Source organism: Puma concolor, chromosome A1, assembly GCF_028749965.1.
Source record: "Puma concolor isolate L17-30 chromosome A1, mPumCon1.1.hap2, whole genome shotgun sequence".
Lineage (NCBI taxonomy): Eukaryota > Metazoa > Chordata > Mammalia > Carnivora > Felidae > Puma > Puma concolor.
In genome coordinates, this window is record NC_141667.1 from 151,335,955 (window position 1) to 151,480,133 (window position 144,179).

Here is a 144,179-nt window from a genome sequence, read left to right on the forward strand (position 1 = left end):
TGCCCTAATCCTATAAACCCCAAGAGTGACTCTGAGGCCCTTGTCCATGGTGGAGATGAACTGCAACCTACCTCCTCATTATTAAAGAGTACAGGAAATTTTTTTGCTTAATAACATCGTTGAATGTGATCTTTACTTAGTGATTATTTCCTCAGAATAGATACCCAGGAATGAGATTATGGTGTCTAAGGGTAGATATATTCTAATGCTATGGAACATTGCCAAATTGTTTTCCAAAACTGACTGAAAGATGTTTCCTTTTGTGATGTGTGAGAGGACCTGTATCACCAACCAGATATAGGATTTATCACCTCCATCTTTTCTCCATTTGAAGTAGCCATTGACCAGAAGTGGGTGGGAGAACAGGTCGCCGCCCCTTCATTCCTAAACCTAAAAAGGTTTAGGGGCGCCGAGGAACTCCTCCTGAGGTCCCTATCAGCAAAGGAGACTCCAACCCATGCTAAAGTTCTCAGATGATCCCTGTGTGCCGTCCCCTGGAAATGAATGAGGCCCTAGAAGAGCGTCAGACAAGGAGAGGCTGTAGGTTCATCACAGAGTAAGGGAGAGGGATGGTCTCCTGGTGCCACTCAGGCCAGGGCGCCCATTCCCAGCGCTCACGGACATATACCCTATTATCTTCGCGGTCAGACCTCTGGAGTCCCTAAATGAGCCGGACCTGATCAGGCCAGGTGGCGCTGCGGATAGCGGCCGTTTCTCTGAGTGAGCTTCCGTGCACCTTAAAACAGTGGGGGCATATCTGTTTCATTATGGGTAGAAAACCCAACACGGAAGAATCTGGCAATTAAGAACCGGGGCCAGAACCCGCAGGGGCAAAGGAAGCAAGGAAGGGGACTCAGAGAAGGCGAAAGAGGGATACAGGAAAGAGGAATCGGAGAGAGGCAGAAGGAAGCAAGGGAGCTGGCAGGGCGCCCCTCTCCGGGGTCTGGAAGGACTCGGAAGGTTGGGAGTCGGGGGTTGGGGTCAAGTACTGTTGCATCCCCAGCCTCAGCCGGGAGCAAGCTGGCTGCCGGGCAGAATGCGTCTCTGGGCAGGACGCAGAGAAGGACCAATCAGGAGAGCGGGTTCCGAGATCATTTGCATATGCACCGCCCCCTGGGGCACTCCCTCAGGGCGCCACCTCTGTGCTAACCGAACCGACCCAACTGTAGTGGGGGACTTTCTGTGCTTGGGCAAAAGCTGAGTTCCCAACCCGGGGGAGAGCTCCCAGAAGGACCCTAAGAGGGGTCGTCTGCGGACAGCAATTCTCCTTCCATTAAGGCACAGAGCAGACTCATTTATTTTATCTTACTTTTTTTCTTTCTTTTTTTTTTTTTTGAGAGAATTACAGAGTTCCAGCAGGGGAGGGGCAGAAAGAGAGGGAGACAACAGAATCCAAAGCAGGCTCCAGGCTCTGAGCTGACAGTACAGAGCCCAGAGGTGGGGGCTCGAACTCACAAACCGTGAGATCATGACCTGAGATCACAAACCTGAGATCATGAGTGGAAGTCAAGACACTTAACTGATTGAGACACCCACACACCACAGAGCAGACTCATTTAAAAAGCATAGTGAAAACGGAGAAAAGTGGAGAAATTCTAGGGAAGAAAATGGGGAGAAGAGGCTAAAAGGAGGATGGCAGCATGAAGAGGGCAGGAGAAAAAATAAAGGCGGGGCCACCTGTCTCTACACAAGGGCTCGGGTGACAGGTGCCTCTTTGCGGTAACGGTGGGTCGGTAACGGTGGGTCGGTGGGTGAGTCGGTGGGTGAGGGCTTGGCGGTCTCAGTGACCAGCCTCTTCCGGTTGGAATCCTACTCTCTGGGGAGAAGGGAAGTCAAGGACAGGAAGGAGTTGGGGTTTGGGGGAACGGTGGCCATTTAGTGCCCACTGGGGGTTCTAGGAGGTTTGGCTTAGCTCTAAGGGCAGAAGAGAGTGAGAAGCAGAGCAGTGGAAACTCCAGTGGACCTGAGGGAGACTCTTATCCAGCTCTGCTTGTCCAGCATGAAAACATTCAACCCTGGAGGGGGATCCTGGAGAGGATGGCTCAGATCCCTGGGAACACTCCCCCACTCTGTCCATGGTCTTCCATTTCAGTCTTACTTTCCTATGGAAGGCCAAATCTTCTAATGTATTGATCTGTCCTGTGCTGTGGGACAGATGTTCCCTCCTGCTGTCTAGGGGGAAATTCCAAGGTGTTTCTAAGGTTTTGAAGCTGAACACTGTCTTACTCATCTTTAAACAGAGACGTTAATCAGGGAATCCTGGTTTCAGGGCAGCTTGAATTCATCTCTGGTCCCCTTCACCATTTCGAGTTCAGCAGGGGTCCCACTGGCAAGGCAGCCGCAGACCAGCAGGCAGGGCCTGGCTAACTTGCCAAGGTCTGGGGCTCTGCTGGGTATGGGTGTAGAGAAGAGAGCTCCCCAGGGCAAATGAGAGCCTGGCTGACAGCAACAAGGAGGTTTAGGGCAGATCAGAGGCCGCTGCCTCCAGGCACCTTGAGAGCAGCCTGCCTACTATCCCCTGGGGTTGGGGGCTGAATGTGTGAGTTTCCTGTTGCCACTGGAACAAAGTGCCACAAGCTTAGTGGCTTAAAACAACACACATCATTCTCTCACAGTTTTAACTGGAGGTTAGGAGTTTTACTGTGTTAAAGTCAATGCGCTGCAGGGCTGCTTCCTTCTGGAAGGTCTGAGGTGAAAATCCATTTACTTGCCCTTTCCAGCCTCTAGCAGCTGTCTGTATTCTATTCTTTGCCTTGTGGCCCTTTTCTCCATCTCCAAATCACACCTCTTCAGTCTCTGCTTCCACCATCACACTGTCTTAGTTCTGATGGATTCCTCCTCCCTCCCTCTTACTAGGGCATGCAGCCTGCCCCGATAATCCAAAACAATCTCCCCATCTCCAAAATCTTTAACTTGGTCACTTCTTCAAAGCCCTTTTGCCATTTAAGGTAATATATCCCCAGGTTCTGGGATTCAGGATGTGGACATATTCGCAGGCCCATCATTTAGCCTACCACAGAAGGCTTGATGGGCTTTCCCATCCCAGGAAACTGAAGATCCAGAACTGCTGCTAGCTCACAGAGGACCGGTTCTCTGTAACCCAAGGCCTGTGGGAGGCAGCCTTTGTAAGCAGAGACTTGGGGGCCGAGGGTGCTAGGCAGAGATGTCTCACAGAGGCACACATGCTGTTGACAGTCTCCTAGCCAGAACTGGACTCATGACTTTTTTTTTTTTCCTGGATGGAGGAGGGTATTTAGCTGGGGCTCCCATATCCAACCCTACCCACAGGCTGCTTGCTCCTACCTCCAGCTTGAGTGAGGGCAGGAACACAGCTCCCACCCCTCCCCTTACTCCCTCCTTTCACCTCTTCTATTTACTCTTCCTCTTACACTTCCCTTCCTAGACTTTCTCACGTGGATCATCTGGTCTCCTCCCTCCCCTGAGACCCTGATCCTACTCTTGGTCCTGCCTCTCCCTAAGGCCCCTACCTGGTTACCCTACCAGGAGAGGAAACCAGGGACACACAAGCCTTAGGGGGCAGACTGATGACTCTGAGGCTCAAGGTCTCCAGGACTTCAGGAGGAGCTATCACTGCCCTCTCCCCAAGCCTGACACCCTGCTTTGCTTCCATGGATGCTCCTCTCCAAGCCCCGCACAGCTGCACTTGGGCTTTGGGGCCCCAAACCTCAATCTGGGATCTGCTGTGGGGCCTAGTCAATAGACCCCACTCAACTTACCAGCTGAAACTGCCATGTCCCCTCCTATACCTTTATCCTTACCATTGCACTTGAATTCTAGTCATTCTCCCACTGCCTTGAGGACACGGGCTCTGTCTCATTCACTTTTACACCCAAAGTACATTGAGGACCCCATTATGTGAATAGGGAAACTGAGGCAGCAGGAGGAGGGCTCATGGCTATTGGTAGTATTCTGTAGGGGCTTGAATGCCAGCTCATTGAACAGCCTTTCCTGAGATGTCTGTGGATCCCTTTATCCTGGGAAGTCAAGAGACCTTCTGCTTGGGGTGGGGGAAGGAGGGAGCAAAGGCCTTGTCCAGAGATAGGGTCCTCCTGAAGATGAGCATTCTACCCCGGGGCAGGGATTCAGGATCCACACTGGTGGGATGGTACTCAAGGTTACAGATACCAGGGACTGCCTGGGAGACAAGGAATGCCTCTCTTGAGTCTTGCTGGAGCTGTATTCAGTGGGACAGACCGGCCTGTAACGGGAGATTCAGTTCCAGGACTCCGACTGGGATTTGAGCCTTATCCTGGTCCCTGAAGGCTCACATATCTGAGGACCCTGCTCCCCCCAGGGCTCCTCCCATCCTCCACCTTCTCAGTGGATTTAACCTCCTGGAACAAAATACTGATGCCGGCAGATACCTTACAGGTGCCTCACTAAAGGGTGAGTAATAATTTTTGCTCTATGGATTCCTGCCTAACTGATGACTCATGCATTGCCAGGATGAGGGGAGCCCCAAGGGGAAGAGGAAGGCTCAGGCTTCTGCCACTGCCTATTCCTCCTTACCTGGAAATGACTGCATGGAGCTAGAGCACCATTGTCTCATGCATGCCCCCAGTTTCTGCTGGTGGCCAACTTATATATCTGGGGGGAGGGGAGACCAAAGTCTCAGAGTTCCTAGAGGGACACCCATGTCAGGTAGCTTTTGCACAGGGACCAGGCACCTTGGGAGGCTGGATCATAGCAGCAGCCTCATCATTGCCAACCTCACCCCTCCAGGGACTGGCTCCCTTAGGGAAGCCATCTTTAGATGTGGCTGACTGCAGAAGCTGGGTCAGACTGAGGTTTGATTGCAGACAATTTTGTTTTTTGAGTTGTGGCTTCCATCTGGTTGTCTTTCTCTTTATGGTGTTGGTGATCATTGGTGATTATTGCTTACATCTCAGTTTTCATGTGTAAATGCAAAGTAGTGATAGTCTATCATTCTTTCTCCAATTATTGGCTGAGATACTGCTATAAATCCAACCATCCCCTCATCAGGTACCTGGCTGCTTTTCTCTTTGTTTCATTCAACTTCACCCTATCTAGGAGTCCTCTTGACTCTCATTTTCTTCACCTTGAACATATAATCTAATGATTTATGATTCTAATAATCTTATGAATCTATGATTTATGTCAAAATCATAAATTTTGACATTTATGTCTCCTAAATATTCCTAAATTGCCTCAGGTATATCCAGATCTTACACTGCTATGGATATGAATATGGATATGGATATGATTTTTAGATAAATTCCCCTCTGATAAATTTCCCCACTAAAATAATAAATGCATGTCTTAAGGTAACCTTGCATATCCCAGTTGTACCTGTATGGCAGAGTGGGAAATCCAGACTATATGACGAGTACATGACTTGTCCAAGACACAGCTTTGGAACATACAGTTGATCTCATTTTGACTTCCTATTCCTTCCAGCATGTCCCTGGAGCCAAGGGTCAGTAATGGTTTTCTGTGCTGTGCCTCAAAGAGGGAGATCGCGTTGTGAGCTTACTTGGTATCCCTACTTTATCTTGACAATGTTTTGCTTGTTAATCTCTGATTATTAATTTCTTATTCTTTTTTTTTTTCCCAGAGAACCCAACACCCCATCAATTGGGCCTCACTCTTTTTAAATAATTTTTAGATTTTTTAATGTTTATTACTTTTTAAATTTTATTTATTTTTATTGTTTTATTTTTTAAATTTACATCTGTTAGCATATAGTACAACAATGATTTCAGGAGTGGATTCCTTAATGCCTTTACCCATTTAGCCCATTCTCCGCCCACAACTCTTCCAGTAACCCTCTGTTTGTTCTCCATATGTAAAAGTCTCTTATGTTTTGTCCCCCTCCCTGTTTTTATATTATTTTGCTTCCTTTCCCTTATGTTCATCTGTTCTGCATCTTAAAGTCCTCATATGAGTGAAGTCATATGATATTTGTCTTCCTCTGACTAATTTCACTTAGCATAATACACTCCAGCTCCATCCACATAGTTGCAAATGGCAAGATTTCATTCTTTTTGATTGCCGAGTAATACTCCATTGTATATATATACCACATCTTCTTTACCCGTTCATCCATCGAGGGGCATCTGGGCTCTTTCCATACTTTGGCTATCATTGATAGTGCTGCTACAAACATTGGGGTGCATGTGCCCCTTCGAAACAACATACCTGTATCCCTTGGATAAATACCTAGTATTTAGGGTAGTTCTATTTAATTTTTTGAGGAACCTCCATTTGTTTTCCAGAGTGGCTGCACCAGCTTGCATTCCCACCAGCAGTGCAAAAGAGATCCTTTCTCAATGCATCCTCGCTAACATCTGTTGTTGCCTGTGTTGTTAATGTTAGCCATTCTGACAGGTGTGAGGTGGGATCTCATTGTGGTTTTGATTTGTATTTCCCTGATGATGAGTGATGTTGAGCATTTTTTCATGCGTCGGTTGGCCCTCTGGATGTCTTCTTTGGAGAAGTGTCTATTCATGTCTTTTGCCCATCTCTTCACTGGATTATTTGTTTTTTGGGTGTTGAATTTGATAAGTTCTTTATAGATTTTGGGCACTAACCCTTTATCTGATATGTCGTTTCCAAATATCTTCTCCCATTCTGTTGGTTGCCTTTTAGTTTTGCTGATTGTTTCCTTTGCTGTGCAGAAGCTTCTTATTTTGATGAGGTCCCAGTAGTTCATGTTTGCTTTTGTTTCCCTTGCTTCCGGAGACGTGTTGACTAAGAAGTTGCTGTGGCCAAGGTCAAAGAGGTTTTTGCCTGCTTTCTCCTCGAGGATTTTGATGCTTCCTGTCTTACATTGAGGTCTTTCATCCACTTTGAGTTTATTTTTGTGTATGGTGTAAGAAAGTGGTCCAGGTTCATTTTTCTGCAGGTTGCTGTCCAGTTTTCCCAGCACCAGTTGCTGAAGAGACTGTCTTTATTCCATTGGATATTCTTTCCTGCTTTGTCAAAGATTAGTTGGCCATACATTTGTGGCTCCATTTCTGGGTTCTCTATTCTGTTCCATTGATCTGAGTGTCTGTTCTTGTGCCAGTACCACACTGTCTTGATAATTACAGCTTTGTAATACAGCATGCAGTCTGGGATTGTGATGCCTCCTTCTTTGGTTTTCTTTTTCAAGGTTGCTTTGGCTATTCAGGGTGTTTTCTGGTTCCATACAAATTTTAGGATTGTTTGTTCTAGCTCTGTGAAGAATGCTGGTGTTATTTTGATAGGGATTGCATTGAATATGCAGATTGCTTTGGGTAATATCGACATTTTAACAGTATTTGTTCTTTCTATCCAGGAGCACGGGATATTTTTCCATTTTTTTTGTCTTCTTCAATTTCTTTCATAAACTTTCTATAGTTTTCAGCATATAGGTTTTCATCTCTTTGGTTAGATTTATTCCTAGATACTTTATGGTTTTTGGTGCAATTGTAAATGGGATCGATTCCTTGATTTCTCTTTCTGTTGCTTCATTGTTGGTGTGTAGGAATGCAACCGATTTCTGTGCATTTTATATCCTGGATCAGTTCTAGCAGTTTTTGGTGGAATCTTTTTTTTTGTAGCATTTATAGTGTGAACATTTATTTTACTTTATTTTTTTAATTTCATTTTTTATTTATTAAAATTTACATCCAAATTAGCATATAGTGCAACAATGATTTCAGGAGTAGATTCCTTAATGCCCCTTACCCATTTAGCCCATCCCCCCTTCCACAATCCCTCCAGTAACCCTCAGTTTGTTCTCCATATTTATGAGTTTCCTCTGTTTTGTCCCCCTCCCTGTTTTTATTTTTTTTTTGTTTTTGTTTTTTTGTTTTTATGTTTTATATTACTTTTGTTTCCCTTCCCTTATGTTCATCTGTTTTGTCTCTTAAAGTCCTCATATGAGGGAAGTCATATGATTTTTGTCTTTCTCTGACTAATTTCACTTAGCATAATACCCTCCACTTCCATTCATGTAGTTGTAAATGGCAAGATTTCATTCTTTTTGATTGCCAAGTAATAGTCCATTGTGTGTGTGTGTGTGTGTGTGTGTGTGTATAAAATGTGGTGTGCATATATATACATATATATGCATATACATATATACATACATATACACATATACATATATATATGCATATACATATACACACACACACAATTTTTTTTATTTTTTCAATATATGAAATTTATTGTCAAATTGGTTTCCATACACCACCCAGTGCTCATCCCAAAAGGTGCCCTCCTCAATACCCATCACCCACCCTCCCCTCCCTCCCACCCCCCAACAACCCTCAGTTTGTTCTCAGTTTTTAATAGTCTCTTATGCTTTGGCTCTCTCCCACTCCAACCTCTTTTTTTTTTTTTTTTTCCTTCCCCTCCTCCATGGGTTTCTGTTAAGTTTCTCAGGATCCACATAAGAGTGAAACCATATGGTATCTGTCTTTCTCTGTATGGCTTATTTCACTTAGCATCACACTCTCCAGTTCCATCCACGTTGCTACAAAGGGCCATATTTCGTTCTTTCTCATTGCCATGTAGTACTCCATTGTGTATATAAACCACAATTTCTTTATCCATTCATCAGTTGATGGACATTTAGGCTCTTTCCATAATTTGGCTATTGTTGAGAACACACACATTTTCTTTATCCATTCATCCATCAATGGACATTTGGGCTCTTTCCATACTTTGGCTATTGTTGATAGTGCTGCTATAAACATTGGGGTGCATGTGTCCCTTTGAAACAGCACACCTGTATCCCGTAGCTAAATGCCCAGTAGTGCAATTGCTGGGTCGTAGGGTAGTTCTATTTTTAGTTTTTTGAGGAACCTCCATACTGTTTTCCAGAGTGGCTTCACCAGCTTGCATTCCCAAGTTTTTGGTGGAATCTTTTGGGTTTATCATATTGATTATCGTGTCATCTGTGAAGAGTGAAAGTTTGACCTCCTTCTGGCCGATTTGGATGCCTTTTATTTTTTTGTGTTGTCTGATTGCTGAGGCTAAGACTTCCAATACTATGTTGAATAACAGTGGCGAGAGTGGACATCCCTGTCTTGTTCCTGACCTTAAGGGGAAAGCTCTCAGTTTTTCCCCATTGAGGATGATATTAGCGTTGGGTCTTTCATATATCGCTTTTATGATCTTGAGGTATGATCCTTCTATCCCTACTTTCTTGAAAGTTTTTATCAAGAAAGGATGCTGTATTTTGTTAAATGCTTTCTCTGCATCTATTGAGAGGATCAAGTTGTTCTTGTCCTTTCTTTTATTGATGTGATGAATCACATTGATTGTATTTCAGATATTGAACCAGCCCTGCATCCCAGGTATAAATCAGACTTGGTCATGGTGAATAATTTTTCTAATGTATTGTTGGATCCAGTTGGCTAATATCTTGTTGAGGATTTTTGCATCCATGTTCATCAGGGAAATCGGTCTATAGTTCTTTTTAGTGGAGTCTCTGGTTTTGGAAAATGTTTATTATTTTTGAGAGAGAGAGAGAGAGAGAGAGAGAGAGAGCACGAGTGCAGGAGATGCAGAGAGGGAAGTGGACAGAGGATCCAAAGACGGCTTTGTGGTGATAGCAGAGAACCCAACGTGGGGCTCAAACCCATGAACCATGAGATCATGACTGAAGCCAAAGTTGGACGCTTAATAATGAACTGAGCCACCCAGGTGCCCATTAATTTCTGATTAATTCTTAATTATTATAATTGCGAAGTGTAAAAACAAAATGCAAGAAAAGTGAATGAAAGAGATAGAAACAGAGGCAGAGACCCACTGAGAGAAAAAAGGTCAGGGTGTAGTTAAAACAAAGTAGATTTATAGCCAAGAGTTTTCCTAGAGACAAAGAGGGACTCTCCATAATAATGAGTCAGTTCATTAGGAAGATATAACAGTTTTAAATATATATACATATAATCATAGAGCTTTAAAATACATAAAAACCTGAAAAATTAAGGGAGAAATAAATAAATTCACAATTATAATTGCAGACTTTAAACAGTAGAACAAGGTACAAAACTATGAAGGATATGGTAGGTCACAGTGACAGCATCCATTACCTGAATTCACATTCATTTCTACAACAATATCTTCAAGGACTGCAGAATACACATTTTTTTCAAGCGCACATGTGTCATTCAGTAATACAGACCATATGGCAGGCCATAAACAAGTCTTAAGAGACTCCAAGCAATTGAAATCCTACAAAAAAATCCAAGAAAAGCAAAGAACATTTGGAAATTGCAAAACTCACTAGAAAATAACCCATGGGTTGAGGAAGAAATCACAGGGTAAATGAGAAAATAGTTTAGACCCAATGAAAACATAACATATTGAAATTTGTGGAATGTGGTTAAAGCATTGAGGGAAATTTATAACTTAAAGTGCTTATATTGGGAAAAAAGAAATGATCAAAGCTCCCACCTTAGGAAGTTAGCAAAAGAAGGCAAATTAAATGCCACGCAAGTAAAAGAAAAGAAATTATAAAGATTAAAGTAGAAATTAAAAGAAATAGAGATGAAGGATAGAGAGAAAAAAACCAATAAAATTACAACTCTTACTTGGAATGTATCAATAAATGCGCCAAGGTGCTGTCTAGATCAAAACTGACAAGGGAGGCCTGGGTGTATCCAACTTTTGATTTTGGCTCAGGTCATGATCTCAGGGATATGAGATCAAGCCCTGGGCTCTGATCTGGGTGTGGAGTCTACTTGAGATGGTCTCCTTCTCTCTCTGTCCCTTTCCCATGCTTGTGAGCTCTCTTAAAAAAAACAAAACAAAACAAAACAAAAAAAACAACCAACTTCAACCCCCCCCCCAAACTGACACAAGGGAAAAAAGAAAAGTCCATATAGTTCTACAATCTACTGAAGATATTACATTTATAATTGTAAACATCTTCACAAAATTTCCAGATTCAAGTAGTTTCATTTAAAGAAGAAATAGTATCTATCCTACCTGTATTCTTTCCCTCCCCTCTCCCTCCCTTTCCATTCTTTGGCATCTCAGTGGCCAGTGTTGAAGAAATATCCTTGTGTGTACTCCTTACCTATGACTACTATGGAATAGCTTTCTAGGAGTGTGATGGTTGAGCACGTTATTTTCTATATTTTAAGTGTTAATTTCTATTTCCAGATTGCTTTCCATTTTACAATTGCACCTTCAATGTGGGAGAGTACACTTGACTGCACACCACTTGCCATATGGGTCTTTATGCTTTTTCATTTTGTATCAGTTTGATAGGCCTAAGTAAGGTGATGTCTCATCATTTTATCCTAATTTCAACTTGCATTTCTCCACTAGTAGGAAAGTCATTTTCAGATATGTGCTTGTTATTTTGTTGAGTTCCTCTGTGAATAGGATACCCAGATGCTTCGACAGCTTTTCTCTTTTGTTTTCAATTTGAAAGATCCGTATGCTGTATATTATTGATATTATCCACGTACCTGACATACACACATACCCATTTTCCCCAGTCTGTCTTTTCTTCTCATGTTATCATATTTTTGCCTCTCATGCTTTTTATGAGTTTAAAAATTTATTACATGGTTAATAAATGGCTTTTGTGTTTAAAATTTGGTTTGTCCTGGGGCCCCTGGGTGGCTCAGTCAGTTAAGTGACTGACTCTTGATTTTGGTTCAGGTCATGATCTCTCCATTGGTGGGTTCGAGTCCCGCATCCAGCTCTGTGCTGACAGTGTGGAGTCTGCTTGGGATTCTCTGTCTCCCTCTCTCCCTCTGCCCCTCCCCTGCTTGCACACACTCTCTCTCAACAATAAATAAACATATAAAGAGTCCCAACAGGAAGAAGAGGGAGGCAGGAGAGTGAGGTCAGAGTCAGAGAAGGAGAAGTCACTGGATGACACTGGAAGCAGATGTTGGGGTGATGCAGGTGTTGGGCTTCAAAGTTGCAAGGAGCCAAGAGTGGAGGAATTCAGATAGCCTCTTGAAGCTGGAAAAGGAAACAGAATGGGTTTTCCTTTACATCTTTCAGAAGGAACACAGCCCTGCTGACAACTGATTTTAGTTTTGTAAGACAAGTCTAAGACTGCTGACCTCCAGATTGTGTGGTAACAAATTTGTGGGGTTTTTTTAGTTTGAGAGAGACAGAGAGAACGTGAGTTGGGGAGAGGCAGAGAAAGGGAGAGAGAGAGAATCCCAAGCTGAGTCCGTGATGTCAGTGTGTAGAGCCTGACCTGGGGCTCAAACTCACAAACCATGAGATTATGACCTGAGCCAAATCAAGAGTCAGATGCTTACTTAATTATGGAGTTTGCAGAATCCCAAGATCTGCCATCTGCCAACTGGAGACCCAGGAAAGCTGGTGGTGTAATTTAGTTGGACTCTCAAGGCCTGAGAACCAAGGAAGCCAATGGTGCAGATTCCAGTCTAGGTCTGAAGGTCTGTGAACCAGGAGCCCTGAGGGCAGAAGATACATGCCTTAGCGCAAGCAATGTGGTAGAAAAGGGGTGAATTCCTCCTTCCTCTGCTTTTTGCTCCAGCAAGGCCCTGAAGGGATTGTATGATGCCCATCCACATGGGGGAGGGCAATCTACTTCACTGAGTCTGCTGATTCCAATGTAAATCTAATCCAGAAACACACATGTTCCCAGACACATGCAGAAACAATGTTTAATATGGGCACCCCATGGCCAGGTGAATTGACACATGAAATTAACCACCACCAGGGCTCTTCACTTTTTGGCAGTTGTTCTACAAAAACAGTTTATTTTTCTTCAGATTTTTTCCCCATGGGTGTAGACAGGTGTCATTTATTTTCTGAAAACACATATATCATATATACAAAGATATATGGTGTGGTGCATGCAGAGATGTCTACTACCTATCAAGGAGGACTTGTCACTCACCTGGGAGGAGTTTGTTTAGTGGACAGCCCCAGGTTATGAGTTTCAGCAGTTGGCTTCGGCTGCAGATGCCTCCTGAGGTCAGGCTCTTCCCTGGCAGCACCTTCCTGTGCCTGGGAGAGGTATGGGTATAAAGATCTGGTCACCTGGTGTTGACCCAGCTAATTCTCATGGATCCTGCTTGTTCTGGAGTCCCTGTCAGCTGGCTGAGGTTTTGTTAACCCTGCATTATGGTTTGACTTTTCCCTCTACCCAAGCCCATTTTTGCTTGCTTGCTTTCATAGACGTTTATCCCTAATTGCTTCCCCTCCTACCCATGGTCTCTCCATCATCTGCTGTGAAGGACCTCGCCTGTTACAAACTGTATGTATTCTTTTAAACCCTGTTTCCAGTTAATTTAGCCATTTCAATGTTTGTAGCCGTTTCAATGACAAAATACTCACAGCACCATTTTAAATAATTGCATAGTGGTCCATTACACGGATCTTATTTAATGCGTTTAAACAATTGCATGTTTTTCTTAATTTTGGTATGATAACCAATGATTCTGTGTAATCCTTTACTACCCCCTTTCCTGCTTGTCAGAAATTTAAGGATTAATCCCTAAAAAAGGAATAGCTAGATCAAAGTGGTTGCACTTCTAAGCTTTTTGATTCCTTGTTCCAAAAGGTTCCCAGGGAGAGCATCTCATTTTTAATCTCCCATCTGGCAATTTATGATGGGTGTTATCTATTTTTGTAACACTTCCCAGTCTGGTAGGAGAAACAATGTTCCATTGTTCTATTTTGTTCCTACACTACTCATAAACCCAGCTGTTTCTGTGATTCTACAATTACGAGTTTCACCATTTTGCGAGGTTTTCTCATTATCTTCGAAGTCACCAAACATTAACCACAAGGGGGCGCTGTTCCCCTGTCAATGTCCTGCGGTTGTACACTCTCCAGCTGCCTTTCTGAGCCAGGACTGAAAAGTTCCAAGCAGGGTTTACAGAGAATAAGTAAACAGCATTAATACCCACAGGCGGAGACTCTGGTTTCTTAAGTCGTTTTTTCAACCCTGGTCAGTTACATCTCTGGTTAGTTACATCTCAGGCGGGGACCCTGAGCCTGCAAAGGGGACATGTCCGCGCCTTCCGCTCACAGTCCCTAGAGTACCTAGGGCAAGTCTCAGGAAAGAACCCCAGTACCCCACCCGCCAGCTCTGGGGGGCGCCCCCAGGGGTCGTGTGCAGGGCAGCGCTCCAGGAGCTCTGTCTACAGGGCCTCAAGTGGGTCCAGTCAAGGGTGCAGATGAGGCTCTGTTATCAGGAGGTTATGAGGGGCAACCAAAGGGTTGGGGGTCTGCACTCGGACCTCTTCAGTATGGAAAGAGGGCAGCAGGATCTGAGAGGAGCGATCACGCCCCCACCCCCCTTTCCCGCAGCTGCCCGACCTCGGCTCCACTCTGCTGTGCACTGGTCCTGGAAGAAATGAAGTCTCCCTGGGGTCCTGCCTGGGTCTGAGTCCGAGGCCGCCAGGTGCGCGAGCTGGAAAGGGCCGGGTGGGGGGGTGCCAGCGAGCTCTGAGATGGGCAGCACGGCGGAGATCATGGGGGGCATCAAATAGCTGGGGTTCTGCTAATGCTGGACGCAATACGGTTGGAACCACAGATGGTCTGACTTGCCTGCCCTCGTTCCAGGCTCCAGACTCCTCCCATTCTCGCCTCTGTCCCCAGGCTCTCTTCCCTACATATTCTACCTCATCCCATTCTGCAGTGTTGGGTCTCCTCTCAGAGGGCCTGGGCTCAGGCCCCGCTTCATTCCCTGACCGGTGGATTATCAGAGTGGATAACTGGCTGAGAGACCGCAGGGACTAGAGGCCGTTCTGAGTCGACTCCGGGTGGTTATCCCTTTAGGGGCTCTCTTTGTCCAGTACCAATAACCCTGCCTCCAGGCTAAGAGGCGGCAAAGGGCCTATTGCGAGATAGGCACGACAGGAAGTTATTTCAGGGAAGCTGGCCCTCAGAGGCCCTTATGGCCATTATCCGGGTTTCCCCGAGAGAAGGCAGACGTGGGGTACTTGCATGGATCTCCCTCCCAAGCACTGAAGAGAGGACCAGTCTCCAGCTTCGGAATTGGGGAGGGTGGCGGAGGGCACCAGCATAGTCCACTTCTCAGGGAGAGTGAGTCCCCGCTCCCAGAAGCTGGGTTGAGTGGCACCAACAGTGGGTCCTTCGAAAAAACACTTCGCGCGCCAAGAGAGTGGGCTCTTCGTCCTGGGTCTACCTTGTAATGGCTGACCTCGACGATGCAGCTTTACCTTTTCCAATCTCAGTTTCCGGAAGTAACGTGGCAGCCCATGGGGCTAATGGGGAGGTTCAAGACCCACCCCGAGGTAACCTGGAACAAACTTAACCAAACCCGTCGCCTTGTTGGAGAAGGCGCCTGCGCAGGCGCGCTGGACACGTCCGCCCAAAGGCTGGCAGATGGAAGCAACCGCAAGGGCCCCTGGGGAGTGTAGTCTGTGCCGAGGAGGGGCAAGAAGAGGCGGAGCTTCACTGAGAGCCTACGCCGGCCGTGTTTAGAGAAAACAGCTGATGAGCCACCAGTGGCTGTGGTTCAGGAGGCGTGGCTTTGTCTTTTCCGCGGCGCCGGCGGCAATCCCTGTGCTCAAAGGATTCTGGGTACTGTGGTCCTGGTCCCTTGGCAAGCAGGGCAGTGATGGGTGCTGGCCCACCCAGCCTTTGGCCGTGTGGCGGGAGTGAGTCTGGGGGAAGGGGAAGATAGTTGGGAGTGGCTAGGGTTGGGTCTCTGGCAAGGCTTAGGGTTGCTTTCCCAAATTGTTCTTTTTATTTGTGGGTGTGGGTGGGTAAACAACTCGCAGCTGGAGGTATGAATTTGAGGAGTGAATTAGAGGAACGAATAAGGGGTGATGTGAGGCTCGGCGGTGAATCTTAGGGTTGCAGGGCACGTCTCAGGCCCCGGCAGGGGCCCCAGGATTGCGGAGCCACGCTTTTCTTTTGAGGCCGGGTGGCGTGCGGGACCGTTCTAGGCCACTGTAGTGGTGGCAGTGGTGGCAGTGGTGGCACGTCTCTAGTTCTCTCTTCACGTGGTATTTGGGGCTTAAGTTGGAAGACCTTAGGGGTTTTGTGGTGTTGACATAGTCTTGGTTTGGGAGCAAACAGCCCCTGGTGGTGGTTAGGGGCGCTGTGACTCCTGTGGGAGGGGAGGTGCGTGAAACCTGGGCGGTGTGGTGGTAGTGGAGCTCTAACCTGACTGATGTCAAGGTGTTTGGCAGAAGCTGGCTGGGCCCGTCGCACTGGGAAAGGGGTGCTGTTTGGTCATGGAGATTTTGGGATTGGAACAAAGGGGATTTTGGAGAGTGGAACAAAGTTTGGCTTAGAGGAAACTGCTGAATATTCCCAGGTGCGAATGGGTTGGGGTGGGAGTAGGTCCCTTTATACGTGTGTTTTTGGGGGATCAGGGCAACTTCTCTTTCTCCAGGCTTGCTGTCCCATGGTTTGTTGCTGGTGGGGGATATTGGCATGGTTCAAACATCTTTGGGTTTGGCTGGAAACCTGGATGACCAGTTGGTTTGCCTGGTTCTGCTTTAGACAGTGGCTCTTAATTAACTGGCCACTCCCAGGGTTAGGACTGTGAGGTTGGTGGTGGCTGGGTGGGGGAGGTAGGGTGGTGGCCCCTGGGTCCAGGCCTCTTTGTCACAGCCCCTGGTGGCTGTTAGATGGCACCTGATTTACAAATACAGGCATCACTGGTGGACTTCAGGCATTGGAACCTTTATTTTTAACCTTATATTATGGAAAACATTCAAACATTCACTTTAGTAGAGAAAATAATACAAGGTCTCCTTATGAATCTATCTCCCAGACCCTACACTTATCAACTCATGCATGGCCAACCTTGTATCCAAACCCCCAACCTTACTTAAGGACTGGCTCACAGGTTGACAGGTCAAGTGCATGGCCTTTTACAGAGCTCAGCCACTTTTTAGCTAAACTAATTTGAGCAAGATACATGACTTTAACTGTGCTTGGTTTCTTTATCTGTAAAGAGTGGATGGTAATAGGACTGTTCAGAGAACTGAATGAGGCAAGCCACGTACAGTGACCGAACAGTCTTTGGTATATAGTAAGTATTCAGAGTGTTAACTTCTTTTTTTTTAACTTTTTTAATGTTTTATTTATTTTTGAGAGAGAGAGAGAGACAGAAAGAGAGAGAGAGAGACAGAGTGTGAGTGGGGGAGGGGCAGAGAGAGAGGGAGACACAGAATCTGAAGACAGAATCTGAAGACACAGAATCTGAGCTGTCAGCACGGAGTCTGATGTGGGGCTCAAACTCATGGACTGTGAGATCGCGACCTGAGCTGAAGTCAGATGCTTAACTCACTAAGCCCCCCAGGTGCCCCCTCTTAATTGTAGAGAACAATGTGATGGTTACCAAAGTAGAGAGCCATGGCAGGATGGGTGAAATAGGTGACGGGCATTAAAGAGGGTACTTGTGATGAGCACTGGGTGTTGTATGTAAGTATTGAATCACTATATTGTACATCTGAAACACTGTACATTAACTGGAATTTAAATAAAAACTTAAAAGCAAAAGCAATAAACAGAACAGAAACCCCTATTCATCCAATATGAATTGGCACACATTATGACCAGGTTCTAGTCTGGAATGCTGGATTTTTAATTTTTGATTTGTAAAAAATTGGAGAAGAGTCTTAGAATTGCTATGGGCATCTGAAGTCAAATCCTTTCAGTAATCAGGCCCTGGACCATCTCTGTCTTTTGAATGTCCACATGTCCTTAGTGGTCCTCACATTGTTTTGAGGCTGGACACTTCAATTCAGATTTAGTTTACACATTATATTTGAGGGGAGATTGTCCCTCCAGACCAAGCAACTTTTGTGCCACTCAGTCACTGTTTTTATAAGGAAGTTCCCTGTGGACATTTCCACCTATGGTTTGTTATCTTCAATAGGAGAAAACAGTGTGTCAGATATTTATATCATAAAATAAGTGTAGCAGGGCAAAAAGGCTGACTATAATTACAGCTATTTATAGAATGGCTTCTGCTGCTTACGTGAAAGATTCCCAGTCTGACTAACACTTAGAAACTCTACTGGTATGAATTTTCTGGGTTTCAGTTATGGGTAAAAGAGAAAAGAAAAATCATTTTTGTAGAGGATTTATTGGTGGGATACAGAGCTTTTGTTGGAAACCTGCCACATGTGTTTTGGAGGGGCAAGTCTTCAGATCGGAGGAGTGGCTGCTTCATCTAGGACCGCTCTGACAAAAACTGCTTTCTCTTGAGCAGAACCAAGCCAGAAATCCATTTCTGTGTTGATTGCCCTCTGGCTTTCTGCAGTCAACCTTTCCTCAGCCAAAATGTTTGGCTCAGCCATCCCCCTAGGATCGTCCCAGTCTTGGGTGCAGGAAACCACCTTCAGCCAGGGGATATTTGCCAAGAGGATCCAAAGACACAAGAACAACAACTTTCTGCACAAACCCGCTAGAGTGGCCAAGCAGAAGCACATGAGACAGAAGACACCGAGTCCTTGTTATGGAGGACAAGTAAAAGCAGAGGGTCCTAGCAGCACTTTGCAGCCCAGCCCTGGGACAGCCTCTACACCTTAGGGAAGGAATTAGATAAGCAGAGTGGCAGGCACAGAGCCCAGACTGGTAAAGAGGGCAATCTCTGAGGAGACAGAGGGCTGAAGGGGGTAGACTTTTCAGGATGTGGACCAGTCAGTTGGGCAGAGTGTGAGAAGGATCTTAGCCAGCAGTTAAACCTCCCTTGTATGGGGCACACTCAGAGGAGAGGCCCTTATGGGCAGGCTTTGGCAACGAGTCATCCCTCTGGAGACCCCAGGGGATGCATGTGAGGGAGCGGCCCTGCGTGTGCCTTGAGTGTGGGTGAAGCTGCAGTTGGAAGTCAAATCTTTGCAGAAATCAGAGGTCACACTTAGGGGAGAAGTGTTTTCTGTGCTGTGAGTATAGATGGATTTTTACTGAGAAGTTGACCCTCATAGCACATCCAAGGATGCATTCAGGGTAGAAGTCTTCTGTGTGTAGAGGTGTGAGCATGGCTTTAGACAGCTGTTGATCCTTGTGAAACACCACAGAGTACACTTGAAGCAGAAGTCCTTTCTGTGCAGGGAGTATGGACAGGGCTTCTGGCTGAGGTTCGGGGTCCTCAGGCACCAGTACACACATGTGGCTGTGCTGTGCCTTCTGTGCACGGAGTGTGGGTGTGGCTTCAGCTGTAAGTCAGCCCTGGTCAGACCTCAGGGAACACACTTGGGAGAGAAACGCTTTGTGTGCAGGGTATGTGGGCTTCAGCTCTAAAGGGGGGAGGTCTCTTCAGACACCAGAGAACACACTCGGGGAAAGAGCAGTGGCCCTTTGTGTGTAGAGAATGAGTGAAAAGTTTTAGCTGAAAGGTGGCCCTTTCAGACACCAGCAGACACTTAGGAGAGAAGCCCTTTGTGTCTAAGAAGTGTGGGTGAGGCTTCAGCCTGAAGTCAAATCTCGTCACACATCAGAGGAAACACTAGTGGGAGTGTTGCGGAAGCTTTAGACGGAAGCAAGTCTTAGGGCGCCTGGGTGGCTCAGTTGGTTAAGCATCCGACTTCGGCTCAGGTCATGACCTCATAGTTCTTGAGTTTAAGCCCTGCATCGGGTTTGGTGCTGAGAGCTTGGAGCCTGCTTCAGATTTTGTGTCCCTCTCTCTCTGCCCCTCCCCCATTTGCACTCTGTCTTTCTCCCTCAAAAATAAACATTAAAAAATTAAAAAAAATTTTTTCTAGGTGGAAGCAAGTCTTTGTCAGACATAGAATGTGCTCAGGGGAGAAACAGTCTGCATGCAGTGTGGATGGATAGGGCTTTATTTAGAAGTCACATCTTAGGATATACAGAGGACAATTTGGTCATCACTACCCCCACTGCAGGATAGAGATGCTTCAGTATCAGTTTCCTGGCCCTCTACATGCCCTGTGGATGTGAACATGGCATTGGAAGCAGTAGAAAAATGGGGTTTTTCTTGTCAAGGAGATAGTCAAACTGTGGTCTGATTTTTCTCTCTGGGTCATTTGTTACAACATGAGTTCTTTACAGAACTGTAAGTGTACAATTCATTTATTTGTCTGTGAGGACAGAGGACATCAGGACTAGCATAGAGGACTCAAACTCAGCCTTTGTTTCCTCCAAGAAATTGAACTCCTGAGAAAAATGAGTCCAGAGTCACATTTGTATATTTGTTATAGAACCCAATAATGCAGAGACATGGAAGAGAGTTCCAGGTGTGGGAGACAGGTCTCCTGGAGGCTCTTGTCTTTCCATTTGGATGAGCTTTTCAAGGTTTGTTTAACAAGCAGCTTCCGCAGAGGTGCCTGCGTGGCTCAGTTGGTTAAGCATCCAACTTCGGCTCAGGTCATCATCTGACAGTACGTGGGTTTGAGGCCTGCATTGGGCTCTGTGCTGACAGCTCAGAACCTGGAGGCTGCTTTGGTTTCTGTGTCTCCCTCTCTCTCTGCCCCTCCCCTGCTCACACTCTGTTTCTCTCTCTCTCAAAAATAAATAAACATTAAAAAAAATAAAAACAACAAAAAAAACAAGCAGCTTTGCAGAGTGTCTTCCTCTGGAGCAGAAAGAAGATTTGTTCGGTTTCCAGGATAATAGAGAATATCTTCCTCCAGGACAAAGTGTGGGTAGGTTCGCTTGTAGACCCTGTAAAAAGATTGGGGATTTTATAGGCTTGGAGATTCTCAGCTGTGACACAAACCCATTGTGACCTATCCACCTGATCCCATCCTCCACGTCACTTGGGGCATAGGGGGAACCATGAGCAGGAAGCTCATGTTGTCTGTTGTGTCATGAGTAATAAAATCTCTTTTCTATGGCCCTGGAGTCTGGGGTCTTCTACCAGAATCCATGAAACTGTCAAGCTAGAGTATGATGAAGTCTGATTTTTCATATACTTTTTTTTAAAGGGGGTGTGATTTAAAAAAAAAAAAAAACTTTATTGAGATGTAATTCACATACCATAAAAGTCACCCTTTTAAAGTGTACAATATTTTTGTATATTCACAGAGTTGTGCACCCCTGCATCCAAGAAATAAATCCCACTTAATTGTGGTGACTAATTCTTTTAATGTACTGTTGAATTCAATTTGCTAGTATCTTGTTGAGAATTGGTCTGCAATCTCCTTTTTAGTGGGAAATTGGTCTGCAATCTCCTTTTTAGTGGGGTCTTTGGTTTTGGAATCAAGGTAATGCTGGCCTTGCAGAATGAGTTTGGAGTTTTCCTTTCATTTCTTCTTCTTCTTTTGTTTGTTTGTTTGTTTGTTTGTTTGTTTGTTTTTGGAACACATTTCAAAAGAATAACTATTAATTCTTCTTCAAATATTTAGTAGCATTCCCCTGGGAAGCCATCTAGCTCTGGACTCTTGTTTGTTGGGAGAATTTTGATTACTGATTCTTTACTGGTTGTGGGTCTCTCTAACTTTTCTGTTTCTTCCTGTTTCAGTTTTGGTAGTTATAGGTTTCTAGGAATTTATTCATTTCTTCCAGGTTGCCCAACTTGTTGGCATATAATTGCTCATAATAGTTTCCTATAATTGTAATTCTGTGGTGTTGGTTGTGATCTCTCCTTTTTCATTTGTGATTTTTTCTATTTGGGTCTTTTCCTTTTTCTTTTTGATAATTCTAGCTAAGGGTTTATCAATTTTGTTAATTCTTTCAAAGAACCAGCTCCTAGACTTGTTAATCTGTTCTGGATTTTTTTTTATTTCGACATCATTTGTTTCTGCTCTAATCTTTATTATCTTCATTCATCTACTGGTTTTGGCTTTATTTGCTGTTCTTTGTCCAGCTTGTTTAGGTGTCAGGTTAGGTTGTGTATTGGAGACTTTTCTTCCATCTTTAGGAAGGCCTGAATTACTATATACTTTCCTCTTATGACTGCCTTTGCTGCATACCAAAGGTTTTGGACTGTTCTGCTTTTATTTTCATCAGCCTCTGTGTATTTTTAAATTTCTTCTTCAATTTCCTGTTTAGCCCATTCATTCTTTAGTAAGATGTTGTTTAATCTCCATGCATTGGTGATCCCTCCAAATTCTTTCTTGTGATTGACTTCAAGTTTCATAGTGTTGTGGTCTGAAAATATGCATGGTATCATTGCAATATTTTTCTACTGGTTGAGGCTTCATTTGTGACCCAGTATGTGATCTATTCTGGAGAATGTTCCATGTGCACTCAAGAAGAATGTGTATTCTGCTGCTTTAGGTTGAAATGCTCTGAATATATATGTCAAGTCAATCTGGTCCATTGTGTCATTCAAAGCCATTGTTTCCTTGTTGATTTTCTGCTTAGGTGATCTGTCCATTGTTGTAAGTGGGGTGTTAATGTCCCATACTATTATGATATAGTGCTCTTCTTCATCTCTTATTACAATCTTTGTTTTAAAATCTGGTTTGTCTGATATATGTATGGCTACTCCAGCTTTCTTTTGATGTCCATTAGCATGATAGATAGTTCTCCATCCCCCCACTTTCAACCTGGGGGTGTCTTTGGGTCTAAAATCAGCTCTTGTAAGCAGGATATAAATGGATCTTTTTTTTTTTTTTTATCCATTATGATACCTGATGTCTTTTGATTGGAGCAGTTAGTCTATTTACATTCAGAATAATTATTGACAGATATGAATTTAGTGCCATTGTATTATCTGTAAAGTTGAATTCTTTTAGATTGTTTTTGTTCTTTTCTAGTCTTTGTTGCTTTTGGTCTCTCTTTTGTTCTCACTGTTTCTTGTGGAGCTGGTTTAGTGTTCATGAACTCATTTGGTTTTTGCTTGTCTTGGAAACTCTATCTCTCTTTCTATTCTGAATGACAGCCTCGCTGGATAAAGAATTTTTGGCTGCATGTTTTTCCCATTTAGCCTGTTAAATATATCATGACACTCCCTTTTGGCCTGCCAAGGTCTGTGGACAGGTCTACTGCTAACCTTATGTATCTACCATTGTAGGTTAAGGGCCTTTCATCCATAGGTGCTTTCAGAACTCTCTTTTTAAATTTGTATTTTGCAAGTTTCACTATGATATGTTTTGGTGTTGACCTGTTTTTGTTGATTTTGAGGGGAGTTCTCCGTGCCTCTCAGACTGAATGCCTGTTTACTTCCTCAGATTAGGGAAGTTCTCAGTTATAATTTGTTCAAAGAAAGCTTCTGTTCCTTTTCCCCACTCTTCTTTTGGGACTACTATGATACAGATATTACTGTGCTTCATAGAATCGCTGATTTATCTACGTCTGTATTCATGATCTAATAGTTTTATTTCCTCTCCTTTTCAGCTTCATTATTTTTTATAGTTTTATTTTCAATATCACCTATTCAACCCTCATACTTCTTCCATCCTTATTGTGATTACATCCAGTTTTTATATTTTATACATTCAGTTATAGAATTTTTTTATTTCAGTTTAACTAGTTTTTAGGTCTTTTATCTCTGCAACAAGGATTTCCTTGGAGTCTTCTATGTTTCTTTCAAGCCCAGCTAGTATTCTTATGACTATTATTCTAAATTCTTGTTGAGATATATTACTTATATCTGTTTTGAGCAGATCCCTGGCTGTGGTTTCTTCTTGATCTTTCCTTGGTGTAGAATTCCTCTGTCTTGTCGTTTTGTCTAGGTGCCTGTATTTTGCATGTTATGAAAGCTTGTTATATTTCCTGCTCCTGAGTGTAATGCCATATGAAGAAGGAATCATACACCATCAAGGGCCTGGCACCTCAGAGTTTTCTAGTGTATGCTTTGTGCACTCTGTCCTGTGATTTGGCTGCTCTTTGCCCCAGTCAGTACTCTACAGAGTTCCTCCTTGCATACAGTGAGGAGTGTTTGGATCTTTAGGTGTGGTTTGATTTATTTGTTAAAATAAGCCTGATTAAAAAAAAAAAAAAAAAGCCTTATCCAAGAAAGAAAAGGTGAAGAAACAACAACAAAAAAACCCCCAAATATACAAACAAAAACTATGCACCTAATTCCAAAGAAAAAGAACACAAAAAAGAAGAAGAAACAGGGAAGGGGAGAAAAAGAAGCCTGTTGCAAAAAACGAGAAAATGAAATAAAAAAACAAATGAACAAAGAAACTGTAAATCTGATTAAAAAAAATAATAAGCCTGGTCCTATTTCCACCAGAACTGAAGAACTGAAGCTTCCACTTTGGAGCACTCTATGATCAGTAGACTTGGTGCATGAGGATGGCTCTTTGTTGGTATGCTGGGGGATAGGCCTGCTGTGCTGGCTCATAGTCAGACCTACTCTTATAAAGATGATCCTGTAGAGTGCAGTGGGGTGGGGCTTGGTGTAAGCAGCTCCAGCCTGGATGGGTGGACACTCTGTTACTCACTGAAGTCCATCCATTCTGGTGAGCAGGAGAAGGTGGTGTCACCCTGCTGTCCCATTCTGGGTGGGGGAACTGGCACCCACCACTGTTCAGGTACCCCTCACAGACAAGTGAACAGTCTTTTCTCCTGTGTTCCAGACTTCTGTCAGATCCCTGTCCTTAATTAACCCTTCTGTGCCCAGGACATTGACACACCTGGAGCCTCAGCTCTCTTGTATTTTGTCGCTAGCATGTGACGGGGATTCAAAATTCCAAGTATTAAAGGACTTGGCAAGGTGAGGACCTGCTCCCCACCTCTGGAGGAGAGTCTTGCAGCACTAAGCCTAGTGCTATTCTAGGCTTAGTGCTATTCTAAGCCACACAGCCTCTAAGCCTCACAGCCACTTAGGTGCCTGGAATTTATGGTGAGCACAGTGAAAAGCTGTGACCACTTTATCAGCCCTCTGTACATGCCTTTGTTCCCTGTTGTTGAACAGCCACTCAAAAGTGCCACCCGGGTCTTTTGTCCTTGGAGAGGCTATGTACCCTCTTCCAAATGCACTCAGGGGAGGGGAACTTTCTCTCCGAGTGTGACCCAGGGGATATCCACATCACACTGTCCCCAATCCACTCCCAGGCTTCCCCTCCTCCCCAGGAGCACCGCTGTCCTTGTGGATCTATTCCAGCAGACTTCCAAAAACTCAGAATTTCAGCCCCGCTGTTTGCCAAAACTTGTGATATTCAGTTCCTCATGATTCCTGTCGATGGTTGTGGGGGAGTGTTTTTCTTGACAAACCTGACATGCTGCTCTCTCTTCCCCCACCTCTCTCTTCTCTGCAAAAAGGGTTCCCACTCCTCTGCACCACCATGGCTTTTTTCACCCCCAAATCCCTTCCCCACACCATGAACCTGCCATGTTCTATCCCTCAAATTTTGCATATTGTTCTCTTAATCCTCAGATTTATTTCCTAGGTGTTAAAATGATTTCATGTTGATCTAGCTGTGTTCGAGATTAGCCCAGGGTCCCCCTACCACACTGCCATATTATTCCCTCCTCATAACTTAGAGTTTTTTGAATATATAAACAAAACTGACAAACCTTTATCGAGATTAAGAAAAAAAGAGGTAAGGCTCAAATAAAAAAATCAGAAATAGAAGGTGGGAAGGGGACATTAAAACTGATGCCATAGAAATAAAAAATAATTTGAATACTATAAACAATCATATGCCAACAAATTGGATAACTTGAAGAATGGATAAATTTCTAGTAACAACCCACAAATATTGATTCATTAAGAAATAAAAATATTTGAACAAATTTATAACAAGTAAGGAGATTGAATCAGTAATCAACCCAACAAAGAAAAGCCTAGTACCAGATGGCTTCTAGGAGGATTCTACCCAACAGTTGAAGAAGAATTAAACTGATTTGAAAAATCTTACTAAAAATTGAAGAGTAGGGAACAGTCCTAAAATTATTTTATGAGGCCATCAGTACCTTGATATGAAAGCCAGACAAAGACAGTATAAGAAAAGGAAATATGGATTGATGTCCTGGATGAATTGTAATGCAAAAACGTCAACAAAATTCTTACCAAACTGAATCCAATAGCACATTTAAAGGATTATACACCATGACAAAGTGGAATTTATTCCTGGGACATAAGCATGGTTCTACATACAAAAATAAATCAATGTAAATATACCACATTAATTTAGAGAAGCCAAAAACTACATTATCTCAGTTGATGCAGAAAAAAACTTGACAAAATTCACCCTTTCATGATAAAAACACTCAACAAACTAGGAATAGGACACTGTCAATATAATAAAGGCCTTGTATGAAAAGTCCACAGCTGACATCATGTACAATGGTGAGGAGTGAAAACTATTCTAAGAACAGGCAACGGTGCCCACTCTTGCCACTTCTGTTCAACATAGTACTGGAAATCCTAGCCAGAACTATCAGACAAGAAAAAATAAAAGGAAATTGGAAAGAAATAAGTAAAATGATCTTTGCAGATGCCACGATCTTGTATGTTGAAAGCCCTAAAGAATCCACTAATAAACTCTTACAACTAATGAACAAATTCAACAAAGTTTCAGGATACAGTACACTCAAAAAGTAGTTGTGTTTCTATATACTAAAAAGGAAAAATCTGTCATAGACTCTGGGTCTAAAGTTCTCTCTTGTCTAGCAAGAGAGCAGGATGCAGGATGAGAACATGAGAGATGGCTAATGTCTGGGAAAAGACAAGAGCCCCGAATAAGAGTCCTTGCCCCTTTTTTTATTAGGATCAGAAGGCTTACAAACATGGTGATGGCCATGAACAAAGAGACAATGAATCTGTGAACATTAACTTGAGGATGTGAGGGAAAGGGGGTCTTGAAGATATTCAGGGTTAGGGGTTTTGGTTAATACAAAACAAATACCTAATGCCGGGCAGTCTGGTGGAAGGTTGTTTACAGCGACATAAGGCACTACCTCTGTTCATCTTAGCTAGTCTAAGGGATGAGACAGGTAGGGGAAATAGCCTCAGAGTTAACAAGGCACCTTTTCTTTCATTAATCATTTCTGCTCTGGGCTGCTTCACCTGCAGTGCAGCGGTCCATAGCCCAATTTACCTGTTTACCTCTCTTGGTCCTTTCTTCCTGTGAAAGCAGCTTTCTGCTATAGTACTAAATTGGGGGGTGCTTCCATCCTGAATATCTAATCTTGCTTATTTCATATACCTATGTTCTATATTGGTGCCTTTGCACCGTCCTATTTTTGGGCCTTTGCCCCTCCCTCTCTATTCTGGGGGCTCTGCACCCCCTTTCTGTTCTGGGGTGCCTTTCACCTCCCTATTCTTGGTTGCCTTGTCTTGATTACCCAAACTCGGGTGTGAGCATCCTATGGCTTTCAATTCTTTATGCCTTGCTAACCCATTGGTGTAAGCCCAGGGAATTTGTAAGCTTATTTCCCACAGTTCCCCCTTTTTGTTTTTCTTCCTTTCTTTCTTTCTTTTTTTTTTTTTTTTTTTTTTTTTTTGGTTTCGTGTTTGAGGACTGTCATGATGAGCTCCTGGTCCTTCTTTTGCTTTTGGATGGCTTGGAGGGTGATTCTGCAAAGACATAAAAAGAGACACAGTAAAAGCATTCTGCTTCCCAAAGTTACCCAGAATTTGAGATGGGTGCTAGCCATAAGTGAGAAAGGATTTAGGTCGTGCCACATTTCCCAGGAATCAGCCCATTCATTTTTAAGCTGATCCTCTGCATATTGTAGCTGTTAGCGCAAAGTCATATCTAAATCTTTTATATTGTCAGAGAGATAGGAAGACAGGACACTTCGAAGGTGTGTCTGGACAGCATCCAAAACTTGGGAGTGATTAGAAGGAATGCCAGTCATGCAGATATGCTGGTAGAGTCACAGGGCAGTTTAGAGTGGAGGAACAAGTACTCTTGTCTTTTCCCAATAAATTCCATTGCAGCCTCAAGAGCTTTGAGGTGGGCCAAAGCTTGTTTATCAATGGAAGTTTGGCTTATAAATTCTTTGGTAGTGTTGACTATAAATTTATTAAGGACATGGAACGTTTGGATAGTATAATGCAGATTGACTGCAGTTACAGTGGCAGAGGTGATAACACCTACTGCTGCGAGGATGCCCATGATTAACAGGCCAAAAAATCTTTTTTTTCCTTCAGCAGAGTGCCAGTGTCGAATAAGCTTGGAAAGTGCACCTAGTCCTGATGGATGTATATATGGTACAGTGCTATTAACAGGAACCCAGGTTGAGATGCGGTAAGTACTAATAAAAGGAGATATTTAATTGGGTGATGTTATCATTACTTATTTTTAAAAATTTTTTAAAATGAAATTTATTGTCAAATTGGTTTCCATACAACACCCAGTGCTCATCCCAAAAGGTGCCCTCCTCAATACCCATCACCCACCCTTCCCCTCCCTCCCACCCCCTATCAACCCTCAGTTTGTTCTCAGTCTTTAATAGTCTCTTATGCTTTGGCTCTCTCCCACTCTAACCTCTTTTTTTTTTTCCCTTCCCCTCCCCCATGGTCTTCTGTTAAGTTTCTCAGGATCCACATAAGAGTGAAAACATATGGTATCTGTCTTTCTCTGTATGACTTATTTCACTTAACATAACACTCTCCAGTTCCATCCATGTTGCTACAAAGGGCCATATTTCATTCTTTCTCACTGCCACATAGTATTCCATTGTGTATATAAACCACAATTTCTTTATCCATTCATCAGTTGATGGACATTTAGGCTCTTTCCATAATTTGGCTATTGTTGAGAGTACTGCTATAAACATTGGGGTACAAGTGCCCCTATGCATCAGCACTCCTGTATCCCTTGGGTAAATTCCTAGCAGTGCTATTGCTGGGTCATAGGGTAGGTCTATTTTTAATTTTTTGTTATCATTACTTATGCAGGACATAAACCAGCCTTGGGAGGTAGAGATATTAAATTATTTTCTAGTTGTTGGCTCTGTAAGGTGGAGGTAGCAAAGAGAATGTAGAGAGAAAGGACACAAATAGTGGTCGGTGTAAATTGGTTATTGTACAGGGAGGCCCAAGTTAGGTTAGCATGTTGTTTTACATAAATTTCTCTGTGGCTAATAGTACAAATAAAGAAGGGAAGACCTAGCTTCTAAAGATTAACAAGCCAAGGCTTTTTTTTTTTTTTTCAAGCCAAGGTCCTTTTAATTTCCCCTTATGTGCAGAAATTATAGGGCCGGACAAGGCTCCGTTTTTCCAAGAATTATCCTCCCTACTAGGCTGGCCAAAGGATATGGTCTTATTGAATATTTTGTTTCAAGATGTCCTCTAGGACCCCTGTCAATAATAGTCCAATTACCCTAGTGAAGATTATGCTCAGTCTCTCCATAACAGGTTGTCCAAGGAGTATTATTCCAGGGGTGGTCTGAATATTTGAGACTAGAGCAAGCTATAACATTAGGAGTATGAAATATGCTTGTTTTTTTGAGGTATATCAAAGCTTATGGCTGAGAAAAAGGGAAAATTTTCTGGCCTTGTAGAGGTTTTGGGCTGTACATGCAAAAGCCAGCTGATTTTTAGTTTGAGGCAAGCAGAAAAGTTGTTGAGTTTAGTAACACACATAGGAGGTGCTGAAGTAAGCCACCATTGAGGTCTTGGCATATAAAGTCAATGCTCTTGTTCAGTTTGGAAGGGCGGGTTAAGATTGGCTCCTTCCATGAACTTTGTCATTATTGCTAATAGGAATATCTCAGGCTAGGAGTGTTAAGCTATCAAGTATAGGTGGGTTAAGGAGATGAACCCAATATGAATATTGAGCTTGGCCTCGACAAATGAGGGGAAAGGAGTAGAATCAGGCTTACACATATTGAATTTTTGTTAATGACAGAAATCATGGCCATCATATGTGAATTAGGGGTATATGCAATATCGTTGTTTTGTAAGAGGATGTCGGCTTGGTTAGACATGCATTTAAGGATTCCCCATGTTATATCAGGGGCAAGGACTTGCATTAGTGGAGTGGCTTCAGGATGAGGAGTCCATGAAGAGGCTTCTTCCATCTTGAAAAAAGGGGGCCAGTGGCTGCTCACTCAGAGTCATTCTCTGGAAGTGTTGGTTCATTGGAAGATATCCTGGAGGTCTCCATAATGCCATGGTAAGGCTTCACCAAACAAGAGAAGTCCAGAATCTGAAAGAACAGAAGCATATCTTTGACCCTAGAGGAGAAGTTTAGTGGGCCCAGTCCATTAGGGCCCCCCTTCAGGGGTTTTGCATGGCACCATAGGGTGAGAGGGTTTATCTTATTTTGAAGAATGTCACTCAGCTGCAGTTAGTCCTTGAGTGTTGAGATTTAAAAAGTTAAGAGTAATCCTAGCAAGATCAAGAAGGAGCTGAGGTTGTAATGCAGACAACCAGGGGTATCTCCCACGTTTTGTTTTTTAACATGTTTTTGAGCATATCATGTGCTCATTTTACAACTTTTTGGCCTGGTGGATTATAAGGAATGGTTAATTCTAACCAAGGCTTAAGTAAAACAACTTGAAAGGGTGTGTTGTCCTGTTGTTTTACCCTTTTTGTTAAAATTATTTATTTGCTTATTTATCACCATTAACAATAATGTATTTTTTGTGTGTGTGGTTGTTGTAGGATGTACTAATTTTATTTTTGCTCAGCAGTAACTTACATATTGATCATTGGCCATTGAGGGAGGGGGCTAAAGAGCCAAAGTTAAGGTCTATTTTCCTGTCTTTTTTAGTAATACCCATATAAGTATGTTTCAGTCACGTGGATACCCATTTATGGCATACCATGGGATAAGTTTAGTAAAATGGCTCCCTTGTATCTTAGTAAAAGCCCTTCATGTATTATCCATCCCTTATATGGCGTCCATTCTTTTGCCAAACAGGAACAACGCAAATGTGGAGGATTTGGAGGCTGGCATGAAGAGTATTGTTATCATTTTCCCAGCCTTTGGATCAAAGGAGGAGGAATCTTTATCTTAACCCTGTGTACTTTTAAAAACCATTTATTTTAACCTTAGTCCATCCTGACCACACATAAAATTCCTTTTTAAAGATTTTCCCTCATGAACATTTTACAACTTTTCTTTGCACTTAGATTTTGTCCCAACTCATTTTTCTCAAAATATCCAGTCTCATTTAAGACAAAATTACTTTATTTTACCTTTAACAAAAATATATTTCCATTTCTTATATCTTTCTTTTATATCTCCTACTTTTCCACATAACAGAGTTGCTTTTGTTATGTTTGCCTGAGTTTTAACTACACTTAGCAGAATTTTAACTCTTAGAAACTTTAGTCTCCAGGGAAAACCTAAGTAGTGACCAATTGTGAATTATCTGTTACATGAGAAAAATTTTTGGGGGGCACCTGGGTGGCTCAGTCAGTTAAGGGTCAGACTTCAGCTCGTCATGATCTCACAGTTCGTGAGTTCAAGCACCACATCAGGCTCTGTGCTGACAACTTGGAGCCTAGAGCCTGCTATGGATTCTGTGTCTCCCTCTCTCTCTGCCCCTTCCTGATCACATTCTGTCTCTCTCTCTCTCAAAAATAAGTAAACCTTAAAAAAAAATTGGGGGCACCTGTGTGGCTCAGTCAGTTAAGCAACTGACTTCAGCTCAGGTCATGATCTCATGGTTCTTGGGTTCAAGCCCCATGTCAGGCTTTGTGCTGACAGGTTAGAGCCTGAGCCTGCTTCAGATTTTGTGTCTCCGTCTCTCTCTGTCTCTCCCCTGTTAGTTCTCTCTCTCTGTCTCTCAAAAATAAATAAACGTTAAAAAAATTTTTTTTAAATTAAAAAAATATTTTTAGGTGATAGACTTATGAATCCATTAAGCATAAAGCATGGATTTAAATAGTCTCAGTTTATTTATTTATTCATTTATTTATTATAAGAAGTCAGAAGCATAAACCTATTTAGTAAGCAATGCTTCAGCATTCCATTTGATTTGAAAGACACCTAAATGTCCAAAGAACTTAATTCAATTTACCATTCAAGCAAAATGTTAAAGTTTTAGGCTACCAAAGACCCTGAAATCTGTCTTAACAATTATCCATGAAAACTATGAGGCAAAGTTAACCATTACTTTAAGTCATCCTTTTGCTAACAAATTGGAACAGAGATAAAGTGAGCTTATTTGACCTTTAGTCAACCTTAGTAGAATAAAGTTCTATAATTTAAAAGACATGCCTGTCTTAATAATATTTTATCTGTGCCCCCTTGAAAGTTTACCATTGTTAATTTTTTTCCCCCATGGAACCAGTGAGGAAATTTAAAGTTTAAGGGGGTGTTTTTTGCCTTTTGACAGAGTGGGGAGCAAGGAGCAGCATGTTGTCTGAGGCATTGAAGAGCCAGATTTGTAGTCCACACCCCAGGCAGTGCAGAAACAGGAGGAAGGGGAAGGGAAGGCAGAAAAGGTGAGGTGCTGCTGAGAGGCCAGAAGGCAGACTGAGGCACCGAGGGCAGAGAAAAGAGTTCACATGGTCCTAAAGCCTATCACCTCAGATAGATGAGCAGATACTGATTCTTGTTTTGTTTTGTTTTGTTTTCCACTAGTGGAATTAGGCAGTCCATGTTGGGCCAGAGAAGACAGGGAAGTTCCCTGAAACAAACGGAGTTTCAGCAGCTGTTTGGGAATATTCCTTAAAATCTCTATCCTGAGGTAGACTAGCCAGAGACAGTCGGCTTATCATGGTTATTAATCCAGGGAATGAATGAGGGAGAAGCCCTCACATATAGTTAGAGTAATAAGAGTGTATAGAGAGAAACAGTAAGATAGAGAGTGTTAGAATCCCCTATATTAGGGATGGCCTGTGTAAAATCCACTGCACTATTTCAGTGCATTGTTTTACTTGACAGTGATTGGAAGTTGGGCTCACTGCCTTGTTTGGGGATACTGCCCCTTGTCAGACAGTTGTTTAAAAGACACCTAAATAGCAGTGACAAAGTTCTGCAAAGCAGGAGTCATGCAAGCATCATTAAACTCTTGAGCACAGACAGCATACTGGGCTGGGGTCCGAATGATGCTCATAAGAGAGCCCCAGTCCCAGGCATACATGGAATGAGTGCCACAAATATTTTCTAAAATACCGATTGTAAAAGGGCTGTGAGGGACATACAGGTGAACTGATTTTTGCAATTCTTTTACAATTGGAAAGACCAGCCCTTCACGGCCACATTGCCCATTTTGCCTGACAATGGGAAACAGCTGGAATTTACCAGCCTTGTGGGCTTTTTAAATGTACTTTTGCAGTGGGGTGAGGACTTTATCAGAGCTGGTCGGTGAGGTTTTCAGAGGCTCCATATCGTCCCACCCTTCTGGGGGAGGAGGAGTATCTTCTGGCTGTAAAGGAGCCAGAGGCTCTAGTCCAGTCAGTTCAGTCTGACTATAGGGGGAAAGAGGTTTTTCCTCCTTTTTAAATAACTCTAGGTCTTCATATACACAGTCTGAGCTCAAGCAGGGAAGGGTGGTGCGGATGATGGACCGGGTGAGGATTACTTTAGAGGGGACATTAGCCCCTTTAGAATGCCTGGCCTTTACTGTTTTTCCTACTCATTCTCACACTTTAAGGGAACCAAGGACAATTTTGTTGGACAGCCAATAATCTAAGGAGAGCCTTATAATTTAGACTAGTCCCTGCTGTCTCCTAGGGACTGAAGAATTTGAATATAGCACTTTTGTTCAGAGGCTAGGGAGTTTCCCATGATAGATCTCTCAAAAGTTCTGCAGCAGCGAATCCTAATATAGTTTCACTTTATCCCTTACCTTGTCAGGTAGAGACTGTACCCAGTGCATTTTTTTCTTGGAGCTCCTTAACCGTTCCCCGGTGTCCTGCAGTCCTTCTGTGGCACCATCTGGCCACGTGGGCTCCTTGCCCATTTCAGCCCATAGTCCCCTTTCCTCTATCACGTCGGGGTCACCATCTGTCATAGACTCTGGGTCTAAAAAAATCCAGAAAGTAAATTTAAAAAAACCTTTACAATAGTACCAAAAGAATAAAATACTTTGGAATAAGCCAAGCTGGTGAACAATCTGTACACTGAAAATATAAAACATTCTGAAACAAAGGATTTAAGATGGTGAGGTAGGGGAACTCTGGGCTTTCCTCATCCCTCAAACACAGCTGTGTTTAGGTCAGATCACTTGGAACACCCAGGAAACCCATCTGCACACTGGCAGAAGGGTCTCCATGGTTAGAGGGAGACAGTGTGGCAGGTGTGAGGTGTGTGGAAGTGAATTGGGAGAGGAGAGGGAGCCCTTTCTGTAGAGAGGCAAAAGGGAGAGAAAGAGAGAAAGGTGCAGAGAGTGCAGTGTTAACTTTGCATAAGCGGAAAACCTCTTGGGACCACAGAATATGGAGTGAGAGGTACTGAGCATTGCAGGTTTTTTGTTTTTTGTTTTGTTTGTTTGTTTTTTGCAAAGAGCGTGTAGAGCTCAAACTCTGAGGATTTGGAAGGGCATGACTTTCTCTGATATGGAGCTGTGGCAGGAGCTCCTGGAGAGGAGGGAGCGGGCCCCAGAGTGCATAGTACAGTGTAGGAATCTCCTGAGAACACTGGGGGAGAACATTCCCCTTCCTGGAGTACTTTTGGAAGAGAGTGTATTGCATCTTCAAGGACAAAAGACCCTTTAGGCACCAGCAAAAGGCCTTTCATAAGCAGGGGACAGAGGTGCCCACAGAGGGCAGATAACCTGGTTGCTGCTGCTATTAGCAGTGATACACCATGGATTCTGAGCAAGGCAAAGGTGTGGAAATGTTTTTCTGGGATAAAGGACATCAGACAAGGTGCAGAGTGGCTCTACTCTTGACAAGGGGAGCAGGTCTGCATGGTGCTTGGTCCTTTACAATTTTGTGTTTTGAATCCCAGCCTCTCGCCAAAGAAAGACTCAGGTGAGCTGTGGTGCAGTGGATGCTGCCTGCCATTGCTATTCTGTGAGGGATTTATGAACGGGGGGGGGGGGGGTGGGGGGGGGTGGGGGGTGGGGGGGCGGGGCGGGGGGAGGTTGTGAAGTCCCCTGTCCTGGAACAAAAGAGTGGGGTGTCTCCAATTTCCCCCTCAACACCAACACAATGGGACTTCAGAGAGCAACATAGCAGCCATGAGTGAAGGCAGGATCCACTTACATTGAATCCAGCCCCCCCTATGTCTGCAACTACTTATTTATGGGGGCAGGACTGACTCTGAGCCAGTGTAGAAGGCCTTTCATCCAGAAGACCAGTACAGGCTGCACCCTGCATGCACCAAGTGTACTGAAAATAGAGTGCTTCAAAGCATTACCTGAAGTTCTGGTGGAAATAGGACTAGGCTTACGTGTTCCCCCTCCCCCCTCTTCTTTTGTTTCCTTTAGAATCAGGCTTACAGTTTTTTGTTAGTTATCTGCTTTTTCATTTCTTTTTTTCTATTTTTTTCTTTTTGATCAGACTTTTTTTTCCTTTTTCTTTCTCCCCACCCCCCCTTTTTCTTTGGAATCAGGCTTAAAGTTTTTTGATTCCTTTTGTTGTTGTTGTTCTTTTTCCTTCTCTCTCTCTCTCTCTTGAATCAGGTTTTTTTTCCCTCTTTTTTTCCCCAGGCTTATTTTAACAGAAAAAAATAAAAGCACACCTAGTTAAAGGTCCAAACATTGCCCACTGCAAGCAAGGAGGAGCTCTTCAGAGGACTGACCAGTGGGAAAGAACAGCCAAAACACAAAAGCACTGTGCACACAGCATATAGCAGAACACGTCCTGGAGTCCCAGGTCCTGGACAGTGTATGACCCTTTCTTAATATAGCATTATCTCAGATGCAGGAAACATAACAAGCTTTCAAAGCATGCAAAAGATAGAAACTTCACCCAAATGACAAGATTGAGGAATTCTTCCCAAAAGAAAGGTCAAGAAGAAATCACAGTCAGAGACTTGCTCAAAACAGATATAAGCAATATATATGAACTAGAATTTAGAGCAAAAGTCATAACACTACTAGTTGGGCTTGAAAAAAAGTATAGAAGACACCATAGAAACCCTTGCTGTAGAGCTCAGAGACCTAAAAACTAGTCAGGCTGAAATAAAAAAAAACGCTATAGCTGAGATTCAAAGCCAACTTAATACAGTCATAATGAGAACTGAAGAAGCAGAGGTGAGAATAGGTGATATAGAAGATAAAATTATGGAAAATAATAAAGCTGAATAGAAGAGGGAAAGAAAACTATTAGATCATGAAGAGAGACTTAGGGAACTTAGTGATTCTATAAAACAAAACAATATCTGTATCATAGGAATCCCAGAAGAAGAGTGGGAAAAAGGGACAGAAAATTTAATTGAACAAATTATAGCTGAGAACTTCCCTAATCTGGGGAAGGAAACAGGCATTCAAGTTCAAATGCACAGAGAACTCCCCTCAAAATCAACAAAAATAGGTCAATATCATGACATGTCATAGTGAAACTTGCAAAATACAAAGATAGAGAATTCTGAAAGCAGCTAGGGACAAAAGGTGCTTAACCTACAAAGCAGACACATAAGGTATGTCCGCAGAAACTTGGCAGGCCAGAAGGGAGTTGTGGGAAGTATTCAGTGTGCTGAATGGGAAAAATATACAGCCAAGAATTCTTTATCCAGCAAGGCTGTCATTCAGAATAGAAGGAGAGAAAGAGATTCACAAAAACTAAAGGGGTTTGTGGCCACTAAACCAGCCCTGAAAGAAATGTTAAGTGGGATTCTTTGAGTGGAGAAGAAAATAAAAGGACCAAAGACTAGAACAGACCAGAGAACATCAACAAAGACTAGAATAGACCAGAAAGAACAACTCTGTGGGTAACACAATGGCACTAAATTCATATCTTTCAATAGTCTCTCTTAATGTAAATAGACTAAGTGTTCCAATCAAAAGAAATAGGGTATCAGGGATGCCTGGGTGGCTCAGTTGGTTAAGCATCCAACTTTGGCTCAGGTCATGATCTATGGTTTGTGGGTTTGGGCCCTGCATCTGGCTCTGTGTTGACAGTTCAGAGCCGGGAGCCTACTTTGGAATCTGTGTCTTCCTTTCTCTCTTCTCCTCTCATGCTCATGCTCTCTCTCTCTCTCAAAAATAAATATATATTAAAACAAAACAAAACAAAAAAGAAATAGGATATCAGAATGGATAAGAAAACCAAGATCTGTCTATATGCTGCCTACAAGAGACTCATTTTAGATCTAGAGACGCCTACAGATTTAAAGTGAGGAAGTGGAGAACCATCTATCACGCTAATGGACATCAAAAGAAAGCTAGGGTAACCATACTTTTATCAGACAAACTAAATTTTTATTTTTTTAAGTTTATTTATTTTGAGGGAGAGAGAGAGAGAGACAGCAAGCAGGAGAGGGGCAGAGACAGAGGGAGAAAGAGAATCCCAAGCAGTCTCCTCACTGTGCAGAGCCTAACATAGGGTTCAAATTCACAAACATGAGACCATGACCTGAGCCGAGATCAAGAGTCAGACACTTACCTGATTGAGCCAACCAGGCACCCCTCAGACAAACTAGATTTTTACAACAAAGACTGTAGAGGACTCTGGGGGGCTCAGTCAGGTAAGTGTCCCACTCTTGGTTTCGGCTCAGGTCATGATTCTGGGGTCCTGGGATCAAGCCTAAAATTCTGCACTGAGCATGGAGCCTGCTTAGGATTCTCTCTCTTTCCCTCTGCCTCTCTCCCCTGTGTGTGCTCACTCTCTCTAAAAATACTACTAATAAAGTAAAACAAAGACTAACAGGAGATGAAGAAAGGCATTATATCATAATTAAGGGGTCTATCCATCAAGAGGATCTAACAATTATAAATATATGCCCCCCCCCATTTGAAACACCCAAATATATGAAACAATTAGTAACAAACTAAAAAACCTCATTGATAATAATACAATAATAGTAGGGGACTTTAACACTCCACTTACAGCAATAAACAGATTGTCTAAGCAGAAAATCAACAAGGAAACAATGGCTTTGAAAGTCACAGTGGACTAGATGGACTGTTTCATCCTAAAGCAGCAGAATACACATTCTTCTTGAGTGCATATGGAACATTCTCCAGAATAGATCACATACTGGGTCACAAATCAGCCCTCAAAAAGTATAAAAATGTGGAAATCATACCATGCATATTTTCAGTTCACAATGCTATGAAACTTGATGTTAACCATAAGAAAAAACTTGGAAAGCCCTTAAATACATGGTTAATGAGCATCGTACTAAAGAATGAATGGGTTAGCTAGAGAATTAAATAAACAACAACAACAACAACAAAACACATGGAAGCAAATAAAAATGAAAACACGGCAGTCCAAACTCTGTGGGATGCTGCAAAGGCAGATCTAAGAGGAAAGTATATTGCAATTCAGGCCTATCTCAAGAGGCAAGAAAGGCCCCAAATACACATTCCAACCTTACATCTAAAAGAGCTACAAAAGGACCAGAAAATAAAGCCTAAGCCCAGCAGAAGAAGGGAAATAATAAATATTAGAGCAGAAAGAAATGAAATAGAAGCAAAACAAAACAAAACAAAAAAACACCCACAGTAGAACAGATCAATAAAACTAAGAGCTGATTCTTTGAAAAAAAATTAAAATAAAATTGATAAACCCCTAGCCAGACTTATCAAAAAGAAAAGAGAAAGTACCCAAATAGATAAAATAACAAATGAAAGGGAGGAGATCACAACCAACACGACAGAAATACAAACAATTATCAGAGAGTACTATGAAAATTATATGCCAACAAACTGGGCAACCTGGAAGAAATGGAAAAATTTCTAGAAACTTAGAAACAACCAAAACTGAAACAGGAAGCAACAGAAAATATTAACGGGCCCATAACCAGCAAAGCAATTGAATCAATAATCAAAAATCTCACAACAAACAAGAGTCCTGGGTCAGATGGCTTTCTGGGGTATTCTACTAGACATTTAAAGAAGAGTTAATACCTATTCTTCTCAAATTGTTTCCCCAAAAAATGGGAATGGAAGGAAACTTCCAAACTCATTCTTTGAGGCCAGTATTACCTTAAATCCAAAACCAGACAAAAACCCCACTAAAAAGGAAAATTACAGTCCAATATCCCTGATGAACCTGGATGCAAAAATTCTCAACAAGATACTAGCAAATCAAATTCAACATTACACTGAAATAATTATTCACCATGATTAAGTGGGATTTATTCATGGGATGCAGGGCTGGCTTAATATTCACAAAGCAATCAATGTGATACACCACATTAATAAAAGAAAGAATAAGAACCATATGATACTGTCAATAGATGCAGAAAAAAAACATTTAACAAAATACAGCATCCATTCTTGATAAAAACCCTCGACAAAGTAGGGATAGATGGAACATACCTCAACATCATAAAGGCCATATTTGAAAGATCCTAAGCTAATATCATCCTCAATGGGGAAAAACTGAGAGTCTTTCCTCTATGGTTAGGAGTAAGACAGGGATACCCACTCTTACCATTCAACATAGTACTAGAAGTCTTAGCCGCAGCACTCAGACAACAAAAAGATATAAAGGGCATACAAATCAGCAAGGAAGAAGTCAAACATTCAATATTTGTAGATGACATGATATTCTATGTAGAAAACCCAAAAGTCTCCATCAAAAAATTGCTAGAACTAATACATGAATTCAGCAAAATCACAGGATATAAAATCAATGTGTAGAAATCTGTTTGTATTTCTATACACCCATACCAAAGCAGCAGAAAAAGTAATCAAGGGATCAGTCCCATTTATAATTGCACCAAAACCATTAAGATACCTAGGAATAAACCTAATGAAAGAGATAACATACCTGTATTCTGAAAACTATAGAACACTTAAGAAAGAAATTGAAAAGGACACAAAGAATTGGAAGTGTATTCCATTCTCATGGATTGGAAGAACAAAGATTGTTAAAACATCTATACTACTCAAAGTAATCTACACATTTAATGCAATCCCAATCAAAATAGCTGCAGCATTCTTTGCATAGGTAGAACAAACAATCTTAAACTTTGTATCAAATGAAAAAGACCATAATAGCTAAAGCAATCTTGAAAAAGATAAACAAAATTTGATGCTTCATGATTCAAGATTTCAAGCTATATTACAAATCTGTAGTCATCAAAAGAATTTGGTTCTGGCACAAAAACAGACACACAGGTCACTGCAAAAGGATAAAAAACCAGAAATGGACCCACATCTTCAACAAAGCGGGAAGAATAGCCAATGATAAAAAGACAGTGTCTTCAACAAATGGTGATGGAAAAATTTCACGGCGTCATGCAGAAGAATGAAAGTGGACCACTTTCTTAGACCATACACAAAAATAAATCCAAAATGGATGCAAGGCTTAAATGTGAGACAAGAAATCATGAAAATTCTAGAGTAGAACACAGAGAACAACCTCTTTGACTTCGGCTGGAACAACTTCTTTTTTTTTTTAAATATAATTGATTGACAAATTGGTTTCCATACAAGACCCAGTGCTCATCCCAACAAGTACCTGCCTCAATGCCCATCACCTACTTTTCTCTGTCCCCCACCCCCATCAACCCTCAGTTTGTTTTCATCATCCAAGTCTCTTATGGTTTGCCTTCCTCCCTCTGTATAACTTTTTTCCCCCTTCCCCTCCCCCATGGTCTTCTGTTAAATTTCTCAAGATCCACATATGAATAAAAACATATGGTATCTGTCTTTCTTTCACTGACTTATTTCACCTAGCTTAATAGCCTCCAGTTCCATCCATGTTGCTGCAAGTGGCCAGATTTCATTTTTTCTCATTGCCAAGTAGTATTCCATTGTATATATAAATCACATCTTCTTTATCCATTCATCAGTTGATGGACATTTAGGCTCTTTTCATAATTTGGCTATTGTTGAAAGTGCTGCTATAAACATTGGGGTACATGTGCCCCTATGCATCAGCACTCCTGTATCCCTTGGGTAAATTCCTAGCATTGCTATTTCTGGGTCATATGGTAGCTCTACTTTTAACTTTTTGAGGAACCTCCACGCTGTTTTCCAGAGTGGCTGCACCAGCTTGCATTCCCACCAACAGTGCAAGAGGGTTCCTGTTTCTCCACATCCTTGCCAGCATCTATAGTCTCCTGATGTGTTCATTTTAGCCACTCTGACTGGTGTGAGGTGGTATCTCAGTGTGGTTTTGATTTGTATTTCACTGATGAGGAGTGATGTTGAGCATCTTTTCAAGTGTCTGTTGGCCATCTGGATGTCTTCTTTAGAAAAGTGTCTATTCATGTCTTCTGCCCATTCTTCATTGGATTATTTGTTTTTTGGGTGTGGAGTTTGGTGAGTACTTTATAGGTTTTGGATACTAGCCCTGTATCCAATATGCCATGTGCAAATATATTTTCCCATTCCGTCGGTTGCCTTTTAGTTTTATTGATTGTTTCCTTTGCATTGCAGAGGATTTTTTTTATCTTGATGAGGTTCCAATAGTTCATTTTTGCTTTTAATTCCCTTGCCTTTGGAGATTTGTTGAGTAAGAAATTGCTGTGGCTGAGGTCAAAGAGGTTGTTGCTTGCTTTCTCCTCTAGGGTTTTGATTTTTTCCTGTCTCACATTCAGATCCTTTATCCATTTTGAGTTTATTTTTGTGTATGGTGTAATAAAGTGGTCTAGTTTCATTCTTCTGCATGTTGTTGTCCAGTTGTCCCAGCACCATTTGTTAAAGAGACTGTCTGTTTTCCATTGATATTTTTATTTGCTTTGTCAAAGATTAGTTGCCCATACATTTGTGGGTCCAATTCTGTGGTCTCTATTCTATTCCATTGGTCTATGTGTATGTTTTTGTGCCAATACCATACTGTCTTGATGATTACAGCTTTGTAGTGAGGATGAAGTCTGGGATTGTGATACCTCCTGCTTTGGTTTTCTTCTTCAATATTACTTTGGTTATTTGGGATCTTTTGTGGTTCCATATTAAAAAAATTATTCACCATGATCAAGAGGGATTCACTCCTGGGCTCAGGGCTGGTTAAATATTCACAAATAAATCATTGTGATACATCACATTAATAAAAAAAAGATAGGAACCATATGATCCTGTCAATCGATGCAGAAAAAGCATTTGACAAACTACAGCATCGTTTCTTAATAAAAACCCTCAAGAAAGTCAGGATAGAAGGAACATACTTTAACATCATAAAAGCCATTTATGAAAAGCCCATAGCTAATATCATCCTCAATGGGGAAAAACTGAGAGCTTTCCCCCTGAGATCAGGAACACAACAGTGATGTCCACTCTTACCTCTGTTGTTTAACATAGTGTTGGAAGTGCTAGCATCAGCAATCAGACAACAAAAGGAAATCAAAGGCATCAAAATTGGCAAAGATGAAGTTGAGCTTTCATTTTTTGCAGATGACATGATATTATACACGAAAAACCCGATAGACTCCACCAATAGTCTGCTAGAACTGACACATGAATTCAGCAAAGTCGCAGGGTACAAAATCAATGTATAGAAATTGGTTGCATGTATACACTGATAATGAAGCAGCAGAAAGTGAAATAAAGACATGGATGCCATTCATAATTGTACCAAGAACCATAAAATACCTAGGAATAAACTTAACCAAAGTTGTAAAAGATCTGTATGCTGAAAAGTATAGAAAGCTTATGAAGGAAATTGAAGAAGACACAATGAAATGGGAAAACAGTCCCTGCTCATGTATTGGAAGAATAAATATTGTCAAAATGTCAATACTACCCAAAGCAATCTACACATATAATGCAATCCCAATCAAAATTGCACCAGCATTCTTCTCAAAGCTAGAACAAACAATCCTAAATTTTTATGGAACCACAAAGGACCCCGAATAGCCAAAGTAATATTGAGGAAGAAAACCAACGCGGGAGGCATCACAATCCCAGAGTTTAGCCTCTACTGGAACAACTTCTTACTAGACACATTGCTTAATGCAAGGGAAACAAAAGCAAACATGAGCTATTGGGACTTCATCAAGATAAAAATCCTCTGCATAGCAAAGGAAACAATCTAAAAGGCAGCCTAAGGAATGGGGAGAATATATTTAAAAATAACATATTTGATAAAGGTTAGTGTCCAAAATGTATAAATAACTTATCAAACTCAATGCCCTGAAAACAAACATCACAGTTAAGAAATGGGCAGAAGACATGAATAGACACTTTTCCACAGAAGACATCCAGATGGCTAATAGACACATGAAAAGATGGTCAATATCACTCTTTATCAGGGAGGTACAAATCAAAACCATGATGAGATACCACCTCACACCTGCCACAATGGGTAAAATTAACACACAAGAAACAATAGGAGTTGGTAAGGATGTGGAGAAAGGCGAACCCTCTTGTACTGTTGGTGGGAATGAAAACTGGTGCAGCCACTCTGAAGAACAGTATGGAGGTTCCTCAAGAAACTAAAAATAGAACTATGCTACCATCCAGCAATTGCACTATTAGGTGTTTACTCAAGGGATACAAAAATATATTTGAAGGGGTACATGCTCCCCAATGTTTATGACAGCATTATCAACAGTAGCCAAAGTATGGAGGGAGGGAGCCTAAATGTGCATCAACTGATGACTGGATAAAGACAAACTGGTGTATATATATATATATATATATATATATATATATATATATATATATCAGCCATCAAAAAGAATGAAATCTTGGCATTTGCAACAATGTGAATGGAGCTAGAATGTATTATGCCTTGTGAATTAAGTCAGTCAGAGAAAGACAAATACCATATGATTTCACACCTAAGTGGAATTTAAGATACAAAACAGGTGAATATATAAGCATCAGGGGGAAAAGGGAAGAGAGGGAAACAAATTACAAAAGTCTCAATAATAGAAAACAAACTTCGGTTGACAGAGAGAGGCTGGTGGGAGATGGGATAGATGGGTGATGGGTATTAAGGAGGGCAATTATGATGAGCACTGGGTGTTGTACGTAAGTGATGGATCACTGACACCAATATTGCACTGTGTGTTATCTAACTAAAATTTAAATAAATTTTAAAAAAGAAACAAAATTGTGTTGTTTTATGCCAAAAAAATGTAGGATAAAAAGTATTATGTAAATGTGTCAGATGGTTAATAAAACTGCTTTGTTTTTCTGGAAAAATATATTCTTAAATAAAGAAACACAAATAAAGGGAAAAGTATTTGTTGTTCACTGGGAGACTTGCTATTGTTAGGATGTCCATTCTCCCAAAGTGATCTACAGATTCATAGCAATCCCTATCAAATTCCCAAAGACATTTTTTGTAGAACTAGAGAAATCTCTCCTGAATTTCATATGGAATCTCAAGGGCCTCTGAATAGCCAAAACAATCTTGAAAAAGAAAGACCAATTTGGGAGTCTTCATATTTCAAGATTTCAAAGCATATTCCAAAGCTATAGTAATCAAGAGAGTGTGGTATTAGTATAAATAATAATAATAAAAATAACAAAACATAAATAATAAATAATTATCCATTAGACCAATGGATTAGAATAGAAAGCCTAAAATTAAAATCTGCGAATATGGTCAAGTGACTTTTGACAAGGGTACCAACACCACCCAATGGGGAAAGGCTACTGTCTTCAACAGATGATGTTGGGAAAACTGGACAACCACTGGCAAAATAATGAAAATTAGTCCTTAGGTCACATCATATACAAACATTAAGTCAAAATGGATTAAGGACTTAAACCTAAGACCACTAGAAAAGTCTTAGGAGTATATGTAGGGGAATAGCTTCATGACATTGAATTTCACAATGATTTCTTGGATATGACACCAAAACCATAGGTGACAAAAGCAAAAACTAGACAAATGGGACTACGTCAAATTTTAAAAATTCTGCACATTAAAGGAAATAATCAAGAGTGAAAAGGTAACATGTGGAATGGGAGAAAATATTTGCAAAGCGTATATCTGAGAAGGGGTTAATATTCAGGATGTATAAAGAACTACAACTCAACAACAAACCAAATAACCATTTAAAAAATGGGCAAAGGATTCGAATAGATATTTCATCAAAGAAGATATACAAGTGACCAACAAGGATGTGAAAAGGTGCTTAACATTAGTAATAATTAGAGAAATATAAATCAAACCTACAATGAGCTATTGTCTCACACTCATTGTATGAAAAGAAAAGAAAAAGAAAAAAAACAACTTGTTAGGATGTGGAAAATTTGAACTGTTGTGCATTGTTGGTAGGATATAAAATGGTGCAGCTGCTATGGGAAACATTATGACAGGTCCTCAAAAAAGTTAGAAATGAATTACTGTGTGATCCAGGAATCCCACTGCTGTGTATATATCCAAAAGAATTGAAATCAGGATCTTGAAGAGAAATTTGCATTACTTGTTTATTGCAGCATTATTCACAATTAGCTAAGAGATGGAAGCTAACCAAATTCATCTTTGGATGAATGGATAAAGAAAATGTGGTATATACATACAATGCAAGTATGTATACCTTGTATAAAGTCTCAACAAGGAAGGAAATCCTGTCACATTCTGCCTTGTGGATGAACCTTGGTAACATTATGCTAAATGAAAGAAACCAGTTACAAAAAGACAAATACTGTGTGATTTCACTTATATGAAGTAGCTAAAGTAGTCAAACTAATAGAAACAGGATGATTTCCAGGGTATAGTGGGAGGAGGAAATGGGGAGTTTTTGTTCAATTGGCATAGAGTTTTAGTTTTGTGATATGAAAAAATTCTAGAGATCTGTTGCATTATTATGCATACTTATGAACATACTTAACTGTCTAGAACTGTTCATGTAACAGTAGGTAATATGGCGAATTTTATGTTATGTGTTTTTTTTAACCACAATTAAACAAAAAAACAAAAAACAAAAACACTACTGAAGCTTGCTCAAGAAGGAATAGATAGCCTGAATAGCCATAAGAAATTAAAATCCCACACAGTAAACTCCAGGCACAGATGGGTTCATTAGTGAATCTTATTAAACATCTCGGGAAGAACTAACACCACCAGTTATGTTCCAACTTTTCCAAAAAAAAAAAAAAAAAAAAAATGAAGGGAAAAGAGTACTTTGTAACTCATCTCATGAGGCTGGCATTATCTTTGTAAATCAGACAGACTTTAGAAGAAAACTCAGACCAATATCTCCCATTAACATAGACAGAAAATTCTAAACACAATTTTAGCAAATCAAATCCAACAATATATTAGAAAGATAATGCATCATGACGATGTGGGGCTTGTCCCACATTGATTAAGGGTTGGCAGGATTAAAAATCAATCAGGGTGCCTGGGTGGTTTAGTTGGTTAAGCCTCCAACTTCGTCTCAGGTCATGATCTCATAGTTTGTGAGCTTAAGCCCCCAGGTTGTGATCTGTGCTGGCAGCTCAGAGCCTGGAGCCTGCTTCAGATTCTGTGTCTCCCTCTCTCTCTGCCCCTCCCCTGACTCGCACTCCATCTCTCTCCCTCTCTCTCTTTCAAAAATAGACATTAAAAATTTGCTTAAAAGATTAAAATTCAATCAATATAATTCACATTAATCTTTTAAAAATTATTTCAGATGCAGAAAAATCACTTGTCATTATCCAACATCCAATCACAATAAAAAGTCTCAGCAAACCACAAATAGAAGGGAACTTCTTTAATCTGATAAAGGTCATCTGCGAAAAAATTTCAACAATATCATATGTAATGGTAAAAGACTAAATACCTTACCCCTAAGATTAGGGACAATACGTGGATGTCCACTTTCACCACTTCTCTCCAACATTCTACTGGAAATTCAAATTAGTGTAATTAGGCCAAAAAAAAAAAAATCCATCTTGGAAAGGAAGAAATAAACTATGTTCACAGGAAACATGATTATCTATATAGAAAATCTAGTGGGTTCCACAAAATAGCTATTGAAACTGAGTTTGGGGAGAATAAAGAATGATATATAAAGTCAATTGTATTTCTATAAAATAGCAACAAACAATAAGAAATTAAAAACAAAAAATCAAAACCATTTACAAGAGTACCAAAAATATGAAATACTTAGGGATAAATGATAAAAGATAGAAAAGGTTTATATACTAAAAAATTACAGAGAAATTAAATGTGGGGAATAAGCTTAGAAATCCCTCGGGATTTACACCAATGGGTTAACAAGGCATAAAGAAGTACAAAGCCATAGGATGCTCACACCCAAGTTTGGGTAAACAAGATTAGGCGAATAGGGATAGAGAAGGGGGGCTTAAGCCCCAGAATAGAGTAAAGGGGGGCTGGAGCCCCCAGAATAAAGTAGGGAGGGGCAAAGTCGCCCAAAATAGGGAGGGGTAAAGGCCCCAATATAGAACATAAGTATATGAAATAAACAAGATTAAGTATTCAGGGCGGAAGCACTCCCAATTTAGTACTATAGCAGAAAGCTGATTTCATAGGAAGGAAGGACCAAGATAGGTAAACAGGTAAATTGGGCTACAGACTGCCATTCTGTGCTGCAGGGTGAAGTTGCCCAGAGTGGAGATGATTAACAAAAGAAAGGTGCCTTGTTAAGTCTGAGGTCACATGTCCTACCTGTCTCATCTCCTAGACTAGCTAAGATAAACAGAGGTGGTGCCTCATGTCCGCTGTAAACAACCTTCTACTGGGTGCCTGGCACCAGGATTTTGTTTTTTATTAACCCAAACCACTAACCCCAAATATCTTCACGACCCCCTTTTCCTCACATCCTCAGTTAATGTTCACAGATTCATTGTCTCTTTGTTCACGTCCATCACCATGTTTGTAAGCCTTCTGATCCTAACAAAAATGGGGCAAGGACCCTTATTTGGGGCTCTTGTCTTTTCTCAGACATTAGCCATCTTTTGGCTTTTCATCCTGTGTCCCACTCTCTTGCTAGACAAGAGAGAACTTTAGACCCAGAGTCTATGACAATTAAAGACCTAAATAAATAGATTAACATATTTTGTTCATGGATCATTAGTTAAGATTATACTTTTCTGCAAATTGTTCTATAGTTTCAATGCAATTCACAAGAAATTTGAATTTTTTTTGGTAGAAATTGAGAAAATGACTTTAGAATTTATTTGGAAAGTATAGAAAGGCAAAGGCACTAGAATAGCCAAAACAGTTCTGAAAAAGTACAGTCAGAGAACTCACATTTCCAAATTTTAAGACTTAATAAGCTACAATAATAAAAATGGTGGGGGTATTGGTTAAAGAATGGGCACATAGATTGGTAGAACAGAAACTTGCACCACTGATGTTTCATAAAGACAATTCAGTAGAAGACAGATAGTTTTATCTGTTCACAAATTGTGCTAGAATACCTGGACACCCGTACTTAAAAAATGAACAATATGTACCTCACACTTTGCATAAAAATAACTCAAAATGAATCAGGCTTAATTATATACAATGACAAACAAAATTATATTTACATAAAATTATAAAACTGCTAGAAGAAAATGTAAGAAAATTTTCATGACCTTGACTTTAGATATGAGTTTTTAGGTACAGTAAAAAAAAAAAAAATAAGCACAATCCATGGAAGAAAAAATAATAATTGCACCTTATGAAAATTAAATCTTAAAGGGAAAAAAAGTCACCAAATGCCAGTGTGTGATCTCTCTCACTCCACCCCACCTACAGCCTCCCAACCTCAGTGGTGAGCAAAGTCAGACTGAGAACAACTGAGGGGCAGAAGAGGGAGGCTGGTGAAGGCCCTAAGGTTAAATCTTAATGTCCAAGATATAAAACATCCATGAAATAAAAATATTTTGTAAATATCCCAATATTATATAAATTAATAAAAGAAAATTAAGTTTATACAGAACTACTTCAGAAAACCAGGAGATAAGATTTCACATGTATGAAGTGAAGATCCCTCTAACCTCTGAGAAAGTCTATTACAAATGTGCAACATAACCACACTGAAGGGGATCTGGAATAAAAAACAACAACACACACACCTAAGTAAATTTAGAAAATAGTTATTATTTTGACTGCACAATATAAGGCTAAAGACAAAAAGAACTGTATACAAATGCTGTACTTCTCACAGGAATATGGTTTGGAAATACTGTAATTACTTCAGGTGTATTCTAGGGTTGAATAAATAGAGGTGTGTATGTGTGCATGGATTCATAGATATACATTTTCTAGCTCTGTCTGCTGAGAGGGCCTAAGACCATTTCCAACAGCAGTGAGCACATCTACTGACCAGATCTTGGTTTCTATGTTGCATTCCCCAGTAAAAGAAAATGGGGTTTGTTGGAGAAGTGGTTGATTCCAGGGCTGGGGCAGGGAATGTACAAAATGATGGTGCCAGAAAATAAGTACTTGAAAAAGGATGGTAATTTTCAAAGAAACTGAAACTAAAGATTAATGGCTCCTAATTACCTATGAAACAATCTGAGTAACAAAATAAGAAATGATAGTATGGTATTATAACTCACAGAGTAAAATAAACATCACTGAGTCCATGTTGATATAAAAAATTGAATAAATAGGGGCGCCTGGGTGGCGCAGTCGGTTAAGCGTCCGACTTCAGCCAGGTCACGATCTCGCGGTCCGTGAGTTCGAGCCCCGCGTCAGGCTCTGGGCTGATGGCTCGGAGCCTGGAGCCTGTTTCCGATTCTGTGTCTCCCTCTCTCTCTGCCCCTCCCCCGTTCATGCTCTGTCTCTCTCTGTCCCAAAAATAAATAAACATTGAAAAAAAAAATTTAAAAAAAAAAAAATTGAATAAATAAATGGGAGAGAGCAGAAGTTTTCCTTACAGGCAAATTTAAATGATACATGTTGAAGAAATGAAAGGCCTACAAAATCATCACTAGACAAAGGCCACAAGATTAATTGTTTCAGGCAAGATCTGGTGATGAATGGTGAAACCAGTGAGCAAAAGTTTTAGGAGAAACAGGTATTTTCATATTATCAAAGATATCCCATAATTACAAAGGAGAAGCTAAGTTTACAGTGAAGAAGCCCAGCAGAGGCCACCATAGCCAAGTGAAGGACATCACCCAAAAGGGACATATCATGTACCCCCAGATATGAGGTGCTGAGAATACATCACTTCTGTGGTACTCTTTAAAAAAATGCATAATCTCAGGGTGTCTGGGTGGCTCAGTCGATTAAGTATTGGACCCTTGATTTTGGCTCAGGTCATGAGATCGAGACCCGAGTAGGGGTCTGTGTTGACAGTGTGGAGCCTGCTTGGGGTTCTCTCTCTCCCTCTCTCTCTGCCCCTCCCCTGGTTGTGTGCAACTCTATCTCAAAATAAATATATAAACTAAAAAAAAATTAAAAATGTATAACCTCAGGAGAAAACAACTGATAAACTATAATTAAGAGGCACTCCACAAATAGCCAATCAACCAATACTCATCAAAATCTTCAAGGTCATGAAAGACAAGAAAATACTTAGGAACTGTCATAGACTAGAGGGGATAAAGAAGCCATAATAATTAAATTCATTCTGGAATACTGGATTGGGTCCTGAAACAGAAAAAGAACATTAGGAGGAAAAACTGGTGAAATTTGAATAAGATTTGTGGCAGTAGTAGTGCACCAATATTAATGTCCTGGTTTTGATAATTTTACTATGGTTGTACAAATTTTAACATTAGAGGAAACTGAATGAAAGGCATACATGAACTCTTCACTATCTCTGCAAATTTTCTCTAAGATTGTTGTTAAATAAAAAGTTAAACAGCTGTAAAAAATTAAACCTTAAAAAGGACAGCTGAAAGAATAAAAGATAAGCCACAAACTAGGAGAAAAATTTGACAAATGTATTTAATAAAGGACTTCTGGAATACTAAAATAATGGAAGTCTTGTTTTAATTTAAATTTTAGTTGATTAACATACACTGCCATATTGGTTTCAGGAGTAGAAGTCAGTGATTCACTACTTACATACAAATAACTGAAGTCTTAACAATAATAAAATCTAATCTAAAAATGGGCAAGAGATCTGAACATTTACTACCAAAGTAGATCTATGAATGGCAAGTAAGAGTATAAGAATATGCTCAATATCATTTGTTATTTTGGAAAATTCAAATTAAAACAACAATGAGACACCACTATCTACCTATTAGAATGGCTGAAATCCAAAAAAATGACAGTATCAAATGTTGGTGAGGGTGCAGAATAATAGGGACTTTCATTCATTACACCCAGAAGGTGGGAAATGCAGAATGGTACAATCACTTTGGAAGACAGTTTGACAGTTTCCTATGAAGGTAAACATAGGCTTATTACATGACCTGACAATCATGATCCTAGTATTTTTTTCCTTAATATATTTTATTTGAAAATTTGACATGTTACTTTTTATAAATTTAAGGTGTACAGTGTTTTACTTTGATATATTTATATATTTAATATGATTGCCATTGAAGCAATATTTATCACATTATGTTATTATATAACAATATTATGTCTATAATGCTTATACTATCCATTAGATCTCTATGAATTATTTACTACTTTTTATAAATTTGTGACCTTAAATACCATCAGTGTTATGCCCCCACCTCCCATTTCCTGGTAACCACCATTTTACTCTGCTTTTTTCTTTTTTCCTTTTTTTATACGTTTTATTTTTCTAGATTCCACATATAAGTGATATCATACACTACTTCTCTTTGTCAGACTTATCTTGTTTAGCATAGATGCTCAAGGTCCACCCATGTTGTCACAAATGATGGGATATCCTTTTTCTCATGACTGAATAATATTCCATTGTGTATATATACCACATCTTTTTAATCTGGTTATCCATTGATAGGCATTTGCATTGTTTCCATATCTTGGCTAATGTGAATAAACATGTGATAAACATGGGTGTGCAGATATCTCATTTAAATTCTGTTTTCATTTCCTTTGGGTATATACCCAAAGTGGAATTTCTGGGTCATATGTTAGATCTATTTTTTAATTTTTTTGAGGAACATTAGGAGTTGAACCAATTACATTCCCATCAACATTGTATAAGTGTTGCCTTTCACCACATCATGGCCAGTGCCTTTTGTTTCTTGTCTTTGTGATGATAGACATTTTAACAGGAGTGAAGTGATATCTTACTGGGGTTTTGATTTGCATTGGTGATTAGTGATGTTGAGCATCTTTTCATGTGCCTATTGAGCATTTTGATGTCTTTTTTAGAAAATGTCTATTCAGTTCTGCCCATTTTTGAATCATATTGTTTATTTTTTATAAAGTTATGTTCTTTATATATATTGGATATTAGCATTTATCTAATATATGGTTTGCAAAATTTTTCTCCCATTTGGTAGGCTGTTTCATTTTTTAATTTTTCTCTTGCTATGCAGAAGCTTTTGAGTTTGATGTAGTCCCATTTATTGACTTTTGCTTTTGTTGTTTGGGCTGCTGGTACCATGTCCAAAAAAAAAATTACCCAAACTAATATAAGTGAGCTTCTTTCCTATATTTTTGTCTAGGAGTGTTACAGTATTAAGTCTTATGTTTAAGTCTTTGATCCATTTTGAGTTAATTTTTGTGAGTGGTGTGAGAAGTTCCAGTTTCATTGTTCTTCACATGTTTCTCCGGTTTTCACAGCACTAGCTGTTGAAGAGAGTATGCTTAGCAGCACTCTCAACAATAGCCAAATTATGGAAAGAGCCTAAATGTCCATCAACTGATGAATGGATAAAGAAATTGTGGTTTATATACACTATGGAATACTACGTGGCAATGAGAAAAAATGAAATATGGCCTTTTGTAGCAACGTGGATGGAACTGGAGAGTGTGATGCTAAGTGAAATAAGCCATACAGAGAAAGACAGATACCATATGGTTTCGCTCTTATGTGGATCCTGAGAAACTTAACAGGAACCCATGGGGGAGGGGAAGGAAAAAAAAAAAAAAAAAAGAGGTTAGAGTGGGAGAGAGCCAAAGCATAAGAGACTGTTGAGAACTGAGAACAAACTAAGGGTTGATGGGGGGTGGGAGGGAGGAGAGGGTGGGTGATGGGTATTGAGGAGGGCACCTTTTGGGATGAGCACTGGGTGTTGTATGGAAACCAATTTGACAATAAATTTCATATATAAAAAAAAAAAAGAAATTGTGGTTTATATACACTATGGAATACTACGTGGCAATGAGAAAAAATGAAATATGGCCTTTTGTAGCAACGTGGATGGAACTGGAGAGTGTGATGCTAAGTGAAATAAGCCATACAGAGAAAGACAGATACCATATGGTTTCACTCTTATGTGGATCCTGAGAAACTTAACAGGAACCCATGGGGGAGGGGAAGGAAAAAAAAGAGGTTAGAGTGGGAGAGAGCCAAAGCATAAGAGACTGTTGAGAACTGAGAGCAAACTGAGGGTTGATGGGGGGTGGGAGGGAGGAGAGGGTGGGTGATGGGTATTGAGGAGGGCACCTTTTGGGATGAGCACTGGGTGTTGTATGGAAACCAATTTGACAATAAATTTCATATATAAATAAAAAAAAATTAAAAAAAATAAATATGTTTTGTTTTGAATATCCCTTCAAAAAAAAAAAAAAAGAAGAGAGTATGCTTTTCCCATTAGGTTCTTGGCTTTCTTGTTGAATATTAAGTGTAGATATGCTGGTATTTATTTCTTGTCTCTCTATTCTGTTCCACTCATCTATGTGTCTTATGGTATCAGTACCATATTGTTTTATTAATATGGCTTTGTAGAATAGTTTGATATCAGGAATTATGATAAGTCCAGCTTTGTTATTTTTTTTTTAAGTTTTTATTTAAATTACAGGTAGTTAACATACAGTGTAATATTAGTTTCAGGTGAGTAATTTAGTTATTTAACATTTATATAAAATGCCTGTGCTTACCACAACACATACAATCCTTAATCCCCATCACCTACCCAACCCATACCCACACCCACCTTCCCTCTGGAAACCATTAGTTTGTTCTCTATAGTTAAGAATCTGTTTTTTGGTTTGCTTCTCTTTTTATCCCCCCATGATCATTTGTGTTGTTTCTTAAATTCCACATAGTGAAATCATATGATATTTGTCTTTCTCTGACTTATTTCACTTAGCATAATACTCCTTAGCTCCATCTATGTTATTGCAAATAGCAAGATTTCATTCTTTTTATGACTCAGTAATATTCCATTGTATATATACACGAAATCTTTTTTATCTATTCATCAATCAGTAGACATTTGGGTTTATTCCATAACTCAGCTATTGTAGATAATGCTGCTATAAACATCAGGGTGCATGTATTCCTTCAATTTAGTATTTTCATATTCTTTGGCTTAATACTTAGTAATACAATTTTGCTGGATCATAAGGTAGCTCAATTTTTAACTTCTCCACTGTTCTCCAGAGTGGCTGCACCAGTTAGCATTTCCACCAACAGGGCAGAAGGGTTCCCTTTTCTCCACATCCTCAGCAACACCTGTTGTTTCTTGTGTTGATTTTAGCCATTCTGATAGGTGTGAGGTGATATTTCATTATAATTTTGATTTGCATTTCCCAGATGATAAGTGATGTTGAGAATCTTTTAATGGGTCTGTTGGCCATCTGTATGTCTTCTTTGGAGAAATATCTATTCATATCCTCTACCTATTTTTAATTGGATTATTTGTTTTTAGGAGTTGAGTTTTAGAAGTTCTTTATATATTTTGGACACTAACCCTTTATTAGATATGTCATTTGCAAATATGTTCTCCCATTCTGAAGGTTGCCTTTTAGTTTTGTTGAGTGTTTGCTTTGCTGTGCAGAAGGTTTTTATTTTGATGAAGTCCCGGTAGTTTATTTTTACCTTTGTTTCCATTGCCTCAGGAGACATATCTAGAAAGAAGTTGCTATGGCTGATGTCAAAGAGGTTATTGCCTGTGTTCTTTATTTAAGCTTTTGATGATTTCCTGTCTCACATTTAGGTCTTTAATTCATTTTAAATTTGTTTTGTGTATGGTGTAAGAAAAATGGTCCTGTTTCATTCTTTTGCATGTTTCTCTTCAGTTTTCCCAGCACCATTTGTTGAAGACATAGTCTTTCTTCCATTGGGTCATTTTTCTTGCTTTGTCAAAGATTAATTGCTCATATAGTTGTGGGTTCATTTCTGTTTTTTCTATTCTGCTCCATTGATCTATGTGTCTGTTTTTATGCCAATATCTTAGTGCCTTGACCTCTACAGCTTTGTAATATTTGAAGTCCAGAATTCTGATGCCTCCAGCTTGTCTTTTCTTTTTCAAGATTGCTTTGGCTATTCAAGGTCTTTTGTTGTTCTAAAATACAAATTTTAGAATTGTTTGTTCTAGCTCTATGAAAAATGCTGTTGGCATTTTGATAGGCATTGCATTAAATATTTAGATTTCTTTGGGTAGTATAGACATTATAACACCATTTGTTCTTCCAATCCATGAGCATGGAATATTTTTCCATTTCTTTGTGTCATCTTCAGTTTCTTTCATCAGTGTTTTATAGTTTTCAGAGTACAGATCTTTCATCTCTTTGGTTAGGTTTATTCCTAGCTATCTTATGGTTTTGGTGTAATTGTAAATGGGGGTTGATTCCTTAATTTCTCTTCCTTCTGTTTTATTGTTAGTGTATAGAAATGCAAGAGATTCTGTATATTTATTTTGTATCCTGAAACTTTACTGAATTCATTTATCAGTTCTAGCAATTTTTTTGGTGGAGTCTTTCAGGTTTTTATATATAGAGTATCATATCATCTGCAAATAGTGAAAGTTTTACTTCTTTCTTGCTGAGTTGGATGCCTTTTATTTCTTTTTGTTGTCTCGTTGCTATGGCTAGAACTTCCAATACTATTTTACATAACAGTGGTGAGAGTGGAGCTCCCTTTTGTGTTCCTGATCATAGAGGAAAAGCTCTGAGTTTTTCCCCATTAAGGATGATATTAACTGTGGGTTTTTTAGTATATGTCCTTCAGTATATTATGTATGTTTCCTTTAATCCCTATTTTGTTGGAAGTTTTTATCATGAATGAATGTTGTACTTTGTCAAAATCTTTTTCTGCACCTATTGAAGGGATCATAGAATTCTTATGCTTTCTTTTATTAATGTGATGTATCACATTGATTTATTTGTGAATTTTGAACCACCCTAGCAGCCCAGGAATAAATCCCACTTGATTATGGTGGATGATTCTCTTAGTGTACTGTTGGATTGGTTTTGCTAGCATTTTGTTTATTCATTCATTCATTCATTCATTCATTCATTCATTCATTCATTCATTCATCTAGCTAGCTAGTATTTTATTGAGAAACTGTGTATCCATGTTCATCAGTCTATTGGCCAGTAGTTCTCCTTTTTAGTAAAGTTTTTATCTGGTTTTGGTATCAGGGTAATGCTGGCCTCATAGCATGAATTTGGAAGTTTTCCTCCCTTTTCTATTTTTGGAATAGTTTAAGAAGTAGTTTGGTAAAATTCACCTGTGAAGCTGTCTGGCCCTGGACTTTTGTATGTTGGGAGATTTTTGATTACTGATTCAATTTCTGTGCTGATTATTGTTACACTCAAGTTTTCTGTCTTTCTGTTTCAGTTTTGGTAGTTTATATGTTTCTAGGAATTTACCATTTCTTTCAGGGTGTCCAATTTGTTGGTATATGGTTTTCATGGTATTCTCTTATAGTTGTTTGTATTTCTGTGGTGTTGATTGTTACTTCTCTCTCATTTGTGATTTTATTTATTTGTGTTTGTTCTCTTTTTGGTAAGTCTGACTAGGGGGTTATCAATTTTATTAATTTTTTCAAAGAACAGCTTCTGGCCCCATTGATCTATTGTTTTTTGTTTTTGTTTCCATATTATTTATTTCTGCTATTGTCTTTATTATTTCCCTTCTGTTGGATTTAGGCTTTGTTTATGTTCTTTTCCTGTCTCCTTTAGGTGTAAGGTTAGGTTGTTTATTTGAGATTTTTCTTGCTTCCTTAGGTATGCCTGTAATGCTAGTACTTCCTTCTTAACCATTTTTACTGCATCCCAACTGCTTTGGACTATTGTGTTTTCATTTTCATTTGTTTCCATGTATTTTTTTAAATTTCTTATTTGATTTCCTGGTGGACCCATTCATTGTTTAATAGCATGTTGTTTAACCTCCATGTATGTGTGGTCTTTCCAATTTTTTTCCTGTGGTTGATTTCAAGTTTCACAGCATTGTAGTCAGAAAATATGCATGGTATGATCTCACTCTGTACTTATTGAGGCCTGATTTATGATCTAGTATGTGATCTATTTTGGAGGATGTCCCATGTGCACTTGAACATAATGTGTCTTCTGCTGCTTTAGTGTGGAACGTTCTGAATATATCTGTTAAGTCCATCTGGGCCAGTGTGTCACTTAAAGCCATTATTTTCCTGTTGTTTTTCTGCTTAGATGACCTATCCATTGTTGTAAGTGGGGTATTAATGTCCCCTGCTATTATTGTATTATTATCAATGAGTTCCTTTATGTTATTAATTATTTTATATATTTGGGTGTTTTCATGTTGAGTACATAAATATTTGTAATTGTTAAATCTTCTTATTGGGTTGTCCCCTTTATTATCGATTATTTATCTCTTGTTACATTCTTTATTTTAAAGTCTAGTTTTTCTGATATAAGTATTGCTAATCTGGCTTTCCTTTGATGTCCACATGCATGATAAAAGTTTCTCCATCCCCTCTCTTTCAATCTGCAGTTGTATTTAGGTCTAGAATGAATCTCTTATAGGCAGCATAGAGATGAGTTTTGCTTTTTTGTCCATTCTGACACTGCATGTCTTTTGATTGGAGCATTTAGTCCATTTACATTCAGAGTACTTATTGATATATATGTATTTATTTTCATTTTGTTACTTGTTTTGTGGTTGTTTCTGGAGATTTTCTATGATCCTTTCTCATCTTTGTCACGTTTGTTCTTTCCTTTCCACTCAAGGAGTCCCCTTTAATATTTTTTGCAGGGCTGGTCATGAGCTCCTTTAGTTTTGTTTGTGAAACTTTTTATCTCTTTTTCTATTCTGAATGCCAGCCTTGCTAGATAGAGTATTCTTGGCTGCAGATTTTTCTCAGTCACCACGTTGAATATATCACACTACTCCCTTCTTGTTTACTAAGTTTCTGCTGAGAGATATTCTACTAACTTTATTGGTCTTCCCTTATAAATTAAAGATGTCTTTTGTCTTGATGCTTTAAAGATTTTTTCACTATCACTATAGTTTGCAAATTTCTTTACAGTAAGTCTTTGTGTTGGCCTGCTTTTGTTGATTTTGTTGGGAGTTTTCTGTGTCTCCTGGACATGGATGTATGTGTCTTTCCCCAGATTAAGGATGTTTTCAGCTGTGAATTCCTCAAATAAATTTTCTGCCATCTTTTCTCTCTTCTTCTTCTTCTTCTTCTTCTTCTTCTTCTTCTTCTTCTTCTTCTTCTTCTTCTTCTCCTCCTCCTCCTCCTCCTTCTCCTTCTCCTCCTCCTCCTTCTCCTCCTCCTCCTCCTCCTCCTCCTCCTCCTCCTTCTTTTTCCTCTTCTCCTAGGATGCCTATAATTTGAATGTTATTGTGTTTAAAGGAGTCACTGAGTTCCCTATGTCTATTCTCATGTTCCATATTTCTTTTTTCTCTCTTTCGTTCAGCTTTCCTATTTTCCATTATTTTATCTTCAATATCACTTATTCATTCCTCTGCTTCTTCCAGTTTTTTATTCATGCATCAAGGTTGTTTCCAGTCTCAGTTATTGCATTTTTCATTTCTGATTATTTTTTAACTTTTTATTTTTTTTTTATTTATTTATTTTTTTATTTATATATGAAGTTTATTGTCAAATTGGTTTCCATACAACACCCAGTGCTCATCCCAAAAGGTGCCCTCCTCAGTACCCATCACCCACCCTCTCCTCCCTCCCACCCCCCATCAACCCTTAGTTTGTTCTCAGTTCTCAACAGTCTCTTATGCTTTGGCTCTCTCCCACTCTAACCTCTTTTTTTTTTTTTTTTTTTTTTTTTTGTTCCCCTCCCCCATGGGTTTCTCTTAAGTTTCTCAGGATCCACATAAGAGTGAAACCATATGGTATCTGTCTTTCTCTGTATGGCTTATTTCACTTAGCATCACACTCTCCAGTTCCATCCACGTTGCTACAAAAGGCCATATTTCATTTTTTCTCATTGCCACGTAGTACTCCATTGTGTATATAAACCACAATTTCTTTATCCATTCATCAGTTGATGGACATTTAGGCTCTTTCCATAATTTGGCTATTGTTGAGAGTGCTCCTATGAACATTGGGGTACAAGTGCCCCTATACATCAGTACTCCTGTGTCCCTTGGATAAATTCCTAGCAGTGCTATTGCTGGGTCATAGGGTAGGTCTATTTTTAATTTTCTGAGGAACCTCCACACTGCTTTCCAGAGTGGCTGCACCAATTTGCATTCCCACCAACAGTGCAAGAGGGTTCCCGTTTCTCCACATCCTCTCCAGCATCTATAGTCTCCTGATTTGTTCATTTTGGCCACTCTGACTGGCGTGAGGTGATATCTGAGTGTGGTTTTGATTTGTATTTCCCTGATAAGGAGCGACGCTGAACATCTTTTCATGTGCCTGTTGGCCATCCGGATGTCTTCTTTAGAGAAGTGTCTATTCATGTTTTGTGCCCATTTCTTCACTGGGTTATTTGCTTTTCGGGTGTGGAGTTTGGTGAGCTCTTTATAGATTTTGGATACTAGCCCTTTGTCCGATATGTCATTTGCAAATATCTTTTCCCATTCCGTTGGTTGCCTTTTAGTTTTGTTGGTTGTTTCCTTTGCTGTGCAGAAGCTTTTTATCTTCATAAGGTCCCAGGAATTCACTTTTGCTTTTAATTCCCTTGCCTTTGGGGATGTGTCGAGTAAGAGATTGCTACGGCTGAGGTCAGAGAGGTCTTTTCCTGCTTTCTCCTCTAAGGTTTGGATGGTTTCCTGTCTCACATTCAGGTCCTTTATCCATTTTGAGTTTATTTTTGTGAATGGTGTGAGAAAGTGGTCTAGTTTCAACCTTCTGCATGTTGCTGTCCAGTTCTCCCAGCACCATTTGTTAAAGAGACTGTCTTTTTTCCATTGGATGTTCTTTCCTGCTTTGTCAAAGATGAGTTGGCCGTACGTTTGTGGGTCTAGTTCTGGGGTTTCTATTCTATTCCATTGGTCTATGTGTCTGTTTTTGTGCCAATACCATGCTGTCTTGATGATGACAGCTTTGTAGTAGAGGCTAAAGTCTGGGATTGTGATGCCTCCTGCTTTGGTCTTCTTCTTCAAAATTACTTTGGCTATTCGGGGCCTTTTGTGGTTCCATATGAATTTTAGGATTGCTTGTTCTAGTTTCGAGAAGAATGCTGGTGCAATTTTGATTGGGATTGCATTGAATGTGTAGATAGCTTTGGGTAGTATTGACATTTTGACAATATTTATTCTTCCAATCCATGAGCAGGGAATGTCTTTCCATTTCTTTAAATCTTCTTCAATTACCTTCATAAGATTTCTATAGTTTTCAGCATACAGATCCTTTACATCTTTGGTTAGATTGATTCCTAGGTATTTTATGCTTCTTGGTGCAATTGTGAATGGGATCAGTTTCTTTATTTGTCTTTCTGTTGCTTCATTGTTAGTGTATAAGAATGCAACTGATTTCTGTACATTGATTTTGTATCCTGCAACTTTGCTGAATTCATGGATCAGTTCTAGCAGACTTTTGGTGGAGTCTATCGGATTTTCCATGTATAATATCATGTCATCTGCAAAGAGCGAAAGCTTGACTTCATCTTTGCCAATTTTGACGCCTTTGATTTCCTTTTGTTGTCTGATTGCTGATGCTAGAACTTCCAGCACTATGTTAAACAACAGCGGTGAGAGTGGGCATCCCTGTCGTGTTCCTGATCTCAGGGAAAAAGCTCTCAGTTTTTCCCCGTTGAGGATGATGTTAGCTGTGGGCTTTTCATAAATGGCTTTTATGATCTTTAAGTATGTTCCTTCTATCCCGACTTTCTCAAGAGTTTTTATTAAGAAAGGGTGCTGGATTTTGTCAAAGGCCTTTTCTGCATCGATTGACAGGATCATATGGTTCTTCTCTTTTTTTTTGTTAATGTGATGTATCACGTTGATTGATTTGCGAATGTTGAACCAGCCCTGCATCCCAGGAATGAATCCCACTTGATCATGGTGAATAATTCTTTTTATATGCCGTTGAATTCGATTTGCTAGTATCTTATTGAGAATTTTTGCATCCATATTCATCAGGGATATTGGCCTGTAGTTCTCTTTTTTTACTGGGTCTCTGTCTGGTTTAGGAATCAAAGTAATACTGGCTTCATAGAATGAGTCTGGAAGTTTTCCTTCCCTTTCTATTTCTTGGAATAGCTTGAGAAGGATAGGTATTATCTCTGCTTTAAACGTCTGGTAGAACTCCCCTGGGAAGCCATCTGGTCCTGGACTCTTATTTGTTGGGAGATTTTTGATAACTGATTCAATTTCTTCGCTGGTTATGGGTCTGTTCAAGCTTTCTATTTCCTCCTGATTGAGTTTTGGAAGAGTGTGGGTGTTCAGGAATTTGTCCATTTCTTCCAGGTTGTCCAATTTGTTGGCATATACTTTTTCATAGTATTCCCTGATAATTGTTTGTATCTCTGAGGGATTGGTTGTAATCATTCCATTTTCATTCATGATTTTATCTATTTGGGTCATCTCCCTTTTCTTTTTGAGAAGCCTGGCTAGAGGTTTGTCAATTTTGTTTATTTTTTCAAAAAACCAACTCTTGGTTTCATTGATCTGCTCTACAGTTTTTTTAGATTCTATATTGTTTATTTCTGCTCTGATCTTTATTATTTCTCTTCTTCTGCTGGGTTTAGGCTGCCTTTGCTGTTCTGCTTCTATTTCCTTTAGGTGTGCTGTTAGATTTTGTATTTGGGATTTTTCTTGTTTCTGGAGATAGGCCTGGATTGCAATGTATTTTCCTCTCAGGACTGCCTTTGCTGCGTCCCAAAGCGTTTGGATTGTTGTATTTTCATTTTCGTTTGTTTCCATATATTTTTTAATTTCTTCTCTAATTGCCTGGTTGACCCACTCATTCGTGAGTAGGGTGTTCTTTAACCTCCACGCTTTTGGAGGTTTTCCAGACTTTTTTCTGTGGTTGATTTCAAGCTTCATAGCGTTGTGGTCTGAAAGTATGCATGGTATGATTTCAATTCTTGTAAACTTATGAAGGGCTGTTTTGTGACCCAGTATATGATCTATCTTGGAGAATGTTCCATGTGCACTCGAGAAGAAAGTATATTCTGTTGCTTTGGGATGCAGAGTTCTAAATATATCTGTCAAGTCCATCTGATCCAATGTCTCATTCAGGGCCCTTGTTTCTTTATTGATCGTGTGTCTAGATGATCTATCCATTTCTGTAAGTGGGGTGTTAAAGTCCCCTGCAATTACCACATTCTTATCAATAAGGTTGCTTGTGTTTATGAGTAATTGTTTTATATATTTGGGCGCTCCGGTATTCGGCGCATAGACATTTATAATTGTTAGCTCTTCCTGATGGATAGACCCTGTCACTATTATATAATGTCCTTCTTCATCTCTTGTTACAGCCTTTAATTGAAAGTCTAGTTTGTCTGATATAAGTATGGCTACTCCAGCTTTCTTTTGGCTTCCAGTAGCATGATAAATAGTTCTCCATCCCCTCACTCTCAATCTAAAGGTGTCCTCAGGTCTAAAATGAGTCTCTTGTAGACAGCAAATAGATGGGTCTTGTTTTTTTATCCATTCTGATACCCTATGTCTTTTGGTTGGCGCATTTAATCCATTTACATTCAGTGTTATTATAGAAAGATATGGGTTTAGAGTCATTGTGATGTCTGTATGTTTTATGCTTGTAGTGATGTCTCTGGTACTTTGTCTCACAGGGTCCCCCTTAGGATCTCTTGTAGGGCTGGTTTAGTGGTGACAAATTCCTTCAGTTTTTGTTTGTTTGGGAAGACCTTTATCTCTCCTTCAATTCTAAATGACAGACTTGCTGGATAAAGGATTCTCGGCTGCATATTTTTTCTGTCTAGCACACTGAAAATCTCGTGCCAATTCTTTCTGGCCTGCCAAGTTTCAAAAGAGAGATCAGTCACGAGTCTTATAGGTCTCCCTTTATATGTGAGGGCACGTTTACCCCTTGCTGCTTTCAGAATTTTCTCTTTATCCTTGTATTTTGCCAGTTTCACTATGATATGTCGTGCAGAAGATCGATTCAAGTTACGTCTGAAGGGAGTTCTCTGTGCCTCTTGGATTTCAATGCCTTTTTCCTTCCCTAGTTCAGGGAAGTTCTCAGCTATTATTTCTTCAAGTACCCCTTCAGCACCTTTCCCTCTCTCTTCCTCCTCTGGGATACCAATGATGCGTATATTATTTCTTTTTAGTGTATCACTTAGTTCTCTAATTTTCCCCTCATATTCCTGGATTTTTTTATCCCTCTTTTTCTCAGCTTCCTCTTTTTCCATAACTTTATCTTCTAGTTCACCTATTCTCTCCTCTGCCTCTTCAATCCGAGCCGTGGTGGTTTCCATTTTGTTATGCATTTCGTTTAAAGCGTTTTTCAGCTCCTCGTGACTGTTCCTTAGTCCCTTGATCTCTGTAGCAAGAGATTCTCTGCTGTCAGCTATACTGTTTTCAAGCCCAGCGATTAATTTTATGACTATTATTCTAAATTCACTTTCTGTTATATTATTTAAATCCTTTTTGATCAGCTCATTAGCTGTTGTTATTTCCTGGAGATTCTTCTGAGGGGAATTCTTCCGCTTGGTCATTTTGGATAGTCCCTGGCGTGGTGAGAACCTGCAGGGCACTTCCCCTGTGCTGTGGTGTATAACTGGAGTTGGTGGGCGGAGCCGCAGTCAGACCTGATGTCTGCTCCCAGCCCACTGCTGGGGCCACAGTCAGACTGGTGCGTGCCTTCTCTTCCCCTCTCCTAGGGGCGGGATTCACTGTGGGGTGGGGTGGTCTGTCTGGGCTACTTGCACACTGCCAGGCTTGTGACGCTGGGGATCTGGCGTCTTAGCTGGGGTGGGTAGGCAAGGTGCACAGGGGCAGGAGGGGCAGGCTTAGCTTGCTTCTCCTTAGGTGATCCACTTCAGGAGGGGCCCTGTGGCAGCAGGAGGGAGTCAGATCCGCTGCCGGAGGTTTGGCTCCGCAGAAGCGCAGAGTTGGGTGTTTGTGCGGAGGGAGCAAGTTCCCTGGCAGGAACTGGTTCTCTTTGGGATTTTGGCTGGGGGATGGGCGGGGAAGATGGCGCTGGCGAGCGCCTTTGTTCCCCACCAAACTGAGCTCTGTCGTCCGGGGGCTCAGCAGCTCTCCTTCCCTTTGTCCTCCAGCCTTCCCGCTTTCTGAGCAGAGCTGTTAACTTACGACCTCCCAGACGCTAAGTCGCGCTTGCTGTCGGAACACAGTCCGTCAGGCCCCTCCGCTTTTTGCAAGCCAGACTCGGGGGCTCTGCTTGGCTGGCGAGCCGCCCCTCCGCCCCGGCTCCCTCCCGCCAGTCCGTGGAGCGCGCACCGCCTCGCCGCCCTTCCTACCCTCTTCCGTGGGCCTCTCGTCTGCGCTTGGCTCCGGCGACTCCGTTCTGCTAATCCTCTGGTGGTTTTCTGGGTTATTTAGGCAGGTGTAGGTGGAATCTAAGTGATCAGCAGGACGCGCGGTGAGCCCAGCGTCCTCCTACGCCGCCATCTTCCTGAGCAGTCCTTTTAACTTTTTAAATCTCTGTGGTAAGGGTCTTCCTGATGTCTTCCACTCTTCTCAAGCCCAGTGATTGTTGCTTTATGATTTTTGCTTTAAATTCTCCATTAGGCATATTAATTATGTCTGTTTTGATTAGATCTCTGGCTGTGTCCTTATTTTGTTCTTTCATTTGGGATGAATTCCTTTATCTTGGCATTTTGTCTAAATCTCTGCCTACTTCTATGTGTTAGAAAAGCCAGTTATATCTGCTGCTCCTGTAAGTGATGGCCTTATTAAGAGGAGGTCATGTAGTGTTCAGGGGTTGGCATTTAAGAAAGTGCCTCTGCTGTGTGCTGAGTGCACTCTACTGTTGTTTTTTGGCTGCTCTATCCTTCAGGCCAGTTGTCTGCAGAGGCTCTCCTTGCCCACAGTGTGTAGTGGTTGGTCCTTGGCCAGAATTTGGTGAGTTTTAGCCACGTTGCTTTGGTTGGCTTGTTAAATGAGTCGTGATACTATTTCTGTTAGAATTGAAGCCCCGTAGAACTCTGTGATTAGGAGACTTGACATGGCAAGATTTCAGCTTGTCTTCTGGGAAAGAGGCCTGTGGCAATGGGACTGTAGCAAGCTTGACTGAGAGGGGCAGTCCCACCAGAGTGCAGGGGGTGTAGGACTTGGTGTAAACAGATTAGGCAGCCAGTGTTGACACTACACTGGTTACAGTAGGTAGCTCTGTGTTTGTGCTGGGGGCGGGGGAGGACAATGGGGTCTGAATGCTACGTCTCAGGGAAGCACTCTGAGAAGAGCCAATAATCTCTCTTCTATGTTTCCCAGGCATTTTTCAGATTGCTGTTTCCACACTGTATGTATCTGGGCTGTTTGCCTGTCCTCTCTTCTGGAGTAGCACAGTGGCCTCCAGGCTCTAATCCAGCCAAGTCTGCTGCTCTTAAAACAACAGGCTTTAGGGACATGGTGTGGACAAGAGCTTGGCTGGTATTCTTGGGGAGAGGCCCACTGTGCTGGGACAGAGGCAAACTTGTCTGAGAAGGGCAGTCTTGCCAGAAAGAGGGCTGGACTTGGTGTAAGCAAGTTAGGCAGCCAATGTTGTGCTATGTTGTTTCCAGCAGGTGGCTCTATGTTCATGCTGAGTGGTTGGGGAGGGAAATGGTGCCTGCTGGCTTTTTGTCCCCAGAGAGGCCTCTCTGTGAAAGCTGCCTCTCAGGGAGGCACTCCTAGAGGAGTGAATAATCTCCCCTCTGACCCAGGCATTCTTCAGAATGCTGTTTCCAGGCTGCCCCTGGTTGTCTGCCTTTTCTCCAGGAGCAGACTAGTACCCTTTGGACTCTACCCCAGCAAAGTCTACTGACCTTTAAAGCTCCAGTGTTAAGTCCCTAGGTTGCAAGAACTCATGAAAATTATCCCCTCTCATTTCCCCAGCTAATGGCTCTGGGGAAATGTTCTTGTGCATTCCTCTGTGTTCTTTTCTCTCCTTTCTCTGCCACCATGGCTCCTTCCCCTCTATACTCTCTCCTTTTTCTAAGACCATGGCTCCATCCCCTCTGCAGCACTCAGGCCCCATTCAGTTTCTCTTGCAAACCATGGTTCCACACTTCCTAACTTCTTTGATGTGGCTTCTTCTCTCCCTATTGCTGTGGTGTTTGTTCTGTTAGTCTTCTGGTTGATTTCTGGGGTATTTATTTAGAATTATTTGATAGTTATCTACTAGTGTTCAAAGGAGGAGAGGAGCCTCGGATCCTCCTAATCTATCGCCATCTTAGCTCCCCTCACTATTATTTTCCTAGGATTGTTGTGGCTAATTGTAGTCTTTTGCAATATGTTCCACACATATTTTAGGATTGTTTCCCAAAACAAAAGGCCCCCGTCTACTTCTCTTCTTCTGGTAGGTATACCCATTATTTTTATGGTAGCTCTTCTTTTAAAAAACTTTTTTAAAAATGTTTATTTACTTTTGAGAGAGGGAGATAGAATCCAAAGCAGGCTCCAGGCTCTGAGCTGTTAGCACAGAGCCCGATGTGGGGCTCGAACCCACGAACTGTGAGATCATGACCTGAGCCAAAGTTGGACACTCAATTGACTGAGCCACCCAGGTGCCCCTTTATGGTGGCTCTTATAATGGAGTGTGATAGCTCTCATAGGGTTTCTCCACTTCTTTGAAATCTTACTTCTCTCTCATCTTCTTCCTGAATCATTTCTAGATTCTTATCTTCCAGATTACTTTTTCTCTCTTCCATCTGATCTGCTCTATTCTGTGCTTTTGAATGCATTCTTCACCTCATGTATTGAATTATTCAGCTCCAGAATTTCTGTTTGGTTCTTTTTTTAAAATTATGTTTTTAATTTTAATTCCAGTGTAGTTAACATACAGTGTTATATTAGTTTCAGGTGTACTATATAGTGATTCAACAGTTCTGTACATTACTCAGTGCTCATCATGATAATGTACTCTTTAATGTTTGGTTCTTCTTTAAAATTTCAGTCTCTTTGGTAAAGTACTCCTGTTCTTTATTTATTTATGAGTTCATTGACCTGCACTTCTGAGTTTTCTTGTAGCTCATCCAATTTCTTCATAGGAGCTATTTTAAAGAATTATTTATTTATTTTGAGAGAAAGAGAGAGAGAGGTGAGAGAATGTGCACAAGCAGGGAAGGGACAGAGAGAGAGAGAGAGGGAGTGAGGGACAGAGAGAGAATCCCAAGCAGGTTCCCTGCTGTCAGTGAGGAGTCCCAGGAGGAATTCAGTCCCACAAACCACAAGATCATGACCTGAACCAAAACTAAGAATTGGATGTTTAATCAACTGAGTCATTCAGGCACCCCCAGAGCAATTTTTAATACTATATCAGATCCCAATATTCTGTGACTTTGAGTTTGATTGCTGGATAATTTTCTTTCCTTTTTTTGTGGTACAGTATTACTATGATTTTTCATGGTGTTTGATGAGATAGAGGTGCCTCCACCAGTGCATTTGAAACAGTGAACAACTTTTTTACTTAGGTAAAGCTTTGTTTACTTTGATTCTAACAGTTCAACAGGTTGGCAATTGGAAGCCTTTCTTTTGATTTCTAGCAGATGGCACTATAACACAAGTTTTTCCTTTCTGATTTGCCTTCTAGCTATATATTTGGGAGCTGCACTTCCCACCCTCCTCTCTCTTGTGCAGAGGTGTCACTGGTGCTCTTGCAGTCACTGCTTGTGCCCTCAGAGTGGCAGGTGCTGTTGCTGCAGAGGTTGCTGGTTCAGGAAAGGGCAAGGGTCATGGGTGCCACTATTGCTGGAACCTACTGGAGTCATGGTGGCTTCTGTGGCTACTTCCCCAGTTATGTTGCCTTTATGGGATCCAATACACCCACTTTCTGATGTACAGGTGTATGGATATCTCCAAGATCCTGGTGTGTTATGCTGAAGAACCTTCATTGGGTTATGGATGACTTAGTAGTTGTAAATTGAAGAAGAGAGACATAGGAAGCAACTCACATTGCCATGATGCTGAGGTCACTCATCATCCTTGCGTTTACCCAAGTGATGGCCCAGAAGAGATGCTCAACATTCTGCTTAGAGCTCATTGGCCAAAATTAGTCACATGGCCAGGCTGGCTGCAGGGGAGTGCAGACGTGGCCTCCTGTTTTCCCAGGAAAAAACCCGACAGAAACCAGTGAGTGATAATTGGAGGTCTGTCCAGAAGACAGTGCTGAGGATTAATGCTGAGAGTTCTTATTGTTGATCTGGCTGGGGGAGGAAAGCCTTGACAGGCATATTTTCTTACGTTCTGCCTTTCTCCAACATGGTTGGGCAAAGGCCAGAAATAGGCCTATAATCAAGATGTTACAGAAATATCTGGGCACCTGGGTGGCTCAGTCAGGTAAGTGTCTGGCTCTTGGTTTCAGTTCATGTCATGATCTCATGGTTTGTGAGATAGAGCCCCGTGTCTGGCTCTGTGCTGATAACATGGAGCCTGCTTGGGATTCTCTCTCTCTCTCTCTCTCTCTCTCTCTCTGCCACTCCACCCCCTCTCTCAAAATAAATAAATAAACATTAAAAAAAGATGTTATAGAAATATCATTTCAGAGATGGCAGATTTAAAATTTTTTCTCTGAAAGAGGTATTCAGTTGACACCAAGCCTACAGATCTGAGTTGGAATAAAGAGAGTTGCTGAGCCAATGCTGAGAGCATTGTCCACAAGGTGGGACCTTGGTCACAGGCCAAGGAGGTCAGGACGCTGGGCACAGTGTTCAGGAGCCAAGGTCTCACAGAGTGGTAAGCAATTGGGAGATTAGCAGACACTATGCTGGAGTTAAAGGTGGTTATAAGAAAAGATGCTGTAAAATAATGGGAAGATGCAGGCTGTGCCCAAAGCAGACTGATCAGACATAATGCTGTGTCTGGGGGATCAGCAGACCTTGTACTGGTGGCTAAATGTGGTGACAAGGCCTGGAGATATGAGCTAATCGTGAGTCAGCACTGGGAGACTAGCCTTGCCCCACTTTGAGCTCTGTCTTCAACCAGATAGATGCAGAGGCCAGGTTTGAAGTGATGAATCCTGGATTCAAAGAGCTCAGGTAGGATCTGTATGTCCTCTACCCCATGGGCCCTCATCAGTGCCTTCAGCTCCCTAGTTGACTCCATCTTTGGCCAATGCCACACTTTCCCATCATTGGAGTGTAGGTGGGATACTCCATCATGCTCAAGCTGGTATCAATGAACTGGGAGCTAAGCACCTGGGTTCCAGGTAGGGCTTCTCCCTCTGTGGAACTCAGTCTCCCCACCTGAGATAGAACCAGGGGATGGCAGATCCAAAGTTCTTCAGACACTTTGTGATATTGCAAGGAGGACCTGGGTCTTCATGAGCTGTCTTTTTCAACCTATTTACCTCTCTGAATGTTAGCATTGTTATTTATAATATAAGAATAGTAATAACCCTAGGGCGCCTGGGTGGCTCAGTCGGTTAAGCGGCCGACTTTGTCTCAGGTCATGATCTCACAGTCCGTGAGTTTGAGCCCCGCGTCGGGCTCTGTGCTGACAGCTCAGAGCCTGGAGCCTGTTTCAGATTCTGTGCCTCCTTCTCTCTCTGACCCTCCCCTGTTCATGCTCTGTCTCTGTCTCAAAAATAAATAAACATTAAAAAAAAATAAAAAAAAAATAGTAATAACCCTTATGGTAAAGGGTTGTTAGGAGAATAAGATGGATAAAACACAAAAAGTACCATGTTACATGTCAATTATATTTCAATAAAAATAAATTTAAAAAATAAATGGGATAATAAAGTGAATAATATTCTGATAATATAGATAAATTGAAGGAAATGTTTTATTTTAGTGTTTATTAATCATAAAATATTTCAGATTGACAAAAGTTATAAGGAGTAAACACCTGTGATGGTTAATTTTCTGTGTCAACTTGAGTGGGCTAAGGGATGCCCAGATATCTGGTTAAGTATTATTTCCGGGTGTGTCTGAGAGGGTATCCCTGGAAGAGATTTGCATTTGAATTGGTTGGCTGAATAAAGTTGATGGCCCTCCTCAGTGTGGGTGGATATCATCCCATACATTGAAGGATACATTTGTGCTGGATAGAACAAAAAAGTGGTAGAAGGTTGAATTTGCTCTGCTTGAGTACTGAAATGGGACATCAGTCTTCTGCACTTACTGCTCCTGATTCTTAATGCCTTCAGACTTGGACTGGGCATCTACATTATTGACTCTCTGTCTTCAAACTATGCCGCTGGTTTCCTGGGTCTCTAGCTTGCAGACAGTAGATCATGATACTTCTCAGCCTCCATAGTCATGTGGTATAATACCTTCTAATAAATCTTTTTTATACATAAATATACACATATACATACAAAGATAAATATCCTATTGGTTCTGTTTCTCTAGAGAACCCTGACTAATAAAATATCTATACATCATGATCTAACTTTTTTGTTAATGTGTATTTATTTTTGAGAGAAAGAGCGTGAGCAGGGGAAGGGCAGAGAGAGAGGGAGACACAGAATCTGAAGCAGGCTCCTGGCTCTGAGCTGTCAGCACAGAGCTGGACATGAGGTCCGAAATCACGAACTGTGAACTCACGACCTGAGTCGAAGTTGGGTGCTTAACCGACTAAGCCACCCAGGTGCCCTATGATCTAACTTCTTAGAATATAAAACATGAAGTTCCAGATAAAATCCCCCTTGTTATCCTTCCTGATCATATCCCCTTTCCACCTCAACTCTAAAGCCCACTCCCAAAAGTAACAACTCCTGAATTTTGTGTTTATCCTGCCCACATTTTTCTTTTTGTTTTTTAATTTTCTTTTTTTCCCAAGTTTTTATTTAAATTCCAGTTAGTTAACATACAGTGTAATATTAGTTTCTTAACATACAGTGTAATATTAGTTTCATGTGTAGGATTTAGTGATTCATCACTTACATATAATACCCACTGCTCATCACAAGTGCACTCCTTAACACCCACCACCTATTTAATCCATCATCCCACCTATCTCCCCTCCAGCAAGCCTCAGTTTGTTCTCTCTAGTTAAGAGTCTGTGTATATGGTTTGCCTTTTTCCCCTGCCCCCATGTTCATTGTTATGTTTATTAAACTCCACATATGAGTGAAGTAATATGGCATCTGCCTTTCTTTGACTGACTTATTTTGCTAAGCATTATACTCTATCTCCATTCACGTTGTTGCAAATGGCAAGATTTCATTCTTTTTTATGTTTGAGTAATATTCCAGTGTGTGTGTGTGTGTGTGTGTATACATATATACCACATCTTCTTTATTCATTTATCAGTGGACACTTGGGCTGCTTCCATAGTTTGGGCATTGTTGATAATGCTGCTATAAACATCAGGGAGCATTTATCCCTTTTAATCAGTATTTTTGTATCCTTTGTGTAAACACCTAGTAGTGCAATTTCTGGATCATAGAGTAGTTTTATTATATTATATTTATTTTCGTGATAGCTTATGTTTCCACATTAATTTTACAAAAGTATAATTCATACATTAAATTTTATAAATATGTTACACTGTAAGCATTCTTTTCAACTATTACTTTATACCTAGAAAAAAATGTATAGAATACTTCTAAATTGATTCTCAGAATGTTATCTTAGTAAAATAGTGGTTGTAAATAAACTCAAAACATTTCCAAGAACTTTTTCTTTTTTTCCTAAATTATTACAAAGTCTCTTTAGTTGCAGCAGAAGGCTGTGGGATATCTATTACATCACTACTGTCCCTCCGAAAAGGGATTTCTCATCTTTGAATACGCATAGACCAGTATGGAGATGGTACTTTCAGTTTTAATCAGCATCCAAGGGTGGATGGGTAGCAAGATGAGAGAAAACCAGTGATAATCTCTAGTCTCAGGCTTTTCTCATATATGTATCACCAGGAGTAGGATCATGTGAGTAACCTTGGTTTCAGGAGCACATACAGTCCTATTGTGGAGACTGGTCCTATTGGCATGCTGGATTGCCTTGTGCTGTCTGTAAAAGAGCATCACCATGTGGACACTGATCTAGGTCATGAAGAACATACATAGGAAATCTCATAGGAACATGGCATTTAGGAATGCCAATGCCTGGTAAGGTCCAAACTGCTTGGTTTTACAATAAGTACGGTGATACCAAGGACTAATATTAGTGGTGCTGCTATGGTTACTGTTGTTTTAATCATCTTAATATAGATTGGCATGTTGATGATCCATAAGAAAAGGAAATAGGGCATCCATGTTAAAATTTTGAGCTTGAGATAGGGAATCCATGTTAAGATTTTGAGTTTGAGCTATGCCCACTTACAGTTACTAGGACTGATAGTAATGGTCTGAAAGGTACTTAGAAAATAAATTGTTCACACAAAAAGACCCCAGGAAACTAAAAGAATATCACAGCTTTACAACCAAAATTATTTAAAAAAATATGTCTAATTCTGAAGGCCAACATTCCATCTGTCATGATATTTGGCAAAGTACATGGGTGAGGTCGTGTCTGCAGACCTTTGAATGGCTGTCTTATGAAAGTTTATATGTATAACAAAAAAGCTCATTGAGTTCCCAAGTAACCCAAGGTCAGTTTTAGAGATTGAGAAAATCTTCAAAATCATGTCCATTTAAAACATTGTCCTGGGACTCCTGGGTAGCTCAGTTGGTTGAACGTCTGACTTCGGCTCAGGTCATGATCTCACAGTCCGTGAGTTTGAGCCCCACATCAGGCTCTGTGCCGACAGCTCAGAGCCTGGAGCCTGCTTCAGAGTCTGTGTCTCCCTCTCTCTCTGCACCTTCCTTGCTCATACTTTGTCTCTCTGTCTCTCTCTCTCTAAAAACTAAACATTAAAAAAATTAAAAAAACAAAAACAAAAAAACATTCTCTTCATGACTTTCTTATATCTTTAGAGTGCAGCCAGGACAACCTAAAAAGTAAGAAATATATTTTAAGATGAAAAATTAGACATAGCTAAGCCTTGAGAAATTAAAATCAGATTTGATGTTTCATTATTGGTGTATAGAAATGCAACAGATTTCTGTCCATTGATTTTGTATTCATGATTTTACTCAATTGGTTCTAGCAGGGTTTTTTTTTTTTTTTTTTTTTTGGTGGAGTCTTTTGGGCTTTCTATATAGAATATTATATCATCTGCAAACAGTGAAGGTTTGACTTCTTTCTTACTGATCTGGATGCCTTTTATTTCTTGGTGTTGTCTGATTGCTGAAGCTAAGACTTCCAGTACTATGTTAAATGGTGGACATCCCTGTCATATTCCTGACCATAGACAAAAAGTTCTCAGTTTTTCCCCATTGAGGATGACATTAGCTGTGGGTCTTTTGTATATGGCCTATATTAATTTGAGATGTGTTCCCTCTAAACTTACTTTATAATTTTTTTATGTTTATTTATTTTTGAGAGACAGAGAGAGACAGAGCATGAGCAGGGGAGGGGCAGAGAGGGAGACAGAATCCAAAGCAGGCTCCAGGCTCTGAGCTGTCAGCACAGAGCCCAATGTGGAGCTCAAACCCATGAATTGTGAGATCATGACCTGAGCTGAAGTCAGATACTTAACTGACTGAGTCACTCAGGCGCCCCTTCTCTAAACCTACTTTGTTGAGGATTTTTATCATGGATAGATATTGTACGTTGTCCGATGTTTTTTCTGAATCTACTGAAATGATAATAAGGTTCTTATCTTTTATTTTTTTAATTGTTATTCAAATTCTTGTTAGTTAACATGCAGTGTAATATTAGTTTCAGGTGTACAATTTAGTGACTCAACATTTTCATATATTAAACCGTGCTTATCACAAGTGACCTCCTTAATCCCTGTGAACTAACCCATGCCCCTCTCTGGTAACCATCAGTTTGTTCTCTCTATAATTAAGAGTCTGTTTCTTGGTTTGCCTTTTTCTCTTTCTTTGTTTCCTTTTTGTGCATTTGCTTTGTTTCTTACATTCCACATATGAGTGAAATAATATGGTGTTTGTCTTTCTCTGACTTATTTCCTTTAGCATAATTTGCTCTAGCTCCATCCACATCATTGCAAATGTCAAGATTTCATTCTTTTTTATAACTGAATAAGATCTATATCTATATCTATCTATCTATCTATCTATCTATCTATGCCACATCTTTATCCATCCATCAGTCAGTGGACACTTGTGCTGTTTCCATGATTTGGCTATTGTAGATATTGCTGCTATAAACACTGGGGTGAATGTATCACTTTGAATTAGTATTTTTGTATCCTTTGGTAAATACCTAGTAGTACAATTGCTGGATCATAAGTTAGTTCTATTTTTAAAGTTTTAAGGGACCTCCATACTGTTTTCCAGAGTGGCTGCATATGTTTGCATACTTGCCAACCGTGTAAGAGCGTTCCTCTTTCTCCATATCCTTGCCAACACTTGTTATTTCTTGTGCTGTTGATTTGGAAAAATATCTCTTCATATCTTCTGCCTATTTATATTTTTATTTATTTATTTATTTATTTATTTTACTTTTTAAAATGTTGATGTATTTTTGAGAGAGAGAGAGAGAGAGAGAAAGAGAGAATGAGCAGTGGAGGGGCAGAGGGAGAGAGGGAGACACAGAATCCAATTAAGCGGGGCCCGAACTTGTGAACTATGACATATGACCTGAGCCAAAGTCAGACACTTAAGTGACTGAGCCACACAGGTGCTTGCTTCATCTTCTACCCATTTTTAAATTGGATTATTCATATGGGGGATTATTTGAGTTTTATAAGTTCTTTATATATTTTGGATAATAACCCTTTATTAGAGATGTCATTTGTAAATATCTTCTCACATTCCATAGGTTGCCTTTTAGTTTTGTTGATTGTTTCTTTTACTGTGCAGAAGCTTTTTATTTTGATGAAGTCCCGATAGTTTATTTTTGCCTTTGTTTCCCTTGCCTCAGGAGACATATCTGGAAAGACGTTGCTATGACCGATGTCAAAGAAGTTACGGCTGATGTTCTCTTGTAGGATTTTTATGGTTTCAGCTCTCACATTTAGGTCTTTAATCCATTTTGAGTTTATTTTTGTGTATGATGTCAGAAAGTAGTCCAGTTTCATTTTTTGCATGTTGCTGTCCTGTTTTCCCAACACCATTTTTTTTGAAGAGACATTCCCTTTTCCATTGGATGTTCTTTCCTCCTTTGTAAAAGATTAATTGGCTGTATAGTATGGGTTCATTTCTGGGTTTTCTATTCTCTTCCATTGATCTGTGTGTCTATTTTTGTGCCGGTATGATACTGTTTTGATCACTACTGCTTTGTAATGTAACTTGAAGTCTGGAATTGTGATGCTTCCAGCTTTTCCTTTCATTTTCAATATTGCTTTTTCTATGTAGGATGTTTTGTGGTTTCATACAAATTTTAAGATTGTTTGTTCTAGTTCTGTGAAAAAGGTTGGTATTTTGATAGGGATTGTATTAAATGTGTAGATTGCTTTGGGTAGTATAGACATTTTAATAGATGCAGAAGAAGCACTTGACTAGGAAAACATCCATTCATGATAAAAGTCCTCAGCAAAGTAGGGTTAAAGGGAACATACCTCAATATAATAAAAGCTATCTATAAAAAACCCATGCTAACATCATCCTCAATGGAGAAAAACTGAGAGATTTTCTTTATGGTCATGGGCAAGACATGAATATCACTCTCACCATTTTTATTGAACATAGTACTGGGAGTACTAGCCACAGCAGTCAGAGATCACAAGGAAATAACGGACATTCAAAAATGGCAAGGAAGAAGTAAAATTTTCACTATTTTCAGCTGACATGATACTGCACATAGAAAACCTGAAAGATTCCACCAAAAAATTAATACAAACATTTAGTAAAGTCATAGGATACAAAGTCAGTATACAGAAATCTGTTATATTTCTATAAACCAATAATGAAGCATAGAAAATAAGTTAAGGAATCAATCTCATTTACAATTGTACCAAAAACAATAGGATACCTAGGAATAAACCTAACCAAAGAAGTGAAAGATCTGTATTCTGGAAACTATAAAACACTGATGAGAGAAATTGAAGATGACACCAAAAAATGGAAAGATATTCCATGCTCACGAAGAACAAATACTGTTAAAATACCTATTCTACCCAAAGCAGTATTTACATTTAATATAATTTTTATCTTTTTAAAAAATAGGACACACTTTTTAATTTATATTTTATGAATAGGTTTTCCAAATAGGTTTTCTGTACATTTTGTTTTAGTATGTAGTACAGTTAAAGGGCTTTCTAAGGCCAATTATTTTTAAGAACTCTAAGTAAGGTAAAATCAGAGAAATTTATTCATTGAATCATTTGGGATAACTAAGTTGTTTAAGGTTATAGCAATCAAAATAAGATATTTTGCAAATGCACAGAATATGATTTATTTTATTTCCCAAAAATTAGTGTTAATTTTCTTTGACCATCATAGTTCAATATGCTTTGGGTAAGCTAGTTAATACCAGATGAACTGGGTTTTCCCATTCCTAGGTTTGAAACTAAGAGTTTGTAACAACATGGATGGACCTAGGTAGTATAAGTGAAATAAGTCAGTCTTATGTGGAATTTAAGAAACAAAACAAATGTACAAATAAAAAAAGAGACAAATAAAATACTAGACTCTTAAAGTAAGCCCCTTCTCTTTAATAAATACTGAACTAAAAATTTGATTCCTGAGGTACCATAGAAATGGCAAACATTATTCTCAATCATTTGGCTACTTTCTACTTAGCTTCTTAGTCTCTTTCCTTAAACATTGCAAGAACTGACTGTGGCTCAGTCAGTTAAGTGTCCGACTTTGGCTCAGGTCATGATCTCGTGGTTCATGAGTCCGAGCCCTGAGTTGGGCTCTATGTTGACAGCTCAGAGCCTGGAAGCTGCTTCAGATTCTGTGTCTCCCTCTCTCTCTACCCCTCTCCCACTTGTGCATGCTCTCTCTCTCTCTTTCTCAAAATAAACATTAAGAAAAAAATAAAAAAACAAAACAAAAAACATTGCAAAAACTGATTAATTCCTTAGGGTAAATATGAATTACTTTTCAGGGTCATCCTACGTTTTGGAATTCCTGTCACTCAAATCCTGGCTGTCTGAGGAGCTTGACCTCCAATTTTGTCTCTTTGGTCCTATGAGGTCACCAAAAGCTCTCCTGGCTTTTCTACTCATTAAAAGAGGTTTTCAATACATCCATAGTTTTTGTCTCATGTCAATGTTTAGAATAATTCCCATGGGGAAAAGTTTCTCATAAGTTATTAGACCATTACCATGCAGTTCTTTCTACTCTATGATCTTGGTTTTTCAAATACTGGTCATTAACAGTTTTTTCAAAGATTTGTTTTGTTTTGCTTTACTTTTAGCTTTACTGGGTTCCAGTATGGCTCTTCTAAAACTACTCTATCATGGCCAGAAGTAGAAGTTTGTATTAATTACCTCTGACAATTACTGATTCTATTTTAGGTATTTTGTTATTTCTTAGTTTTTTACTTCCTTTTTAACAATATCGCTAAAAAATGATTTTAAGTGATGTGATATTCAGAATTTTTTTCTATGCTACATAGTTTTGGTTTTGCGGTAACTCATTGATGCTTATGATCTATACTAATATCTTATTAATTCATGCTTAACAAAGAACTCCACAAATGGGATTATGTGGACCTTGGCTAATATGTTAATTAAAAATTTTAGGAGAACCCAGAGCCAAAATATTCTTTTAGATTACAAAATATTCTGGATGATGGGTATAATATGTTTCCCAAGGGAAAAAAGAATTTTCTATTTGCCCAACATATTTACTGAATATATTCCAGGTCATTACCACCAGTCCCAGCAACTGCCACTTAGCAGAGATCAAATCAAAGCATTGGTTTTTATTTTTCCCTTGTTTCTCTTGTTTTGGGCTATCAATATGCTAACTAATATCCCAGACATACAAAAGAGTGTGGATATAAACATTTTTTGTTGGGTGTAGTTATCTAAGTATTATACATCAGCAGGGAATATGGTTCTTGGTACAATTGTAAATGGTTTGATTTCTTGATTTCTCTTTGTGTTGCTTCATTATTGGTGTACAGAAATGCAACCGATTTCTGTACATTAATTTTGTGTCCTGAAACTTTGCTGAATTCATGTATCAGTTCTAGCAGACTTTTGGTGGAGTCTTTCAGGTTTTCCATGTAGAGTATCATGCCATCTGCAAAAAGTGAAAATTTGATTTCTTCTTTGCTAATGTTGATGTCTTTTATTTCATTTTATTGTTTGATTGCTGATACTAGGACTTTCAACACTGTTAAACAATAGTGGTGAGAGTGGACATGCCTGTTGTGTTCCTGATCTCAGGAGGAAAGCTCTCAGTTTTTCCCCATTGAGGATGATACTAGCTGTGGGCTTTTCATATATGGCTTTTATGATGTTTAGGTATGTTCTTACTGTCCCAACTTTCTTGAGGGTTTTTATTAAGAAAGAATGCTGTATTTTGTCAAATGCTTTTTCTGCATCTATTGGCAGGATCATATGGTTCTTATCCTTTCTTTTATTAATGTGATGTATCACACTGATTGATTTGCAAATATTGAACCCTTCATCCCAGGAATGAATGCCACTTGATCATGGTGAATAATTCTTTTTATGTGCTGTTGAATTCAATTTGCTAGTGTCTTGTTGAAAATTTTTGCATCCATGTTCATCAGTGATATTGGCCTGTAATTCTCCTTTTTTTGTAGGGTCTCTGTCTGGTTTGGGAATCAAGGTAATGCTGGCTTCATAGAATGAGTTCTGAAGCTTTCTTTCCATTTCTATTTTTTCAGAACAGCTAGAGAAGGATAGGTATTAACTCTGCCTTAAATATCTGGTAGAGATGAGGAGGAGCCAGGATGGTGGAACAGCATGGAAGTTTTTTGTGTGTCTCGCATCCATGAAATACAACCAGACCAACACTAAACCATCCTGCACACCTAGAAAACTGATTGGAGGATTAACACAACAATCTGCACAACCTGAACCACAGAATTCAGCAGGTATGCAGCATGGAGAGGTGAACTTGGGGAGTGAGAAGCCACGGCAGGCAGGGAGGTGCATTTGCAGGTGGAGAGAGGACAGAGGTTGGGGGGGGGGAAATACTGGAAAAGCACCCCTCCCCAAAAACAGCTGGAGAGAAAGTGGAAAATTGGAAACAGCTGCAGGGACTAAACTAAAAAGGGAAAAAGGAGAAAGGAGAAAAGAAAGGGTTTAAATTCCATTAAGACTGTAAACAAGGGGAGCACAAAGGCTGCAACTCTGTAGCTTGATACCTGGTGGTGCTCTGGTGGGAAGGGTGAATACCCAGGAGCAGAGTGGGGTCTGGGAGGTTATTGGGCCACACAGGGACAAGCAGTTACACTGCTGGAAGGACATTTGGTAGAGACTGTTGAAGCCACCTGATCCCAGCAGATCCCAGAGAATGGCCACATTTGCTGGTGCTGGAAAAAGGTTGTTAAGGGTGAAGCCTGGTGCCAGATGTGTGTTGTGATTTTTCATAATCCCTGAAAGCTGCTGCTACACTATCTCATGAACTTTTTCTGGGGCAGGCTGGCACCTGGCTGTAGTCTTGGGCACTGGCAGCAACAGGGTCCAGCAAGCGTTCCTGGTTGCAGCTGACATTAGGCCATTGCTTGGTGAGACCCTCCCACAGAGGGGCGGGATGGGTCAAAGCCGCAGTCCTTCAGAAGTAAGGGGCCGGGGAACACAGCTGCATCTGAGACAAAACTTGGGAGACAGGAACTACCTGGGGCTTTTTTTCCACAAAAACCGGGGAGTGGATGAAAGCTGAAGACAAAGGAAGGGTGTGCAATTGCTGAGCGGGGAGAGCAGAGTTCCAGTACTAGAGACTGGGTAGCTGGGTGGTGCCATTTTCACTGCTTCCGCGCATGTGCTTTCCCACCTATGAATGCCACAACACTCCACCCCAGTAGGCTAGCAGAGCCATCTAGTGGAGAACGGAGCCGTTACACTGAGCCCTGCCCAAATGGGCCAATCTCGATCTTCAAGAACACAAGTCTCACCGCTTGCTTAGTTTAAGGACTATAAAGTGCTTCACAGTCTGACTTCTAGGGAAAACAAAGTAATTTCGGTACTATTTCAATCTGTTAGCAGGTCCATGTATTCAATTCTTTCTTTTTTTTTTTGCTTTTTCACTTGTTTTCTTTTTCTTGAATACAGAAAAAGAAAAATTTATTTTTATTTTCAATTTTTATTAAAAATATTTTTAACTTATCTACTGTATTTTTTACTTTTGTGTAAATTTTTTCAAATTCTATTTTACTTCCATCATTTTATTTTAGTCTACTTCAGTGTATTCAGTTTTTCAAATTTTCAAACGATTTCCTTTTTTTTCTTTTTTACATTCTTTTTCTTTTTCCTTTTTTTTCTTGAGTCAGAAAGAGAAAAACTTCATTTTTACTTTCAATTTCTATTAAAATATTTTTCTTTAATTTTTTACTATATTTTTTACTTTTATGTATAACTTTTCAAATTTTATTTTGCTTCCATCATTTTATTTTAGTCTACTACAGAGTACTCACTTTTTTAAATTTTCAAACGATTTCCTTTTTATTTTTTCTCTTTTTTCTTTTTCATTTCTTTTTCTTGAATACAGAAAGAGAAAAAATTCAGTTTTTAAAATTTTTATTAAAAATATTTTTCTTTAATTTTTCTACTATATTCTTTACATTTGTGTAAATTTTTTCAAATTCTATTTTACTCCCATCATCTCATTTTAATCTACTTCAGTGTATTCATTTTTTCAAATTCTCAAACGATTTCTTTTTTTTCCTTTCCCCCTTTTTTTCCCTCTAATCTGTCAAACCACTTTCAACACCCAGACCAAAACACACCTAGGATCTAGCATCATTTATTCAATTTTGTGTGTGTGTGTGTGTTTAATTTTAATATTTTTTTTAATTTTAATTTTTTTATTTCAATTTTTCTACCTCATTAATTCCTTTTCTCCCTTAAAAATGACAAAAATGAAGGAATTCACCCCAAAAGAAAGAGCACAAAGGAACGACAGCCAGGGATTTAACCAACACAGATACAAGCAAGATATCTGAACCAGAATTTAGAATCATGATAATAAGAATACTAGCTGGAGTCGAAAATAGATTAGAATCCCTTTCTGCAGAGATAAATGAAGTAAAAACTAGTCAGAATGAAATAAAAAATGCTATAACAGCTGCAATCACGGGTGGATGCTGAAGCAGCAAGGATGGATGAGGCAGAACAGAGAATCAGTGAGATAGAAGACACAGAATAATGAAGCAGAAAAAAAGAGGGAGATTAAGGCAAAAGAGCACAATTTAAGAATTAGAGACATCAGTGACTCATTAAAAAGGAACAAAATCAGAATCATAGGGGTCCCAGAAGAGGAAGAGAGAGAAATGGGGGTAGAAGGGTTATGTGAGCAAAAAATAGTGGAACACTTTCCTAACCTGGGGAAAGACACAGACATCAAAATCCAGGAAGCTCAGAGGACCCCTTTTAGATTAAACAAAAACCGACTATCAACAAGGCTTATCATAGTCAAATTCACGAAATACTCAGGCAAGGAGAGAATCATGAAAGCAACAAGGGAAAAAAAAGTCCCTAACCTACAAGGGAAGACAGATCAGGTTTGTAGCAGAACTATCCACAGAAACTTGGGAGGCCAGAAATGAGTGGCAGGGTATATTCAATGTGCTGAATCAGAAAAATATGCAGCCAAGAATGCTTTATCCAGCAAGGCTGTCATTCAAAATAGAAGGAGAGATAAAAAGTTTCCCAGACAAACAAAAATTAAAGGAGTCTGTGATTACTAAAGCAGCCCTGCAAGAAATTTTAAGGGGGACTTTCTGAGGGGAGAAAAGATGAAAATATAAACAAACAAATACCAAAAGAAACAAAGATTAGTAAGGGCCAGAGAACACCACCACAAACTCCAACTGTACAAGCATCATAATGGCAATAAATTCATATCTTTCAGTAGTCACTCTAAATGTCAATGGACTCAATGCTCCAATCAAAAGATATAGGGCAACAGAATGGATAAGAAAAGAAGATCCATCTATATGCTGTTTACAAGAGACCCACTTTAGACCTAAAGATTCAGATTGAAAATATGGGGATCCTTATCTACCATGCTAATGGTCAACAAAAGAAAACCGGAGTAGCCATAGTTATAACAGACAATCTAGACTTTAAAGACTGTATCAATAGATGCAGAAGGGCATTATATCATAATCAAGGGGTCTATCCACCAAGAAGACCTAACAATTATAAACATTTATGTGCCAAATGTGACAGTACCCACATATATAAATCAATTAATCACAAACATAAAGAAACTAATCGATAGTAATACCATAATAGTAGGAGACTTCAACACCCCACTCACAGCAATGGACAGATCATCTAATCAAAAAATCAACAAGGAAACAATGCTTTGAATGTCACACTGGACCAGATGGACTTAACCAGATATATTCAGAACATTTTGACCTAAAGCAGCAGGATACACATTCTTCTCCAGTGCACATGGAACGTTCTCCAGAATAGACCATATCCTGGGACCCAAATCAGCCCTAAGTAAGTACAAAAAGATCGAGATCATACCGTGCATATTTTGAGACCACAATGTTATGAAACTCGAAATCAACCACAAGAAAAAATTTAGAAAGGTAAAAAATACTTGGAGACTGAAGAACATCCTACTAAAGAATGAATGGGCTAACCAAGCAGTTAAAGAGGAAATTAAAAAGTATATGGAAGACACTGAAAATGATAACACCACAACCCAAAACCTCTGGGATGCAGCAAATGCGGTCATAAGAGGAAAGTATATAGCAATCCAGGCATTCCTAAAGAAGGAAGAAAGATCTCAGATACACAACCTAACCTTACACCTTAAGGAGCTGCAAAAAGAACAGCGAATAAAACCCAAAACCAGCAGAAGACAGGAAATAGTAAAGACTAGAGCAGAAATTAATGCTACCAAAACAAACAAAAAAAAAACCCCAGTAGAACAGATCAATGAAACCAGAAGCTGGTTCTTTGAAAGAATTAACAACATTGATAAACCACTAGCCAGTCTGATCAAAAAGAAAAAGGAAAGGATGCAAATACATAAAATCAAAAATGAAAGAGGAGAGATCACAACCAACACAGCAGAAATAAAAACAATAATAAGAGGATATTATGAGCAATTATATGCCAATAAAATGGGCAATGTGGAAGAAATGGACAAATTCCTAGAAACATATACACTACCAAAACTGCAACAGGAAGAAATAGAAAATTTTGAACAGACCCATAACCAGTAAGGAAATTGAATTAGTAATCAAAAGTCTGCCAAAAAAACAAGAGTCGAAGGGCCAGATGGCTTTCCGGGGGAATTCTACCAAACATTTAAGGAAGAGTTAACACCTATTCTCTTGAAACTGTTCCAAAAAATAGAAATGGAAGGAAAACTTCCAAACTCTTTCTATGAAGCCAGCATTACCTTGATTCCAAAACCAGAGACCCCACTAAAAAGGAGAACAATAGATCAATTTCCCTGATGAACATGGATGCAAAAATCCTCAACAAGATATTAGCCAACCGGCTCCAATACTACATTTGAAAAATTATTCACCACGACCAAGTGGGATTTATACCTGGGATGCAGGACTGGTTCAGTACCCAGAAAACAATCAATGTGATTCATCACATCAGTAAAAGAAAGGACAAGAACCATATAATCCTCTCAAGAGATGCAGAGAAAGCATTTGACAAAATACAGCATCCTTTCTTGATAAAAACCCTCAAGAAAGTAGGGATAGAAGGAGCATACCTTGAGATCATAAAAGCCATATATGGACGACCCAACGCTAATATCATCCTCAATGGGGAAAAACTGAGAGCTTTCCCCCTAAGGTCAGGAACAAGACAGGGATGTCTACTCTCGCCACTGTTATTCAACATAGTATTGGAAGTCTTAGCCTCTGCAATCAGACAACACAAAGAAATAAAAGGCATCCAAAACAGCCAGGAGGAGGTCAAACTTCACTCTTCTCAGATAACATGATACTCTATATGGAATACCCAAAAGATTCCACCAAAAAATTTCTAGAACTGATTCATGAATTCAGCAAGGTTGCGGGATATAAAATCAACACACAGAAATCAGTTGCATTCCTATACACTAACAATGAAGTGACAGAAACAAATCAAGGAATCGATCCCACTTACAGTTGCACCAAAAACTATAAAATACCTAAGAATAAATCTAACCAAAGAGGTGAAAAATCTATACACTGAAAACTATAGAAAGGTTATGAAGGAAATTGAAGAAAACACAAAAAAAATGGAAAAAGATTCCATGCTCCTGGATAGGAAGAACAAATATTGTTAAAATGTCGATAATACCCAAAGCAATCCACATATTCAATGCAATCCCTATCAAAGTAACACCAGCATTCTTCACAGAACTAGGACAAAAAACCCTAAAATTTGTATGGAACCAGAAAAGACCCAGAATAGACAAAGCAATCTTGAAAAAGAAAACCAAAGCAGGAGACATCATAATCCCAGACTTCAAACTGTATTACAAAGCTGTAATCATCAAGACAGTATGGTACTGGCACAAGAACAGACAGATCAATGGAACAGAATAGATAACCCAAAAATGGACCCACAAATGTATGGCCAACTAATCTTTGACAAAGCAGGAACGAATATCCAATGGAATAAAGACAGTGTTTTCAGCAAGTGGTGCTGGGAAAACTGGACAGCGACATGCAGAAGAATGAACCTGGAACACTTTCTTACACCATACACAAAAAAAACCTCAAAATGGATGAAAGACATCAATGTAAGACAGGAAACCATCAAAATCCTCGAGGAGAAAGCAGGCAAAAACCTCTTTGACCTTGGCCACAGCAACTTCTTAACACGTCTCCGGAGGCAAGGGAGACCAAAGCAAAAATGAACTATTGGGACCTCATCAAAATAGAAAGCTTCTGCACAGCAAAGGAAACAATCAGCAAAACTAAAAGGCAACTGAGAGAAGAAACTGAGGGTTACTGGAGGGTTTTTGGGAGGCTGGACGGGGTAAAAGGGATAAGTGGCACTAAGGAATCTACTCTGAAATCATTGTTCACTATATGCTACCTAATTTGGATGTAAATTTAAAAATAAATAAATAAATATCTGGTAGAATTCCCCTGGGAATCCATCTGGACCAGGACTCTTATTTGTTGGGAGATTTTTGATAACTGATTCAATTTCTTTACTGGTTATGTGTCTGTTCAAATTTTCTATTTCTTTCTGTTTGAGTTTTGGTAGTGTGTGTGTGTGTCTAGGAATTTGTCCATTTCTTCTGGTTTGTCCATTTGCCAGTTTGTTGGCATATAATTTTTCATAATATTCTCTGATAATTGTTTGTATTTCTGATGGGTTGGTTGTGATATGTCTAATATCATTTGTGATTTTATCTATTTAGGTTCTCTCTCTTTTTGAGAAGTCTGGCTAGGGGTTTATCAACTTGGTTTATTTTTTCAAAAAACCAGCTCTTAGTTTCACTGAACTGTTCTACTGTTGTTTTGGATTCTATATTGTTTACTTCTGCTCTGCTCTTTATTATTTTTCTTCTTCTGCTGGCCTTGGGGTTTCTTTCCTATTCTGCTCATAGGCCCTTTAGGTGTGCTGTTAGATTTTGTATTTGGGATTTTTATTGTTTCTTGAGATAGGCCTGGACTGCAATGTATTTTCCTCTTAGGACTGCTTTGCTGCATCCCAAAGGGTTTCGACTGTTGTGTTTTCATTTTCATTTGCTTCCATATATTTTTAAAATTTCTTCCTTGACTGGTTGACCCATTCATTCTTTAGTAGGATTTTCTTTAACCTCCAGGGATTTGAGGCTTTCCAACCTTTTTCCTGTGGTTGATTTCCAGTTTCATATCATTGTGATCTGGAAATTTGCATGGTATGATCTCAATTCTTTTATATTTATTGAGGGCTGTTTTGTGACTCAGTATGTGATCTATCTTGGAGAATGTTCCATGTGCACTTGAGAAGAATGTGTATTCTGCTTCTTTAGGATGAGAAGTTCTGAATATATCTGTCAAGTCCATCTGGTCCAGTGTATCATTCACGGCCATTGTTTCTTTATTGATTTTCTGCCTCAATGATCTGTCCATTGTTGTAAGTGGAGTATTAAAATCACCTGCAATTACTATATTCTTATCAATAAGATTGCTTATATTCATGATTAATTGATGTATATATTTGGGTGCTTGCAAATTGTGTGCATAAACATTTATCACTGTTACCTCTTCTTGATGGATAGACTCTAATTATTATATAATACCCTTCTTCATCTCTTGTTACAGTTTTTAGTTTAAAATCTAGTTTGTCGGGGCGCCTGGGTGGCGCAGTCGGTTGGGCGTCGGACTTCAGCCAGGTCACGATCTCGCGGTCCGTGGGTTTGAGCCCCGCGTCAGGCTCTGGGCTGATGGCTCAGAGCCTGGAGCCTGTTTCCGATTCTGTGTCTCCCTCTCTCTCTGCCCCTCCCCCGTTCATGCTCTGTCTCTCTCTGTCCCAAAAATAAAATAAACGTTGAAAAAAAAAATTTAAAATCTAGTTTGTCTGATATAAATATGGCTACTCCAGCTTTCTTTTGACTTCCAGTAACATGATAGATGGTTATCCATCCCCTCACTTTCAATCTGAAGGTGGCTTCAGGCCTAAAATGGGTCTCTTGTAGACAGCATATAGATGGGCTTTGTTTTTTATCCATTTTGATACGTGTTTTTGGAGCATTTAGTCCATTTATATTTAGCATTTTATTGAAAAATATGGATTTAGTGTCATTGTGTTATCTGTAGGTTTCATGCTTGTGGTGTGTCTCTGGTCTTTGTAGTCTTTGCAACATTCCACTCACAGAGTCCACCTTAGGATCTCTTGTAGGGCTTGTTTAATGGTTGATGAACTCGTTCAGTTTTTGTTTGTGTAGGAAAACCTTTATCTCTCCTTATATTCTGAATGACAGCCTTGCTGGATAAATGATCCTTGACTGCATATTTTTCCTATTCAGAACCTTGAATATTTCCTGCCACTCCCTTCTGGCCTGCCAAATTCAGTTGACGGGTCTGCTACTACCCTTATGTGTTTACCCTTGTAGGTTAAGGCCCGTTTGTCCCTAGCTGCTTTCAGAATTCTCTCTTTATCTTTGTATTTTGCCAGTTTCACTATGATATGTCATGGAGAAGATTGGTTCCTGTTACATCTGAAGGGAGTTCTCTGTGCCTCCTGGATTTCAATGTCTTCTTTCCTCAGATTGGGGAAGTTCTCAGCTATGATTTGTTTAAGTATACTTTCTGTCCCTTTCTCTCTCTTCTTCTTCCAAAACTCCTAGGATATGGATATTATTATCTCTGATTCTCCCATGTGGTCTACTAGTTTTTTATTTCTCTTTTTCTCCGCTTCATAATTTTCGATAATTTATCTTCTGTTTCCCTTAATCTCTCTCTTCTGGAACTCCTATGATATGGATATTATTATGTTTCATTAAATCACTTAGTTCTCTAAGTCTCCTCTTGTGGTCTAGAATTTTTTAAATCTTTCTTTATTTCAGCTTCATCTTTTTTCCATAATTTTATCTTCTATTTCACTTTTCTCCCCTCTGCCTCTTCAATCCTTGTTGTCAACACATTTAGTTTATTTTGCACCTCACTTCAATATTTATTTATTTGTCATGACTATATTTTAGTTCCTTGTTCTCTGCAGCAATAGTTTCTCTTCTGTCTTCTATCCTTTTTCAAGCCCAGCTATTAATCTTATGACTATTAATCTAAATTCTTGCTCAGTTATATTGGTTATATCTGTTTTGAGCAATTTTTAGCTGTCATTTCTTCCTGGAATTTTTTTGAGGAGAATTCTTTCATTTCATCATTTTGGCCTGTTTTCTGTCCCTTATGTGTTTTAAAAACTTGTTATGTGTTCTGCACCTGTGAACACTACTATATTAAAGAGGCATCATAAACTGTCCAGGGCCTGGCCCTTCAGGAGGTGTTTTTTGGAGTGTGTTACTTGCTCTGTGTTGTTGTGACTCTGGTTGCTTTGTCTCCCTACTCGTAGTGATTGTTTGGAGCCTCCACCAGGTGTTTTTTGATTTGTTCATTGAAGTAACCCTAGGAAAAAAAAATTTTAAAAAATGGGGGTTGGTGGTGGTGGAAAAGGCCTTATCCCATGAAAAGAGAGAAATGACAGGGGCTAGAAAAAAGAAAAGAAAAGAAAATTGACCAGGCAGAGAAACTATATGGCTTAATCCAGAGAGAGAGAGGAAAATAAAGGAGAACAGGTGTAAAAAGAATAGATTAAATATGTCTGCTTAAACAAACCAATAGCCAGAATAACCAGACAAGAGAAAGGGAGAAATAAGAAGGAGAAAGGGAGAAAATATATAGTAAGAATTGTCCAAGATTTAGATCAGAAAATGCAAAGTCTCTGGGTTTCTTGGAACCAGTGGCAGTGCTGGTCTGGAGAAGGGGCTGTCTGCTTGGTCAGCATCAATCCTGCTCTGGTAGATACACAGTTACCAGCTGTGGAGGGGCGTGGTCTTGTGTAGGCGGGTCCCGCCTCCACTGTGCCCCCTTGTTTGTTCCCTGAAGCCCCACCTTGTTGGTGATGGTGAGAAAAATGGCAACACCCCAGTGTCTTCTCCCCAGACTGGGTGTCCCAAACCCTGTTCAGGCCATCCTCACAGTGCTGCACAGGCGCAAGTGGGCCGTGTTTTTTGTTTTGTTTTGTTTTGTTTTTTGTTTTTTTTTTTGCTCTAGTCTCCATTGTCTCCCTGGAAATCCTCTGGGATTCAAATCCGATGTTTTAAAGGATCCTGCTCCATGCCTCCGGTTCCTGGGAAGTACCACTCCCCCAATGATGAAGGGCCTTTGGCTCCTCACAGTGCCTGGCATGCACAAAGGAGGTGGTTTGTCCCATTCTGTTGACTCCCATGCCTCCCTAGTGCTTGGCTGGGATTCAAATCCTGATGTCTTAAGGGATCCCCCTCCACGTTTCTTGGTTCAGGAAAGTGCTGCTCCACCCCACCAATAAAGGGCCTCTGGCTGGCGGGCACAGGCAGTCTTTGTCCTTTGAACTGTTATTTACCTTCTTCCCACAGCACTGGAGGGAGGGGATTGCTTTCCCACACTGTGGACTGCACTTATGAGCTAGTTATAGTTACCTAGCCCAGGGCTGGCTCGCCTCCTCCCCAGGTGCACAAACAAGGCAGCTGGCCCCGTCTGGAGAAAGCCCTGCAGTTAGACATTGTATCTTTCTCCATTTTTTTCCAATTCCTGGTCCACGGTTTTTCTCTTATCCAAATACAATCCTACACTTCCACAGCCTCTCTTTCTCTTCCTTTTGTCTCTCCACAAAAGGGGATCCCTCCCCTCCATGCCTATGCTGCCCATTTTATCTTTCCCAGTTGGCAATCACGCATCATGCACCTACAGCTGACCAGGTTGTTCCCGTGGGCCTCTGGAGATGTCTCTGTCACTCTGCAGCACCGACTCTTGGAATTCCAAGTCCTCTGTCCTCAACACTGATGTGTTTGAGAGGAGAGGGAACTTTGGGTCTCCCTACTTCTCCACGTTGGATCTCTACAGCCGCTAGCCTCAGTAACCTTGCGGGAACCACAGCACTTAGAAGAAGTGCCCCCCCACCCACCATCAACAGAGAATAATGTTCAATTTATGAGAAGCGAAGAAAGCCTCACAAACTATCCTCTGTCTTGGGGCATGTTCTGTTTTTATTTCTTCAGGCAATTCTTTCTTCATTATACTCTTGATATTTACATGAGAATTTTACTTGACAGGGCATCAGGGTCTTTTTCTCTGCAGGTACCCAACCCTCTGCTCTTTGATGCTGATCAACAGTAACAGCAGAATTCCCAAACTGTGAGATGCTCTTACTAGGATTAAAACCTCTCCATTTATAAAGTAGTCATGGATGTCACACCCAGGCTTTTTGTTGCATCTGAAGATTCTATGAGGAGAAGACTCCCATTTCAAGGTGAGAGCCTGCTTGGAGAATTTAATGAAGACTGGCATCTTTCACTTAGCCATATTAACTTAAGCTTCATCCATTTTTTTTGTTTGGCTTGCTGGCCTTAAAAAAATTGCTAAATATGGATGTACCAGTTTCCTTATCATTTACCTATTGAAGGACATGTTGCTTACTTCTAGTTTTGGGTGATTAACAATAAAAGCTGGTATCAACAATCACATGCAGGTTTTTTGCGTGGGTGTAAGGTTTGAAATCAGGTAAATATCTAGTAATGCGATTGCTGGGTCACATTATAAGGTGATGTTTAGCTGGGCCTTTTACTTTTTAAACTGAAAATCCTAATTGACTGGATACAACTGATTTTTTGAAAACAAGATGTCTGCATAGTGAGTAAATAGCCTCAATACAGAGGAAATTATTGTATTATTGAAGATCATGATAATTTTTATTGGGTAAATTGAATAATGTAACAGAAAACATTTTGCAAACCAGCTTTATTTTATTGTTACTCCTCCAAACTATCTTATTTGTGTAAATTCAACAAAAAAATCACTGATATAAATACCATACTTAGTAGTAGTAGTAGTAGTAGTAGTAATAGTAGTAAAATGACACACTATTACAAATAAGGAATCTGCCTCATTTGATTTTTGGCTTTCCCTTTTCTTTTGTTCTCCAACAGTGTCTGCTTTATTCTTCATATTCAAACTAATAAAATTCTGGTGACTGCATAAATGCACCTAAGCATTTAATAACATGTTTCTTAATATAGACATTTTTAAACTTCAGAGGAGATGTGGAGAAATAGGCTTTAGTGCCTCAGTAACTCCATCCCCCTATGCTACTTTTACCTTATTCCTAAGCCCCTCACTATCTTACAATAATTGATCACTTTGGGGCTCTTCCTCCAGAGATGTTTCTGCAGAGTAAACAAGTGAAGTTTGCAGTGGTTTTTAAATGTGGGGACATCACGTTTCTCAAAGCTCCCTAGGCACTTACTATAAAATCTGCCTGCAACTACAAACTAAGTCTTTTGGACAGGCAGAAAGAACTCCCAGCCACCAGGTCAAATCAATGTCTTCTGGGTCTTTGGGCACAATGGACAGGCTTTCAGCTGAGAGGTGCCAGAAACCGATTTAGCTAATAGAAACCCTAAGCATACTAGATATACATTACCCTTGGTCCATTACAGAACCCCTTTTTAAAAAAATGTTTATTTATTTTTGAGACAGGAAGACAGAGGATCTGAAGCAGGCTCCGTGCTGACAGCAAGGAGCCCAGTGTGGGGGTTGACTCACAAACCTTGAGATAATCTGAGCCAAACTTGGATGCTTAAGCAGCTGAGCTGCACAGATGTCCCTTCCTTTTTTTTTTTTTTAAAGACTCAAGATAATTTATTCCCCCCCCACACCCCCCAGTAAGGAAATGAAAATAGGATAAGTACATGATTTGGGTGTATATAAACATTTCTGAAAGCAGGACAAAACCAAGTAGTTTGTGGGCTAGAGCAGAAAACATTAATAGTAAGAGAAGCAAAGGAAGGTGCTGGCAGTTTTTGCCAAATCCCACTTTGCATCTTTGGTCCTAACTTGCTGTGTGGCAGATACATTTTACTCCATATGAAGGTTTGATAGTCTTGGCAAGGAGAAAACTCTGTTCTGCATCTTTCTGCTTTGGCAGTGATTTTGTTTATAGCAGGGAAAAGGGACCTGTGTGTCTGAGACAGCCCTAACATAGCTTCCCTTCTCCTCTCCCCAAGAATTCAGATCTCACACCCACACTAGGACTTTAAGTGGATGATAAAGAGCATGACAAGAACATGACTTTTCACACACCAGACTGAAAACTGTGTGTGGAGGTGAGTATTGTTTGCTTTCAATTGCTCTGAATGCCAGGTTGTAGCTAGTAAGGACTGAAAAGCCAAGACTGTTCTTGTGAGCACCAAAATCAGACTTTCTACATTGGCATAAAACTAGGTTATTAATGCTTTTAAGGTTCTAGGAAGTTTTTTTTCTTAATTAAAAGGACACTTCAGTTTATAAAGATGACCCCTGGGGATGAACCCTCAATCTTTCCTCCCCTCTATCATTCTGACTGATCAGGATTGGCAGTGGTTTTGTTGAATAACTGGTAGCTCCCCCTTTTCTCTTCACTCAGTAAACATTTAGTGAGTGCCCGGTATGTGCCAGGCATTGGGAGTGATAACTACAAAGGGATTATATGCATAGCTACTTACAATAATACAGGCAGTGTTGTATGATAGTTTAGTGATCATGAACTTTGGAACCAGTGAGTTCTGACTTCAAGTCCTAGTTCTACCATGTGGGGATGTGGACTTGGCCTTAGGATTAAGTCATCATAGGCTTTAGTTTTCTACTCTGCAAAATGGGGCAGTGATATTAACGACCTCAGAGATTATATATGAATATAAAATAAGGCAATGCACATAAAGCACTTCATACATTGCAAGCTTGAGAAATGTTACCATTATTCCTATTATTCCATGTTACTATTATTAATTATCTATGGGATAACAGTTTAACTTTTGTATGTATAATCTTTTGTAATTTTCAAGATAACCCTATGAAAAGAATATTATGATATTGTTATTTTCATATTACAGATGAGTAAACCAACAGCATAAAGGTTAAAGACCTTCTCAAGTTTATACATGTAGTAAGTGGTTGATCCACGATTCAGACAGAGTCCTTGATTTCATGTTCAAGTTCCCTGAGTTGATTCAAACAAGAATCACTTAGTGAGTTAATCTATCATCAATTATGATGAATTTAACATCATCATTGGTTCTTTCCTTTATCAATTAAAAAATGCTTATTTATTTATTTTGAGAGAGGGAGACAGAGAGAAAGAGAGAGAGAGAGAGAGAGAGAGAGAATGACCAGGGGAGAGGCAGAGAGAGAGAGGGAATCCCAAGCAGGCTCTGCACTGTCAGCACAGAGCCAGATGTGGAGGCTCTATCCTACAAACTGAGAGATTATGACCTGAGTTGAAATCAAGAGTTGGACTCTTAATTGATTAAGGCACCCTGGAGCCCCATCCTTTATCAAATTTTAGCAAACCTCTCCAACTCCCTGATGAAGTTGTTCCTCTTATTGCAATTAATTCCTTTCTCTTCACCATTACTGCTTTTTTCTTGTCTCCTTAATTCTCCCAGTGGAGAATTTGAACAGTTTTCTATAAGAAAGACACTGAATGGTAGTTTTTAGTTTGATTATCATGATATAAAAAAATAAAAAGCGACTGTCAGATCATTTTTATTACAGCTGGCTCTTGTAATATTTAAAGACTTCAAAACAGTCAAAAGAAAGGAAGAATTGAGTTTTCTCCACCTGTATATGGGTTTTTGTTCCAGGTCTCTGTTTGCCAAGTTAATATTACTCAGATTTATAATATATGTCAGGCCTGCTTCCAGGAAGAACATGAAATTATTTGCAATTAAAAGCATAACAACTTGCAAAGTCTTCGTGGGCCCTGGAGCTGATTGAGACAGAATCTCATGATGCCAAGATGCTGGTTTAGACAACAGATGTATGGAATTCAGGCTCAAATGGCTACAGATAGAAGATGGGGTAAACCTGGGTGTGTGAGGCAGCTGGGATGCAGTGAAAACTGGGAACTGGAGACAAATGTCTGCTTAAAATTTATCTCCAGTAAATTATCATCTTAGATGAATATTGGCTTGGTGCTACTAGTCACAAACTTTTAAATGAGGTACTAGAAATTATAGTTTAACAAAATCCCCTAATTTTAAAAGTTTTATCTGAGTCAAACAAAATAGGAGTTTCCAGCTTTGGTTCAAAGGTCACACACTTGAGATCTGTGGACAGATATTAACTGACTATACACTTATCACTTGCCAGGCACTTGACAATTGATGGAGATTTAATGATGAACAAAATAAATGTTCCTGTTTCCTCCCTGTTGCATCGCTGAGCTCCATCCCCAGGGTGTCTGGGAACCCAATCTTTCACTTATAAATTGGCTCTCCCATTACATCCCTTGTGTACCCCTCTTGCTTCTGTGTAATCCCAAATTACTCCCACTTAATTTTACATCCCCTATCTCCTCTCTCTTGTTCTAATTTTCATTATGGATTTTTAAATTTAAGTATCAATTGGTAAAAAATTATTCACCCTTACAGTATGTAAAACATTCCCTGTCAAATTTGTGTAACCAGTAATTCTAATGAAGCAAGATGACTGTGGACAAGGACACTAAGGGCTTTGTATATACATCAGGGCCCGGCCCTTACCATCTCACTATGCTCTGTGCAAAGGCATGAATAAGAGTGTAGCTAATGATCTGTATACCAATGGAGAGATGAGATACTGTTGCAAGGAGGAAGGCTAGTATCATTAAGAACAAGTCTTTCTGAACACAATGTGATTAGTAGAGGAGAAAATAAAATTTGAAAGACCTGGATATCTCAAAGCTTCTTGAAGTCAGTGGCAATCTATCTCGAAGGTAATCCTATGATGTATTTCTATTTAACAGAAGAGGGACAACTGGAGAAATCACAGAAAGAATCAACATGGAAATTATTCGTGACATGTATGGAAATAACCTTTTGCCTATTTGATTTTTCCTTCAACTTCTATTCAAGTGGAGTGAATTTGTTATCTAATTTTTATTTCTTTCTTGGTACCTTTATTTATAACTACTATTTAAGATAAGTGCTTAAATTAATTTACCCTCTTGCTCATTTATTTGAGATTTGTTGCCTTATTATCACTTGACTTTCCTGAAAGGTATGGACAGAAGCTACCCCCAAAAAGTGGATGTCCCACAAAATTTTGTCCCACGAAACTGAGTGTCCCACTGCCTCTAGTACATAAGGACCAGTATTTTAAAATGAATCTCTCTGCCTTATATTTGACTCAAATGTTATAGAGGATGGGAAAGATTCAATCATATGTAGTATTTATAAGAAAATGATTTTTTAAATGGTTGTATGATTCTTGGAGTATTCATCCAGAATAGTTTCATCCACATGAAAAATTAAACAGGTCAGGAGAGTAAAGAGGAGGGGAGAGAATTTGCAAATATTCATTTGAAATAAGCAGTAGTCTGAGTCTGAAACCATCCCCTTCCAACAGGAAAGGGTGTTTTAAAGTACCTGCCCCATCACATTAATAGGTGTGCAGATGGGAGACTTCAACAGAGCTACTTGGAGATTTCACTAATTGCATATTTTAGTTGGGAGTGCACAGAGTGAATCAGGGGCAGAAAAACCAGGAAATTCTGGGGGATGAGAAAAGTGCCAATAGCTTCTACAGTGGTAGATTCAAGAAAGTCTTGGTTGCTGCAATGTTTTTGAGACAAATGATGGAAGAGACTTTCCTGTGTGTTGGAGGAGGGTGGTGGTGAAGGGAGAGTTAGTGCAGGGTTGTCCTGAGTCTAATCCATTAGAGCCACCAGAGGGACAAAGGGAAAAAGTAGCACGATGCTGGGAGAGAATGCTGGATCTCCAGAAGCTGCAAAAGGTGATGGAAGCTTCATGGGAGATGCACCAGTCCAGGCTGGGGACCCACAGGCCCATTGTCCCAGTAAAGAGGCTTATAAGAACCCACCCCTTTTCCCATGAGAGAAGAGTCAGCTCTTTAAACACCTCCCAGGCTCAGATTGGAAGAGTAAGAACTTTTTTGTAACTCTTTTCTTCCCCCTTTGCATGGCCCAAACAGGAAGACCCTATGGCCCTACTGTCATGCTGGCAGAGAAAGGGTGGGGAGAGAGAGAAGCTGCCCACAGCCCATCCCTCAAGCACAAGGGGTTACCTGGAAGGAGTGATAGCTGGTGGAGGACAAGACTGAATGCTAAGTGAGGCTTTCAGTTGTTGGTATTCATGGGATTGGGTTTTCAAATTAGTGGATTTAGATTCTGTTTGTAACTGAAATTGGTTGTGATACATTTATTACTGTGGAGGTCATGTATCTGCTGGAGTTTTCATCCAGTTGCAGGGGGAAATAGATGGAAAGGACAAGAGAAAACAAAAATGTAGAATTTAGGTCACATATAAGGACCCATGCTTGTCCTTTAAATCCATTATGTGTATTAATTACCCACTTATTATTCTTAAATCCCACAACAGAGGGTGTGGGATCTCCTGAAGTGATAGGGCTGAAGAGGAGATGGAAACAGCTAATGAGAGCACAGGTGGGGATTTCATCTTAGTGGGCTTCTCTGAGCAGCCCAAGTTAGAGCTGATCCTCTCTCTCTTTGTCCTGATGTTCTACACCATAACTCTTGTGGGCAACGTGGCCATAATCCTACTTTCTATCCTGGATGCTGGACTTCATACACCCATGTACTTCTTCCTCAGAAACCTCTCTGTGCTTGACCTTTGCTTCACCACCAGCATTGTGCCCCAGATGCTGGTGAACATGTGGGGAGGTAACAAAAAGATCAGCTATGCTGGCTGCATGGTCCAGTACTGGGTGGCTTTGGCACTTGGCTCCACAGAGTGTGTGCTCCTTGCGGTGATGGCAGTTGATCGCTATGTTGCAGTTTGCTGGCCTCTACACTATACCTCCATCATGCACCCCAGGCTGTGCCACCTCCTGGCAGCAGCTTCCTGGTCCTCTGGTTTTGCTAACTCCTTTCTCCAGTCCTCAATGGCCATGGTGCTGCCTCTATGTGGAAACCGGCGTGTGGACCATTTCTTCTGTGAACTATTGATCATTGTTAAACTCTCCTGCGTTGAAACTGGCCCGACAGAATCTAAAATGTTTATTGCCCGGCTAATCATCCTAGGCATGCCTGTCTCCATCATCCTGACCACTTACGTGTGCATCGCCAGGGCAGTAGTAAAAATGCGCTCAGCAGAGGGAAGGAAAAAGGCCTTTAGGACCTGTGCCTCCCACCTAATGGTAGTCTCACTCTTCTATGGGACCATTATGTTTTTGTATCTGCAGCCCAAGGACAACTACTCCCAGGACCAGAGCAAAGCACTGGCAGTGCTTTACATGATTCTTGCACCCACACTCAACCCTCTGGTCTACACACTGAGGAATAAGGATATGAAGAAAGCAGTCAGGAGCTTGATGGGGACAGAGCAGGTATAGGGAGATCAAGAGTGGGAAGAAAGGTGAGGCAACCACTGGCGACACAACTTGTGGTGTACTTGCTTTAACTGCGCTTGTTTTATGTTTCTGTGAGGGGGTTGGAAAATCTGCTGTGTGCTCTTCTCTAGCTATTCCTGGGATCTTTACAGGGTGGGGACTCACCAGAAGGAAACCTAACCATCCCTTAAAGGAACCTCTGGCCAAGGCAATCTCCCCTGGCAAGTAATTCTGTGTCCCACTGTTAATGTTTTTCTATTTTCAATGCATGGTTACTAGCTTATTCAAATGCCACCAAACATACTCCTAGATGTTACAATAGCACCGATGATCACTCTGCTACATTTATTAAGCAGCTACATGGCCATAGAGGTTTCTTCATTTTCTCCATCACCACTTTTACTATACCATCATCAAAACAGTTGGGAAAATGGAGGATTTAGTCAGTAACATACAATGCAATACTTGTCCATCATGAATAAGTATATGTGGAACAAGAAAAAAGAATAAGAATCAAGTAGACAGAGACTACACAGTATACCAAGGATCCTGTTTCTTAGAATTGAAAGGAGTACCATGACTTCAAGGCAAGGCTTTAGGACATGTCAAATTTTATCTAATTTAGTGTTTGAATAATAAGAATAAACATGTGGGGCGCCTGGGTGGCGCAGTCGGTTAAGCGTCCGACTTCAGCCAGGTCACGATCTCGCGGTCCGTGAGTTCGAGCCCCGCGTCAGGCTCTGGGCTGATGGCTCAGAGTCTGGAGCCTGTTTCCGATTCTGTGTCTCCCTCTCTCTCTGCCCCTCCCCCGTTCATGCTCTGTCTCTCTCTGTCCCAAAAATAAATAAACGTTGAAAAAAAAAATTAAAAAAAAAAGAATAAACATGTTCGCTTGCTGGAGCTATAAGACAGTTTGTAAATTTTAAAATCACAAAAAAAAATTGAATAAAGAGAACTGTGAGTTAAGTAGAGACAAGGCAACTGATGTCAATGAGATTCTAAACAGAATTCTCTGCTTACTTTCATAGGGGAGAAGTGCAGAATTAAAAAGCACTATTTGAGTACAGAAGTGAAAGCAAAAGGAGTCAGGGGGCTTGATTTGCTACATCCAATGGTTTTCACACAACAATGATCCGTGGTTCCAAATCCACATTGGCATTAACAAGTTGCTCAGTAATTATGTGGCCTAATATGGGACCCAAGTGCATCCTAATTTTCTGAAGTTTGTCTCAGCGTATAATGACATATCCTTGTAAGAGGAAGTCTGCATTAATTAAAACAAGACTTGAGAAAAACACCCTCTCATTTTCAGAAGAGCACAGTCTTTTCTTATGTGGTTCTGGATGTCATGCTATTATGCCCAGCTATGATAGACTGGAGGCATTACTTTCTTAAATTGCTCATCCATGTGCTTAGAAAGGAGCCTAACACTCTGTAAATAATTAATAGGCTGAATGAATGAATGGACTGAATGAATGCATGGATATGGGAAGATGTCAAAGTTTAGAATGCTACATGCAACATTTCATTCTATTGGATGAGCATTTTGTATTGGCAAGTGACTAAAGGTGCAGATTGAAAATAAAATTATCATATATATGACCAGCTGCAGCCATGTCTACTGAACTCCACTGTAATAACCACACTAAATCACAATAGGCAGGGATTAGTCCAAATAAAAATCATTACTTCAAAGGGAGAAAAAAAAACTGTAGTGTTTTTAACAGCTTTTCAATTACAGCAGTGGTTCTCAACAAGAGGCAGTTTTGCCCCACCCCCACCCTTGCAGGGGATGCTTGCAATGTCTAGAGACATTTTTGGTGGTCACAACCTAGGAGGGAGGTATTACTGGCATCTCGTAAGTAGACCAGGGATGCTGCTAAATATTGTACAATGCACAGGATAGTCTTCTACAACAAAGAACTATCCAGTCCCAAATGTCAACAGCGCTGAGGTTGAGAAGCCCTAAATTAGAGAAATATATATTATGGATGTTCTGATCAAAGACATAACACTTATGAAGGCCACATATTCATGACAGTAGGTAAATTGATATCATTTGAGTTTTTATGAAATCAGTGATCACTCGGTGTCAGAAAGGGTCTAACTAGGAAAATAGAAACAACTTTAAATACTTACAATGGAGGCCATTTAATGCAGAGCATTGGTGACACAAGTGATAAAAGAACTGCAAATCCAAACAGGAGATACTGAGGAAACCCTGAGATTAGTAACAGTATGAAGTTGCTAACATCCCTAGACTTAAGATAGAAGGAGAGTTGGTATTAGAAGAACCCAAGGGGTAGGGTCATCTGGAAGAAACTGCAACCAACATGGCAGGCCACTCTTGCAGGAACAGGAGCAGCCTTCCTCTACTACTGCCTGAGGTGCCACCTGAAGTGGACTTGGAGGGGGTACTAGCTCACCTTATCCCTTTATTCTCTCCCCAGATATTCTATGGATATGGGAACCAAGAAAATACAGCCTGCAGGTTCATTAGCACCTCATCCCATCCCCACTCTACCCCACCACAAACTAAATAGATCAAGGAAGGGCAATAACTGTATCTGGAGACCAATACGCTTAGGGTTGTTACCATTAATCTTTATTACATTCTGCATCCATTCTTACCTTCTATGAATATTTCCTCTCATAGAAAATTCAGGCCCTTACCTTCATAGGCAACTCCCCACCTCTCTCCAGCAAGGGGGCCACATGTCCTGCAAGTTTTGTGTCCATCTGAAGCCCATTATTTCAGGACTGTCCACTGTACTTTTCATCTCATCTGAGTAACTTCTCAGGGTTGATGGTCTATATAACATAATTGGCTAATATATAAATATATATAATTGGCTAATATAGACATAAAAATATCCATAACAGCCACAGTCTTCATTCCTGTAATGAGTCATGAGACCACTGCTGGTATTGATTTCAATCACATGATTTTATGATCCAGTTCATGTTATTTTTGCTTTCAAACACTACTTGGTCTACCAACCTTTTGTTTCTGGAAGCTATGAGCCTTTGTTGGACTGTCATAGTTTTTGAATGACGCTATCAAACATGGCAGTACTAAGACTTACCCAGAGAATTCCATGGGTTCTAAACATAGTGTTTCTTATCCTCATTGTATAGGATGCAACACATCCTATACATGGGTTGCATACATGCAACCCATATAAAAAACCAATACTCTTAACTAATTGTCAGTTCAATGGAGTCATGGCATGAGGGCCCACCACACCAGGTGAAGTCATAACCATTGTGTCCTCTTGTTAACACACTTATCTTTTGAGAACTAAGCCCTCAAGAGCAGCACAGTTTAAGGTTGTGGGGATGGAAAGAAAAACTTAAGTGGGATATTAGGTGATGAAAGTATTCACACTCATTTCTGCTCCTTGATTCCCAGACCCATGTATTCTGTCTTTGGGGAAAAAGTATACTAGATATACAAAGCATATAATACATGATATATATATCCATAGGATATTACATCAAAGCTGATGAGATAACATTTTTTTCAGTAGGTCATCCAAATTGTCTATCAGGGTACTTACTTCTAGATATTGTGGTACACGGAAAGAACAATACCTTTTATGGACATGAAGTCATTGTTACATTTTTGTTATGTTGAAATGAGCTTGGAAGGGTGCTATGTGGAATACCATGATGATGAATGAGGCATTCCTTAAGTCCACAGATAATGATGCAGAAGCATAGCAGAGAAGGAAGGCAAATCCATATGTAGAATATGTCCTGTTACAGTGATGAAAATTTTTATGTTGGAATAAACCTGCCCTTAGAAAGATAGCTTGAGGATTCAGGAAATGACAGATAGTTAGGGCTCCATGTAAAACTTTAGGTTTTGCAGTGAATGCCCTCACATCTAGTGGTAGGCAGATCAACATAGTAAGGAAAAATCTATGCCACTGAGCCTGTGCATAGCTTCCATTCCCAGCCCCCCTGCCAATTGATACACAGGCCCACTGAGAAACTATTGGAGTGGCTGAAGAAAGAGGCTGACTGATAGCCACCCACATACTCAGAAATATTCTCACCTCCTGTGCCTCTTCTTAGAAGCTTCTCTATATATACCTTCCTCAGGGCCCATTAACAATCTGTGATTTGTTTCTTGAAAAGAAAATGTCAGAAGAGGATATGACTTTGCACTAAAACCCTAAGACTTTTTGTGTTATTTACCTATTGGGCTTTTTCAGAGGATCTACCCAGAATCCCTATTTGCCCTAACTTATGAAACATTGGAGTTGGATCTATTAGTCCTTAAAACCCACGTGGAAGACTGGCTTTTACTGTAGCCTGTATTTGCCATACGGCGTAGAGACAGTCATGTGGACTAATGGGGGGGGGGGGGGGGAAGCCTGGAGCAACATAACCAAATATGGCATATCTTGCATTCCAAATCCAAAGTGGCTCAGCCACTGCTGTGACTCTTTCTTACAGGTAACTGTTCAAGTGTAGCACCTTTTTTTTTTTCACTTTAAAGGAGATTTAGGGGATATCTATTCATGCTCTACATGAATGAATGCTGCATTTCTTCCTTGAAATGATAGGCTCATGGGTCCTATCTCCTACCTGTTGTCATGCATGTATTTTATGAAGGCATAAGATACTCACAATTCAGTGCATATCAGATCCATCTGGCCTGATGTCTAGTGGACAGCACAATGTACTGTAAGATTTTATTTGATCATGGTTTCTATGGACTATATTTTGACAGAAGACAGAAGAGTTGAGATACCTCTGAGAAAACATGATAAAAATATACTGCTGTCCATTTCAAGTGAAATTGTACTGTTTTTGACAATCCTTGCTGATTTATATGGAGAAATTCTTATTTTCCACACAAGGAGCTGTGTTGATTTGCTCTAGCAAAGATGCCAAATATACCACAGAAGCTACAATTTTTGTAACTTCCTGATTAACTTTAGGTAATCTATATTTGTTCCACAAGACCCAGTGGCCTTGGCATTAGGTAAACAAGCAAGTTAAATGGAAACAGGACAGTGATGATCCCTCTCCTATACTTAATGATGGTTGTAATCCCTGCAATTTTTACCAGAGTTGCAATATTGGTTTTCTCTATGATTTTACTATAGAGAAATACTTCTAGGGGCTTCAACTTGGTTTTCTTGCCAAATTAGCTCTCCTTCCATATGCATTTATGTGAAAGAATATTTCCTCCAACTATGTATTCAAGACCAGGAGAAATAAACACAGAATTAATCTATGCATGCACTAGACCAACTTTGACATGGATTTGGCCCAAACTCTATTTATCACATGACTTCTAGAAGTTCCCAGACTGGCCCTTCAAATTTGCATATTTTCCTTTCTCTAATGCAGAGTCACTGGTAAGTAATTGCAGATCCCTTTAAGGAAAGGTAAGAGACCTCTATGCTTCATTGCCTTAATCTATAAAATGATAATTCCAATGTTTCACGTTTTTTTAATAGTCTTGAGGTATTTTTTTTTTAACACTTACCATGTCATGAATTCATAGGAAGTGGGTTCCAGCAGCTCAGCCTCCTTTAGTTTTCACAAAGTATTCTTCTCTGGATGGAGTAGGCTTGCCTTTCAGTTGAAAGCAAGTACCTTTCTCTTTGGCTTTTTCCGATTTCTGATCATTTTCCTTCACATATTTCGGGTAGCTATCTCAGCTCTTTGAGTGTTTAATATGCTCAATATGTACATTAATTTTCTTGGCAAGAATCTTGCCCTTAACTTGTTTGTTTACATCAATGCCAACAGCATCTGGGTGACACTGTAGACTCTTCTAGTTTTGCCATGTTAACATTTGTGAGGCACTCCTTTTTGAACAGCGCCCATTCCCTTGTGTCTACAATATCACTTTTCTTGTAGATTCACATATATGTGGACAAAGGAACAACTCCAACTCCTTTTTCTAAAAGGCCTAGAGAATATAGTGGGTGCCTCCCCTCTTTCCCTTTGTGTTGGTCATTTTGGCGAATTATTGGAAGATGGTGGTCTGGCCAAAAGGCAATAACAATTTATTTTTTTAATTTTTAATTTTTTTGTCTTTAGCATATTCCTATTACAACATTTTAGTAATTATTGCTATAAGTAGTTGTGTTTTTAAATTAAGTTTTTATTTTAATTCCAGTTAGTTAATATTCAGTGTAATATTAGTTTCAGGTGTAAATATAGTGATTCAACACTTCCATACAACACCATGTGCTCATAACAAGTGCACTCCTTAATTCCCATAAACTGTTTAACCTATCCTCCTACCTGCCTCCCCTCTGGTAATCATCAGTTTGTTCTTTATAGTTAAGAGTCAGTGTTCTAGGGGTGCCTGGGTGGCTCAGTCGGTTAAGCGTCTGACTTCAGCTCAGGTCATGACCTTGTGGTCCATGAGTTTGAGGCCCGCATTGGGCTCTGTGCTGACAGCTCAGAGCCAGGAGCCTGCTTTGGATTCTGTGTCCTCCCCTCTCTCTGCCCTTCCCCCTCTTGCACTCTGTCTCTCTCTCTCAAAGATAAATAAACATTAAAAAAATCAGTGTTCTATAGTTTTCAGAGTACAGATCTTCCACCTATTTGGTTAGGTTTATTACTAGGAATCTTATGGTTTTGGTGCAATTGTAAATGGGGGTTGATTCCTTAATTTTTTCTTTCTTCTGTTTCATTATTGGTGTATAGAAATGCAACAGAAATGCATCTGTACGTTGGTTTTATATCTTGTTATTTTACCTGAAATCACTTACCAGTTCTAGCAGTTTTTTGTGGAGGCTTTCAGGTTTTCTACATAGAATATCATATCATATGCAAATAGTGAAAGTTTTACTTCTTCCTTGCTGACTTGGATGCCTTTTATTTCTTTTTTTTTGTCTCATTGCTGTGGCTAGGATTTCCAATACTATGTTTGATAACAGTGGTGACAGTGTTCCTGACCACAGAGGAAAAGTTCTGAATTTTTCCCCATTGAGGATGATGTTACCTGTGGTTTTTCATAAATGGCCTTTATGATCTTGAGGTGTGTTCCCTCTAACCCTACTTTATTAAGGATTTTTATGATGAATGGATGTTGGACTTTGTCAAATGCTTTTTCTGCATGTATTAAAATGGTAATATGGTTCTTATCCTTTCTCTTATTGATTTGATGTATCATGTTGATTGATTTGCGAATATTGAACAACCTTGCAACCCATTGATCATCTTAAATGATTCTTTTAATGTACTGTTGGATTGAATTTGCTAGTATTTTGTGAATTTTTGCATCCATGTTCATTAGGGATATTGGCCTGTAGTTCTCTTTTTTTTTTTTTTTTTTTTTTTTTGTAGTGTCTTTATCTGGTTTTAGTATTAGGGTAATGCTGATCTCGTAGATTGAATCTGGAAGTTTTTCTTCCATTTCTTTTTCTTTTTTTTTTTTTTTTTGGAATAGTTTGAGAACATGCATTAACTATTCTTTTTTTTTAATATATGAAATTTATTGTCAAATTGGTTTCCATACAACACCCAGTGCTCGTCCCAAAAGATGCCCTCTTCAATGCCCATCACCTACCCTCTCCTTCCTCCCACCCCCCATCAACCCTCAGTTTGTTCTCAGTTTTTAAGAGTCTCTTATGCTTTGGCTCTCTCCCACTCTAACCTCTTTTTTTTCCTTCCCCTCCCCCATGGGTTTCTGTTAAGTTTCTCAGGATCCACATAAGAGTGAAAACATATGGTATCTGTCTTTCTCTATATGGCTTATTTCACTTAGCATCACACTCTTCAGTTCCATCCACGTTGCTACAAAGGGCCATATTTCATTCTTTCTCATTGTCACGTAGTACTCCATTGTGTATATAAACCACAATTTCTTTATCCATTCATCAGTTGATGGACATTTAGGCTGTTTCCACAATTTGGCTATTGTTGAAAGTGCTGCTGTAGACATTGGGGTACAAGTGCCCCTATGCATCAGTACTCCTGTATCCCTTGGGTAAATTCCTAGCAGTGCTATTGCTGTCTCTTGCCCACTTTTAAATAAGATTTATGTTTTTGTGGTAAGTTGCATAAGTTTTTTGTATATTTTGGATATTAACCCCTTATCTGATATTTCATTTGCAAGTACCTTCTCCCATCCAGAAGGTTGCCTTTATGTTTTGATGATGGTTGCCTTCACTGTGCAAAAGCTTTTATGTTGATGTAAGCCCAATAGTTCATTTTTACTTTTCTTTCTCTTTCCCGAAAAGACATATCCATAAATATGTTGTTAAGGCTGATGTCTGCAGGAATTTTGTGGTTTCACATATCACATTTAGGCTTTAATCCATTAGTTTTGTGTATGGCTTGAGAAAGTGCTCCAATTTCATTATTTTACATGCAGCTGTCTAGTTTTTCCAAAACCATTTATTGGAAGGATTATCTTTTCCTCATCATATAGTCTTGCCTCCTTAATTGACCATATGGTTCAGGATTATTTCTGGGCACTCTATTCTGTTCCATTCATCTCTCTATTTTTCTGCCAGTAGCATGCTGCTTTAATTACTGTAACTTTGTAGTATGTCTTAAAATCTAGAATTGTGTGCTGCCCAGCTTAGTTCTTTCTCAATATTTCTTTAGTTATTCAAGGTGTTTTGTGGTTTTGATAAAATTTTAGTATTACTTGTTCTAGTTCCATGAAAAGCGCTATTAGAATTTCGACAAAGATTGCATTGACTGTATAGATTGCTTTGAGTAGTATCGTCATTTTATTTAATTTTCAAAGTTTATTTATTTATTTTGAGAGATAGAATGAATCAATGAATGAATGAGTGGTTCAGAGGAGGAGAGGGAGAGAGGAAAAGAATCCCAGCCAGGCTCCATGTTCAGCATGAAGACTGATTCTGGGCTTGATCCCTCCAACTGTGAGATCATGACCTGAGCTGAGACCAAGAGTTGGAAGCTCAACTGACTGAACCACCTAGGTGTCCCAGTATGGACATTTTAACCATATTAATTCTTCTGGGCGCCTGGGTGGTCAGTTGACTGAGCGTCCTGCTTCGGCTCGGGTCATGATCTCACAGCTCGTGAGTTCGAGCCCCGCGTCAGGCTCTGTGCTGGCAGCTCAGAGCCTGGAGCCTGCTTCTGATTCTGTGTCTCCCTCTCTCTCTTCTCCATCCCCACTAATGCTCTGTCTCTCTCTGTCTTAAAAATAAATAAAACATAAAATAAATTTAAAAAACATGTTAATTCTTCCAATCTATTAGCATGGTGTGTGTGTGTGTGTGTGTATAATTTTTTTGAAAAATACACTTATGTTCTCACATTTCTGGAGGTTGAAGGTCCAAGAGCAAGGTACCTGTAGGGTTGATTTCTTTTGAGACCTATCTCTTTGACTTGAAGATGATCACCCTCTTGCTGCTTCTTCAGATAATTGTCTCACTGTGCATATGTGCCCCTGGAATCTCTTGGACTGTATGTACTAATCAACTCTTTTTAAAAACTTTTTATTTAAATTCCAGTTAACATACAGTGTGATATTACTTTCAGGTTTACTGAAACACTTCCTGAATCACCCAGTGCTCATCACAAGTGTACTCCTTAATCCCTATACACTATTTCACCCAATCCCAACACCCACCTCCCCTCTGGTAACCATCAGTTTGTTCTCTATAGTTAAGAGTCTGTTTCTTGGTTTGCCTCTCTCTATTTATTTTAATTGTAGCATTATCGAAAATAGCTCAGTGTTGGAAACAGCTCAAGTGTTCATCAACTGATAAATGCATAAAGAAGATGTGGTTATATATACACAATGGAATATTACCAGCCATAAAATGGAATATATATACACAATGGAATATTGTATATATACAATGGAATATTACCAGCCATAATGAAATCTTGCCATTTGCAATGAGTGGATTGAGCTAGAGAGTATTATGCTAAGTGAAGCAAGTCAGTGAAAGACAAATACCATATGATTTCACTCATATGTGCAATTTATGTAGCATGGTATATCTTTCCATTTGACTATGTCATGTTCAATTTCTTTCAACATATTATAGTTTTCAGAGTATAGATCCAGACTTTTGGTTGTTAAAAGTTGTTTTTATTATTAATTCAATTTCATGAGTAATAATCAGTCTGTTGAAAATTTCTATTTCTTCTTGGTTCATATTGGAAATGTGTGTGTGTGTGTGTGTGTGTTTACATTTATCCATTCTTTCTAGATTGAAAAGTTTGTTGACATATAATATTTTCTTACAATCCTTTGTGTTTCTGTGTGTCAGTTATTTTTCCTGTCTCATTTCTGATTTTATTTATTTGACTCCTCTGTCTTTTTTTATTGATGAGTCTGGCTAGAGATTTGTCAATTTTGTTGTATTTTGAAAGAATCAGCTCTTGGTTTTATTGAAATTTTCTATTTCTATTTCAGTCCCTATTTCATTTATTTCTGCTTGAATCTTTATTATTTCCACTTTCTACTAGATTTGGGCACTATTTGTTCTTTATTTTCTACTTCCTTTAGGTGTAAAGTTAGGTTGTTTATTTGAGATTTTTCTTGTTTCTAGAGAAGGCCTGTATTGCTATAAACTTCCCTTTTAGAACTGCTTTTGCAAGGATTTTTGATCACTGAGTTTTCATTTTCATTTGTCTCCACATATTTTTTGGTTTTCTCTTTGATTTCTTTGTTGATCCAGTTATTGTGTAGTAGCATGTTGCATATCTTCACATCTTTTTTCCCCCAGTTTTTTTCTTGTAGTTTATGTCTCATTTTATACTATTATCATCAGAAAAGGTGCTCAACATGATTTTAATCTTCTTAAGTTTATAGGGCCACTGCTTTTGTGGCCTAATATGTGATCTACTCTGGAAAATGTTTCTTGTACACTTGAAAAGAATGTGCATTCTGTTGTTTTTGAATGAAATGTTCTGCATATCTCTGCTATGTCCATCTGGTCTGGTGTCCCATTTATAACCACCGTTTCCTTGTTGACTTTCTGCCTGGAGGATCTATCTGTAGATATAAGTGGGGTGTTGAAGTCTTCTATTATTATTTATTACTGTCAATTTTTCCCTATAAGTCTTTAAATGTTGCATTGCGTATTTAGGTTCTTCTCTGTTGGGTGCATAGATATTTACAATTGTTATAAACTCTTGTTGTACTGATGCCTTCATCACTATGGAGTGTCCTTCTTTGTCTCTTGCTATAGTCTTTGTTTTAAAGTCTATTTTGTCTGATAAAAATATTGCTAACCTGCCTTATTCTTTTTTTTTAACTTCCATTTGAATGGAATATGTTTTTCCAGCTCCTCATTTTCGACCTTGATGGTTCTTTAGGTCCAAAATGAGTCTCTTATAGGCAACACATCGATGGGTGTTTTAAAAAATTCATTTAGTCACCTTGTATCTTTGATGGAACAGCTAGCTCATTTACATTTAAGGTAAGTATTGATAGACATGTACTTATTGTCATTTTGTTCATTGTTTTCTGGTTGTTTGGTAGCTCTGCTCTGCTCTCTTCTTCTCTTTCTCTCTTCTTTTGTGGTTTATTGGCTTTTCTTATGTTAAGCTTGGCTTTCTTTCTCTTTATTGTTTCTGTATCTAACACGGGCTTTTGATTCATCATTACCACTAGGTTTATGTATAACACCTTATTTGTATAGCAGTCTATATTAAATTGATGGTCACCTAAGTTCAGAGTCTAAAAGAACTCAATTTTTATGGAGTTATTATTCTAACTGTATTCAATTTTAGGGCAGATATTTCTCCCGAGTTAATTTATCCCTTTATCATTATTATAGTTACCTCCATCATAACCACATAATTTTGTCTCATATTTTATATGTTTAATTTAGCTTTATGTCAATTAGCCTACTGTAGTTTTTTTTTTCCTTTTTAATTTCAATCTTTGAGTGTCTTCATGCATTAGTTATTTCTTTTTTTTTTTGAAATTTTATTATTTTTATTATTTATTTCTATTGTAAAAAGAATGTAGTTGAATTGTGTTACATAATTAGTAAATCTTTGTATTCTGGCTCTAACCCCCAGTTTTCTCTTTCCCAAGGAGCTTTGAAGCACAGAGGTCTGTGCTGTAAGAGTCACAAATGTGCTGAGAGCAGCTGCACTTTTAGCATGAAGCTTACTACTTTTTCATCAGATTAACTTTATATTTATTTGAGGCAGTTATTAAAAATTGTTTATAAGAATTTTACTGAGAATTTTGACTGTTTTCAAGAAAAAATTAATTTTCTATTTATCATTATGTGATATATAAGAATTGCTAAGTACTTTGATAAAAGTACAACACTGCCCACATAAAAATATTAGCTATTGACACAACAATATGCTTATACAAAATAGAATGTGTAAGAATTCAAGAAATACTTCTAGTGATGTAAATAGATACAAAATTGTGCACACACAAGGTAACATGGGGTCTTATGAAGTATTTGAGAATGGGCAATACTTTTGTGCTCTGGAGAATGGTGATCAGTATTCACAGAGTGAAGGGAGCATGGTTATGTACACTTATATATCACACTCCATGATTAAACTAGACATAATCAGCAGCATATGGTAAATTCAAGCATTGTTTGGACCCAAAATATACAACAGTGCAGATATAAAATTTTTTGTCTAGTGAAGGCAGTCCAGCATAATCCAGCAATTGTAGTTACTGTACTTTAACTGATAGATATGTCTCATTATGGAGGAACTCTTAGAAATAAGGGTATCCAAGTAATCATAGGTATGAATTTTTGACAATAATTTTAGGAAAGGACAAAGAGTGCTCTGGCTAGGTGCAACAGTTCCAAACATTTCATTACATGTATCTAATCATTTATTTTCTCTGTTCACTTCGATGATTTGAAGAAATTCCCAAAGTAAAAATTATTAATGCATTCTCAGAATTTTACCTCACTAAAATTGTGGAGTGGGAACATCTAATCACATGCCCCTTTGTATCTGAGAAGTGTGTGAGGGTGTTCGAGACTCTGAGAGAACTGTCTCATATTTACAAAAGCACAGTTCAGAAATGATCATCTGTTATTACTTTTGAGCAACACAAATGGAAAAATCGCTGGCAAACAACAGGAGAGAAAAATAATGATGTTCTGTAATCCTTGTACATTATAGCTGTACATTATGTAAATAGTAAGGCAGCTGATAGTCCAGTAAAAGAAAACAAAGCAGCTCACCAGTGCCAGGATTGTGTGGGTGGCCTTGGTTTCAGGAGAGGGTCTTGGGCAGAGGCTGGTCTTGTGGAGATGCTGGATTACCTTGTGATGTGTGAAGAGGAACTTTACCGCTACACATTTGAGTAGATCATAAGGAACATACACAGGAAATCTCATAAGACCTTGCCCCCTAGAAAAGCAGTCTGTGGAAGGAGATCAGACTTTTTTCCACCACAGTATGTCAGAGAAAACACTTGTCCGATTCCAGTAGTGTTGTACGGGGCCACAGCACTTATGATGACATGGATGTAGATTAACATGTTGGTGATCCAGAAAGAAAAGAAGACAGGAAAAATGTATGAGGAGATTTTGGGTTGAGCCCCGCCCACCTAGAGTTGCTGGGAATGATAATTATGGCTTGAAAAATACTCAGGGAAGATGTGGTGCAGAGGGAAAGACCCCAGGTGACTCTGTATAGGTACAGCACTGCCTTGCAACCAATGTCATCCAGAAATTTCTTACTCCAAAGGCATTCATTATTTCTGGGATTGCACTGAAAAGAATTGTCATGACATTAGATAAAGTTAAATGGGTAAATATCAAGTTTATAGGTTTCTTTGTATGGGGCTGGGCAAGAACGTGTTGATGAATAACACCACTAGCAATGTATTTCCAATAAAACCAATTCCAGTTTGAGACAGAAAGAACATTCCTAAAATAGTCTCATTTGAAATCATTATAATAATTGGCTCTTATACTATGGATCGTCTCCTCCACAACTCAAGAGGGCACTGAAATGATTTTTAAGCCTAATGGAAATAATAGAACTCTAAGAAGATTCCATGATGTATGATCACTCTGAGCAGAAGATTGTGTGAATGCTCTGTAACAATATTGAGGAAATTAATAATCAGTTTCGGAGGTAAATGTCAGGAATTGTTAAAGCCACTTCACAGAAACATTAGGGTTAAGACTAACATGCTTATTTATAAAAAAACTTCTCAAAAATAACTTGAATTTCCCAAGGGAAAATATTTATGCATTAAAAACAATATTTATATGATTTTATGTTCTATGTATATGTTCTGAACTTCATTTCTATATTTTGAATGCATTTCAATCTATTGTCATGAACAACAGAAAATTTTAATGTATTTTAATGTCAACTATTATGTTGCTACTATAGTTGGCATTCGTCATTTATTATTATTATTTTTTATTTTTTATTAGTTTTCTTTATTTTTGAGAGGCAGAGAGAGACAGAGCGGGAGTGGGGGAGGGGCAGAAAGAGAGGGAGCCACAAAATCTGAAGCAGGCTCCAGGCTCTGAGCTGTCAGCACATAGCCCGATGTGGGCCCAAACTCACTAACCGTGAGATCATGACCTGAGCTGAAGTGGGTCGCTCAACTGACTGAGCCACCCAGGCACCCCGACATTCATCATTTTTGTTGTCATTCATCAGAAGAAGACTCCATCCCCAGAGTCACATCCTACCATCAGGCTATGTAAATGCCTTTTTCTGACCCTACTGCTCATGTTTCCCCAACTCCAATATCCTACCAATGTACACAGTAAATATATTTCAGTACATGGGTCAATTCATTGCATCCTGAAAATTCACTTCATTTCTTCATTCTACCCTGAAGCAACTGCTTCAGTTGAGACTCTCTCAGGTAGTGGAATCTTTGTCTCCCCTCCACTCCTTTTTACCAGGTTTGTATGTGACAACATTCTCTTTGATCACTAGCATTTGCAGATAATTTTCCATCCCTCCAGCTTTGAAACATTTGCTATCAGTCTATATCCATCACAGTGCCTGTAGAAATAATCTGCTGACTCAAGTCACCCACCTCCATGGCTCCTGACTTAGTATGATACTTCCCAACTCAACCCATGTTATGTCTTAGTGATTGTAGATCCACGCCAATGGGTTAGCATGATAGCCTCAGTCTCTGACATTTGTGATCTCCTCTCTTCCAACACTCCTGGCTCACCTGCGACCCCCTCCTCTCTCTTTTGCTTACACACTAGCTGTTGTCATTACCAATATAGTAAACTTATTATGTCATTTTCAAGCCTCACATTGTCCTATTACCAGCTATTTCCACTTAGTCTATCTAATCTTTGACTTTAATATTACTTTGTTATCATCAGGGTCTGAAAATCTTGACTCTCTATAACTTTGTCACAACTTCTCCTTACCTAAACTTCCACAAGCCAGCATTATAATCACTTCCTGCAAAAATATGTGATTCCATCCTTTTTTTCCCCACTTCACACTCCTCATCACATGAAAGACAACTTGCATTAAATCTAGCATTTTTCCTCGTCCATGGCATCCTGGTCAGATAAACATGGATGGAGAAAAACATAAAACAGTGTACGTGAAGTTATACCAAATTCCTCAATACTAAGTCCGGTGGGCTTCTTTCTCTTCCCAGAACACATAGAAATTTTTGATAGCATTTCTACTGTATTCACTTTCTCACTTCCCTTGATCACTATTTAATAACATTTTCTCTATTCTCAAAACACCAACATATGCTCTGCCAGTGTCGTTTTGATGCCATGTTGCATATTTTCATCGATATATATTTGATGTGTAGTAGTATGACAGTGTTGGGTGTACTACATAAAATTTTATATTTGTATATATCACAAAATGATCACCACAATAATTCTGGTTAACATCCATCACCACACATAGTTATAAATTTTCTTCCTTGTTATGACAACATTTAAGATCTACTCTTTTAGCAGCTTTCAAATATACACACTATACTAACTATACTAACTATAGCCATAACTATTACTATAACTATAGCCATATTAACTATAGCCATAACACTGCAAATTATAGCTCCATAATTTATTTCTTTTATAACAGGAACTTTGTACCTTTTTACCATGTCAGCTATTTCTCCAATCTCCTGAACCTCACCTCAGGCAAACACCAATCTGTTCTTTTTATCTATAAATTCAGTGGGATAAGTTTTAAATTTTTTGATTGCACATATAGACGAGATCATACAGGGCTTGTTTTTCACGCTCTGACTTATTTTATGTGGCATCATGTCCTCAAGGTTCATCCAGGTTTTCACAGACGCAAGAATTCTATTTTTAATGGCTGAATAATATTCCATTGTATTCAATGAATTCCATTGATCATATCTATCTATCTATCACCTATCTTTTATCTATCACCTATCTATATCTATATAACTTTATTTTATTTATTCATTCAACCATTAGTGAACTTCATATTTCATTTAGAAAAGAAATCAGTGAAAAGACTCCTTCAAAATAATCCCACCACTACATCATACCTTTTTTATATCCTTGCTGAGAAAAGCACCCTTCTCCTCTGGTACTGTGAATGAATTGTCTATGTTTCTAATTATAGCTAATCCATCCACTTGTGCAATAAATCTGGAACTCTCCTTCTTGCTAAGACCCTCTCTTCTGTTATTCCTTTCCCTCATGCATTATAAAAAAATGTTTCCCTCCACATGCAAATGTACTGCCTTTCTTGCACATTTCTTAAGCCATTGCTCTCTTCCTGTTGAGGGATACGCCTCTAAATAATCACCTTTACTCCCTGTCTCCGGTTTCTCACATCTCAGTTGCTCTTGATCCCGGGAAGTGCTGGACTAGAAAAATGTCTGTAAGTTCTTCCTTTCCTTGTAATGGGATGTGTGGTTCCAATCAAGAGATCGCCTTTTCCTTTGCACCTTGAATATAGGTTGGCCTTTGACACACTTTGGCAAGTCAGTGTGGGGTAAATGTGACACAACCAGGCTCTTGATAAATGCCTGCAGGCAAGCCTTGCTCTTTGCCCATCATCCCACCTTGTGAAACAGCCTAGCCTATTAGAGGATGAGCAAGACATATGGAAGATATTTTCAGCTAATTTCCAGAATTTTATGTGAGACCATTGCATTCTAAGGAAAATTAGAACCCATATGGGACACCAGTCATTCTCTAGTCAAGATATGCCCACACTCTCATGAGAGAGTTCAGCAAAGAAGTGAAAGGGGTGAGACTCAAAAGTCACACATGGTCTGATTCCGTTTATATGAAATATCCAAACATGCATAAATCTGTAGACAGAAAGCAGACATTGGTTTCCAGGGAATGGAGGGAGGGAGGAGAGAGGAGTGACTGGGGATTCTGTGGTTTTCTTTGGGAGTGATGAAATGTTTCGAAGCTTAATGTGAGCTGTGGTTGCACAACATTGCAAATGTAGGTTCCACTGAATGGCACAAAATAAGATGGCTAATGTTATGTTTTGCTAATTTCATCTCAATAATGTATATAAATATACATATAAATAATGTAAGCTATATATACCAAGGTATAAAGAGAATAATATATCATAAACAGTTTAAAATTTCTCAGATATTCTAAGATGCCTTATATTTAAGAAATCTATTAACATAATTGTCCATACTAATGCCTGAAACATGAAAGGCACATGATATTTTAGCAAGTAAGAAAGGTACACTCATGTATATTTAACATGCATTTATGACAAAATAAAACCCTATCGTATATTGTAAATACAAAGAAGATTTTAAATTTATGCAAGAAAGATAGCTAATATAAACATAGAACAAACAATAAATTATGGTACCCAACTAATTCTCTTTTAAGTGAGAAGTGTAAGTGCACTGCCTATTATGTCCCCGTTTTTTTATTGCATTGGTGCTCTTAACATATATGGAAAAGAATTAAAAGAAGGATAAGCATTCCAAAAACCAAAAATGTGATTGTTCTTATTAATTGATGATAATATGGTCTACACTGAAAATAAGTTTAAAACTCTAGAGAAAAATATTACAGTAGGTAGCACAGCTACTTATTTTAACAGGTATTTCCATAGATAATGTAATTTTAGAAACTATAAGATTTAGGATGAAAATAACAGTGTGAGGTAACTTCAAATTTATGTGAGAATTTCTATAATAAACTGCAGAAGTCAATTGAAAACTGTTAAGACAGAAATAGTAGTAGCACATAGGATGTTTATAAATCAGAATACCCAATATCATGAAGTGCCATGTGTCAACCATATTTAAAACTCATTGCAGGGGAGAGAGGGAAGATGGCGGCGTAGGAGGACGCTGGGCTCACCGCGCGTCCTGCTGATCACTTAGATTCCACCTACACCTGCCTAAATAACCCAGAAAACCACCAGAGGATTAGCAGAACGGAGTCGCCGGAGCCAAGCGCAGACGAGAGGCCCACGGAAGAGGGTAGGAAGGGCGGCGAGGCGGTGCGCGCTCCACGGACTGGCGGGAGGGAGCCGGGGCGGAGGGGCGGCTCGCCGGCCAAGCAGAGCCCCCGAGTCTGGCTTGCAAAAAGCGGAGGGGCCTGACGGACTGTGTTCCGACAGCAAGCGCGACTTAGCGTCTGGGAGGTCATAAGTTAACAGCTCTGCTCAGAAAGCGGGAAGGCTGGAGGACAAAGGGAAGGAGAGCTGCTGAGCCCCCGGACGACAGAGCTCAGTTTGGTGGGGAACAAAGGCGCTCGCCAGCGCCATCTCCCCCGCCCATCCCCCAGCCAAAATCCCAAAGAGAACCAGTTCCTGCCAGGGAACTTGCTCGCTCCGCGCGCAAACACCCAACTCTGCGCTTCTGCGGAGCCAAACCTCCGGCAGCGGATCTGACTCCCTCCTGCTGCCACAGGGCCCCTCCTGAAGAGGATCACCTAAGGAGAAGCAAGCTAAGCCTGCCCCTCCTGCCCCTGTGCACCTTGCCTACCCACCCCAGCTAAGACGCCAGATCCCCAGCATCACAAGCCTGGCAGTCTGCAAGTAGCCCAGACAGGCCACCCCACCCCACAGTGAATCCCGCCCCTAGGAGAGGGGAAGAGAAGGCACGCACCAGTCTGACTGTGGCCCCAGCGGTGGGCTGGGGGCAGACATCAGGTCTGACTGCGGCTCCGCCCACCAACTCCAGTTATACACCACAGCACAGGGGAAGTGCCCTGCAGGTCCTCACCACGCCAGGGACTATCCAAAATGACCAAGCGGAAGAATTCCCCTCAGAAGAATCTCCAGGAAATAACAACAGCTAATGAGCTGATCAAAAAGGATTTAAATAATATAACAGAAAGTGAATTTAGAATAATAGTCATAAAATTAATCGCTGGGCTTGAAAACAGTATAGCGGACAGCAGAGAATCTCTTGCTACAGAGATCAAGGGACTAAGGAACAGTCACGAGGAGCTGAAAAACGCTTTAAACGAAATGCATAACAAAATGGAAACCACCACAGCTCGGATTGAAGAGGCAGAGGAGAGAATAGGTGAACTAGAAGATAAAGTTATGGAAAAAGAGGAAGCTGAGAAAAAGAGAGATAAAAAAATCCAGGAGTATGAGGGGAAAATTAGAGAACTAAGTGATACACTAAAAAGAAATAATATACGCATTATTGGTATCCCAGAGGAGGAAGAGAGAGGGAAAGGTGCTGAAGGGGTACTTGAAGAAATAATAGCTGAGAACTTCCCTGAACTGGGGAAGGAAAAAGGCATTGAAATCCAAGAGGCACAGAGAACTCCCTTCAGACGTAACTTGAATCGATCTTCTGCACGACATATCATAGTGAAACTGGCAAAATACAAGGATAAAGAGAAAATTCTGAAAGCAGCAAGGGGTAAGCGTGCCCTCACATATAAAGGGAGACCTATAAGACTCGTGACTGATCTCTCTTTTGAAACTTGGCAGGCCAGAAAGAATTGGCACGAGATTTTCAGTGTGCTAGACAGAAAAAATATGCAGCCGAGAATCCTTTATCCAGCAAGTCTGTCATTTAGAATCGAAGGAGAGATAAAGGTCTTCCCAAACAAACAAAAACTGAAGGAATTTGTCACCACTAAACCAGCCCTACAAGAGATCCTAAGGGGGACCCTGTGAGACAAAGTACCAGAGACATCACTACAAGCATAAAAAACATACAGACATCACAATGACTCTAAACCCATATCTTTCTATAATAACACTGAATGTAAATGGATTAAATGCGCCAACCAAAAGACTTAGGGTATCAGAATGGATAAAAAAACAAGACCCATCTATTTGCTGTCTACAAGAGACTCATTTTAGACCTGAGGACACCTTTAGATTGAGAGTGAGGGGATGGAGATCTATTTATCATGCTACTGGAAGCCAAAAGAAAGCTGGAGTAGCCATCCTTATATCAGACAAACTAGACTTTAAATTAAAGGCTGTAACAAGAGATGAAGAAGGACATTATATAATAGTGACAGGGTCTATCCATCAGGAAGAGCTAACAATTATAAATGTCTATGCACCGAATACCGGAGCGCCCAAATATATAAAACAATTACTCATAAACATAAGCAACCTTATTGATAAGAATGTGGTAATTGCAGGGGACTTTAACACCCCACTGACAGAAATGGATAGATCAACTAGACACACGGTCAATAAAGAAACAAGGGCCCTGAATGAGACATTGGATCAGATGGACTTGACAGATATATTTAGAACTCTGCATCCCAAAGCAACAGAATATACTTTCTTCTCGAGTGCACATGGAACATTCTCCAAGATAGATCATATACTGGGTCACAAAACAGCCCTTCATAAGTTTACAAGAATTGAAATCATACCATGCATACTTTCAGACCACAATGCTATGAAGCTTGAAATCAACCACAGAAAAAAGTCTGGAAAACCTCCAAAAGCGTGGAGGTTAAAGAACACCCTACTAACGAATGAGTGGGTCAACCAGGCAATTAGAGAAGAAATTAAAAAATATATGGAAACAAACGAAAATGAAAATACAACAATCCAAACGCTTTGGGATGCAGCGAAGGCAGTCCTGAGAGGAAAATACATTGCAATCCAGGCCTATCTCAAGAAACAAGAAAAATCCCAAATACAAAATCTAACAGCACACCTAAAGGAAATAGAAGCAGAACAGCAAAGGCAGCCTAAACCCAGCAGAAGAAGAGAAATAATAAAGATCAGAGCAGAAATAAACAATATAGAATCTAAAAAAACTGTAGAGCAGATCAACGAAACCAAGAGTTGGTTTTTTGAAAAAATAAACAAAATTGACAAACCTCTAGCCAGGCTTCTCAAAAAGAAAAGGGAGATGACCCAAATAGATAAAATCATGAATGAAAATGGAATTATTACAACCAATCCCTCAGAGATACAAACAATTATCAGGGAATACTATGAAAAATTATATGCCAACAAATTGGACAACCTGGAAGAAATGGACAAATTCCTGAACACCCACACTCTTCCAAAACTCAATCAGGAGGAAATAGAAAGCTTGAACAGACCCATCACCAGCGAAGAAATTGAATCGGTTATCAAAAATCTCCCAACAAATAAGAGTCCAGGACCAGATGGCTTCCCAGGGGAGTTCTACCAGACGTTTAAAGCAGAGATAATACCTATCCTTCTCAAGCTATTCCAAGAAATAGAAAGGGAAGGAAAACTTCCAGACTCATTCTATGAAGCCAGTATTACTTTGATTCCTAAACCAGACAGAGACCCAGTAAAAAAAGAGAACTACAGGCCAATATCCCTGATGAATATGGATGCAAAAATTCTCAATAAGATACTAGCAAATCGAATTCAACGGCATATAAAAAGAATTATTCACCATGATCAAGTGGGATTCATTCCTGGGATGCAGGGCTGGTTCAACATTCGCAAATCAATCAACGTGATACATCACATTAACAAAAAAAAGGAGAAAAACCATATGATCCTGTCAATCGATGCAGAAAAGGCCTTCGACAAAATCCAGCACCCTTTCTTAATAAAAACTCTTGAGAAAGTCGGGATAGAAGGAACATACTTAAAGATCATAAAAGCCATTTATGAAAAGCCCACAGCTAACATCATCCTCAACGGGGAAAAACTGAGAGCTTTTTCCCTGAGATCAGGAACACGACAGGGATGCCCACTCTCACCGCTGTTATTTAACATAGTGCTGGAAGTTCTAGCAACAGCAATCAGACAACAAAAGGAAATCAAAGGCGTCAAAATTGGCAAAGATGAAGTCAAGCTTTCGCTCTTTGCAGATGACATGATATTATACATGGAAAATCCGATAGACTCCACCAAAAGTCTGCTAGAACTGATACATGAATTCAGCAAAGTTGCAGGATACAAAATCAATGTACAGAAATCAGTTGCATTCTTATACACTAACAATGAAGCAACAGAAAGACAAATAAAGAAACTGATCCCATTCACAATTGCACCAAGAAGCATAAAATACCTAGGAATAAATCTAACCAAAGATGTAAAGGATCTGTATGCTGAAAACTATAGAAAGCTTATGAAGGTAATTGAAGAAGATTTAAAGAAATGGAAAGACATTCCCTGCTCATGGATTGGAAGAATAAATATTATCAAAATGTCAATACTACCCAAAGCTATCTACACATTCAATGCAATCCCAATCAAAATTGCACCAGCATTCTTCTCGAAACTAGAACAAGCAATCCTAAAATTCATATGGAACCACAAAAGGCCCCGAATAGCCAAAGTAATTTTGAAGAAGAAGACCAAAGCAGGAGGCATCACAATCCCAGACTTTAGCCTCTACTACAAAGCTGTCATCATCAAGACAGCATGGTATTGGCAGAAAAACAGACACATAGACCAATGGAATAGAATAGAAACCCCAGAACTAGACCCACAAACGTATGGCCAACTCATCTTTGACAAAGCAGGAAAGAACATCCAATGGAAAAAAGACAGTCTCTTTAACAAATGGTGCTGGGAGAACTGGACAGCAACATGCAGAAGGTTGAAACTAGACCACTTTCTCACACCATTCACAAAAATAAACTCAAAATGGATAAAGGACCTGAATGTGAGACAGGAAACCATCCAAACCTTAGAGGAGAAAGCAGGAAAAGACCTCTCTGACCTCAGCCGTAGCAATCTCTTACTCGACACATCCCCAAAGGCAAGGGAATTAAAAGCAAAAGTGAATTGCTGGGACCTTATGAAGATAAAAAGCTTCTGCACAGCAAAGGAAACAACCAACAAAACTAAAAGGCAACCAACGGAATGGGAAAAGATATTTGCAAATGACATATCGGACAAAGGGCTAGTATCCAAAATCTATAAAGAGCTCACCAAACTCCACACCCAAAAAGCAAATAACCCAGTGAAGAAATGGGCAGAAAACATGAATAGACACTTCTCTAAAGAAGACATCCGGATGGCCAACAGGCACATGAAAAGATGTTCAGCGTCGCTCCTTATCAGGGAAATACAAATCAAAACCACACTCAGGTATCACCTCACGCCAGTCAGAGTGGCCAAAATGAACAAATCAGGAGACTATAGATGCTGGAGAGGATGTGGAGAAACGGGAACCCTCTTGCACTGTTGGTGGGAATGCAAATTGGTGCAGCCGCTCTGGAAAGCAGTGTGGAGGTTCCTCAGAAAATTAAAAATAGACCTACCCTATGACCCAGCAATAGCACTGCTAGGAATTTATCCAAGGGACACAGGAGTACTGATGCATAGGGGCACTTGTACCCCAATGTTCATAGCAGCACTCTCAACAATAGCCAAATTATGGAAAGAGCCTAAATGTCCATCAACTGATGAATGGATAAAGAAATTGTGGTTTATATACACAATGGAGTACTACGTGGCAATGAGAAAAAATGAAATATGGCCTTTTGTAGCAACGTGGATGGAACTGGAGAGTGTGATGCTAAGTGAAATAAGCCATACAGAGAAAGACAGATACCATATGGTTTCACTCTTATGTGGATCCTGAGAAACTCAAGAGAAACCCATGGGGGAGGGGAACAAAAAAAAAAAAAAAAAAGAGGTTAGAGTGGGAGAGAGCCAAAGCATAAGAAACTGTTGAGAACTGAGAACAAACTAAGGGTTGATGGGGGGTGGGAGGGAGGAGAGGGTGGGTGATGGGTACTGAGGAGGGCACCTTTTGGGATGAGCACTGGGTGTTGTATGGAAACCAATTTGACAATAAATTTCATATATTAAAAAAAAAAAAAAAAAAAAAAAAAAAAAATAAAACTCATTGCAACTGCCCACAAAATCTAAATCACTTTCTTACATTGACTTGGAAAATTTGTATGTAAATTTTGTTTTTTTTTGGGGGGGGGGGTTAAATATGTTTTTTTTTTTTATGTTTATTTATTTATTTATTTATTTATTTATTTTATTTATATATGAAATTTATTGTCAAATTGGTTTCCATACAACACCCAGTGCTCATCCCAAAAGGTGCCCTCCTCAATACCCATCACCCACCCTCTCCTCCCTCCCACCCCCCATCAACCCTTAGTTTGTTCTCAGTTCTCAACAGTCTCTTATGCTTTGGCTCTCTCCCACTCTAACCTCTTTTTTTTTTTTTTTCCTTCCCCTCCCCCATGGGTTCCTGTTAAGTTTCTCAGGATCCACATAAGAGTGAAACCATATGGTATCTGTCTTTCTCTGTATGGCTTATTTCACTTAGCATCACACTCTCCAGTTCCATCCACGTTGCTACAAAAGGCCATATTTCATTTTTTCTCATTGCCACGTAGTATTCCATTGTGTATATAAACCACAATTTCTTTATCCATTCATCAGTTGATGGACATTTAGGCTCTTTCCATAATTTGGCTATTGTTGAGAGTGCTGCTATGAACATTGGGGTACAAGTGCCCCTATGCATCAGTACTCCTGTGTCCCTTGGATAAATTCCTAGCAGTGCTACTGCTGGGTTATAGGGTAGGTCTATTTTTAATTTTCTGAGGAACCTCCACACTGCTTTCCAGAGCGGCTGCACCAATTTGCATTCCCACCAACAGTGCAAGAGGGTTCCCGTTTCTCCACAACCTCTCCAGCATCTATAGTCTCCTGATTTGTTCATTTTGGCCACTCTGACTGGCGTGAGGTGATACCTGAGTGTGGTTTTGATTTGTATTTCCCTGATAAGGAGCGACGCTGAACATCTTTTCATGTGCCTGTTGGCCATCTGGATGTCTTCTTTAGAGAAGTGTTTATTCATGTTTTCTGCCCATTTCTTCACTGGGTTATTTGCTTTTCGGGTGTGGAGTTTGGTGAGCTCTTTATAGATTTTGGATACTAGCCCTTTGTCCGATATGTCATTTGCAAATATCTTTTCCCATTCTGTTGGTTGCCTTTTAGTTTTGTTGGTTGTTTCCTTTGCTGTGCAGAAGCTTTTGATCTTCATAAGGTCCCAGTAATTCACTTTTGCTTTTAATTCCCTTGCCTTTGGGGATGTGTCGAGTAAGAGATTGCTACGGCTGAGGTCAGAGAGGTCTTTTCCTGCTTTCTCCTCTAAGGTTTGGATGGTTTCCTGTCTCACATTCAGGTCCTTTATCCATTTTGAGTTTATTTTTGTGAATGGTGTGAGAAAGTGGTCTAGTTTCAACCTTCTGCATGTTGCTTTCCAGTTCTCCCAGCACCATTTGTTAAAGAGACTGTCTTTTTTCCATTGGATGTTCTTTCCTGCTTTGTCAAAGATTAGTTGGCCATACATTTGTGGGTCTAGTTCTGGGGTTTCTATTCTATTCCATTGGTCTATGTGTCTGTTTTTGTGCCAATACCATGCTGTCTTGATGATGACAGCTTTGTAGTAGAGGCTAAAGTCTGGGATTGTGATGCCTCCTGCTTTGGTCTTCTTCTTCAAAATTACTTTGGTTATTTGGGGCCTTTTGTGGTTCCATATGAATTTTAGGATTGCTTGTTCTAGTTTCGAGAAGAATGCTGGTGCAATTTTGATTGGGATTGCATTGAATGTGTAGATAGCTTTGGGTAGTATTGACATTTTGACAATATTTATTCTTCCAATCCATGAGCAGGGAATGTCTTTCCATTTCTTTAAATCTTCTTCAATTACCTTCATAAGCTTTCTATAGTTTTCAGCATACAGATCCTTTACATCTTTGGTTAGATTTATTCCTAGGTATTTTATGCTTCTTGGTGCAATTGTGAATGGGATCAGTTTCTTTACTTGTCTTTCTGTTGCTTCATTGTTAGTTTATAAGTATGCAACTGATTTCTGTACATTGATTTTGTATCCTGCAACTTTGTTGAATTCATGTATCAGTTCTAGCAGACTTTTGGTGGAGTCTATCGGATTTTCCATGTATAATATCATGTCATCTGCAAAAAGCGAAAGCTTGACTTCATCTTTGCCAATTTGGATGCCTTTGATTTCCTTTTGTTGTCTGATTGCTGATGCTAGCACTTCCAGCACTATGTTAAACAACAGCGGTGAGAGTGGGCATCCCTGTCGTGTTCCTGATCTCAGGGAAAAAGCTCTCAGTTTTTCCCCATTGAGGATGATGTTAGCTGTGGGCTTTTCATAAATGGCTTTTATGATCTTTAAGTATGTTCCTTCTATCCCGACTTTCTCAAGGGTTTTTATTAAGAAAGGGTGCTGGATTTTGTCAAAGGCCTTTTCTGCATCGATTGACAGGATCATATGGTTTTTCTCTTTTTTTTTGTTAATGTGATGTATCACGTTGATTGATTTGCGAATGTTGAACCAGCCCTGCATCCCAGGAATGAATCCCACTTGATCATGGTGAATAATTCTTTTTATATGCCGTTGAATTCGATTTGCTAGTATCTTATTGAGAATTTTGGCATCCATATTCATCAGGGATATTGGCCTGTAGTTCTCTTTTTTTACTGGGTCTCTGTCTGGTTTAGGAATCAAAGTAATACTGGCTTCATAGAATGAGTCTGGAAGTTTTCCTTCCCTTTCTATTTCTTGGAATAGCTTGAGAAGGATAGGTATTATCTCTGCTTTAAACGTCTGGTAGAACTCCCCTGGGAAGCCATCTGGTCCTGGACTCTTATTTGTTGGGGGATTTTTGATAACCGATTCAATTTCTTCGCTGGTTATGGGTCTGTTCAAGCTTTCTATTTCCTCCTGATTGAGTTTTGGAAGAGTGTGGGTGTTCAGGAATTTGTCCATTTCTTCCAGGTTGTCCAATTTGTTGGCATATACTTTTTCATAGTATTCCCTGATAATTGTTTGTATCTCTGAGGGATTGGTTGTAATCATTCCATTTTCATTCATGATTTTATCTATTTGGGTCATCTCCCTTTTCTTTTTGAGAAGCCTGGCTAGAGGTTTGTCAATTTTGTTTATTTTTTCAAAAAACCAACTCTTGGTTTCATTGATCTGCTCTACAGTTTTTTTAGATTCTATATTGTTTATTTCTGCTCTGATCTTTATTATTTCTCTTCTTCTGCTGGGTTTAGGCTGCCTTTGCTGTTCTGCTTCTATTTCCTTTAGGTGTGCTGTTAGATTTTGCATTTGGGATTTTTCTTGTTTCTTGAGATAGGCCTGGATTGCAATGTATTTTCCTCTCAGGACTGCCTTCGCTGCGTCCCAAAGCGTTTGGATTGTTGTATTTTCATTTTCGTTTGTTTCCATATATTTTTTAATTTCTTCTCTAATTGCCTGGTTGACCCACTCATTCGTTAGTAGGGTGTTCTTTAACCTCCATGCTTTTGGAGGTTTTCCAGACTTTTTTCTGTGGTTGATTTCAAGCTTCATAGCATTGTGGTCTGAAAGTATGCATGGTATGATTTCAATTCTTGTAAACTTATGAAGGGCTGTTTTGTGACCCAGTATATGATCTATCTTGGAGAATGTTCCATGTGCACTCGAGAAGAAAGTATATTCTGTTGCTTTGGGATGCAGAGTTCTAAATAGATCTGTCAAGTCCATCTGATCCAGTGTCTCATTCAGGGCCCTTGTTTCTTTATTGACCGTGTGTCTAGATGATCTATCCATTTCTGTAAGTGGGGTGTTAAAGTCCCCTGCAATTACCACATTCTTCTCAATAAGGTTGCTTATGTTTATGAGTAATTGTTTTATATATTTGGGCGCTCCGGTATTCGGCGCATAGACATTTATAATTGTTAGCTCTTCCTGATGGATAGACCCTGTCACTATTATATAATGTCCTTCTTCATCTCTTGTTACAGCCTTTAATTTAAAGTCTAGTTTGTCTGATATAAGGATGGCTACTCCAGCTTTCTTTTGGCTTCCAGTAGCATGATAAATAGTTCTCCATCCCCTCACTCTCAATCTAAAGATGTCCTCAGGTCTAAAATGAGTGTCTTGTAGACAGCAAATAGATGGGTCTTGTTTTTTTATCCATTCTGATACCCTATGTCTTTTGGTTGGTGCATTTAATCCATTTACATTCAGTGTTATTATAGAAAGATATTGGTTTAGAGTCATTGTGATGTCTGTATGTTTTATGCTTGTAGTGATGTCTCTGGTACTTTGTCTCACAGGGTCCCCCTTAGTGTCTCTTGTAGGGCTGGTTTAGTGGTGACAAATTCCTTCAGTTTTTGTTTGTTTGGGAAGACCTTTATCTCTCCTTCTATTCTAAATGACAGACTTGCTGGATAAAGGATTCTCGGCTGCATATTTTTTCTGTCTAGCACACTGAAAATCTCGTGCCAATTCTTTCTGGCCTGCCAAGTTTCAAAAGAGAGATCAGGCACGAGTCTTATAGGTCTCCCTTTATATGTGAGGGCACGTTTACCCCTTGCTGCTTTCAGAATTTTCTCTTTATCCTTGTATTTTGCCAGTTTCACTATGATATGTCATGCAGAAGATCGATTCAAGTTACGTCTGAAGGGAGTTCTCTGTGCCTCTTGTATTTCAATGCCTTTTTCCTTCCCCACTTCAGGGAAGTTCTCAGCTATTATTTCTTCAAGTACCCCTTCAGCACCTTTCCCTCTCTCTTCCTCCTCTGGGATACCTATTATGCGTATATTATTTCTTTTTAGTGTATCACTTAGTTCTCTAATTTTCCCCTCATACTCCTGGATTTTTTTCTCTCTCTTTTTCTCAGCTTCCTCTTTTTCCATAACTTTATCTTCTAGTTCACCTATTCTCTCCTCTGCCTCTTCAATCCGAGCCGTGGTGGTTTCCATTTTGTTATGCATTTCGTTTAAAGCGTTTTTCAGCTCCTCTTGACTGTTCCTTAGTCCCTTGATCTCCGTAGCAAGAGATTCTCTGCTGTCAGCTATACTGTTTTCAAGCCCAGCGATTAATTTTATGACTATTATTCTAAATTCACTTTCTGTTATATTATTTAAATCCTTTTTGATCAGCTCATTAGCTGTTGTTATTTCTTGGAGATTCTTCTGAGGGGAATTCTTCCTCTTGGTCATTTTAGATAGTCCCTGGCGTGGTGAGGACCTGCAGGGCACTTCCCCTGTGCTGTGGTGTATAACTGGAGTTGGTGGGCGGAGCCGCAGTCCGACCTGATGTCTGCCCCCAGCCCACCGCTGGGGCCACAGTCAGACTGGTGTGTGCCTTCTCTTCCCCTCTCCTAGGGGCGGGATTCACTGTGGGGTGGGGTGGCCTGTCTGGGCTACTTGCACACTGCCAGGCTTGTGATGCTGGGGATCTGGCGTCTTAGCTGGGGTGGGTAGGCAAGGTGCACAGGGGCAGGAGGGGCAGGCTTAGCTTGCTTCTCCTTAGGTGATCCACTTCAGGAGGGGCCCTGTGGCAGCAGGAGGGAGTCAGATCCGCTGCCGGAGGTTTGGCTCCGCAGAAGCGCAGAGTTGGGTGTTTGCGCGGAGCGAGCAAGTTCCCTGGCAGGAACTGGTTCTCTTTGGGATTTTGGCTGGGGGATGGGCGGGGGAGATGGCGCTGGCGAGCGCCTTTGTTCCCCACCATACTGAGCTCTGTCGTCAGGGGGCTCAGCAGCTCTCCTTCCCTTTGTCCTCCAGCCTTCCCGCTTTCTGAGCAGAGCTGTTCACTTATGACCTCCCAGACGCTAAGTCGCGCTTGCTGTCGGAACACAGTCCGTCAGGCCCCTCCGCTTTTTGCAAGCCAGACTCGGGGGCTCTGCTTGGCCGGCGAGCCGCCCCTCCGCCCCGGCTCCCTCCCGCCAGTCCGTGGAGCGCGCACCGCCTCACCGCCCTTCCTACCCTCTTCCGTGGGCCTCTCGTCTGTGCTTGGCTCCGGCGACTCCGTTCTGCTAATCCTCTGGCGGTTTTCTGGGTTATTTAGGCAGGCGTAGGTGGAATCTAAGTGATCAGCAGGACGCGCGGTGAGCCCAGCGTCCTCCTAGGCCCATCTTCCCTCTCTCGTAAATTTTGTTTTTGAGATCAGAGACAAATGAAGAGGCAAGAAACATGAACAGGAAAACAAGGCAGTAAAAATTGCACATATTTTTGTGATGAACACTGCATGTTGTATGGAAGTGCTCAGTACACCTGAAACTAATATTACACTGTGTGTTAACTAACTTGTGTTAAGATTTGTTTTTAATGTTTATTTTTGAGAGAGAGAGAAAGAGAGAGAGAGTGCGCTACCCAGGAGGGGCAGGGAGAGAGGGAGACACAGAATCTGAAGCAGGCTCCAGGGTCTGAGCTGTCAGCACAGAGTCATGATGTGGGGCTGGAACCCGCAAACTGTGAGATCATGACCTGAGCCAAAGTCCAACGCTTACCTGAGCTACCCAGGTGCAACAACTAACTTGGGTTTAAATAAAAACTTCTAAAACATAAAAAATAAAAATAATAAAAATAAAATAAAAAGCAATGTTTAAATAAATTAATAGATCAGTGGAGGAGATGAAAGAAAATGAGAGAGAAAGGGAATAGAAATTAGGAGACAATGTTTAATCAAGGTGGAAAGGTAAAGAGAAATAATAAATATGAAGGTACAAGTAGAATTAAAAAAGACAAAAGGATGAGAGTAGTGGCATGCCAGCAGGGAAATCAGCTAAAAAAAACAAGGGAAAGAGAGAAAAAAAATACAATTGAAAACAGGCAAGAAAATAAAGAAAATTGTGCAAATAAAAAAGCACAGAGAAAGGATTGTAGAAAAAATGAAGCCTAATAATAAATAAAAAATATTAGGATACATATCAGAATATTTAAAAAACATGAAATGGGGAATTTTAGGAAAGCAAGAAAAAAGAATAATGTGTGAGAAGCTTTGGTTTCTGAGTAAGAATTTGATATGTGAATAATTTAGATAGTATTGTGGAGACCCGTTGAATTCTCCAAGTTAATGTGATTTTATTTTTATTTTTATTTTATTTTTAACTCCCAAGTGAATATTACTTTAGAGCAAACACATTTGAGATTCAGCGGCTGCAGGAATAAGCCTCCTAGAGGCTTTCCTTTCTCACTAAATTCAGGAACGACTGAGAAAGAAACTTTTATAAATTCCCTTCTCTGATGGTGTTTTATGGTCCTGAGAAAGAAAGAAAATACTACTTGCACCTGCATAAAAAGTGATTATACAAATTTCTTATCTTTTATTTGTTCTCTTCAAAACCCATTTATTCTTACCATAGAAGCCTTTTCTCTCCCCTCTTTCTTTTTTTGAGGTTGAGTATATAAACTCCTAATTTTAGCCATTTATGAGCTACTTCTTTTATGAACTCCCATAAGCATGTGAATAATTTTTTTTTTTTTTTTGCTTTTTCTCTTGTTCTTCTTTTATTGATTTAATTTGCAGGCCCTCATAACCAACATAAGAGGGTAGAGGAAGAGGCTTTTCTCCTCAGCATGATCGGTAAGAAATAGTAAAACTCAAAAAGGATATAAATTTATGTAATCTAAAAATCAGGAGGCACTCACAAGTGAGAGAAATATTATGACAAAGCAATGGAAAGTAGAGAAATGACACCAACACAGTAGAGACAAGAATGAGAAAATAAAAGGAAAGGAGGTTTTTACCATATGTGGAAAGGAATGGAGAAATGAATTAAAAAAACTAATATTCAGTTAATGTAAGGAGTCGTGAGTTTTAAAGGAAAGAGGAGGCAAGAAGAGAAGAGGGCATGATATAAAGAGAGAGGAAGAAAAGGAGACACCAACAGCAGACACTAAAGATGGGAAAGGGTAGACTGAAGTAAGAGAAAAAGAAAGAAGAATGAATAAACACAACATAACTTTATACTAACTTGTATAAATAAGAATGAGAGAAGAAAACTTTTACTGGAAATGCATCTTAAATAAATGCAGCTGTTTATGTTTCAAGTGAGTTTATGAATCTGAACTTTACATAAAAAAATATGTGAGGTCTGGCCTGAAGTAAAATCCTTGATTTTCATACATCTTCATATTTTTTGCCATACAAAATGGGTTTATACAATTATTTTTAGTGACTTATTAATAAGTTTTCCAAAAGAGATTCAGAAGAATTGTGATTGAGAGGGACAATATACAGAACAGATTCAGAGTAAAAAAACTTAGTTTGAATATTCAAAACTTTTGGATCTTAGAATATTAGCATATATGTCAGAATAGACAGAATAGGTATGAGTGGTCATTCATACTCTGATGGAGATGGTAGTAATGCATGAAATGGTTTCATGGAAAAAGGAAAAAACATTATAGAAAACTATGTTAAGAATGTAAATGATTATAGAAAGGAATATAATATAAGCACTTAAGATAACAGAAGGGAGTGAAAGAAGGAAGAAATGAAATGTCAAAAGTAGAAGAGAAGAGGAAAAGCAGGGAGCAAGTCAGGAGTACATTTAAAATAGAATTGCAAAATGGGGCGTCTGGGTGGCTCAGTCGGTTGGGCGTCCGACTTCGGCTCAGGTCATGATCTTGCAGTCTGTGAGTTCGAGCCCCGCATCGGGCTCTGTGCTCAGAGCCTAGAGCCTGTTTCAGATTCTGTGTTTCCCGCTCTCTCTGACCCTCCCCCATTCATGCTCTGTCTCTCTCTGTCTCAAAAATAAATAAATGTAAAAAAAAAATTAAAATAAAATAGAATTGCAAAAACAATAAATAAATTAACGATTGAGGGGTGCCTGCCCCTGGGTGGCTCAGTCAGTTAAATGTCTGACTCAACTTCAGCTCAGGTGATGATCTCATGGTTTGTGAGTTCCAGCCCCCATCAGGCTCTGCACTGACAGCGTGGAGCCTGCCTGGGATTCTCTCTCTCCCTCTCTCTCTGCCCCTGTCCCCCACTCTCTCCCTCTCTCTCTCAAAATAAATAAATAAACTTAAAAAAATTAATCAAGGGGTGATAAATGAGAACTTTTGAGAACCATGAAAGATGGAAGATAGTAAAGGTATAAACAAAAAAATATTGATTAATTAAAAAAATACAAATATTAACATAAAAGATAAGTTTGAAGACTGTAAGAGAAATAATAAGTAATTTTAATCACAACACTGAGAATTATAAAGGAAGAGCAATGACAGGAGAATTCAGCAAAATAAAAAGAGGAATAAGAAAGACTGATGAGAGAAATGGAATAGTAAAGAAATGATAAGAAAAAGAAAAGGATACAGGAGTGTGGGTGCAGAAACACAGAGAAAGTAGACTTACCTTTAAGCACAGGCAAAGTATTCAGCAGAAAATGTACTTGACATAAGAAAGGATTAGGGAACCAAAATTCCTGCAAAGAATGGCCAGGTCTCTCCCTGCATGCAAGAGCTGCACACAGGGAGGGGACTTACTGAGTCTGAGCTCCTCAGCAGTTCAGGAGGCACCTCTGATGGGCTCCAGCTGGATGCAGGTGCCTGGATCCAGGGCTATGAGGGGCGGGTTGCTTCATCCCCAAGGACTGAAAAAACCCATTTGTGCACAGTGAACTTTCTGATTTGTCCAGAGGAATCACAAATTACTCTGTGAGTTGCAGAGGGTTCTCTTGATAAATTTGGAAGTGTTTTTAATCATAGTCAGCACCTGAGGTCACAAACATCTCCTCTAATTTTCAAAGAAGTTATTCTGAGGAGTTCTAGAAGACTAGAGGAGAAAGTAAACTCAGAGTGTTCATTGTTTTCACCTGCTAGAAAGCAGGGTGTTTTTGTTTGTTTGTTTAATCTAGTCAAAGTACAGCCATCCAGAGAGTAATTTCTTTCCTCAGACACTTTAGTATTGATCCATAATTTATGTTGGAGCATCCAAACCTCTATTGATTCCATTAAAAAGAAATATAAGTGCTAAGGTTCTGGGGCTACTAAACCAACTGAATTTTTTTTTTTTTCAACGTTTATTTATTTTTGGGACAGAGAGAGACAGAGCATGAACGGGGGAGGGGCAGAGAGAGAGGGAGACACAGAATCGGAAACAGGCTCCAGGCTCTGAGCCATCAGCCCAGAGCCTGATGCGGGGCTCGAACTCACAGACCGCGAGATCGTGACCTGGCTGAAGTCGGACGCCTAACCGACTGCGCCACCCAGGCGCCCCCCAACTGAATTTTTAATTGAAAACCTAATACATATAAGTGCTTTAATTAACGTAACTATATAATTAAAGCAATTTATTGGTTTTTTTTAAATTTTCCTTGTGGAAATTTGTGCAATTTGTACAGTTGTCAAAATCTTGCATTTTGTAATAAAGCAACCAGCCTGAAAAATAAATTACCCTGAAATTCATGTTGTGTCTAGTTTAATGAGATAAGGGCTGAGCTCAGAATTTTTTGTACAAAACTATCAACACAGGGGTACCTGGGTAGCTCAGCAGGTTGAGTGACCCTCTCTTGATTTCAGATCAAGTCATGATCCCAGGGTGGTGGGATGGAACCCTGTGATGGCTCTGCGCTGAGCATGCAGTGCTTAAGATTCTCTCTCTCTCCCCCTCTGCTCTTCTCCCGCTCGCATGCTCTCTGTCTCTCTCTAAAAATAAAATTATATATATATATACACATATATATACATGTATATATATACATATATATGTGTGTATATATATATATATGTATATACATATATATATATATATATGTATATATATATATATCAACAGAATCAGTGAGTTCCTATTTTGGAAGTGAGTTTAACAGAATTTTATTCTAAGCTAATGTTGTGACTTCTGGGAAAGTAGAGCTTCTTTCCTGTTCCCATCCCTGGAGTGTACCCCCTTCTTTAGTAAGACAGGCACCTGACTCCAATATCAGACCTAAAAATGCCATCTCTTATCTCTATTAATCATTCGACAACTATTTACTCAGTGTTCAGGTTTCAATATTCAAGGTTCTTGTTTAAATTTAATGTTTATTTATTTTCAAGAGAGTGTGTGTGCACAAGTGGGGGAGGGGCAGAGAGAGTGGGGGACAGAGGATTCGAAGTGGGTTCTGCACTGACAGCAGTGATGTGGGGCTTGAACATAGGAACTGTGACATCATGTCCTGAGCCAAAGTCAGATGCTTAACCGACTGAGCCACACAGGCACCCCTTAATATCCAAGGTTTTAAAAGTCATTGATAATTCATGTGACTAAATATTATTTATAAGCCTGTACTTCCAGATGTAGGCCATACATCAGTAAACAAAGGAGACACAATTAATACTTTAAGTGTGATCCTATTTTTCATGCAAGCAGCATAATAGCATGTTGGAATGTAAATGAAGGATAAAAGGTTTGCTGGTGGAGGTAAGACGCTAGAACGTTGAAAGTAGTGGTCAGGAAGGACACTGTCTTGGAGATGAGGTTTCAGCAAACTCTTAAGGAAGTCAGGAAAAGGGCATAAGGGAATCTGCGAGGGGAGCACTGCAGCCAGAGGAAGAGACACATCAGCTGGTGAGGGCACAGGGGGGGATGTGAGGGCATGGGAAGGGTTCAGCAGGCCAGGTCATGTCTGGTTTAGTAAGCCATTAAAAGGCTTAATTTTGCCATTATTCTGAGAAAAATTTATGGACATACATAATTTTTGCCAATTGTGACCTGGGCTGGGATGGTGCTAGTCTTCTCTTTTCATGTTGTCATCCTTTAGATTATAAATTATGTGGTCATTTTACAAGCTTCAGTCCCCTACGTAGTGCCCCCCTAGATGGCACAGTCCCTTTAGCTCAATGGATTTTTCAAGAATCACTTAATGGACCTCTCCCCTCATTTGCTACGACTACTGAGCTTGCATTATTTGTTCCAGCAACAGATCTACTTGAGGATCCAAAGACAGATGTACCTAACTGCTTCATTCTTTTGTCTTTGTTCATGATCTCCTTTTGACCTGGAAGGCTTTTCCTTCTTCCAATTTGCCTAGCTCATTCCAACTCATCCTTCAAGCCTCACTTAGACCTCATTTCCTCCATGAAAGTCTTTCATGGTAATCCAGACTGGGCCATGGAGCTCTAGCTTGTACCCCAGCATCAGAACAACTCTTTGTGTGACATGGTAGTTTGTGACACTAACCAAGTGGGCAATTCTGAGCAGTTGAGCATCTGACTAATGTTTGACAGCATAGACGTGGGTGACTCCCTGAGGAAAGGCTGGTGCGCCACTCTACAATTCACTCCAAGTCCAGTTTGAAAGGGAAAATAATATCCCCCGCAAAGTTTTGGGAATTTGGGAGTGTGCCACAGCATGAAAGGAAGATACCGTGCAACACAGAAGAAAGACTAGGTTGGTCTTGTTTCTTGTTTCCAGAATGTCTTGGGATGACAGCCAAATTGCCAATGTGCCTTCCAGGAAAGTACAATAGTAGCTTATATAGGGACTTTCATTATGAAATGAGAGATGATGGCTGTGTCCTGTGTGGTCTGTGGCCAGAATCTGACACAATACACATCTTGGCAGGTGCAAGCATGGACAGGTAACAACACCTGGAGATCAGCCTGGCCAACATCAAGATATTACAAAGTCTCTGAAAATTTAGGCCTAGTCATGAGGGTTAGGAAAAGAAAAATCCTGAGTATGCTAAGATTACTTGGAATTTCCTTATGGAATATGAACTCAGAATGGAAATTAAATTCAGTAATGAAAAAATAGTAACTCAATCTTCTTCACACATCTGAGAAGGCAGCCTCAGATTTATAATGATTTTCTTTTCATATTTATGTCCCAGAGCCTATGGCAACACCAGGTACATCAAAATCACTCATCAAAGTTTCTTAAATGCACTGTCCACATGCCTCCAGAAGACAACCTCTCCCTGAAACCAGTTAGTGTTCAGAATAGGAGAGGAGGATGGGGAGACTCTCTATCAGCATCATCACAGAGTGAGGGAAAGAAATGGAATTTCAGGGGAGGGAAGCAGGGAGATCTGCACACTTAAAGCCCAGGGATGTGGAGCAATGGCAGTGAATAGGCTTTCTATGTGAGTGGGAGTGATCTTGGGCATCTTACATGATATTTTGTGGGGGGAAAAGTTTGAGCAAGATCAGCATTCCTGCAGGCAGAAGAAACTATTACTTTCTATGGAATTAATAATCCGTAATCCTAAAAACACTTTAATCCAATCACAGTTAAATATAAAAGTTGAAAGAATAAAATAAAATATTTTAAGGGAAATTTGAGATGGAATAAACTTTTACTGACATGACCTTTTTGAAAATTCAAAGTTCTGTCCTAGTTATCTCTCAATGAAATAAAAGAAATTGAATTAAATAGTTTTTATATTCAGTAACTACAAGGGTATAATGGACAAAGGTCTCTCAGCCCAAGTTCTTCTTGAAGTAGAATAGTAAGCACCCCCATCTGTTGTAAATTAAGTATCATTCTGATTAAGTATGGGCCAAAGACCATCAAGATGTCTTTATAATTATTATCATTGTTATTATCATATCTCAGTATAGTTAACATACAGGTGTACAGTATAGTGTTTCAATACTTCCATATATTAGGTGGATACTAATTCCAGGTATAAAATATAGTGTTTCAACACCTCTGGACATCACCAGTGCTCATCACAAGTACACTGCTTAATGAGCTGAAACCAAGAGTCGGACTCTTAACCAACTGAGCCACCCAGGCACCCCTCTTCTGCCCATTTTTTAATTGGATTATTTGTTTTGGGGGTGTTGAATTGTACCAGTTCTTTTTATATTTTGGATACTAATATTTCATCGTTTATGTCGTTTGAAAATATCTTCTCTCATTCAGTAGATTGTCTTTTAGTTTTGTTGATTGTTTTCTTGTTGTGCAGAGGTTTTTATTTTGATGAAGTCCAAATAGTGTATTTTTGCTTTTATATCCCTTGCCTCAGGAGACCTGTCTAGAAAAATGTTGTTATGGCTGATGTCAGAGACATTATTTCCTGTGTTCTCTCCTGGAAATTTTATGGTTTCAGGTCTCATGATTAGGTCTTAAATCTATTTGTGTATGGTGTAAGAAAGTGGTCCAGTTTCATTCTTTTGCATGTAGCTATCCAGTTTTCCCAGCACTATTTGTTGAAGAGACTGTCTTTTACTCATTAGATATTTTTTTCCTGCTTTGTTGAAGATGAATTGACTGTAAAATTTGGGGTTTATTTCTGGGCTTTCTATTCTGTTCTATTGATTTATATGTCTATTTTTGTGCCTATCCCGTACTTTTTGATCACTACAGCTTTGTAATATAACTTGAAGTCAGGAATTGTGATATCTCCAATTTTCTTTTTGTTTTTCAAGATTCCTTTGGGTATTGGGGTCTTTTGTGGTTTCATACAAATTTAAGATTGTTTTTTCTAGTTCTATGAAGAATGTTGGCATTTTGATAGGGATTGCATTAAATCTGTAGATTGCTATGTGTAGTATAGATATTTTAACAATATTTGTTCTTCGAATCCATCACCATGGAATCTCTTTCCATTTTTTGTGTGTCATCTTCAATTTCTTTCATCAATGTTTTTTGGTTCCGGAGTGTAGGTCTTTCACTCTTTGGTTAATTTTATCCCAGGATATTTTATTATGTGTGGAGGCATTGTAAATTAAATTGTTTTCTTAATTTGTCTTTCTGCTGCTTCATTATTAGCATATAATATGCAATGGATTGCTTTAATTGATTTTGTATCCTGTGACTTTACTGAATGCATTTTCAGGTCTAGTAGTTTTTCTGTGGACTCTTTTAAAAAAATTTTTAAAATGTTTATTTATTTTTGAGAGAGAGAGACAGAGCGCAAGCAGGGGAGGGGCAGAGAGGAAGGAAGACACAGAATTCGAAGCAGGCTCCAGGCTCTAAGCTGTCGGCACAGAGCCCGATGCAGGGCTCAAATTCATGAACAATGAGATCATGACCTGAGCTGAAGTTGGATGCTTAACTGACTGAGCAACCCAGGCGCCCCTTCTGTGGAGTCTTTAGGACTCCATTAGGAATTACCATATATAGAATCATGTCATTTTCAAATAGTGAATTTTTTTTTCTTCCTTACCTATTTGGGTGTCTTTTTCTTTCCTAGTCTTATTGCTGTGGCCAGGACTTCCAGTACTATGTTTAATAATAGTGGTGATAGTGGATAGTGAATAGTTCCTGATCTTAGGGGGAACTCACTCTTCCCCCATTGAGTATGATGCTAGCTGTGGGTTTTTCATATGAGGCTTTTATTAGGTTGAGGTATATTCCCACTAAACCTTCTTTGTTGAGGGTTTTTATGAAGAATGGATGTTGGACTTTGTCAAATAATTTTTCTGCATCTATTGAAATGATCATATAGTTTTATTCTTTCTCTTATTGATGTGATGTACCACATGGATTGGTTTGCAAATATTAAACCATGCTTGCATCCGGGAATAAATCCCATTTGATCATGGTGAATGAATTTTTAATGTATTCTTGGATTTGGTGTTAATATTTTGTTGAGGATTTTCACATCTATGTTCATCAGAGATATTGGCCTGTTGTTCTCTTTTGTGTGGTGTCCTTATCTGGTTTTGGAATCAGAGTAATGCTGGCCTCATAGAATAAATTTGGAAGTTTTCCTTCCTCTTCTATTTTTTGGAGCAGTTTTAAAAAAAAGAGTTACTAACTCTGTTTAAATATTTCATAGAATTCACCTTTTAAACTGTCTGGTCCTAGATCTTTGTTGGGCTTTGCCTTTTTTTTTTCTTTTCTTTTCTTTTTTTCTTTTTTGATTACTGATTCAATTTCTTTGTTCAAATATTCTACCTCTCCTGGATTCAGTTTTAGGAGGTTATTTACCCATCTCTTTTAGATTGTCCAGTTTTTTGGCATATGATTTTTCATAATATTCTCTTACAAGCCTTTATATTTCTGTGGTGTCATTTATTTCTTCTCTTGTTTTTGGTATTGTATAATTGAGTCTTTCTTTCTTTCTTTCTTTCTTTCTCTCTTTCTTTCTTTCTTATGAATCTGGCTATAGGTTTATTATTTCTGTTGATCTTTTCAGAGAAACAGCTCCTGGTTTCATCGATATGTTTTTTCTTTTTTTAGTTCTATATTATTTATTTCTGCTCTATATTATTTCCTTTCTTTTGCTGGTCTAGGTTTTTTGTTCTTTTTCTAGCTCCTTTAGACATAGATTGGGTTATTTATTTTTCTTACTTCTTGAGGTAGGTCTGTATTGGTATAACTTCCCTTTTAGAACTAATTTTTCTACATCACAACAATTTTATACCATGGTGTTTTTATTTTCATATGTCTCCAAGTAATTTTTTATTTCTTCTTTGATTTACTGATTGGTCTATTCTTTGTTTAGTCATGTTATTTAACTTCCATGTATGTGTGCTCTTTTCAGTTTTTTTCTTGTGATTGCTTTCTAGTTTCATAGCTTTGTGGTCAAAAAAGATGCATGGTATAACTTAGATCTTTTTGAAATAGAAGAAACTTGTTTTATCATCTAATATGTAGTTTCTGGAGAGTGTTTCATGTGCAACTGACATGTGTATTCTGCTGTTTTAGAATGCAATGTTCTTAATACATCTATTAAATCCATCTGGTCCAGGGTGTCCTTTAAAGCCACTGTGTCAGTGTTGATTTTCTGTTGAAATTACCCGTCCATTGATGTAAGTGGGGTTGTCACCCCCTACTATTATTGTATTGCTATCAATTATTTCCTTTGTATTGGTTATTAACACTTTTATTGTAGGGGATAAGCTTAGGAATCCCCCGGGCTTACACCAATGGGTTAACAAGCATAAAGAAATACAAAGTCATAAAATGCTCACACCCGAGTTTGGGTAAGTCAGATTGGCACCCCAAGAATAGGGGGTGCAAAGACATCCCTAGAATAGGGAGGTGCAAATGTTCCAGCATTAGCGAGGTGCAAAGGCACCCCAAAATAGAGAGGAGTGCAGAGCCCCCAAAATAGAGAGGCAAAGGCCTAAAATAGAAATGGTGCAAAGTACCATCTATCCAGTACATAGATATATGAAATAAACAAGATTAGATATTCAGGGTGGAAGCACCCCCAATTTAGTACTATAGCAGAAAATATGCTTTCATAGGAGAATAGGGCCAGGTTAGGTAAATTGGTGAATTGGACTATGGACTGCTGCACTGCAAGCAAAGCAGCCCAGAGCAGAGATGGTTAACAAAAGAAAAGGAGCCTTGTCAACCCTGAGTTTATTCTCCCTATCTGTCTCATCCCTTAGGCTAGCAAAGATAAACAGAGGTGCTGCCTCATGTCCGCTGTAAACAACCTTCCTCCCCATTGCCTGGTTCCCGGATTTTATTTTGCATAAACCCAAATCCCTAACCACCAATATGTTCCAGTTTTTATGTTTTTGGGTGCTCCTAGATATACATACCTAATATAGGTTATGCTTTAGTGTTGCATTGTCCCCTTAATGATTATATAGTGTCTTTGGTTGTCACTTATTACAGTATTGTTTTAAAATAAAATTTGTCTGTTATAAGTATGGCTACCCTGGTTTTCTTTTGACTTACATTTCCATGATAAATGTTTCTCCATCCCCTCATTTTCTTTTTTTTTTATTTATATATGAAATTTATTGTCAAATTGGTTTCCATACAACACCCAGTGCTCATCCCAAAAGGTGCCCTCCTCAATACCCATCACCCACCCTCTCCTCCCTCCCACCCCCCATCAACCCTTAGTTTGTTCTCAGTCTCCATCCCCTCATTTTCAATCTTTAGGTGTCTTTAGGTGAAATGAGTCTCTTATAGGCAGCATAAAGGTGGGTGTTTTTAAAAAAAATCTATTTCGTGGGGCGCCTGGGTGGCGCAGTCGTTAAGCGTCCGACTGCAGCCAGGTCACGATCTCGCGGTCCGGGAGTTTGAGCCCCGCGTCAGGCTCTGGGCTGATGGCTCAGAGCCTGGAGCCTGTTTCGGATTCTGTGTCTCCCTCTCTCTCTGCCCCTCCCCTGTTCATGCTCTGTCTCTCTCTGTCCCAAAAATAAATAAACGTTGAAAAAAAAAAATCTATTTCGTCACTCTATGTCTTTTGATAGGAGCATTTAGTCCATTTATATCAAAAGCAGTTATTGACATGTATATATTTATTGCCATTTTGTTACTTGTTTCTTCCTTCCCTTGCTCTCTTCTCTCATCATAAGTTTGCTTTCTTTAGTGATATACTTGGATTTCTTTCTCTTTCTTCTTTGCATATCTATTACTGGTTTTTGATTTGAGGTTAACATTATGTTTTTGAATAACATCTTATGCATATCTATCAAAAGTTGATGGTCTCTTAAGTTTGAAAACGTTTTTACTTGCCCCCTCCCCATTTTAGGCATATGGTGTCATATGTTATATCTTTTTTATTTTGTGAGTCCCTTGACTGATTTTTACAAATATGCTGTACTTATTTTTACTGCTTTTATGCTTTCTACTTTTCTTACTCTTACTTATGGTCTTTTCTTTCCACTGAAAGAGTCCCCTTTAACATTCTTTTTGGGCTGCTTTGGCCATCATGAACTCCTTTAACTTTTGTTTGTCTAGGTAACACTATTTCTTCTATTCTGAAAGATACCCTTGCTGAATAGGGTATTCTTGATTGCAGATTTTTTTGTTCAGCACTTTGGATATATCATGCCACTCTGTTCTGACCTGCAAAGTCTCTGATGAAAAAAGTGCAGAGAGCCTTTTGGGGTCTCCTTTGCATATAACTGTTTTCTTTCCACTTGCCTCTTCTTTTTTAAGCTTATTCATTTATTTTGAGAAAGGGAGGGGAAGGGAGAGTGAGGGAGAAAGGGAGAGAGAGTATCCCAGGCAGGCTCCTTGCAGTCAGTGCAGAGCCTGACATGAGGCTTGAACTCACAAACCATGAGATCATGACCTGAACCAAAACTAAGAGGTAGTTTAACTTACTGAGCCACCCAGGTGTCGCCCTCTTGCTGCTTTTAAAATTCTTTTTACTACTGCTTTTTTGAATTTTGATTATTATGTATCTTGATGTGTACCTCCTTTGGGTTGATTTTGTTGAGGAAATCTCTGTAGCTCCTGGATCTGAACCTCCTTCCCCAGATACAGGAATTAAAAAAAAATTTATGTCTTAATTCTACTTTGAAAGAGAGACAGAGTGCAAGCAGGGGTAGGGTGTAGAGAGGGGGAGACACAGAATCTGAAGCGGGCTCCAGGCTCTGAGCTCTCAGCACAGAGTTCAACATGGGGCTGGAACTCACAGACTGCGAGACCATGACCTGAGCTGAAGTTGAATGCTTAACCGACTGAGCCACCCAGGCACCACAATTCACGAATTTTTCAGTTATTATTTCTTCAGATAAATTTTCTGCCCCCTCTTCTCTATCTGCTCCTTCCAAGATCCCTATAATGTGAATGTTATTATGGTTGATGGTGTCACTGAATTCTCTAAATCTATTCTTATCTTGCACATTTTTTTCTTTTTGTCTTTTGAATTTATTTTTATTTATTTATTTAATATTGAAAATAATTTATTGTCAAATTGGTTTCCATACAACACCCAGTACTCATCCCAACAGGTGCCCTCCTCAATGCCCATCACCCACTTTCCCCTCTTCCCCATCCCCCATCAACCCTCAGTTTGTTTTCAGTATTTAAGAGTCTCTTATGGTTTGCCTCCCTCCCTCTCTGTAACTTTTTCCCCCTTCCCCTCCACCATGGTCTTCTGTTAAATTTTTCAGGATCCACATATGAGTGAAAACATATGGTATCTGTCTTTCTCTGCCTGACATATTTCACTTAGCGTAATACCCTCCAGTTCCATCCACGTTGCTGCAAATGGCCAGATTTCATTCTTTCTCATTGCCAAGTAGTATTCCATTGTATATATAAACCACAACTTCTTTACCCATTCATCAGTTGATGGACATTTAGGGTCTTTTCATAATTTGGCTATTGTTGAAAGTGCTGCTATAAACATTGGGGTACATGTGCCCCTATGCATCAGCACTCCTGTAGCCCTTGGGTAAATTCCTAGCAATGCTATTGCTGGGTCATAGGGTAGCTCTAGTTTTAATTTTTTGAGGAACCTCCACACTGTTTTCCAGAGCAGCTGCACCAGTTTGCATTCCCATCAACAGTGCAAGAGGGTTCCCATTTCTTCACATCCTCACCAGCATCTGTAGTTTCCTGATTTGTTCATTTTAGCCACTCTGACTGGTGTGAAGTGGTATCTGAGTGTGGTTTTGATTTGTATTACTCTGATGAGGAGTGACATTGAGCATCTTTTCATGTGTCTGTTGGCCTATTTTTTTCTATCACTTGCTCACCTTGATTACTTTCACTTACTCTGTCCTCTAGGTCACTGATCTTTTCTTTTGCTTCCTCTGGTCTACTATTTATTCCATCTAATGTATTTTTAATATCACTTATTGTGTTCTTCATCTCTGATAGTTTTTTAAAAATCTGTTTGTTTAGGGTTTCATTGATGTCCTCTACTCTTTTCTCAAGACCAGTGAGTATCATTTTGATCATTCAAATTCTTTATCATACATATTACTTATATCCATTTCATTTAGCTCTCTTGCTATGATTTTGTCCTTTTCTTTAATGTGGGTTATATTCCTCTGTCTCCTCATTTTATCTAACTCTCTGTCTATTTTTATGTATTAAGAAAGTCAGTTTCATCTCCTGTTCCTGAATATAGAGGGTGGGGTGCACAGTTTTAACAATGCGGTGCTCATTCTTAGCCACAGGGCATGTCCCTATGTTGCTGAGAACAGGGTTGGCCAAGGCCACTCTTCAAAGTATGCACGCATGGGGTGTGCAGTTTTAATGAGGTGCACTTCCCCTAAACTACACAGAAAGGAGATCGTGTTTACAATGTTTGCACTGGTCTTCTGGGGGAGGGGCCCACAGCAGCAGAACTGAGGCATGCCCAGTGGTAGGGACTGGGCACAGTGTAATATGTTAAGTAGTGAATGACAGCAACAAACTAGTGCCACACTTGACTCCATGTTTATGCTTGGGGGCAGAGGGCGAAATGGCACCTGGCAGCTCTTTTGTTCCTGGAGTTGTCTCTCAGTGATTTCTGGCCCTCTTGGACATGATCTGTGATTAGTAAATATCTGTCCCTTCTGAATGCCCCAGGTGTTGTTCAAATTGCTGTTTATGTGCTGTATCAGCATGGGCTTGTATTGTGCTATCTCTTTCTTTCTTTTTTTTAATCTTTTTATTTATTATCATTTTTAATTTTAACTTGTTTTATTTTTTATTTTTTAAAATTTACATCCAAATTAGTTAGCATATGGTGCAACAATGATTTCAGGAGTAGATTCCTTAGTGCCCCTTATTGTGCTATCTCTTTAAAGGTGGACCTAGTTTCCTATTGCCCTCTCAGCTCTCCCAGAGCTGAGCCTGGTGATTTTTTAAAGTTTCAGGCTTTAATCCTGCTGGTTGTAAGGACTCTGAAAATTTGGCCCAGCTAGTTTTCAAGAGATTCTTCTTCCTGGGGTACAGGCTTCCTGGTGTGATAGTCTGTTTCTCACCCCTCTCCCCACCTGTGGCTCCTTCCCTCGCAGGCATGGCCATGGCTCATTTAGCTCCCCACCGCATCTCTGCCCTTCCTATCCTCTTCAATGTGGCCTCTTCTGTACGTTTAGTTGTGGGGTTTGTTCTGCCAGTCTTTAGGTCATTTTCTGGGTTATTCACACTGATTTAATGTTATCTAGTTGTATCCACAGGATGAGGTGAACTGAAGGTCTTCTTATTTCACCATCTTCCCCACACAAAGCTATAGATACTTCAAGTTTTTAATAAATTATTAGTCTAATATAAATGTTTCCTTTTTAGTTTCAATCTTTTAGTGCATCAGTTCTTTCTATTGTGAAAAGAATGTGAGTGAACTGTGTTACCTCATCAATCTCTAATCTGTGGCTTCAATTTTCAGTTTATCTTTCCCAAGAAGTTATGAAGTTCAGAGGTCTGTGCTGTAAGATTAATACATGTGCTGAGAGCAGCTGCATTTTCAGCATTCATTTTATTCTTGTTTTCCTAATCAGAAGTTCCCTTACATTTTTTTTTTTACTTTTTTAACATTTATTTATTTTTGAGAGACAGAAAGAGACAGAGAGAGACAGAGCATGAGCAGGGGAGGGGCAGAGAGATGGAGACACAGAATTCAAAGCAGGCTCCAGGCTCTGAGCTGTCAGCACAGAGCCTGATGAGGGACTTGAACTCACAAACTGTGAGATCATGACCTGATCTGAGGTTAGACACTCAACCAACTGAGCCACCCAAGCACCCCTCCTTACATTTGTTTAAACACAGTTCTTAATGAAAAAAAAGTTTAAATATTATACTGAGATTTTAGCTGTTTTCTAGAAGATTTTTTCAGGTTTTCTAATATATCATAGTGTTATGTCTCAGAAGTGCTAAATATTTCTTCATAAAAGTGCAAAGCTTCAAAAAAATCTGCCACAATATAGAATGTATGTCTTCAAAAAATAAAATGTACATTTAAGGAATACTTCTAATGGTGCTAACAGATACAAAGATGTACAAATAGAAAGCCAAGTGTTTTTCACCAAGCATTTGAGAACAATACATTTGGCTTTGAGGACACTTGGTTATTCAGTGGAGTAGGGAAAGTATGGTTATATTTAGTTACATCATTATCCATGATTTAACCAGATATAATCAACAGCATATAGTAGCCTCAAGTATTGTTGGCTTCTAAAGTACACAACAATGTAGATATAACATAATTTTGTCTAATGAGGGCTGTCTAGCATATACCAGCAAGGGTAGTTGCTATAACTCATCTAATACCTATGTCACATTAGGGAAGATGTCTCAAACTGGAAGCATCCAAATAATGAGAAGAATAATTTTTTTACAATCATTTTAGAAAAGGTAAAATAGTGCCCCATTCAGGTGCAATATGTTTTATTTTATGAGATTGTCATTTATCTCCATATGTTCATTAAGCTGGATGGTTTGAAGAAATGGCCAAAGTAAAAATTATTTATACCCTTG

At 39.5% G+C, this 144,179-nt stretch overlaps 1 protein-coding gene and 2 long non-coding RNA genes across 6 annotated transcripts; 2 read left to right on the forward strand and 1 right to left on the reverse strand.

Annotated features, from left to right (window-relative positions):
- Positions 1–10,759: 10,759 nt before the first annotated feature.
- LOC147584555 (uncharacterized) lies at positions 10,760–15,270 on the reverse strand. The gene is made up of 4 exons (XR_015251174.1): positions 14,284–15,270; positions 12,857–12,966; positions 12,249–12,407; positions 10,760–11,940 (listed from the first exon to the last, which is right to left on the reverse strand). It is a non-coding gene; the product is annotated as an uncharacterized LOC147584555 (long non-coding RNA).
- A 204-nt stretch (positions 15,271–15,474) lies between these two features.
- Positions 15,475–85,084, forward strand: LOC147584556 (uncharacterized). 4 transcript variants are annotated; one of them, XR_015251180.1, is made up of 5 exons: positions 15,475–15,590; positions 27,908–28,004; positions 29,718–29,876; positions 78,695–78,904; positions 81,883–85,084. It is a non-coding gene; the product is annotated as an uncharacterized LOC147584556 (long non-coding RNA). The 4 variants fall into 4 exon arrangements; XR_015251184.1 differs by having other exon boundaries at positions 78,743–78,904; XR_015251183.1 differs by having other exon boundaries at positions 15,493–15,590; positions 27,911–28,004.
- Positions 85,085–94,894: 9,810 nt separating this feature from the next.
- On the forward strand, positions 94,895–97,666 carry OR2Y1 (olfactory receptor family 2 subfamily Y member 1). The gene has a single exon (XM_086706631.1). It carries the CDS (start codon positions 96,092–96,094, stop codon positions 97,022–97,024), a length of 933 nt encoding a protein of 310 aa, XP_086562757.1. The 5' UTR covers positions 94,895–96,091; the 3' UTR covers positions 97,025–97,666.
- Positions 97,667–144,179: the final 46,513 nt, after the last annotated feature.

Excerpts from the sequence above, each read along its gene's own strand:
- OR2Y1 (XM_086706631.1), top strand. The coding sequence starts at position 96,092 with ATGGAAACAGCTAATGAGAGCACAGGTGGGGATTTCATCTTAGTGGGC.